At 44.5% G+C, this 144179-nt stretch overlaps 1 long non-coding RNA gene across 1 annotated transcript; it reads left to right on the top strand.

The window, feature by feature from the left end:
- The first annotated feature begins 20829 nt into the window (after positions 1–20829).
- LOC144101703 (uncharacterized) lies at positions 20830–108140 on the top strand. The gene is made up of 3 exons (XR_013308035.1): positions 20830–20969; positions 105907–106049; positions 107907–108140. It is a non-coding gene; the product is annotated as an uncharacterized LOC144101703 (long non-coding RNA).
- The last annotated feature ends 36039 nt before the right edge of the window (positions 108141–144179 follow it).

Raw genomic sequence — 144179 nt, forward strand, 5'->3', positions numbered from 1 at the left:
ATAGCCCTTTCAGAACCGCTACCTTTCAAGTGTTTCCGCTGAATTGCGTGTGTTTAAAAACTGCTTAATGCTTTTTCTACACAGTTGTGTACGTGGTGAACCCACTTCCTTTTTTAGAATGCCCTAACTAATGTTGATTTTATTGCTTTGGATGAATTTATCATCATTCATAATGCCAATAGGGTGCATTTTTTTCAGTTAGCAAACGAAGTAAGTATAATTTTTTTTAAAACGTGAGCGTGGTAGTACGTCCCTCAGCATTTTCTTGCAGATAGAATTCTGTCATCAGTACTTAAGACAATTTTTCTTTCTGAATTTCAAGCTTCATGCGCATCTTCAAAAAAGAAATAATTACGCTATCCGTAAGGTGTGAATTTCACGAGAGCTGGAGCCTATTTTGGCAGTTTTTCAGAAAACTTTTTGCGTGCCTGTGATAAATAGCGCACTAGTGGGCTCTCTTGAGGCCTATATTTTTTATGCGAAAAAATATTTGTTTTGAATTGAAACCATGAATGGCGTTGTAAAAGGTTAACTATAGTCTGTAATGCCCGAACTGATACAAAGGAATGTCAGTCATCGATTCCATAATCGCAGGTGGTGCCAAACCAGCGCCATTGTGTCATTCATAATCAGCTAGACTACGCCCACTGCAGGGCAAAGGGCTATCCGAAGGATTTGCCCAGTGAGGCACAGCAGTGAATCGGGATATAATGTGCTGAATAGTGCTGTTCTTAGTTTCTACTCGCTTCACATTGATGCACGTGTACCAAGCGCGCGGCGCTGTTCTAACTGAACATGCAGTGCGCTCCTGAGCAGAGAGAAAGTTGCACCTGTGCTCAGTTTCAGAAACGAAACGCGTCTGCGAGTAATTGTGCATGAAGATACAGCCCGCGCACGCAACAGGACCGTCCTAAGCACCTAGCAGTTTTTGTTAGATTTCGCTGTCTGTGTTTTGCTTCTCACAGCTGTCTCAGACAACCCAGACGCCGTGCTTATAAAAAGAATAACTCTTGTGGAACTGCTAAATTTTCAAACCGGCAGCGCGTTATACTCCCTCCTCTCTGCATGTAATTCTGAAAACTAAGCATCAAAACAAGAAAGAAAGCTACAGTAAAGGCAAAGGCGAAGGAGAAGAAATTGAAGGTGTCTTCTGGCTAATCTTCTGACCGTGGCAATACTTCCGCGCTCAATTAATCCACGAAGAAAGAGACACACGAGTGATATTTTGCCCGCCTTCTTCCAAGTTCTCAGACTTCTATTGACAGACTTCTTTACACGAGAACTTTGTATGATTCACATCTCAGGGACCTCAAGTTCAGCTTTGCCATCGCATACGCGAAAGTGGAGCGTCATGTTTTGTTGAACAAAGGCAACACACCGAGCCCACTGCCGAGGCATGGAACCTTTCATTTTATGCAAAACTCCTCCTGGGGCCCCTTTCCAATGCGATGTTGGTGCCTCTTCCTTTCTTTTCTCGGACATGGCTTTTTATGTGCGCTGCAAGAGACAAGGAGAGGGCTCTCGGGTTCCAAAGTGCCCCTGCATGTTCTTTGCGGGACAGTTCTCTGAAACATTCACTCTCAGTTTCAAGTAGAAAACCGTGTCGTGTGACAGCGTGGCGTGAATGCCACGAAGGTCGGGCAAAAATGTTTTTGACGCTTGAAGGCCAGATGGTCGCGCTTGCTGCGCGCCTCTCTTTTGCAAAAACTAATGTTTACGCCTGCATTCTGTGACACGGGAAAAAATGTTATCCTGCGGCACAGGCATTTTCATATGTTGCTGCACTGCCCAAGCAAATATGGTACAAAAGTTCGTTTGGTGTAGTTGCGAAAAACTGTGTATCTGCACACGTTAGGTGCTTGCCTTTTTGTTTTAAGGAATGCACAGACAAAAAATAGTGAACAGATCAATGATCTAGCGAAAATGGATTATAATAAGCTATCAGGAAGACGGCGGGCAGTTAGTGAAGCTGAGAACACAAGGCAGTTTTCATCGTCATGACCCCCTTAATTTTTTCAGAACCATTTCGCATTTTTTTTTTTTGCAGAAGGTATTTCAGAATGAACCAGTCCCCTCATATCAAACGTTAAACCTTTTAAAGACGAACGTGAGAGGGTGGAGCACCGCACCTCGGACGTTTGAGATGGGTCGACTGATAGCACTCTAAACCAACACTTCAGCTGCGCCGTCCAGCTGGCGCTTGTACACGGCAGAGAACATACTGGCCAAAAAAAAGAAAAACGGGTTCACCGCCCACTATGTCTTGTTTTTGAAGAAAGAAGTATTCTAATGACACTGTTGGGAGCTCTCTAAGCACTCCTGCTGGCAAGGATAAAAAGTGAATGCTAGAAGGAACGGGGCTATACCAATTCTATCGCACAGCAATGAACAGCGAATTATACATTGAACAATTACAAAGCCATGCTTCTAATCTCAAAGCCTTTTCATGAGTATCAGTGGTCCGGTATTTTGTCTTTTAGACGCAGGTTTCATACATGTACAGTAGCGGCTTTCTTCAAAGGATACGAGGGAAAGAATAAGGCCGACGTGTTCAGAATTTTCAATTTCTGAGTACGTTTTCGAAACGCCCGGGTCATCTCTATCATGTCGAAAAATGATAGCAAAATATGCAGGGCCGATGTGAAAAATGATGTTTTCTTTATGTGTTGTCTTCAGAGAATAAGAGCGAATGGCGCTTCTGATGGTCCGACTTCATCATGAGCAAACCATCCCGAGTTTAGTATCACCATGGAGAGGAGAAATCAGAAGATCAAAGCTTCCATTGTTGGCAATAATTCCGCATTTCTCAGGCAAAACCCAATGCATACGAGTTGATATATATATTTGGCAAACAATGGAAAAAAAAACATCAAAATTGATTTACTCCGCTTTAACTTTTCGCGGAGTTTAGGTAATTTATCCTTCCGGCATTTCGTAAAAACAGAGTAGAATGATTTTGTTTTTTCACATGACTGCCAAGACTATCAAGAGTAGAATAAAGCTCTTAATTTCTCTCTATGTGTTCCTGTCGTAATATATGGCATCGATATTTGTAAAACCACTTTGCTGTAAATATGGCTAAGTTTACATTAAGCTTTAAAATTCAAGAAGGTACTATTGCGGGCTAGTGGTTTCGAAGTGAAAGAAAAGAACAGCACAGACAAAGGATGATGAGGGTTAACTACACATGTAGTGTGTCGTTTACATTCTTCGTCCTATATCTGCGCTGTTCCTTGCTATCATTTTAAAATTACCTGGCCTTTAAAAAATAGGCTAGTTGCTTCAATGCTCACAACTCATTTTCGAAAGCAAGCTGACATCCAAAACTTGCCCACTTTCTCCTTAATTTCTTAATACTGCCGGGCTGACTCTAGGAGAGTTAATCATAATCGCTCAACCAATATAATGGCTTCACTTGAAAAAAATAAAGTCCTGAAATCAGCATAACAATTTGCATATCTGTGCTAAATTTCGGAACATTTTATGCAAGAATGATGAATATCGTTTTACTTCCGCGCCCCCCTTTAAGTATCCCTGTCTTCAGTCAGGGTCCTCATCATAGACATGATATAAACAGGGTAGAAGTAGTACTGCAAATGGAGCTTGACGTTCGCTAATTTGTTTCCATCAGATCAAACTGACGGCAGTTCTACTGCAGGGTGACATAAGTAAACCTTCGTTATTCGTTTTAAAAGATAGAGAATTTCAGGATGCATTAGGTAAATTAAACTCCGTTTCAGTGCCCAGGAACTAGATATTTTAGTCTGTGATATTATTGCATTAATAACATATATTGCATTATGTATGTGATAAATTAAATACCGGCATGCTTAAGTGCCTCGAGGCGTTGTTGGCACTGACCGGCCTCTCGTATCGTTGTTGGCACACTCCATCCAGCAACAGAAACTGTAACACCGTCATGGCAACACTGCAAGTATACACTAGCATAAAAAATACATTCCAGATAATAAAAAATATCATGTTCAAGGTCTGCAAAATAGTGCATGTTCAAGAAGCACAAATAAGTTTTCTTTTAATCAGCAAATAAAATATCTTCATCGGAAGTCTAGGTCAAAACAAGTGGGGCGTAGTATATGCACAAGCTCGCGCCATACCTAGCCTGAATTGTTGCAAATATAAAGTGGCCATGAGAACAAATATCTCGAAGGGCAGCGTACAGCGTATTGAATACTTCGTCCCGATATATTTAAAAGCAGTTGTTTCGATAAGCAAGTGGAAATAGCCAGAAATACGCAGCATCTCAAATACACTTATTATAATCGCATGACATTCCAAAAAGACCAACTGGAGAGCGCTATCAAAGCACAGTTTACCTTATTCCTTTGAAAACCTCAGAAAATTCTCCACAACATTAACCATATAGGCCTACGCGAAAATAACTGGCATCATGCAATAAATAACCGAATTTGCTTTATTTAGTTATTATATTCAAAGCCATTTTTGGCTGTTACACGAGAGGAATCAATGCAGTAAACAAGAAAAGTAAAACTATCACATTCCAAATTAAACTACATACATTTCCAGCTTCTCAGTGCTCTCTGTTGAAGCATAACCAATATATATTTGTGTCGAGAGATTATTGCAGTTATTGCTTTTGTAACAAAAGAATGCTTAAACATCAGAAAATACCGGTAACCCGATATTCCTCTTAGTTCAAAGCGTAAACGGAAAAAGTGAATTCCAAATGCATCTCCGCGCCAAAGAATAGTCCTAAGTATTTGCCAGTTGACAAATCATAGTTTATTAAAAATTAGTTGACAAATAATAGTATTACAGCTTACAAGGTGCAGAGAAGACCTTCTTCTCTACACCTGGAGACAAGCCTGGTCTTCTCTGTACCTTGTAAGCTGTCTGGTTTATGTTCTCGAATCTCGAAGGCCAGTGAGGGGAGGAAGTCCAAGAACTGTATTGTGAAGCATGCGAACAACTTCGTTGCTTGTTCGACTCGTGTAGTGTACAAGCACGGCCGCTTGATGCAAAGCGCGAAGCGAGGTGCGGCCAGCCACGTCGCGCCGCCGCCAATGGGCGCGCGCGTCTCGACGGAGTTTACAGTTCCGACCGCTGTTTTAGTTGAGAGCGCCACTGTTCGGGGACAAGTCGCCCGGCTTCCCGTGAGTGGACTTCTGACGAGCGCCTTGCTACGTCGCGTCCGAGCGCGTTTGCCTCGTGCTGCTTGTGTTTGCAGTGCTTTCTTGGGACTCTTTCGTGTGCGCGTGAGTGACCACTTCTGCCTCGGTTCTGCAGTGCTGGATTTGCAATTTTTTTCTGTGCGCGTGAGTTAGTGCGTTTGACTCGTGTCTGCCGCGCACGCTTTGGGCTTTTTCTGCACGTGTGTGTGTGTGGCAGTCACTGCCGTGTACGGGGCACTCTGCCCTACAAACGCAAGAAAGGACCCCACCGTGAAGTATCACGAGTTCCCCTGTGAACTAGAGCGTCGAGAAACGTGGCTAAAAAATACCTCTCGCCAAGGACTGTCAGGGAAAGGAAGCAAGTGGGAGCCAAGCGACAGATCTCTGGTCTGTTCCTTGCATTTTACAGAGAATGACTACAGAAAGAACACTAAGGTCAGGCTTCTGCTTCCGACTGCAGTCCCGACTGTGTTTGACAAATATCCTCAGTACATGCAAAAGGAGAGTGTAGGCCCAAGAAAACGGCAGCGAAGGAACTTTACTGATAGCAGAGTGGTTGGAGCAGGCCATGAAAGTGGCAACTCAGGAGAAAGCGCCAACGTGAGTGAAAGTCTCGTGTACTCCCCCAGCGACGAGGTAGAAGCGCTCGATCTAGTGGCTGGCATAGAACCTTGTGGTTGTCCGGTTGATCAGGCCTGCCAAACTACATTGGACTTTGTGCATGTCTTGCAAGAGGAGAAGAAAGCGGAGAACAGACTGAAAAAAAGGCTGCTCGTCAAGGCAACCAGCTACAAAAATTGCAAACTGAGCTTGACGACACAAAAGAGCTCCTCCAAGTCTACGCAGACAACAAAGAAATTCAGGCCTTTCTACAGGTGTTGAAAGAGGCAGAAGAAGGAGACAAAGCTGCAGTTTTTATCCGCAACCAAGTGGCTAGTTTTAATAAAAGCCTGCCTACAATGAAGGAATTCTGCGGGAATGTGTTTTGTAGAAAGCCTGCTCAAACAAAGGTTATGAACACGTTCGAAGCAGAGGCCTTTTGAAGCTCTCATGTCGTGCTACGCTCCAACATTACGTAGGGCATTCAACCGGTGAAATTGTAATGACTTCATTGATAAGAGAGCGGCTTCGTCTGGAGGACGAAGGGCTAGGTGTGGAGCAGGAAGCTTACTGTTCGCTCATTGTCGATGAGATGTCGATATCTCAGAAAGCTGTATACGACCGACAGGTGGAGAAGATATTTGGTCTTGTTGACATGGGCCCCGAGGATCAACCAAGTGCAGCCCCTCAGGTGGCAAACCGCTTGTTGTGCTTCGTTTTAAGAAGACTATCGACAGCCTATGTCATTCCGGTTGGCTATTTCTTCACGCGGTGCCTTAAGAACGCCAAGCTCTCTACAATGACAATGGAATTCATGAAGGCAGTCGAAGATGTGGGTTTTCGCGTACTAAGAACCGTCACCGACAACCACCAAACAAACGTGGCTCTTTTCAAAGGCCTCTCAGAAGATGGCACTCTTGCGCATGAAATGCCTCACCCTCTGCGGACAGGCCACCCACTGTTTTTGTCCTTTGACCCTAATCACCTTATAAAGAATCTTCGCACTAACTTTCTTGAGAGAGAAATGATAGATGGCGAATCACTCATCCAAGGGGGTTTCTACTTAAAGAAGCTCTTTGAAATTCAGTCACAGCTGCTGGTCAAGCCAGTCAGGTTCCTTACCAGTGCACACGTTAAACCGAACAACTTGGAAAAAATGAAGGTGTGCAGGGCCACTCAAATATTTTCTGCGCCAACAATAGCAACACTCCAGTTTCTTCAGGAGACCCCAAACTGTCATCCTGATGCAAGCCAGTTCAAGGAGAGCTCGGCCACAATCAGTTTTATGAGAATGGTTGCGAAATGGTATTCCCTCCATGATATCGGTTCAGTGAAGGCACGAGGAGGGAAGCATGAGGAACCGTTCTTCGTCACAGATGATGAACTGCTCTCCTGGATAGAACTAGATTTCATCTCTTACCTTGAAGATCTCCAGATGAATGGCGGCCGATCGAAGCGAATGACAAAGAGACCTACGAAGCGACGCTTTTCACAACAAAGTCAACAGTGGCACTGATTGAATATCTCCTTGACCACATAAAGTAGGTTACTTTTCTTCGACTTTGCTTTTCGTTATTTGCATCAATGTGTAATAGAAGTAATTTAATTAATTGCAGCTTCCGCTAGGTCTTGACACGCGGCCTAAACAGCGACCCTGTGGAATTACTCTTTAGCTGCCTTCGGCAGTTCAATGGCGGCAACGACAGGGTGGATGCCAGGTGTCGTGCGCGGCTGGCTTGGACACATCCGGAACCTCAAGTAATCACGTACGGAACGCCGCCTGTATGTGGACAAGAGTGCGTACGCTGTGATCCATTTCCTTTTGACTCCACATGGAACTAACGAGTCAAGCGGACGGCGACGGAGGCGAGTGTGGGGTGCGCAGACGACCCAGCTTGGCCGGGCCCCATTGTTCGCAGCCCGCTCCGAGAAGCAGCAACGAAGGCGCGTCGCCTTTCATCCCTACCGCGGCGACGCTGCCCAAGGCCATTACCCGGGCGGCGGTCGTTCAGTGTGTGGCTAGGAGGCAATTTTGAAGACGCGTTCCTCATGTTCACTGTGAGCGCTTATCAGCTCCATATGACTGCCAGGCACTTCCTGTACACGTGCGGCATCAGGAAGAATTGGGGAGCGATGGCGCTTTAAGTGGCACGGCTTTCGACAATCTGTGCGGCCCTCGCATGCTCTTTAAGCGAGTAATCATGCCGCCCCGCGGGGGAGGATGGAGTGATCCGAGAGGGGAATTGTTAGTATTCGTGACAATGACCTGTCCCCTCTCCCCAATCTTTGATTGGGCGTGTTTTACGCTCCTCTGTCTCTTTTTCAATGTGTTTTCCTCTCCCATGTGTTTTATTGGATGTGTTTTCCTTTCCCCGGTCCTTGATTGGATGCGTGCTTGTGTTTTGACCTAATTGGTTGGTGTCCCCACTGAGGGCGGGGACTTAGGGATTAAAAGAAGACGTTTTGGTGGGACCGGGGGTTGATTTCGTCTGGTCACTCTGCGGATCAATCACTATGTACATAGTTGTTCTCCTTGTTGGACCTTCCGTTCTGTCTTAACTTTTTATTTGTTATTAAACAGTTTACTTCCTGAAGTTCCACGAGTAATGTGACTGAGCAAGTTTAGAACCTCAAGACGTCGGCATCCAACAACTTCTACCTTTCCCCTTCGGGCTGACATCAAGGAAGAGAAAGGGGTAAAAGGAACGCAACTGGCGCAGTCGACAGAAATGCGACGTCTTCCTACTCGAGGCAACTGAAGGAGGGCGGAAGTACAAGGCGGCGGACGAGCTATAGCGTGGCACGTCCAGAGGAGAAGATTTCAAGAGTGACAGCTGGTCAACGCCGACGTGACGCTGAAGGTCCAAGTCAGCGGGCAGCTGAAGGAACCAGGTGACCAGAGTCAAGGAGGGCGCTGTTGATCAGGAGGAGCCGACGACGACGCGGATCAAGGAGACAAGTTCCAACCGGGACCGTGCGGCGCAGCGACCAACTTCCGGGCCAGTCTTCCATGCTGGGGCACCGGCAGCCTCGTAAAGCGGAGCTTCGGTAGCCGGGCGAGTACCTTTCTGTTCCTGTCGGGCTTGTGCTTATGCCAAAGCCTTGGGTTTTGAGAAGTGACAGTGTTAAACAGAAAGAGATGGAGAACGGGGCAGGAAACGGAGAGTTGGCAGCCGCGGGTCAAGCAAATGAGGGTCCGACGCACCCTCTGACAGTTAGCGCGCCGGTGCAACAAATGACCGAGTTGCAAGTGCAATTACGAATTGCTGAACTAGCGGTGGAAAAGGAGCGGTTGGCTTTGGAAAATACAAGGCTGAATCTTAAGCAGAGCGGAACAGCGGGTGGGCTTGGTGAGAGCGCGGGAGCGAGCGGAAGAATGGACGAGGACAGAAGGTTGAAATTTGCTAACCTTAAGAAAGGCGTCCTCACGCCGATGCCGCTTCAAGAAGCCCTGGTACCAGGGTGGTTCGAGGACGTAGAGGCCACGTTGGGGTCATACGAAGCTCAAACCCAGTGGTGGGCTGGACTAGTTTTTCCACACCTAAGCGAGAGGGCACGCATGCTACTCACGCGGTTGTCCGCAGAGGAAAGGAGCGAGTACGCACTCCTGAAAGCTAAAGTGTTAGACGGCTTGAGGCTCACTGCGGCCGAATACAAGCGTCTTTACTCATCCGCGAACAAAAACCCAAATGAGACGTGGGAGCAGTTTGCGGTACGCCTGCAGAACTACCTGGAATACTATTTAAACAGCTGTCAGGTAACTTCGTTAGAGGAGTTCAAACTGCTAGCCGTCGCGGACCGACTAAAGGAAGCCCTCAGTGCAGAGGCGAGAGCGCACGTTGCTCTAAATGATAAGCCAGGGTTCCTAAAACCTAGTGAGATTGTCACGCTTGCAGAAAACCACGACGAAAGCCGAAGATATAAGGTCGGGAAAGCAGCGAGCGCGGCGGTGGCGACGAACGAGGCAGTCGAGGTAACACAGCGCGACGGAACCCAGTCCCGACCAAACAACACGCGGCCCCGGGGACGTGGACAGTGTTTCCATTGCCACGGGCATGGGCACATCGCAAGATTTTGCCCGAAAAGACAAACCGCGGAAAAGCCAGACATGGGGGGCGGACGCGCAGACCAGAAATCAGTAATCGCCCGAATATCGGTCCCCTTGCATGACAGGGAGACAGTGCACGGCTCAGTGGAAAGGCATCCCGCGGAGGAGAAGGTCAGCGCCGGAGAGGTGACTTTGTTGAGTAGCGGGAACGCTATAAGTGCGCGCATTGACTCAGGGGCCGACATCACGGTCATCCGCAGGTCGCTCGTGCCGCGATATGAATGCGCGGGGGCAGCAATAAAACTCACCGGGGCTTCGGAAAGCAGGTTGTCGCGGAGCTGGCGTACGTTCCCCTAGTAACAACTCAGGGAGCACCGCGAGTATCATTTGACCCGTCAGAGCGGGGCATACTTTGTGCAGTCACAGACGAGCTTATAACGGGGATAAGCGCGTTAATCACTCCCGAAGACTATGAGCAGCTTCTGAGCGATCGTGTCCATTCGCAAGAACAGGGAGAAGCCGAGGGTTCTGACGAAGAAATCGAAGAGAGGGAGAAGCGGGTTGACGAGGTTCTAGCGGGCGCGGTAGCAGGAGATTGCAGCGAAGGGGAAACCGCGGTGGCACAGACGACGCGGCAACGGTTTCGCGAGGCGCAGATTGGAGACGAATCACTCCAGGAAGCGTGGGCTCAGGCTAGAGAGGGAACACACGGCATGGCGGTCCGGGACGAGCTTTTGTTCCACCAGGAGCCTGTTGCTGGGCATCCATGTACTCAGCTTGTCCTCCCAACCGAGCGACGCGCAGAGGTGTTAAAAATGGCGCACGACTCAGTGTGGGCAGGTCATCTCGGCGAGCGGAAAACGCTTCAGCGGATAAAGGCTTCATTCTTCTGGCCCGGGGTCACACGCGACGTGAAGCAGTACTGCCGCTCATGCCACTCATGTCAGGTGAAGTCGCGTGCACGCACAGCAGATCGAGTGCCGATCGCGCCGATCGCTAGACCAGAGGCCGCATTCCAAGTGGTAAACATCGACTGCATAGGACCGATAGAACCACCGTCAGCTCGAGGGCACCGCTATGCACTTTGTGTAGTGGACATGAACACCCGTTGGCCCGAAGTCGTGTGTTTAAAAGCGCTGACCGCTAAGGCCACGTGTGAGGCTCTTTTGCAAATATTCGCGCGCCTGGGAGTCCCTGAAACAGTGTGCTGTGACCAGGGCACAAATTTTACCGCAAAGCTTACACAAGAGCTTCTCAGAAAATTGGGCGCCTCTCCGAGGTTTTCCACGCCGGACCACCCTCAAAGCAACGGTCTGGTCGAGCGCTGGAATGGAACATTCAAATCCATGCTATTCCAGATTATTCAGGAGCACGGACGTGACTGGGATAGGCTTGTGCCATTCTTGCTCTGGGCTTACAGAGAGGTCCCTAATGAGACGACCGGGCAGTCGCCGTTTGAGTTAATGTATGGCAGAATACCGACCGGACCGCTATCCATTCTCCAAAAAACTTGGACGGGAGACTGGGCAGTACCAGATTCTTTGGCAACGCCGGCGGCAGAGTACCTGTCAGCTTTGCGCGAGAAGCTGGCCGAGGCAAACGCAAAGGCTAGTAACAACAGCACGGTAGCGCAACGCAGGTACACTGGACAATACAACTTGCGCGCTGTCGATAAACACTTCACAGATGGGCAGCAGGTGTTGTTGCTTGAAAGGGATGGCGAGGGAAAGTTGATGTCCAAGTGGACGGGGCCTGTGACGGTAATGCGGAAGACGCGCCCGTACAGCTATCTGATCAAGCTCGACAATGGCGCATGTCGGACTGTCCACACAAACAAGCTCAGAGCATACCACGCACGGGTGAATGTAGTAGGGGTGATATTCGAGGGCGACGCGGAGTTCGGCGACGTGCCCACGTTCCCCATGCGCTCAGTGCCAGGCGACGCGCTGCCGCCGGGTGCTCTCGAACATTTGAACGAAGCGCAGCGCCGAGGTCTAGAGGCACTGATCGAGGAGAATGGCCAGGTTTTCAGCAGTAGGCCCGGCAAATGCACGCTAGGAGCGCAGAAAATCGTGCTAAAGGAGGGTGCTCAGCCACGGGCTGGCCATGCGTACAAGATCCCGATGGCGTATCGGAAGGAAGTGGAGAGGCAAGTAGATGAGCTCCTGGAGTGGGGACTAATATATCCCGTTGAGAGTCCCCATGCTCACCCAGTGGTTTGCGTCGCTAAAAAAGATGGGGGGCTGCGCCTGTGCTGCGATTATCGGAAGTTGAATGCGATAACCGAGCAGGACACCTTTCCGATGAGCCTACCGTCCGAGCTGCTGTTCCGAGTAGCGAAGGCCAACTTCATCAGCCTAATAGACATGCTGAGAGGCTATTGGCAAATATCCCTTGACGAGCAGGCACAGGCCCTCACGGCATTCGTCACTCCGGTGGGGCAGTACGCATGGAGGGTCATGCCCTTCGGCCTTCGAAATGCGAGTTCGATATTTCAGAGGGTCATAAACCAGGTACTAGCACCGCACCGCGAGTACGCATGCGCCTACATAGATGACCTCGCGATTTATTCAGACACCTGGGAGGAGCATTTGAGGCACGTTCGGGCGGTGCTCGCTTCGATCGCAGCCGCCGGGTTCACCGTGAACGCAGGCAAATGTCATTTCGCGAGACGAGAAGTCGAATTTTTGGGCCATGTGGTTGGGTCGGGGAAGCACAGCGCTAATCCAGGAAAGGTCAAGGCAATAGACGAGATGCCGAGGCCCCAAACAAAGAAGGAGCTCAGAAGCTTTCTGGGCTTAGCTAACTATTACCGACAATATGTCCCCGACTATTCTCGCGTCGTGCTCCCACTGACGAGCTTAACTAACAGGCGGACACCGCAGCGGCTCCCATGGGATGACGAGGCGCAGAGAGCTTTTGATGAGGTGAAAGCTTGCTTGAAGAGCCCATCCTCACTTCATGCGCCTGACCCAAGTAAGGAGTTCGTGCTCGCAACCGATGCTTCGGACTACGCGGTGGGTGCCTGCCTTGCCCAGTGCGATGACGAGGGCCGCGAGCAGCCTATCGCTTTTCTGAGCAAAAAGCTAAGCCCGGCTCAGACCCGCTGGGCGACTATCGAGAAGGAGGCTTATGCCATCATTTGGGCATTAGGGCGACTTGAAGTCTGGTTGTGTGGCGCACAAATTAGGGTCATAACGGACCATAACCCGCTCAAATATTTGACTCTGAGTAGTCCGCACAGCGCCAAGCTGACACGCTGGGCACTCGCTCTGCAGAGATTCGATATCCGGGTCGAGCACAAAAAGGGGGAGCAAAACGCTAATGCCGATGCAATGTCGCGACTCATAGCTGCCAACTAGAGGCGTGGGGGTATCCGGGGCCTGGAGTTATGTCATGTATGGAGGTGTACCCTGAGGCTTTGGCAACGCATATGGTTCGGCAGCGGCAGATGGTGCTTCTTCGGCTCCGGGCCCGCGGCACGTTGGTCTGTTTCGGTTTTCTGTGTGTGCTTCATTCCAAGATGTTATGCAGCACACTTGGTGGGGAGGTGTCGTGCGCGGCTGGCTTGGACACATCCGGAACCTCAAGTAATCACGTACGGAACGCCGCCTGTATGTGGACAAGAGTGCGTACGCTGTGATCCATTTCCTTTTGACTCCACATGGAACTAACGAGTCAAGCGGACGGCGACGGAGGCGAGTTTGGGGTGCGCAGACGACCCAGCTTGGCCGGGCCCCATTGTTCGCAGCCCGCTCCGAGAAGCAGCAACGAAGGCGCGTCGCCTTTCATCCCTACCGCGGCGACTCTGCCCAAGGCCATTACCCGGGCAGCGGTCGTTCAGTGTGTGGCTAGGAGGCAATTTTGAAGACGCGTTCGTCATGTTCACTGTGAGCGCTTATCAGCTCCATATGACTGCCAGGCACTTCCTGTACACGTGGGGCATCAGGAAGAATTGGGGAGCGATGGCGCTTTAAGTGGTACGGCTTTCGACAATCTGTGCGGCCCTCGCATGCTCTTTAAGCGAGTAATCATGCCGCCCCGCGGGGGAGGATGGAGTGATCCGAGAGGGGAATTGTTAGTATTCGTGACAATGACCTGTCCCCTCTCCCCAATCTTTGATTGGGCGTGTTTTACGCTCCTCTGTCTCTTTTTCAATGTGTTTTCCTCTCCCATGTGTTTTATTGGATGTGTTTTCCTTTCCTCGGTCCTTGATTGGATGCGTGCTTGTGTTTTGACCTAATTGGTTGGTGTCCCCACTGAGGGCGGGGACTTAGGGATTAAAAGAAGACGTTTTGGTGGGACCGGGGGTTGATTTCGTCTGGTCACTCTGCGGATCAATCACTATGTACATAGTTGTTCTCCTTGTTGTACCTTCCGTTCTGTCTTAACTTTTTATTTGTGATTAAACAGTTTACTTCCTGAAGTTCCACGAGTAATGTGACTGAGCAAGTTTAGAACCTCAAGACGTCGGCATCCAACAACTTCTACCTTTCCCCTTCGGGCTGATATCAAGGAAGAGAAAGGGGTAAAAGGAACACAACTCCAGGACTGTAGTTTTTACAGCGGAAAAACTGCTAAAGGTACTGTTAAATATTTTTAAAATATTGTTATTTCAAAATTTCTGAAACATATTTAATTGCCTCGTTTCTCTTTTTTTCAGGTTGGTATCCTTCAAGCCGCAAGAAGTGGCAATGCACCCACTTCTCTTGAAATGAAGGCACCTCTGAGGCTGGCAATTTCGGATCCCGAAACATCTGCCCTGCCAGCTAGCGTGTAATTTGCTACCAGGGAATTTTGCAGTGAGCTCGGGTTCTTAACGCCATGTTCTGAGGCAGACCTTGAGGTAGCACCAGTTGCTTTTCTGGCTGGCTACGTTGCGAGAGCCTGTAAGGAAAAGGTATGAACAGTTTTCTCTATGTGGATACAAACCGTGTAATTTTTCTAGTTTGAGTGGTCTTGGTAGAAAACCTGTGCATTATGGTTCGTGCAGCAAAACTGTTTACATATACGGTTATGACAGTTTGAGCCGGAGCATTTTTATCGCTGCCAAGTTGTTCCTTTATGCGATTTCGGCACTGGTTTTCAGGTGACATGCGAGTCATGCAAGACCCTGCTGCAGGCACGAGAGCCGATCGGACCAGCTTACGGGCTAATCAAAAACATAGACAGTGGAGGGTTGATGCACCCTGAAATAGAAGCGGTAAAGATTTGCCAACTCACGTGCATCTTCGTTAATTGAGTAATCAAACTCCCAGAGGTCAGGCGCAGCAGTAAGCTGTGCAAGCTGTTGATGTCAGTACTGCTCCCGCACGTTACACGGTGCCCGCAACTCATCTGTGAAAGCAACGACCGTGCCCACACTAAGAAGCTTTGCAAGATATTTTTAAGCAAGTTGCTGCGACCTCTGATAACTAACTGGGCTGGGAATGTTAATTCTACAGTGGAGCGACTTTTGAGGCTTTGTCACAAGCCTCTCTCAAGGAATGTTCTCCGTCTGTGAGTGGTTCCTTCCTTTTTGTGTGACCGTGCAATAAAAGTGCCAAGCTGCTGGTTGAAGTACTTTCTGGTTTTCTCGGCTGCAGTTGCGCTTAGAAATGCTCCATAACTTCACCAATATTATTTTTTTTCTAAATTGCAATAACTTACATAGATGTGCTCTGTGTAGCGCTGTGTGTGTGTCCATCTCGTTCACCGTCCTTACCCGCTACAACTTGAATCATACATGGGCTCGCGAGAACTGAATAAAAGCAGATTAAAAGCCTCAGGCGCATTAACGCAGCATCCTAAGGCAGAGCCGCTCCCCGGTCGTTCATCATGCAAGCAGCCGTCATGGATAAAGGTGTCGTTTGTGACATAATCGGCGCTTTCAATGACGACTTAAAAATTCAGTCTGTAATGAGTAACTAGAAAACGCACTGTTTACGCCCACAAACAGTCAACACCGGGCATGCCGACGCAGCTGTCGCGGCTGTTCTCCACGAGCTGTTGTCCGCGAGCAGTGGCGCCGCTGCGGGCGCGCGGAGAACTAGGCCCAAGACGCCGCTTCTGTGCGACGTGGCGGGCCGCACCTCGCTTCGCGCTTTGCATCAAGCGGCCGTGGTACAAGTTACCGCTGTCATGTGGTAGGGTGTACACTGGCCAAACTGACAGATGTGTTAATTACCGTGCACGCGAACATAGAAATTCCCTCAGAAATTTGTTTGATCCATATAACCTCCCACGTCACTGCAAGAGTTGTAAAGATTGTGTTCCGGCTTTCAACAACATGTCATTCATCGGAAAAGGAAAAGCCAAGGAGCAGAGGGAAATCCTGGAGGCCTATCATATTAGGTTTCAAGGCAGTGACACATGCGTCAGTGCACCTGCTTTATATCTCACTGACAAGGAATTTAATTTCCTAAGCAAAAGTGTGCGTGTGCAAGTTTGACAGGCAAAGTATGTGTCTTTTGTTGTTTGCCAGTTATGGACCGTGTGTCCACTCCTGGGTGAATCGCCACTTTTGTATTTTTTTTCTTTTAGTTTTTTTGTGTGTCTGATACGCATGCGTCTTCTGGTGTCCTAAGTTGGCCGTTTCTCGATTAAATTTCAGTTGTTAGTCCAGCGTTGTCCTGTGTTCTTCCTCTCCTGGTGTCTCGTGCTTTCGCTGGTGAAGTCATGTCTGAAATACACCAACTAGCCCACATGCTTACCTTGTTAAGCAGACAGAAAATGCATTTTTGATGCATTTGTAAGAATGTTCAGAATAGTGCTCCCAGCATACTTAGAAAGCACTCGTGTGGCAATTTAAGCATAAGGAGAAAAGAAATGCAAAATTCAATACGAAATTAATACAATATATTCGAAATGCATTTTTAGCACAACCTTTTTTAGCTAAGGGTTCTATATCTTTTTTGTGTGGTTTTAATCCTTGCCGAATAGCCTCTCTACTATTCTTTTTTATCACGCACATCATCATGCGCAGTCCTCCTGTATTCGATTGCATTATCAATACTGTCCATGTCGACCACTTAGGTTCATTTTGGTCTGCTTATAAGTCATATGGAAAACAATAGAAATTACGAAACCTATTTTCAGGATCTTTTCAATAAAGATATATAAATATCCTCGCAGGAATAGATGAAACTACTCTCTTATGTTTAAATAAAGAAATGCGCCTCATTTTACATCCTTACGGGATACCACATTTGGTCGGTTGCATAAATTAAATCTATACATCTACCGAGTACAATAGCCTCGGAGTGGTAATTTACCAGGGATAACCTAAGTTACAAGGTGGATTGGCTTGGGAACGTCCAACAAGAAAGCATTAGCAAATTATTTTTGGCTAGCGATGCCACGTAAATATCAGACAGTTTCTCATGCGCTTTCTGCGTGCCCCGGCCCTTAATGAACCCTGCCTGTTTACAGGCGAACACATCATGGTACAGCATAACACGAATCAGCACTGCTGAATTGCAGTTTCCTGAAATAGGACTGAAATATTATGATCATTTTTCGTTTCGGTTATCACTCTATTATTGTCAAAATAGAACAAGTGCATTTTCAAGACGTCTGCGACCTTTTGGCTTCAGCTGTGACCTTTAATTACGAAAAGAAAAACTTTTTTATTCACTCAAATTATTTGCATAGCACGTCAAGTGAATTTGCACCTTGCAGGGTAGAGTTATGCCTCTCTGTGACGGAAAAAATACAGCGCAGGTTGCCTTCCTTACAAATCGGCCGAAAAGCTGATTGATGGAGAGAACGCAAACAATGATGAAGTAGCCAGTTCAAATACGAGTACACAGCCGGGTCAACTGCGAAAAAAGTTAATAAAAATATTTGCAAATGGAAGAGGTCACCAACGTTTCGAGGAGTAATTCCCAGTTGGTTCCTAGGTACTCAGCCTCTTTAACTGTTGCAACCTGCCACAACATCCCTTGTTTCTTTTCGGGTCGGGAGAATGGAATTGCATCGCTTAATATAACGGATATTTAAAGTATCCTTATTACAGTAATTTTAAGCGTGCGCCTAGGGCATGCCTATGTAATTTCTATTCTAGAATTGTGGAGAGGACAAGCGGATGAATCCATGGACACCGAAATTTCCAATGATACTCGAAAATACTTTTTTATGGTTTATGGTTTATGGCTTATGTGGGTTTAATGTCCAAACAACTCAGGCTATAAGGGACTCCGTAGTGAATGGCTCGAGGAATTTAGACCAATTTAGGTTCTTTAACGTGCACTGACATCACACAGTGCACGGGCCTCTATAATTTCATCTTCATCAAAATTCGACCGCCGCGGCCGGGATCGAACCCGAGTGATTCGGGTCAGTAGCCGAGCGTCATAACCACTGAGCCACCGCGGCGGCTATTTTATGATTTTTTTTTATGGGGAGGTAAAGTCTGCGGCAATATTTCTGACAACGATTTGGAATGACAGCTTTAAGAAACAGAAACCAAAAACTAATTGTAGTCGTAGTTTTCGCAAACACGAATCGAACCGGTATCCATCAAATATTTGCCAGTATTGCCAAAGTTTGCTTCTGTCTGTTGCCCTATGCGTCGCTAGTGGAAGAACAAGGCGGCCAACAGAAAAAAAACTGAACATTTCTTGTTCAGCGTTTAAAGAAAGCAATTCATTATTCTGGATGGATGCAAACATTGATTGATACAGGTGGATGCTACTTCAAGCTTAAAACATCAGCGCGTGTGGGAACAATAGCTGTGACCTCGAAGCCAGCTTTGGTTAATGTATGCAAATGCTCTACTACTAGATTCTTTCTATTTTAGCGTTATCACTGTTAACGCCTCGAGTTGTACAGATTGGACTGTGTAAGAATTCAGCCTCTCTTAGCTCTTGCATAAAAGAGTTGTATTTTGGCATGGCGCCCTGTAAAGAGCAAAGTTATGTCAAAGAGTATGCTGTAAATATCAGCAGCTGCAAATCAAGTGGCCATGATTGCGACAACACTATGCGATTAGCTGGGCGTTGGAGGGAGGACACGAAACCAAGTGTTTTTCAGCGAAATGCTCTCTTCTGCGCCATAGCCGTCATTAACGAGGAAAAAAACGTCTACACAGCACTGCTTTCTCATTGATGCATTTTACCGGCCCAACAGCTGCATGTGCTGCGTCATCCTGGCGTCCTTTGCACCGTTTAACTTCTTTTCACCTATTATGACCTTTTTAGAGGCGTCCAGTACTGACGCAATCTGTAAGCGAGGAATGCGCTCAGACACGCCCGTTGAGCCCACGAACATTTTATCGCGTGTTGTGACCCCCTCCTCCTCCTTCTGGTCCTTCACCGTAGGAGCACATTCCCCTCTCCACGCACTCCTTCTTTCATTCTTCCCCTCCTCTTACAGTTAACGCTGACGACAACGCTGTGAAACCGAGGGCAAGATAGCTTAGCAGCTGCGCTGTAAACAGAATGATTATATCCTCTTACCGAACTTGCATGACAAGATTTGTGAAATGTTTTCCACAGTGGCAACGAAACTGTCAACATAAGCTTTTTGTGTACTGAAAAGAAGGCACTATTCACTGCAGCGCTCTCGTGAAGTTGTAATGACCACATGAAGGGCGGTAGAAAACCGTCAGTGGTTAGAAGTAATGAGCCTGTCGAAGAGTGGAAAAGCCTCATAAGAAAAATGATGCAAACGCAATGTGAAAGCTGGAAAGGAAACACCCAAAGAACCTAGACCAAATTAGGTCACAGAGATGCAGCATACGGATAGATGGGGCCACTTCCTTCTTAAACAGATAAATGCCGAGTTCTTCACCCTTAAAAATTGGTTGACTTTTGTCTTTGTAGGCGTCAAGCCTCTGCTGTGAGTGCCGCCGAAGCTGTCGTACGAATAATGTGATGTGTACTATCAGGCATGAATGAAACATCAACAAGAAATTTGAGGTGGCAGCACAAAACCCCCACCATAATAGTTCCTGGAGGGGAAATACAAGCGAGGTTTATTAATTTTACGAAGAAGAATGTTCGCGCTTTCCAAGTGAAACTGCCCTCATCGAGTATTGAGCTTCGTCTGTATAAGAGCCTACTTTGCTCTTCGTGGCCCTGTTGTCTTGTTCGCGTTTCATTTCTTGCTGATAGAACATATTGCTGAGTACAACTTGGAATCTCAAGCAGGGCAGATCCAGTGTCCATAAGCCGCAGTGCGTTTCACACAAGGCGGAACAATGAGGCATCGGAGGCAAGAGGAAGGGGAAGCAGCCACGAATGGCATTTCACAAAGTATTTCGTGAAAAACCGTTCAGTTGCAGTGGCTGAGTGTATGACCATCAGTGATTCCGCAACGACTTCGCATCATTAGCACGGGAATTGCCACTCTACGCTGCAAGCGGCTTTTCTGACTGCATACCTTACTATATTCTAGTTGCGAACTAGCATTTGCTGAATTGGGCGTTAGAAGGCCGTATCTTAGGCGACCCTTTTTTGAGTGCGTTTAGTTGGCGCTTTTTTCCAACTTGAAGGACACTTTGTGCTCGGCCTCCACAGACACCTTTCTAAATATAGTCACCTGCAATGGTGGCGGTGCTCCCAGCACTATATTGTCGTGGGTGAGTGAGTCATGATTCCCACAGCACGACTCTGCTCAGAAATATATCAGCGCAAAAACAATTTGGCAAAGAAAGAAAAAAGGCGCAGCCAATATAGCTGAGCGCGCAGCAAAATAACCTGCCAAAAGTGGACGCCTCACGCTGGCGACAAGAAGGCAATAAGGGATCACGCGACAAGAAAACAACAAAAGAAAAAAAAACAAAAGCTCGCCACAGCACGTCAAAAGGAAAGAGAGAGTTGCGTGAGCGCCCCCACGTAACAACACACGTGCACAGGGCTTTCTCAGGCTTGTCGGCAAGCGCCAGGACGAGCGGCCTTCACGAAAAGGTAGAGGCGTCCCTGGATAACCGCAACGAGCCAATAAAAGTGCCCTCTCGTGCCATCCTCGAGAGCCGGGTCGTCTAGGAAGCAGCTAGCTGCAGCTAACTCGGAGCACATGTGCGTCGTCACCAACGACCTGTACATGGCTCTTCCTCTCCCCGCCACTTCTTCATTTCGCCTCTGAGCCTTAACAGTGGCCATGATTGTACTGACAGCAAAGGTAATTAAGGCAGTGATATACTGGCACGAGTATAAAGATGGATAAAGACAGTTGCAAAAGCATGCAAGGTATGTAGATTGCCCTGGACGTGTTTCATTTTTCTCTTAGTGTCAGATATACCAATATACCAAAGCGTGACATTATCGCTTTCGCGACCAAAAGGGAATGGCCGAAGCTCTACAGCACTTGACTTCAGTGCGCGGCGGTGAAGTACGGGTATGAGAAATACAGACGTAAACTTTCAGTAAGTACGAACAGAGAGGAGAAAAGAGTTGTTGTGTGTAGTACCAGGTACTTTTGGGATATGAAATAAACATCAGCACTTCACTTATTTGGTTAAGTTTCTTCACCACGTATCCTCTGCACTGATGATAAATATCCCGCCGACTGCACTAAAACGTTATGCCGTGACTAGATAAGCCACCTGTAAGTGCCGGTAACACCGTTTGTCTAAAACGGGAAAAGCATTGAAAGATTAATTTCAAGCGAATATAAAGCAGCGTCCATGGGGATGAAAATTTCACCACCGGTTTTTGTTTTATGTCATGCCGCTCATAGTGCTCAGTCCTTAACTCGAGATTTAAAAGAGGACAATACAACCATTCAAAAAATAATGCAGTGCACGCGAACATGGGCAGAAATACACTTCCGTGTCTTCTAACAGTGCCTTCCTACTGGAGAAACCCGCGCTTGCACATGAGTGCCCTTGTGTCGTCCTGTCTTCCCGCTGTTCGTTCGAGATATAAAGCATTTTCATGGCACTGGTTGACGTATAAGAGCTGTGAGCGAAAAATGGGATGCACGTTGTGCATGCTTTAACCACGTGGCCACGATATGCTAAGGACGGCGCATAGTGTGAGGGAGTTGCTTGCTTACGGCGAGTACAGTGGGAAGAGCTTGCTTCGGGCTTATACTCCGTTTCATACTTAGCTGTCTACGCAGCCAAGGCTACGGTGCCTGTTTGCGATCCTCGTCCGCATCATAATATAGTGCGTCAAAAATAAAAATAGAAATGAATTGACAAGCAAAGTGAAGAGTAGTTGATATTATAGTAGACCGATGGGAGTGTTTTATTTTGCAAATAGATTGATTTTTCTTTTATGTTTTCCAGAACCGAGTGACGCAGATTTTTCGTTTTCTCAGGCGCCGGCTGTATCAGGTTTTCGCAGCTGAGCCGGCAGGTCTGTTTGTGAAAATGGCGTCGCTGTCACCTGCTCGCTTGTTTTCTTCCCCCGCTTCGACTTCGAAAACATCTCCTGTTCGCCTCTTTTCCAAGGTGAAGTCTCCAAAGTTTTCTAAAGACTGCAAGGCGGTGATAGTTAATGTCTACGCAAGCATAAGGAAGCTCCACCCCGAGAAGACTGTGCGTGACGTTCTCGCAATTGTGGGCGAGATGACCGGAGTGAGCCCTCGGACAGTTGTGAGGTTTAAGAAAGAAGGTCTTTCTGGCGGAGTAAAATAATTGAAGCCACACTGAATTCTATCACCCCACAATTAATGATTCATTGTGTGCAGCATGCGAAAAAATCCGTGAACACCGAAAAACAGCGCCTCTCAGCACGTCCGTTGCCAACTCTCACTTCACTTTCGTTTCCCTGCGGAAAAAGTTAACAGCACGCTTCTTATTAAAGAAGTCATTTCATTTTGATAACAAAAAAGGCCACTTATATATGACTCGCATTTAGACTTTCTATCTAGAGATTCGCCGAAAAAAGATAAAAAAAAGAACAAACCTACGCTGAGGATCGAACCTGGGCCCCCTCACAAAATGAACAAACATGCCCGCGCTTCGTACCACTCAGCCACGACGCGAGGCGGAGTGACACATTTTGTTAGTTTTTTTTGACGGACTACTTCCGTACCTTTGGCTGTGTAGACAGCTATGTATGAAACGGAGTATAGGAGCCGCACCAGATGCCTGAACAAGAGGCTCAGAGAGCACGAAAGATTATGCGAGCAAGTAGCAAAATCGGGAAATCTTGCACCACATTGCGCACACTGCAAATGCACCCCGATGCTAAAAAACACCAAGGTAATAGGTCGGGCCAGAAACAGACGGGAACGCGAAATTATCGAAGCTTTCGCTATGCATGTTGCTCCAGATAACCAATGCGTCAGCTCCCCTTCGGTGATGCTAGGGAGAACTGAATTAAACTACCTCAGGAATAGTAATCTTCGGCTGATGTAAAGGCACGTGTTGATATTTTATTATTATATATTTTTCCTTCATATCGCTCTTGTCAGCGTCGTGTGCTCTTCCCTCTTCTATGTATGACTTGACGTTAATATGTGTATATAGGCATGCTTCTTCAGATAATAAACAGTTGTTAGAAAGCGCTTGTCTAGTGTGTTCGTCCCTTTCCGTATTTTGGTAGCGCTCACCAATACCTTCACGGATGCATTTCCAACTAGCCCCAGCTGTAGCTCTTTTGACTTTAAGCTCCACTCACGCGACATGGTGGCTGGAAAGGCGCCCCTTTGGCCCAGACGCAGTTATTGCCCCACTATTGGACTGAATAAGGCAAAGTAGAATTTGTCTCGTGTCTTGGATGGGAGCTCAACAATGGAATGAGAGATTCGAAAAAGGAAACACGCCTGCCAAATTGCAAGACAACAAACCTGCAGTAAGCTCAGCAGTGCATTTCAGCCTACTGTCGCCTGCTTTGTCTCCGTGCGCATTTCCGCTTGCTCTTTGCACGCTGTTCACAAGTGCGAGAACACAGAATAAAGCTTGCACAGAGCCTTCAAGAACTGAAGACTGTTTGTGGGAAAATTCTGCCGTTGCTGTTTATGAACTTTAAACACAAACTGAACCAGCGTTCTTCTAGGAACACACCGCTTTTACTTTCACCATATGCGCATCATCCACTGTTTTTTAACATGGTCAAATTCGTAATCTGCTCATGCTAGAGACGGAGCGTTCATACGTCCTTCTGTCGCATCAGTATGAATTATGTTCGCTTCCGCAGTTTTTAAAAACAGCTATATATAAGCACAGCGCCCCAAACTTAGAGAATGTTAGGTTTGAACTTTGTTACGTTTGAATATTTGCTTGAACTTTCGCTTTTGATAAATACGCTTAACAATCTGTCCACTGCATCACTTTTGCGACTTGATATTGTTCGAGAACATACTAATTACTAAGATGGAACATGAAAGTAAAATTTTAGCAGGCTTTAAGCCAAAATTGTACACTACACAGAGGAAAAGGAGGCACTCTTTCTTCTTCACTAGATTGTGCATTGAGGTCAACTGTTTGTCACTATAGGCATAAGTTCTTTTTATGCGACTCCTGTAACTATATCATTGAGAAGGAACGTATATAACGATGTACTAGACGCTGCTCCTCAAGAAAGGCTAGCGACTTATAAAAGCAAACTTCCTATCTTCGTTAACACAAACTACAAACACGAAGATATCCGTTTGCGCCATAAATAACTTGGCCGGTGCCCAAGGAACACTCGCCTGTACGGAAGACGGAACGAAAATTCAATTCACTGCGTTGTCAAGGGGCAGCGCAGTGTTGCAGAACTGAGTGTTTGCACACTGACCATCTGCCCTCTTTCGACCTCGTTGCCCGCTGTATTGTGCTTTGTATTCGCTTTCTGGGCGTTCGCTCAAAGTTTATGGTCGGATCGGGTCCTTTTCCAGTTCGCCTTTCTTGTAGGTCCCTGGTGCTTCCTTCTCATCTCCCTTGACTTTCCGTCGTTGGGCATGAAAGTTCGTTTTGCGTCTCAGCGAGTGATCTCTTGTCTCCAGCTGGTTTCTTTCTGATCTAGTTTATCTACTGGCTGCTCTTGCCGGCCGGTTTCTTTCCGCGGCCTATGGGTCACTCTCCTGGGTTCATTGGGCACTTCCCGGTGGCTGGTCACAACTTTCGCGCGCTGCTGGACTATCTTTTCTGTGTGCTACGGTCGAGAACTTGGCCTTTCCTTTCACTTCCCGGGAAGAAGCGCAGTATATGTAGCGGAGCTCGTTACGAGTGATTGAACGAGTTCGACACTAGCCTGTACGAGAATATTTCACGGCTTTTTGTCCTAACCAAAAAGGCTAGTAAACATGATTTCTAGACTGTTTCTTAAGAAGCGCACATTGTAGCACAATAAGAGACCTAATGACAAAATTTATCCTATTAAAGCGCGAACAGTGTGTTCCAAGCAGTAGACAGCATTGCACCCGAAGTAGTTGCTTGGGCCTAAGCCACATATTTAGACTATTATTATTTATTACCGAGAGCGAGAAATGGGAAAGCGAGGGGGTTTACTAGAAGGGTGTTCTTGTTTTCTACCCTGCAGCGGGGGAAAAGGATGAGAGGATGTAAAATGAAGAAAGAAACAAGTACGGTGGGGCGATGAGCAAGGCCATCAGGTAAGGACGCGCATGCTGCAAAGCCATAATCTGTCCCACAGGCAGAGCGCCGCAAAAATCTAAACAGTGCTTTGAATTCTTTGAGGGCTGCCGAACTCTGTGTCTGTAGTCCCAGGATTTCACTCTACGTCAGAGGGCGGGGAGCGAGGTGGTCTAGGGCACAGCACAGAGTGCTGTACAGGAGAACTAAGCCTTCGGATAGGAATACAGCATGAACATTTAGCAGGAAACAATAACGCAGGCGGCAGCGGCTAGCTATCTTGATAGAGCGTTTCGTTGCAGCTAAGCCTAATTGTTTACCAAGTTCACTCTGTTGTGCTTCTTATATTCTTGCAGTATAAGACAAACAAATATATTTTCACCATAGGTGCTTCATTGCTCATTTCTTACATAACGAAACAGAATTTAAAACTGAAGAAGCACCCGCAAGGCGGTAGGAGGTTTTTCAGTGGAAAGGCATGCAACTTGCCTTTTATTACATTGCCGGCCTACAGTGAACTGAGAAAGCGGAGCTAAATTTGAGGAGAGACCTGTGCAGTGATGAGCCGCTGAGCAAAGGGATTAAACTAAAGAATAGCGCTGCTGAATTGTACGGCACGCATCAGTGAAAGGGCAGTTTGAAACGAGAGACGCGGTACGAGGCGCGATTGTTTCTGTTCTTAGGTACCGAAGCTTAGAACGCGGTGGAGAAAGCAGTGGCCAGTGAAAACATGGGGCTCGTAGGCGGAGCATCTGGAGCTGCATTTTGAATCGATCCCTGTTTAGGGTACAGCGTGAAGTCATTTTGCCCGCGTCGACAGAGTCGTCGCACGATAGGAGTCCACATTTGGCACGATGTTGAATTGAAAGTGATCTAGATTTCGACAGCAGAACCGCGCAGGCCGCATAGCGGCTGATGGTTTGCCAACTGAAAAGTTAAAATTTTGATGTGAAATAAGTTTGTTATTTTGAATGAAAGTTTCGAATTTAGTCTAATTCCGCCACATTTCGGGCATACATGGTGTCAAGACAAACCGAATCGGAGAACGGCCTTTATCCTCAGGCATGTCAATGCGCTCATTTAAATTTGCCACGCTTAAAGTTACCGAAAACACTGAAAGAAACAGCGAGGGCAGCAAGCCTTTCACCCCCCTTCAATTTTTCTGCAAGATCGTGACATAAAGAAAGGCATTGCGCTTACTGCGCAGTAATAATCCACGCATTATGTTCCTCTGCACTCTTCTAACTTATCAAGAAAGACACCACTTTATACTGTTCTTTTTTCAACGTTTCTGAAACGGAATGCAGTTCCAGGTAAAATATATACATCCTCAAGAAAAAAAACTGTTTCTGCATACATGGTTACTGCGGCCATTGTCTGTGCAAATTTTCAGGGAAGGGACTACTTCTTTTCCCGCGTCGTTTTCACATGTTGCAAAACGAACAAAGTTAGCATAAATAAAAATTTAGTCCGGTCTAAGTCAACAGGTTTAGTGAAAATGCACATCGGCGTGTTTTTCCTTTAGTCTTGATAAGAAAAACAAGCAACAGCGCTGAAATTAGACGGTGCCTTTTACACACTGTCGGCAGATCTTGGAAACTTCCTTGGCCGGCATAATGGAGCAGTGAAGAAAAACACGGACAGGCGCTTGCACCTAGGATTCAGCTTCACGGGATGAGAAAGGCACCCGATTTTGGCTTCTCCATGTATTCGTCACCAGTCCTGTTCATGGCTTTGACAATACTTTGAGCGTTGACAGAGATGATATATTTCTGTTCTTGCTTTTATATTTTACGTTGATTATACAGCGCTACATCTGTGGTCTTCCTTCCACCCGGCCTTTAATTCGGCTTTGACTGTCTGGTTTTTTCACGTTTTCGAGTGGTGCCTACCCTCAAATGTGAGTAGAATGACTCAAAGTAGCATAGGCACCATCTCGCAAAGTTCGTTCAGATGATCAGTCTAGTAAGAATGAAACTCATAATTATTCTTGGAAGCAACCATTTTTCCCGTGAGTCACAGCTTCCTTTTCACAATGGTGCTAAAGAAAAAAAAACGCAAACGTTCGTCGCGTAACGTCCTGAGGTAGCAAACGGCACGCCTTTTGTCATATAATGACCAGGCAGAGCAAAATAACACGGTGGAAGAGTCGCTCCTATTGCGGCGCCTTTCAGCATTTTCGAAAAGCAGGAGCGCGACGGATTGAAACGAAAAACTGACATGCCGGCGGACAAAAAAAGTTTCTCCTTTCGCCTTTCCCAATCTTTGTGCGTCCGGAGCCTGGCGCTGAGATGCAATTTAGTCGAAGCTGGCTTACTATGAACCTATTTCATTCCCGGCAGAAAATTGAAGAGAATATAAGATGCAGCTTCTCGAGTCTGATTGCAGAGAAAGGTGAGCTAAATTAGGAACGAAATCTAAGCTTTGACGATATCTCGTCTGGTCGGGCAGCAGATTCATGTCAAAAAGGAAAGAAATGCCGACAAAAGGTTTTTGTTAAAAATGTGAAGCATTGCGGCTGCCGTACGGACTTGTCTGCTTATTTAAGCCTACCTTAGATCAGAGTATCTAATTTATTTTAAGTGGATCTACTCCACTACCCGAGGGCACATCGTCTAAGATTAGATTACGCTCTTAATTTGCGACATCTTTGGTCGGCCTTCAATTTCCTTTTGACATGGATCTAATAGCTGACCAGACGAGATGTCGTCAAACCGTAGATGGAGTTTTTATATGTATTTTACCTTCGCTCAGCGTTTCTTTTCGTTTTGAACTAAATTTAGGAGCAGGGCCTGAAAACTGACTTTTGACGCAAAATAAGTGCAGTGAACCACACGGCTGACAGCGTTTAATTTTTTTTTTTACTGCAGTCTATGTTCAGAGGATATAGCAGAATTAATTTCACGTTTAGGAAAAAACTACTGCATCAATCAAAATTTCCCTGAATGCCGCGTTAGTTTGTGGGTTAGTTTTCTGAGCTTTCGCACCCTTTGCAAGCCAAAGAGGTGTATTTACTTCTCGGGGAATACCAAAGGGATTCTGTGTGACTATGAGCCGTTCTGCTTTGCCCAGATTAGACATTGTTGCTTAGGAACTTTAGTAATAGAAGGTACCTGAATTTAATTGTTAGAATAGTATAACATCCGTGATATTTGTCTACATCAAAGAGAGAGAGGAGAACTTGACTCCTTGCTAACCAAGGGGCTGTGAAACTAGCCTCACTAGTAATTTCTAGGAATAGTCTGCCAATATACATAAGACAGGTAAACACGCAAGTCGTGAAGATATGAACGTTATATTCGTAGTTGTATATGAGCGCACGTTCATGCGATCAACCCGAGAAACTAGCAGTAAGTATTTAAAATTTATAAACCCATCAACGCAATTTATATTGGCGGTAGGCAGTGTGGCGCCTTTCGGAAACTGCGTCAGTTTCGAACAATGCCGGCGGTTAAACTGCTATTGCGAGGATGGGAATTAGTGGGGGGGGGGGGGGGGGGGGGTGTATTGCTTTTGGCATTAATTTGTCCGAAATGCGGCTTAGTAAGAATGTGCTTGAAATAACTGGAAACCATCCTGTATTACTAAGAATGAGGCTGAGCACAAAAAATACTTCTCATGTCTCTGAATTAAATGCATGCGGATGGTGCGCTCTTGTGGCCTGGTCCGCATTCAATTCTCCGTCCGTGTCACTCTAAGGAGTGACACAGACCCCCTAATTACAGACAGTTTTCTCCCCTTTCTTCGAAAAAAAAAGGCTCTCAATAAATTTGGTGCTTTTTTCTTCACCCTTTCTCTCAAAACGGCTCTCTCCTGAGTCCGTAAAGGACAGAATTGCATCTCTAAGACGAAAGAAAATATTTTCTGTCTACCGAGGTCGCAAGATGTCCGTGGCATCCCGCTGTCTCCACGCCATGAAGGCTGCTGCTGCGGCAGACAAAATGCTGATTTTGCTAGTATGGTGGTCTGAAGCCTTTGTCACTGGTAATATTCAGTGATATAGCCTTCGCTGTAATTGCAACGGACACTTTGGCTATCTTGATGACTGTGCAGTTTCGGTGGTAGCGGTTTTCAGCCCAGAAAACAATCAAGGTCTTATCTCACAGCTTAAGGAAATGTGCGAGTGAGGTTGACGGAGTCTAAGGGAAAGGTGTTTAAAGCTTCCCGATCGATCCTAAGGTGACGGAAATCGAACAGCACAAATTACGCGCAAACGTTTTGAGCACTTGTGAAAACATAATTATGATTTCAACAAATTGGGCGCAGAATAGTTAAGCGATACTACATGGCCGTTAATTATTGCAAAGAGGACCAGATGTGCACAGGGTAGCCTGAACTTTCGTCTTTGGCGTAGTCCCTTCCACACAACCTTGAGTGAAGAGTTATTGGCGACAACACAACACAGCAGCATGGTGTCATTGCCATGATTTGATTGCGTCTACAATATTTCTGCACCAACTTTGGCTAATTTTTCGGACAACTAGGTCTTTTTTACCAATTTCTACTTTAGACATTGGCGCGTTTGACGCTATTTTTTTAATTTACGCAAAAGTGATCTGCTTGCTTGCGTTCTGAATCTCCAGTCTGCGGGCCAGTTAGGCGGCCTCTCGAAGGTCGCCTCGTGTTAGCACAGTACATTAAGAAAATATTACACGCGTTGTCCCTGCGGTGTGACCGGTCACAATTTTCTTTTTGACTGCAGTTCTAATTTGCAGATAGCAAAAAAAAAAAAACGGGTTCAAAAAGGCCAGAATTTTGAATGCTAAATTTCTATTCATGCAATTTGAAAGGCTACTTGTAGGTTTTGCACGTCAAGACCCAAACACATAACGCCCCTGGTGTATGAAAATACTTCAAGCTGTGTGGCATGAGATGATTTCTTTTGTTAAGGAGATTGTTGCAGGTTAATCAATTTTTCGTCGCCAGCGACGTGCTTTGACGACTCCCGTTAAGGTAGAACTCAACAGTGTGCCAAAACCTCTAAATTTTCGAACTGAAAACTAAAGAGAGTGGTGTTTCGTGCTGCTTTTATTGCACTCTAATTTGGAATAAAACAAAAATATTGCCTCCACATGATCATGATTTCTGATGCAGAATCCACGGAATATGCACGTAGGAAAGTTTAACTCTTGTGATAGAAAAGGAACCAGCGAAAATAGACGCAAGACAAGAACAAAGGAGGCACACACCACAACGCTGGACTTACAACTGATTTATTGCGATGAAAAATCGCTCATTTTAAAGGAATTTCCTGCCTGCGCACCCACCCTACAGACAATACACTTCGCGCACCACATGATGACATGCCTACTATAACGATAAAAACTTGTACTCCTTTTCAGTGATAATCACAGACGGCTCGCTGACGCATTTCTGCTTATTCTTTCTGATCATGAATGCCTCCAATAGCTCACGCTCACGTTTAGATTTCCCCCGCCCGATAATGCTGGCAATGTGAAACCTAGGAGAACATTTGCAGTCCTTTACATGTAAGGCTAGATTGCTGCCTGTGCCTGTGCCCAAAGTTGTGCGGTGTTGCCTCAGGCGCTCATTTAAGCATGCTCCAGTTTGGCCAATGTAGATTTTCCCGCATGACAATGGGATTGAATACACCACGCCCACTGCGCATGTGGTGAACATAGTCTGGTGTTTCGTGTTGCAAACACCAGTTCTGCGCATGTCTGCAAAGGTTTGGGCGCACAAACCGGACAGTTTGCAAGGAGCAGAAAATGCCATAGTGACACCAAACTTCTGAGCCACTTTTTTCAGACCATGTGAAGTCTTGTGGAAGTAAGGCATGACTTCCAACGTTCTTGTTGGCACTTCTACTGGCCTGGCATCCTTTGAAGATAACTTCAGTTTTTTCCCCAAAGATTCCGCCACCGCCAGCAAAACCGAGGGAGGAAACCCAGAACATTGTAGCCGTTCAACCTGCTCCGCCAGACTTTGCTGCATCACATGAGGGCAACTCTTCTTTAAGGCATTCAAAAAACACAAGTTTGCAATGCTGCGCTTCACTAACTTTGAATGGGCCGAATCATACGGCAACAGTGCCTTCTTAGAACTGGGCGCATATTTCCAGCACACGTGTTGATTGGGTAAAAAAGTCAATTCTAAATCCAGGAACCTAATGGTCTTGTCAGAAGGAATCTCATGCGTAAAAACCAAGTTCTTAGAACAAGTGCTAAAAATATTTAAAATCTGGTCTGCCACAAGGGTAAACTGGTCAGTTTCGGTTAAGTTCAAAATTACTAAAAAATCGTCAACATATCTAAAAACCCTTACAACACGTGTGTCGTTTAGAGATCTTTGTAGCATCGAGTCAAACTTTGCTAAAAATATGTTGCACAGCACCGGCGCAACACAGGAGCCGATACAGATTCCATGTTTTTGCACGACATACTCATCTTCATGCTGTGCTATCGTAGAATTCAAGTACACTTTTAAAAGTTCGAGAAAGGACTCTAAAGTGATGCCACACTTATTCTGGAAGGAAATTGTCCCAGATCTTTCAATGAATTCGCGCACAGCAACAAAAAGTTCGTCATGGGGCACAGAATAAAACAAGTCCACAATGTCCACCGAGAAGGCTGCATTAGCGTCGGGGAAACCGCGATTGAGGCACTCCACCAGGCTCATCGAACCCTGCACAACAAAAGGATCCGCAGGCACCAGGCCCTCGAAGGAACACTTTAGGTAGTTTGAAATCACTTTTTGCCATGAACCTTCTTCCGTGACGATCGCCCTGAAAGGGTTGTCAGGCTTATGTGTCTTTGCTGTGAAGAACACACGCAGGGAGTCTTGCTGGCATTTACGAACTTGCTTCTCAATGCTGCCCAAATTCAACCTATTGAGAAGCCTTAAGGCCAACGCCTTGGCCTTGCGCGGTTTTACTTCTGCCTTTTTGAAGTTCTTTTCTATAGCTTCGGCCGCTTTCGTCTTAAAAAGGGAAGAGGGAAGCACCGCGAACCCACCTTCCGTGTCAGCTTGAAGGAGACTGAGGCCTTCTTGTTGGAAGTGGGCGACCAAAGGGCGCAGATCCCTGCTTGGTTGACGTCGGCCCGTCCAGGTTCTCATGAGACAGTCAACACCCTCTGAGACGCAACGAGCTTTCTCCTCAAAAGGGGCCTTGTCAGCCACTCTGTGAACCACTGCCAGAAGCTCGTGCTTGCGGGACCTTGGTTCAAGGGAGAACTTAGGTCTGCGCTTCAGGATGTCGTCGAAAACTGAGGGAAGAGTGGCTTCGCCCAGGTACGTGACAGCTGTACCAGTTGCTTTTTGTACCCTTTTCCTGGGCAGAAATCGCCGAAAGTCATTCCAGTAGGCTTCAGTGAGTAATGAAGCGAGACGAAGATGCTCCCGAAGCCTACTTGCAGCCGCCCAAGGGTTTCCGGCTTGAAGGCACATAAGTCGCATCCATTCCCTCAAGTGTCGGACCTGTCGGTAGAGCTCCAATTTCAAGATTTTGCAAACACGCTTCCAGTGTCCTGTAGAAGGTTGCAGAGGTCCGAAAAGCTGGCAGACTTCTAATGGTGGGATTCCGCACTTCAGTCCATGTGACAGCGCTCGTGCCTTGCAAGTAGTGAGAACAATAGCGTTGACGCAGGAAGATAAACCATCAGTAGATGTACGAAGACACATAAAAGAGCCCGGTGTAGAAGAATAGTAGTTCAGGAGTGCAAACGTGGGCGTGGGCAGTGGGCGTGGTGTATTCAATCCCATTGTCATGCGGGAAAATCTACATTGGCCAAACTGGAGCATGCTTAAATGAGCGCCTGAGGCAACACCGCACAACTTTGGGCACAGGCACAGGCAGCAATCTAGCCTTACATGTAAAGGACTGCAAATGTTCTCCTAGGTTTCACATTGCCAGCATTATCGGGCGGGGGAAATCTAAACGTGAGCGTGACCTATTGGAGGCATTCATGATCAGAAAGAATAAGCAGAAATGCGTCAGCGAGCCGTCTGTGATTATCACTGAAAAGGAGTACAAGTTTTTATCGTTATAGTAGGCATGTCATCATGTGGTGCGCGAAGTGTATTGTCTGTAGGGTGGGTGCGCAGGCAGGAAATTCCTTTAAAATGAGCGATTTTTCATCGCAATAAATCAGTTGTAAGTCCAGCGTTGTGGTGTGTGCCTCCTTTGTTCTTGTCTTGCGTCTATTTTCGCTGGTTCCTTTTCTATGCAATATGAACCAACTAGCCCAGCAGTTTGCACTCCTGAACTACTATTCTTCTACACCGGGCTCTTTTATGTGTCTTTGTACATCTACTGATGGTTTATCTTCCTGCGTCAACGCTATTGTTCTCACTACTTGCAAGGCACGAGCGCTGTCACATGGACTGAAGTGCGGAATCCCACCATTAGAAGTCTGCCAGCTTTTCGGACCTCTGCAACCTTCTACAGGACACTGGAAGCGTGTTTGCAAAATCTTGGAATCGGAGCTCTACCGACAGGTCCGACACTTGAGGGAATGGATGCGACTTATGTGCCTTCAAGCCGAAAAACCTTGGGCGGCTGCAAGTAGGCTTCGGGAGCATCTTCGTCTCGCTTCATTACTCACTGAAGCCTACTGGAATGACTTTCGGCGATTTCTGCCCAGGAAAAGGGTACAAAAAGCAACTGGTACAGCTGTCACGTACCTGGGCGAAGCCACTCTTCCCTCAGTTTTCGACGACATCCTGAAGCGCGGACCTAAGTTCTCCCTTGAACCAAGGTCCCGCAAGCACGAGCTTCTGGCAGTGGTTCACAGAGTGGCTGACAAGGCCCCTTTTGAGGAGAAAGCTCGTTGCGTCTCAGAGGGTGTTGACTGTCTCATGAGAACCTGGACGGGCCGACGTCAACCAAGCAGGGATCTGCGCCCTTTGGTCGCCCACTTCCAACAAGAAGGCCTCAGTCTCCTTCAAGCTGACAAGGAAGGTGGGTTCGCGGTGCTTCCCTCTTCCCTTTTTAAGACGAAAGCGGCCGAAGCTATAGAAAAGAACTTCAAAAAGGCAGAAGTAAAACCGCGCAAGGCCAAGGCGTTGGCCTTAAGGCTTCTCAATAGGTTGAATTTGGGCAGCATTGAGAAGCAAGTTCGTAAATGACAGCAAGACTCCCTGCGTGTGTTCTTCACAGCAAAGACACATAAGCCTGACAACCCTTTCAGGGCGATCGTCACGGAAGAAGGTTCATGGCAAAAAGTGATTTCAAACTACCTAAAGTGTTCCTTCGAGGGCCTGGTGCCTGCGGATCCTTTTGTTGTGCAGGGTTCGATGAGCCTGGTGGAGTGCCTCAATCGCGGTTTCCCCGACGCTAATGCAGCCTTCTCGGTGGACATTGTGGACTTGTTTTATTCTGTGCCCCATGACGAACTTTTTGTTGCTGTGCGCGAATTCATTGAAAGATCTGGGACAATTTCCTTCCAGAATAAGTGTGGCATCACTTTAGAGTCCTTTCTCGAACTTTTAAAAGTGTACTTGAATTCTACGATAGCACAGCATGAAGATGAGTATGTCGTGCAAAAACATGGAATCTGTATCGGCTCCTGTGTTGCGCCGGTGCTGTGCAACATATTTTTAGCAAAGTTTGACTCGATGCTACAAAGATCTCTAAACGACACACGTGTTGTAAGGGTTTTTAGATATGTTGACGATTTTTTAGTAATTTTGAACTTAACCGAAACTGACCAGTTTACCCTTGTGGCAGACCAGATTTTAAATATTTTTAGCACTTGTTCTAAGAACTTGGTTTTTACGCATGAGATTCCTTCTGACAAGACCATTAGGTTCCTGGATTTAGAATTGACTTTTTTACCCAATCAACACGTGTGCTGGAAATATGCGCCCAGGTCTAAGAAGGCACTGTTGCCGTATGATTCGGCCCATTCAAAGTTAGTGAAGCGCAGCATTGCAAACTTGTGTTTTTTGAATGCCTTAAAGAAGAGTTGCCCTCATGTGATGCAGCAAAGTCTGGCGGAGCAGTTTGAACGGCTACAATGTTCTGGGTTTCCTCCCTCGGTTTTGCTGGCGGTGGCGGAATCTTTGGGGAAAAAACTGAAGTTATCTTCAAAGGATGCCAGACCAGTAGAAGTGCCAACAAGAAAGTTGGAAGTCATGCCTTACTTCCACAAGACTTCACATGGTCTGAAAAAAGTGGCTCATAAGTTTGGTGTCACTATGGCATTTTCTGCTCCTTGCAAACTGTCCGGTTTGTGCGCCCAAACCTTTGCAGACATGCGCAGAACTGGTGTTTGCAACACGAAACACCAGACTATGTTCACCACATGCGCAGTGGGCGTGGTGTATTCAATCCCATTGTCATGCGAGAAAATCTACATTGGCCAAACTGGAGCATGCTTAAATGAGCGCCTGAGGCAACACCGCACAACTTTGGGCACAGGCACAGGCAGCAATCTAGCCTTACATGTAAAGGACTGCAAATGTTCTCCTAGGTTTCACATTGCCAGCATTATCGGGCGGGGGGAAATCTAAACGTGAGCGTGAGCTATTGGAGGCATTCATGATCAGAAAGAATAAGCAGAAATGCGTCAGCGAGCCGTCTGTGATTATCACTGAAAAGGAGTACAAGTTTTTATCGTTATAGTAGGCATGTCATCATGTGGTGCGCGAAGTGTATTGTCTGTAGGGTGGGTGCGCAGGCAGGAAATTCCTTTAAAATGAGCGATTTTTCATCGCAATAAATCAGTTGTAAGTCCAGCGTTGTGGTGTGTGCCTCCTTTGTTCTTGTCTTGCGTCTATTTTCGCTGGTTCCTTTTCTATGCAATATGAACCAACTAGCCCAGCAGTTTGCACTCCTGAACTCTTGTGATCTGTCGAATATCAACAAATGCGTACGTTTACTATAAAAATTGCCGATTTAATAATACTTTTCCCAACATAATTCTCACTGTTCAGTTATTTTTTATGTTCAGAGTTTCATGATGCTTTCAAGATGCGTGCAGCTGACTGCCCTTAGTGGCATCTCGATTTACAGGAATATTGTTCCAGCGGCTCGTTGTAAAATGAAAATAAAATAATATCACGATCAATACAAACGGAAACCGGGGAGTCCGTGACGAATCGCCTGGAACATAACTTCTTGAGGTACGAAGTGGCCGCTCCCAGAAACGAAATTAAAAGGGACGGCGGTCGTGACAGTCGCTGGCGCTGCCGCCACGCCCGAGATTCTTCAGCAATCTTTAAAATACGTCAATACCTTACAGCAATAACTGGTACGCACTGCAACGGCCAGCCAGACGCGCTAGTGCTGCAATAAATATCTTTGCATTTCTTCTTTACATTTGGATGTATTCCTTGCAGCTTCTTTCCACTAGTTATCCTTGACAATGACACTGCGAAATAAGAACGCATTGATGTGAGGCCCCTAATCTGCAGCTAACTTCGAAGTTATCGGCCATTCAAAATTGGAGCTTTGCAGTAGTTGGCAGTGCATTTAATGGAAGGGCTCAGCGCGGAATCGCAGGAGTAGGGAGAAACAAGTAACTTGGGAAGCTGGAAAACTTAGCAACCAGCGGTCAGCAAGCTACGATTAAAATAGCATTTCAAGGTGAGCAGCGCCGACTAAGTACATGAAGTCAGCACTTGTCTGGTCTTTTTCATCTCGTCTTGTGTTTCAGCGCTAAGCTTTTCTAGCCAATGAGTGTCAACTGGCGCGGAGGCCAGGCACCAGGCAAGACGACAGCCCAGTTTGCGCATTTTTACGAAAAGCGGCCACCGTGCATAGCCACAAGTGCGGTTTGAGGCTATGTGGCATGCTCTGCAATGTTGCCTGTCAAGGTGCTTACGATATTGAGCGGCTGATCATAGGCGACTGAATTCTATAGTCTACGTATTGCTTCGAACCGCAGCTCTAAGGCAAAGAAGAGAGTGAGGTCAGATCATGTACAAAAACTCGAAAAGAAAAGCGTCCAGCGCGCTGTATTTATATTTCTACTAACGCAGGTGGAATCTTCCTTATGAAGGTGCGAATGTGAACCATATGCTATATAAAAGATGTGGACAGTCTGCTAGAGATAAAGATATTCTGAAAGAAGACTGCAGTCCCGCAAATTACACGCTGGATGTGGAGTGCATCGCAAAAATTAGGGTACTGAGATAAAACAAAGACCTTATGCTAATAGTCAACTCTTTCTTCTCACTTTGAGCAGTTATTTTAGTGCAAATATTGGCTGAAAATTTTTCAGCAACAAATTTGGAATAATTGATGCCATTCTTTTTTATTTTTTTCTAAGCAATTCACATTTTCGCACTCATGTGAGCATACCGATGTCATAAAATTTGGATAAAAGTTTAAAGTAGTCACATGAGGCGGGCATTCTGATGGCGCTTCCTAATTAAATTAAGGCCAGTCGTAGTGCCAACATCTAGTTCCTCAAATAGCACGCACCACCTAGCGATCACGTTCTTGACAGGTGAAAAGCTTGAAATGTGCACGGGTGGCTCTCGTGATTCAACGTTATAAAGTCCGACTGCGTAAAGTATCCACTGCCTTCTAAAAAAGGAAAAGGCAATCACATGCACAAATGACAAAATCTGTGCCAAGTTGGCGAACGCAAAGGGACACATCGATGCTTTGAGTTTCAGATAAAGAATTAAAGTTGAGCTCCTCGCGCAAATCAAGTTACAAGGCACATCCTTTTGAAGTACCCGGCATCGTCGAAAAAAGGGCTCCAGGGCATAGCAGGCAGGTTAAGCCGAATACCATAGAGTTAGGGTCGCTCGCTCCAGGCTTTCAGTAAGATTGACCTCGAAATAAAAATCTGGTTCAGACTGCTGTCTTCCTGGAAATGGCAACTGCAACCTCTCAAGCAATATGTTTTAAGGCGAGAAATATAAGAAACCAAATATCAAACGTGGAAAGTCGAGTAACAGCGTCAAGACCACAAAGATCAAATGCTTCGCGCGATGGAGACCTCTGCTCTCCCCACACTTCCACGTTTTTACCGAAGAAGCCCTCCAATATCGGGATCACGTACTCAAGCTCAAAGCCAAGAGGAGCACTTCTGCTGTGGTGCCCACGCTGATTTTTCGGCAAGGACGCTGAGCCAAGGCAAAAAGAATGAACTAGCTTGCGGGTTCACCCGTTTAGCGATTTTATTTTGTCGTTCTGAGATAGTGAGGGAAAGTGTATTACCTTCTGTACTAACGTTAGCAAATCCAGGAGAGAGCAGATGTTGTAACTCTGCTTAGAGCCTGACGCAATGCACTTCCGGGGTTCCCAATGCACAGATTAATCTAGACTGCTCCTCTCTGCAAAAACGCCTTCTTTTCTGCCATGTTGCTGCGTCATGCAACCTGACGTTTTGATGATGATGCTGGGTCTTTTTGGAGCAAGGGGTCATCTAAGGCCAAAAAGCGCCAAACACAAGGGTTTTGGTCGGCTGAAGCTAAAATATGGCACATGTTAAAATTATCCACGGGGGAACACAGCCCAAGAGTAATGGGTATGTGCATAATTATAGCGTGTCGAGGGGGTGTTTAAGCCACGTGAAATGGCCTAACGTTGTGTATAGCTGCTCAAATGTGTAGTAAGAGTCGATACTTGTAAAATACGAGGTCAGGCAGGCTTAACCACAGCCCTTGCTTCAGCAAGAGGGGCGAGGCATCTGGCAGCTGCGGCTAAGCTGATCCGTTTCAGAAATGAGGAGGGGCTGAGGTTACTTGGAATAAGAGATCTCTTGTAAAAAACCTACATGCGTTAAAAATTTGAAAACCCTATCCGATGAAAACATGCGGTAAGCACTTAAAATACGAAGGGTGCATTTGTATATTAAATGTCTATAATTCTGGGAAGTGCTGCCGCCTCTCTTTCTCCAATCTCGGGAACACGATTAATATGTGGACAATTGTGTTGTGGGTTCCACATCTAGCGCATTCTGATGCCGGTGTATCTTTTAAAAGATGTGAGTGCGCGGTGTGTGTATGTCCTATCCTCAGTCTTCAGAGAGTAACGTCTTTGAATCTTTTTTGTTTTTCTGTGGTATATCTTCCAATCCTTGGTTTTATTGGGTGCAGTTTGTTCTCTGTTTGTCGCAATCCTGCTGCCCCTCTTTGCGGAGCGCAGTCCTAATATGTGGCATGAGGTTCTGGTATGGAAGTTGGTTTAAATCGATACGACTCACTTTGGCAGCTGTTGCACCAAGACCATCAGCTTCCTCATTTCCATCTATGGCAATGTGGTCTGGTACCCAGCACATTGTAATTTTAAGGTCCAATGTCCATGCAGACTTAAGACATTAAGTTAAGTAACACCGAAAGCTGGGCGAGTTGGTTGAAGTTCATGTTTGAAAACAGCGCAAACAACAGACGGGGAAAGCACAGGATGAAACTACGACGCAGGAGGCACAGCGCTTGTGTTGTCGTTTCGTCCTGTGCTTTCCCTGTCAGTTAGTTGTTTGCGCTATTTTCAATCATGAAAGACAAGACATTTCAGGAGGGAATTCATTAGAGGGTTTTTGTAGGGTTTCCCAGAGGTTCAGGACCCTAATCACACTTAAGGAGTCTTAGTAAATAACAGAGGTTAGGATTTTCTTTTGAAGGATGAATCAAACAGCCACCAGGATTCTGTGATATTCTGCAGTAAATATGCTTGGGTGTCTATTCCTTGTTTTTGTTTCGGAAAATTGACAGCTATGAACTGCAAACGAAACTGAGGAAGTCTTAGAGGCCTCAGTGTAAAACTCTGTGTAGTGATACTTTACTTGTAGGGACATGAAATGCTGTTTTTTTTGCTAATTGGCGAACCATGTTTGCCAACCTGACGAAAAGATGTGTCGCAGACTCGCAGTCAACTGGATGCACTTCCCAAGGACGAATTAATTGTTTAGAAGCAGTCACCTGGATAATGAAGACCGATATGTTCATGTCTTGAGCAAGCGTAGGTACTCTAACGGGAAAAACGTGAGGTTTCAGACGGTCGGTTCTAAAACAGCAATGAACTGGTCGGGTTTTGCAATAGCTTGTTGCATGGATGGTCAGCATGAGGTAATACCTTCGTAGTGCATGCTATGCTGGTGTACTTTCACCGTCTTTCAAGTGACCATTGGTCCGCCTCAACATACAAACTGGGAATTGGACTTGTATGGAAAGCACCAGCAGCCAACCGGAGACCCAGGTAGCACGCAGTGTCAAGAAGTTTGTAGCGTAAACTACACTGGCCGTGGTTGAGCAGTTTCGCGTGGCTCCTGGAGAGCCGTGCTGTGCATGCGCGAGTAGAAGTGACGTCACACGGCGCACAGCTGGTGCGCCGGCCCGTAGGCCGGATCTTGACCATAACCCGACCTCCACCGTTGATGGTTTCTACCGTTCACTTTAAAACGGTACGGATGACAGCTTCGGAATGAGGGCTAAGGGCCCGTGCTGGCGCCATGCACCATCACATTGAGACTCAAGATGCCCTTGCGGGAACCTGATGTTTTATGTACGTGCGTAGCCGATGTAACTTTAATTCAATGCTATAACAACCAAGGACGGAAGAAGCAAATTTTTGATCCCTTCCTCTATCCCCGCTGACCAGAGTATGAACTCCGGATCAGTAGTAGACCTATGCCATTCACTTCTTAGCCGATGTGAAACCTTTACCATCATTACACCCCCATGCCATTAAAAAGCGTGAAAAATCGACTGTAAAAAATTTCGGTAATCTTCCGTGCTCGTTATACCAGATGGTTCAGTGATGTCCGCCACTAATTAAAAAAATGTTCATCGCAAACTCTTTGCGGCATAGCAATACCAGTGTTGGGGAACGTCAACGACAGGGAATCATTTCAAGTAGTCAAGTAATTATGTAAATTTTCATAGTTTATTTATTTATTTATATTAAAATACTGCCGCTCTCAGCCGAGAGCCTAGCAGAGAAAGAATACTCAGTTAGCGTATGCTCGTGTTGATACCGTTGAAACAAGGGCCCCAAGTTTATGAAAGGTAACTTGGTTTAGAATTATTTTCTCCCGGTAGTCGTATTGGAGGCTACGGCGGTCACCAGGTAAGGGAAAAAATGCTATAATTAGTTCGCTAACTAAATACGTCAATAAGCCATTCCAATTTTTATTTTAAGGGGTATGTTTTATTAATACAATTGGATGTCATCATTCAAACAGTCTAGCAGGAAAAATGTCATTAGCAAATATTTAGCTCGGAGGCGAAATAGTGACCCTGGTAGGCGGCTTCACACCATAACTCAGTGGCAATGAGCGCCTCTGACGTCGATCGCTCCGCCCTGCGTTTTGCATCACAGAGCTGACATCACCTGAGGCCCAGACGGGCGGGACGGCTGTGTCGCTGCCAGTTTTGCATGGAGAAAAAAAAAACTTAGGGGGGAGCGTCCGGTGATAGCCGTGATGCTATGGTCATAAAAAGTAAAAAAGGAGAGTCTCTCTCCCCCCCCCCCCCCCCCCCGTGATCACTCACGCCACCTGATAGCGTGCGATGATATGTATCACTGCTGCACGCGCACATGCGCAGATCAGCACGGCAAACTGACTAGATCAACCTCCTTGCTGTAGACGCCCGACTCATGGGTAAAATCGGTAAAGTAAACTAGAATATTCTAGTTCACTTTACCATGGGCCGCGCAGACCCGCACACTAGAACATACCAACACCAAATTATTAGGGACTGGCTCGGAAGCGAGAAACGAGGAAAGGAGAGGCTTCACGAACACTTGGCTTGCGAAGACTGGCCGCTGGGGTTCGCGCTCCGCCCCTAGTTTTTTAAGTTCCGCTTCGCTCCGCAGCTTTGCAGATTGCCGCCGCGTCGGAACCCAATGCCCGCTGTCATTGTCCTTGTATTACGACCTCAAGATGACTGCGTGGTCTTTGTCCTCTGTTGGGTGGGCAAAAAGGAAGGATCACTTCCTTTTCGACCTTAATGTTTTTTTTACTATGCACTAGAGGGAAAGCTGTTGTCTATGCACTTCATCCACCATGGACGCCCGAGGCATGCCAGCAAGACAACACGTCGGATTGACATCTGATGGCTTGCTAGTTGTGCTACGGATTGGATTTTTTCTGTGGTTCAGTTTCGTTTTCTCCACTGTAGTTTTTACGGATGTTTTGTGTACTTTTGTGGTGGTGTGTAGTTATCCAGCTACGCACGCAGTTCAACCTCCCCTGCTTTTCCTTCTCCTCCTCCTCCTCTCCTCGCGCAGTTCATTTGAGATCGGAAGCTTCCGAAGGCGCTTGACTCAGAAGAGAGCTGAGCACAATGTTTGGTGCCTGCTAGGCCTGAAGCCGGTTTTCCTGATCGCTTGGAACCATTTACGCAGAAAACTGGCTTTTTTCAAGTAGAAGCCTGTGCTAGCTGTGCAGTGAGAGGTGAAGGATGGGAACATAGTTTTTTTTGTGAATTTGTGAACTGAGAGCTCAGGAGTCTGCTGCTGTGACCACTCTGCACATTTCTCGTAGGTGTCCCGGGGCCACTTATCTTTTAAAAGCGCAAAGTACATCGACAAGCGCAACATATGTTAACTCTAATGGCCGAGGGGTCGCGTTTGGTTCATTTCGAAGATTGGTGTGGCCGCACATTGAATGCATTAACGACTTCCACTTCATGAATTAATTTGCCCAAATACCCGCATGTTGCGCTTCTCAGCATGAACACGGCCGTCACTTACTTGTAGTAGAAAAAGTTTCCGCTTCCTAATTCATGTTTTTCTTGGCAAAATCTGTCAGCTCAGCTCCAGGCCATGACGAGAGCCGGTATTTATTGCGGGCAAACTAATTACTGAGAGAAAAGTGAGAGCTTGGGCAAGTTTCTCATGGCACGAACATAGCCCATTCAAGGACATAGGACACGAACCCACCATAACAGGCTACGTCAATGAAACGTTTCTGTTTTTCACATTACGAAAATGGAAGCTTCTGAGGTGTGGAATTATAAAGCTAACAATTTTTTGCAAGAATATTTGCGGTAAAAGGTGTGTCTGTTAAACGAAAATATATATTTTCAAATTGGCTATTTTTGGTGGCATGAAGATAAAGCTCTCTATTACCATGGGCAAATTCGGTGCTTGATTACGCCTATCTACCTTTCTGCTCATTTATTGCAATATAGAGTAAGCATATTTTATTACAGGACGTATTGATAGTAACACAACGCTTCCTTGCATTTTACAAAACACGAAAAGTTTTATTTCTGCAATCGTAGTTGCGTATTAGAGACAAGCCAAGTACGACAGGCTGTCTTCCCGGGATTCTCATGGTGGATAAAGTGCCCTTTAAGAAATGCGCTTAGGCGGGGGTGTCAGCTTTCTTCTAGGTAATATTTAGAAACTCTGAATGAACGGGGAGAGAAGAACCTGCCTTTAGAATACTTCCCTCTTTTTTAGGCCCGCTTTGTGGGAGAACAATTATAATAATAACACAACTGTGCGGTGGGGTATACCCGCGGGCACTGGGAATCAAACCCGAACAATTTTCCGCGTGTGAAGCGGATGCCTAAGCCAACAAGCCTCCGTTTTTTTTTTCTGCACTGCGATCAGCCTACCCACGATTATACCAACAATAGAGCTGAGAACGTCGATTGCATGGGTTGCACCGCTTACGCTGGGGACGTTCCCCTATATAGTCATTAGTCTTAAACAGAAAAACAAGAAAAGATCATTTTTCACCATACGGTACTCTTCTTGTAAAAGCTCAGTGAGTGTTGCTTTTATTTTCCGTGTGTACGAAGTGGCACGTATTATCCCGTATATCCTCACTTGTTTATCATTCCCGCTGTAGATATGCATTAGCCTCGGGTGATCTCAAAATGTCCTTAAAGCGCTACATACGACGCAGCACAATTATTCTATCGCCCCACCGGGCTGTTTTGCTACGTATGCGTATCAGCCTTCTCCGCCTAGGTCACCGGCTGTGGCTAGCGCGCTTTTCTTCCCTGCACCGCGACGTGATAAAGCCGTCTAGTGGCTCTGTAATGACTCCATCCCTCCGGCCGCCTTTACACTGTCCGACGCACCTCTTGCTATACGACAACGCAATTACAGTCCGTAGGCAACGTTCGCGCGTAGGTCGCGCCGGCGACACTTTTAGCGCAGTGCTGCGGTCGCCATCTCATTTCACAGGAGTAGTGAAGCGCAAGGCTGATCTGCACTGCGCCAAGGACGCAATGTGTGCCTTTTTTACTTCCTGTCGATTTGCTATTTTCTTCTACGGTGTCGCGCACTGAGTGAGAGCCTTGAAAGCTGCGGTACTTACAAGTCGCCGAAAATGGGGCCTAATCGGCATACTCTTTTTTTTTTCGCTGCTTAATAGGTATATGCACTCTGAGTCCTTTCGCACTCGGGGGTAATTAGATGGCGCTGCTGCGGCCTGTTTTGACGTCGCACCGCGATGAGTGGATTGCTTGGCTAGGTCGGTTAGGTCAACTACTGCCTTGAAATCCGGAGCAGTCTGCATATATTTACTGCCATTTATTTGTGTGGCTGCTAAGGAAAGAAAGAACAACAATACCGGATAGACCTCTACGGAGATTAAGAATAGATTTTCGAGACTACCTTAGCAACCACGCGACGTACATTTTTGCATGTGACCTGCTCGATCAGCATAACTCTCATCGTAATCGCCAAGAGCAACTGCCAAGGACAACTGCCACAAATATATTCCTGTCTAAGCCAAATGCATTAGTTTAATTCAAAGCGTACCCTAATTTGTTGGTTCTCGCGGCCTTGCCATTCAATAATTAGCTGCCTGCTACTAAACCTTGTTCAATATAGAGCGTTACTTCTGGCAGGAAATTACGATTTATTATGATTAGCATGTGCCCTAAAACAGTCGCACGCCTTCAAGAGAAATCTAAACGAACTTCTCATATCCGCCGCTACAGACTCTACAAATCCAAATTCGACTGATATCAGTCCCTTTTCGAGCAGCCGATCGAGCAGTTTTTCTGGCATCGGAAGGTCGTGGTGTCACCCGTCCTGCATTGTTGAGCATAATCACGGGTGCAAATGAATCTGCGAATGGAATTAATTCATCCTAAGGGTCATAAATAATAGAAAAAAAAGAATTTAGATTTCATGAAGATCTTCAAACGACACAAGATATGAAATGAGACACATGGTTCAAAATCTAAGGCATCATAGGGGTCACAGAATTTCATTCTCTAGTGCACTGCGTAAAACCAAAAAACGCCGACGCTGCCTCTAAGCCAGGAAGTAAAAACCCACAGTGTTCGTGCGCGGATGGCAATAATCTCCTTGTATGAACTATTCAAGAAGCAATCAAAGAATGCGTGGGGCAATGCTCAATGATTCTGCACTCTTCCCAGAGCTGAAGCTCTTTAAATGTTCCACAGGTGACCGCATAACTAAAGTGCAAACGATGCACCAGAGATGCTTGCTTTATGGTTCATGAGGGTTTAACGTCCCCAAAGCGACTCAGGCTATTAGAGACGCCGTAGTGAAGGGCTTTAGAAATTTCGACCACCTGGGGTTTTTTAACGCGCACTGGTATCGTACAGCACACGGGCCTCTAGAATTTCGCCTCCATCGAAATTCGACCTCCGCGGCCGTGATCGAACCCGCGTCTTTCGGGCCAGCAGCCTAGCCGCCATAATCATTCAGCCACCGCGGCGGCCTAAACAGCAGAGATGCGTCTGCACGCAAAACAACATTGAAGAGCATGAAAGGAACCCTGGCTATATGCTCAGCTCAGTCGGTACAGTAGTTGCCATGGTAAAGCGGTGGCCTCAGCATTGTGGGCCAGAGCGGGAAGAGTTTATTACTTTCTTTAATTACGAAGATTCAATGGAGCTATAAATTCTTCCTTGTTGCCGTTTGACGGCTCTAAGGTGAATGGTATTCGTTGATATATTAGGTGAGATTTAATGTGGCCTTGAATTATGAGAAAGCTTACGAGATGCGCCGATTCCCGCCAGTTGGGCTTTCTTTCACTCTTCTGGCCTTTGACCACTTCGCTGGTCAATAAAGGCGCCGCCCGAATCATTTTTCAAGAAAGACGCGTTATGTGTTTGATATTGAAGAAAGTTATTTTATGAATCTTCTACGGCAAGAATTTTTGTAATATATTTTGGCGATGGGAAGTGGTCGGGGGATCGAAAAATTTACCCTTCTTCCTTTTCCCTCCTTCTCTCCTTCTCTTAATATTAGAAGACGCTCAATGAGAGTCCCCTCTCCACCACCCAACCCCATAAAACTTCAGCTGTGGTGCAATGATGTTTATTTTTTTGTTCAATTTCCTCTGCGAACTGCTGCTTGCTGTCGTGCCGCACGTGATTAGCCGGGCATGCAGTGCTGCGTAGCTCATTATCTTAGATGCTGTGTAGCTCAAGATTCTTGTTAGCTGTTTAACTTACATTTATGTCACTATTCAAGGCATCTGACGAATATCCGTTTCGAAACAGGTGCATGTAGAAGCGCTAAGCTTAGAGTGCGTGAATTTTCAAACATCGAAGATAAGAGCATGCCAACTTTCAAGCGTGCAGATGATTCTGCGTTCTCAGCTGCGTCTGAAGGTGTAAATTGAATTTTGGATGTTGGCTGTTTGACGTCTCGAAGCAAATGAGGCAATGAGGGACGCCGCAGTGGAGGGCTCCGGATTAATTTAGATCCCCTGGATTTCTTTCACGTGCGCTGACATCACACAGCACACGGGAGTTTTTTTTTTTCTATTTCGCCACCTTCAAAATACAGCCTCCGAGGCCGCGATCATTCCCGCGACATTGGAATCATCAGCTGGACGTCAAAGCCACTGAGCTTATACAAGGCTAGAGAAAGGTTTTATGCCCCATTTACCTGTCTGTAAGCAAAGCAGGCACATATCATGAATATCTGCTGTTTTTTTTTTGCCCACTTCAATATTTCCTGCTGTGTTTTAGCCTAAAAACAGTCAAAACCTCTCAATCACGCCATGAATTCCCCTGCCAGATAATTCTGTGGCATCAGCAGTCTAGAAGCTTTTGATTCCGTATTGCTTATTTTACATACGTAAGAAAATAGGCACGAAAAAGCTTTCCCAATTATAGCCGCGCCGTAAACGATATTACACGTCGAGCAGCTTGCCTTTCTCATTTAGAATACTAATCAATCGGGAGCTTGGGCTGGCACTCAAGCTGTATGAGAAGTTTTTAATTTTGCAATGTATTGACCTCTCTGAAGAGAAACATTCACTCGCTGACGTCATTATTATTGTTGCTGAGACATGAACTAAATTACCGAGAATTTATTTCCTTCAAGCTGCCTGTGAGCAGTTTTTGAATCCAGCGGGAAAAGCGTCGAACACTCGTCGAACCAACAATTTGGTGCCACGCAGAACAATGATAAAGCTCAATTCAAAGAATGTTTTACGATCCTGTTTACTTAAACATAGGCAATCGCGAAGCAACGCAAGCATGAAGCCTTAAGTGGCAAGCAAGTCGCAGACGCTGAGCGGCGAGGTACTGTCGCATAAATAGAAGAAGTGAAAGACGGACAAAGAAGGAACACATACGATGGCAAGGAACAAGGTAAGCAGATATTCCCTAATCAGGCATTCGTTCATTACATGATAATACGCCCCGCTTGAAAGCACGTGGAAACGCCGAAATCGCCAATCATAAACCTACCGAGAAATAAAAAATTTGCCGCATTCAAAATCAGAAACATACATACATACATACATACATACATACATACATACATACATACATACATGCATGCATGCATGCATGCATGCATGCATACATACATACATACATACATACATACATACATACATACATACATACATACATACATACATACATACATACATACATACATACATACATACATACATACATACATACATACATACATACATACATACATACATACATACATACATACATACATACATACATACATACATACATACATACATACATACATACATACATAGAGACAGACAGACAGACAGACAGACAGACAGACAGACAGACAGACAGACAGACAGACAGACAGACAGACAGACAGACAGACAGACAGACAGACAGACAGACAGACAGACAGACAGACAGACAGACAGACAGACAGACGGACGGACGGACGGACGGACGGACGGACGGGCAGGCGGGAGGATATACTGATAGGCATTAACAGCATCCCCTTTGAGTCAGAGTGATGGCGAGTGCCACCTGGGCCGCATAAAACAAGCTAAAGTGTCATCCTGCGTTCAAGCCTTCCAATTATAGTTGTATACTTTCACGTGATCGCAACATGTTGAAATATTGCTTATCTCTTGTTAAGTGAAAGTTATTGCTTTGCTTTTGCATTTAGAAGTGATTGTTGCATTTTGCTGCAGTTCACGCTCTCTCTAATGCTCCCTGCGATCAAAAACTGCGCTCGCTTCGGCAAACATTTTTACAGCGCTTCTAACAATCCGTCGCAGTATCGGTGACCTTTTAGGCTAAGTTTGCTCTTGAGCCGCAAAAAAGAAATAGAGCGACAATTCTGTTGTCGATCTCTTTGATTTTTAATTTTCTAGGCAAATCCTCATTTTCTACCAAATGTGTTGCAACATAACGCTGAATAAAATCGGTTTTGTTCTCTATCCTACTTTTCTCCGTTTATCTCTCTCTCAAGACGTTTCCCTTGGCATTTGTCTTTTCGTATTTCACTTCCCATATTCTCGATAACCCCGAGATGTTACCTTTACCGCGGTTGTTGGAAGGTAAGTTGTCTTTATTTTAAAATCTGAACTTGGGCCTCGGAATTTTGTTTCCTGCACAACGCATATCATTCGTGAACGTACCAACTCGACCAAAGAACTAACACTAAATGGAATGGCTAGGAAATGACATCATGCTGTGTGTTTTTTTTCAGGTAAACTAAATAAATAGTTTACATGGCCTGAGAAGTCTGATTCGTTTTATCGCTCCTATGCGCATCAGAGCCCTGTTTTAGCTTTTTAGCCGAAAGTCATCTGGCTGTGATTCTCTTTGGTAGGAGAACGCAGCAGCATTTGCTTAAGGCAACGCTGAGAACTATGCTAAGTTGACCCTGTGTGATGTATTATGATGCTGTAGTGACAAATATCCTGCTGTGAGATAAAAACAGAGATTTTGCATGCTAGAAAAAGGCAAAAAAGGAAGGAGAGCCCATCGCAACCGCCAGCCGGTCATCTCAGGCCATGCACACCATTTATTTAGTTTACCTGCGATGACATGGCGGGAGATATTTTGTTAAATATACCTTAACACGAGTGTTTACGTGTCGCTCCCTGAACACGCTCCACTTAACCTACCCTGTCCCTCACACGCGGTGGTGCTGACTGCTTCTCGCTGCAGTACCCGAGCCGTGGCTGAGAAGCTCACGTGGCAAGTGCGCAGCGAAGTTGCGCCGACTGGTGGGCGTCGCTCAGCTTGCACAATAGGCGCGATGCTTTCGAATTTTGCGAGAAATAGCCAAAATTGGTTTAGTCAACGCTGAGGGTGATGGCGCTTTCGAAATGCTATAAACTGGCATGGTTATTATTTATGGCCACTAAAAATCTGCATTTCTGACAAAGCGTCTATCTGCCATAAGTATAAAGTTCATGGCTCGAATTTAGTCAACCAGCTTACTAGTCATCACGATTCTCCTGTTTTCAGACGTAAGCCGACACTGCCACTACTGCTTATATGCCGCAAAAGTGCACTTTTCACCTCACAAAGCCTATTTATAAAAATTAGTGACGGGATTCTATGAAACGCCTAATAGAATTCGACGCTGTTTTTTGTGGAGGTGCCGAAGGAACCAACCTGGTTCGTCACTGCCACACGTGGCGTTAAAGCTTGCGCAGCACATCATTTAGGAAACAATGACAGAAACGGCATCGAAAAGTTGAAAGTTGCAGTTTAACTCGCGCTGCAAAATAAACAAAATTTAAACAACTCTTGTGGGATCGCGAAGCCCCTGTATTGGCAGCCCTCAGAGCATTACGAACGGTGGTTCTAATTTAATGGCGCTTAGAAATAGTGCGGATGGTATTGTTAAAATCTTTCTCAGTACACTTTGGAAAAATTTATCGCCAAGTTAATTATAATTTTCCAATATTTGTCTGTATTTTATTTGCCTTTAGGACAAACACTCGCGACCACAGTGCCCCCACAGCGCGGATAGATTAACCGTGTTTTTCCCGGGAACATTAGATTGTTTCTTCGGTGCTTATGGAGACACGGCGACGAGTTTTTGATAGAACGCCCTCAACCAGAGGCTCTTCTATTTGCGCACGGTTTCTGATGTCCTTGCTTCAGCAATCCCTGTAAGTGCTTCTCAAAGGATATTTTGGGTGGCCGTTCGGTGACATCGTAGTCTTTCGGTGAATTTTTCACTCATAAAGTGTTTTCTCAGTGTATATAAAAATAAAACTGGAAATTTTAGCCGGCACTGGTGGGGGCCATGGGGCTGCAGCCAATTTTTAGTGGAGCTCTTTTTTTTTCTTGCATAAAAGGTGCTGTAAATCTAGCATGCGCTCGTTCCCGATATTTCTTTTATAGTTTTGTAGAAACGTTTTCAGTAATGTGTGCTTGTGCCTCTTTTATAAAGCCACCGGGAAGCTTACTGTACTTGCTATTGAACATTAGAGTCGCTCCTATTGAAGTTTATCTGGAAAAGCGAGCCAAACTTTTCTGCAGTGCATATAGAAGCTTAATGCCATCTCCTGATTTTCTATTTTTGACTCTCCATGTGCCAGTGTTTACTTTTGCTGTGACTTACCGTCCCAAACAATTAAAGTAGCGTGTCATTCTTAGCATGGAGCGTAGGTTTTGACTATGCATTTCATTTCGCACTGATTTCGTCCTCTGGCATCGGCCGGATCTCCCAGTGACGTAGGCCGCTGTAGAGGACATGACACTGGTTGTGAGAAGAGCGCGCTCATGAGGTCACTTTCATGAACGCGTCCCGCTCCCATGTCGCAGTGGTTGACCAGCGCCAAAGCCGATGAATGACGGAGCACAATGGTTTCACACGCCTCAAGAGCTTTATCCTCGCTTATCCTGATTCGGGAAAGAAATTGGGCGTCGGTTGTGCTATGACTTGGCCGTGCGAGTCTCTGTGGTACTCAACCGGATTTGATGCGACGGCTGGTGAGTGGCAAGCGGCGGTGCCGCGACGAGATAGCCCGTGTCTGTAATTGGCTGTTTGCATGACCACCTCCTTTTGCTTTCATCATTATTGACACCACGGCAAAATGAAATGGAAGATGAAATGGATTGTAAGAAAATACGGCCCCAGTTTTGGAGCGCACCTTTAAAGCCCCCGTTCCTTCGCTCCGCTCGTAGTCGTTGGCGTTTCGGCGTAACTGGTTGTGCAAAGAGCAGACCAAAAGCCACCTGGAAGGTGGCTGCCAAGGAAAGGTCGCAGATGGTGGCTATCGTCATACACGCCAGCTATCAGGTGGCGCCACCTGACAGCGTGTAAGGGTGACACGGGATCTGACGCGCCACCTGTCAGGTGGCGTGTTTGCAGGTACTAGCAGAGTGAGACGCCACCTGCCACGGCAAGGGCAGAGGAATGGACAACCGAAAGATGGCTGCCACGGGAAGATCCCGGAGGGTGGCTAGCAGCGTACGACGAAACCTTCCAAAGTGGCAGGTAGTAGCTGCCACGGCTGAAAAGCTGCGGTCAAATTTGGCATTACCGTTTAGCATAATCATCTGGCAACCTGCTTGCTTTCGAATAATTCAGCATTAAGGAGTCTACGGCTAATTCTTTGAGTTATTTTTGTTTTGTACTCTTCCTTTGCACATGAATAGGCCACTCAGCCTCATCAAGGAGCGTACTCAAAATCTATTTAGTTCTCTAGAGATTAGGTGTTCCAGGTGCTGACGCAAAGAATCCTTGACGCCGCAGTCACGGTATTGTAATGCTAAATACAGCAACACCTGGCGCAAAATTCCAACTAAGTGTGATTAGCAGTGAGAAACAGCTACTGTAGCGTGGAATGACAAGGCGATGATGATGCCCTGACATGGAGTTGAAACCATAGGCGATAGCGCGCAGAGAAACTGTAACCAAAATAAGTCAAGGAACTGATTTTGAAAAGCCTTCGTTGCTCCTTCAGCTCCCGAGTCGCCTTCGACACCTTCATCATTCGGCTTGTACAGCCCACACTCAAGGCTGTTGACGCTGCAGCCGCCTTACCTCCGCACTGGCGGCGCGCACCGTTGGGTCTTCACACCACATCCTTTGCTGGGCCTCGGCGGCACGCACTGTAGTGTCTTGCCTCCGACACTGATTAGGCATCGCATCCTGCAAGGCACGAAGTGCACGCTCTTGACAGATTAGTCGCGTTCTTTCGCGCTCTTGAACAAGTGACAATGTTTTTTCAGCAGCATCGTATGTTATCCCCGGCAGACAACCTGGCACCGAGCAAAGCGCTGTACTCGGGGCAGTGGTGAGGTGAAAGACAAAGATGCGCTTTCAAACAGCTTGTAGCGGGGCCAAAGGTCGGCACCTTCTCCTCGCTTCCTTGACACCTGCTCGTCTCCACAAGTCCATTCCGCAGTTCTCTCTTTTTCTGCGCGGACGGTGAAGCCGAAACCGACAGCGACAACGATCTCAAGAGTTGATGCAATGGGAGCCGCCTCTTTAAAATTTGTAGTAATTAGTCTGATTTCGTGAAGCCACGATTTTTGTGCACTAACTTGGATTTGTGCGGGGAGGAACGCCGAATACATTGTTTGGCAGTAAAACTTGTTGTTAACGAGCTGAACAAGGAACTTGATTGTAAAATGGTAGTACCACGATAACATGTTAGCTGTGCCCCTGTGTAAGTTCTCAGCAGCGTCGTATGGTCACCTTTGGAGCACCGCGGTTTCCTGCGATCTAGCGCAGTCGTGAGAGGCGCATCTAACTTTTTTGCTGTGTTTAGAACATATCTTTTTCTTACTGGCGGAAGCATCCAGCGCCTGTGCTAGTTTTTAACTCGGACCCTGAAATCTGTCGTTTCGGGCATAGAAGGTTTCGCCGTAGCCGCCAGCACGTCACGCCACAAAGCCCTGAGTGTCTCGTGCGCTTCCAGCTCAGCATGCCCGTTGTGCTACGATATTCAGGACTGGGTTTTATTTCGTCCCGTGTGCATCGAGCACGGGCGCACTGCAACCCATGAACATGATGAGCATGCCGCGAACGTCGGATTTTCCGATCATGGTCATGAAATACATATATACATCATAAGAATAAATCAGGAAATGAATAAGTACAAAGACCTCTAACCTGCCCCTTTTGGTGAATATGGTAGAGTGTGTAACTCCACCGCGCCTCTCGTCGACTGGAATTTGCTTCTTCTGCCGAGATGAACTATGAAATGGCCATGTAGCATAGCCTCATGCGTGCGCAGTTTGCCTCACGAGAAGAGAAGTTAGCAAGTAATGACAGACACAGATGCCCTGAAATCTGAAAATAAATTTGCTTCAGATCACTGCTGAATTTGTTCATGCACTACAATTTTTCTCCGCGAAAAAAAAAGTCGCAGTTATTCGCTTTGATGTCAAGACCCCACCACAACATGACTGAAGGAAGAGCTCAGAGATTTTCCTGAATAGTGGAGAGTATAAGTAGTTGTTTTTTTGTGCCCCTCACAAACACTATCATTAGTACATCTGCGTAGCCTTTCTGTCCATGCGTCATTATCTACTTAAGTGAAACTATTTAGACAGTTCGTTGATAGTATTTTGGCACAGTATTTGATGACACCTTTGTCCTCCTACCCACGTCGTTACCGCTTACACAATGCATGATTACTGCACACAAGCATCAGACTTTGGGTAATATGCACACACTAATTATCTCTAGTAAGTCGGTAATGGTGTAACAAAAATTTTTAATAATATGATAGCTTCCTCTGTTCATTACGCATCAAGATACTACAGTCGAAGCCCATTAAGTGCATTTGTTTAGTGATCTGCTTGCTTCAAGAAAACTTATAGGCTATCATGGAAGAAATTATTATATATTCCGCCATTTTATAGTACATTATACGACGAGGAACGGATTTCTGTGAGGATTCTGTTCCTGAAGAATCTGAACAGGCTACCTGCTTTTCTTTTGCAACCCCGATAGCCATCAGAACTATATTTTCGTTTTGCAACCATGTTCGGAGAGAAAATTCTTGTACCTTTGCAGGAAAATTTGGCAGACCAGTGCCGGCAGAGAGGAAACGAAAATGAACGAGGTCGAATGCTAAATTTGTTCGTATACGCCGGCGCTCTGTACAACATCAATCTCACGGCCACCTCCTACGTTGCGAAAGTAAGCAATAGTAGTTATGAAGCTGAGAAAAAAAGCCATTCACCTCCATTAATGACTAGCCAATCCCTTCAGAACAGCGCCTAACTTTATCCGTGGCAATCACACCTACGACGTCCCGAGCGCTGGATGTTCTCTCTTCAGCCGCTCAGTTTTCAGCACTGAGAATGGCGCACGAATAGGCACTTTGCATTTTCTTCTGTCGCATTACTAGCCCCACCAATGCACGTTATCTTTCGGCTACCCTATAAATGGAAAATTTCAGCTTTGGAGCTAAGTGGCGTCGGCAGCTGCTTTTAATGAACTCTCTTCTGCCAGCGCTGTAAAAATTAAGGTACCCCTTTGTTCTATAAGTCTGATGAGCGGCGGTTACTATCCTTCATCGTAACACTTTCCTACGCTCATCAGAGCACACACCTATTGCAGCAGTGTTGTAGTTCTCGCCGTGGAATAGCAACCTTTTATGCCTGACGAGTGTGACTATAGTAAATATCCGTAACGTAAATGTGACTTTCACTCACAACGTGGTGGCAGCTTCTCGGAAATGAGTTTTCAACACTTATGTGTCCAAGAGCTTCTGCATCGTGAAGGAAATAGAGCGCTTTGAAGTCTTTCCGTAGGCGAGCGACTTAATTATCTCGAAATGAGAAGACCCGTGCGCGCCTCGGCACTGAGTGCTTGTAGCAAGCTCTGAATGAGTTGAACAGGCACCGAAATTGACTCAAAGTCTCAAAGCTTTGTCGGAGTTCATTTCAACTGAACAAAAGCAACGCCGACCAAAGGCTTCAGTCTAAAGATTACGAACGTTTTGGCTTCCATATGCATTCGCTGAATGCTTGAGAAGCTACTTTTAAGTACGTTTGAATATTCGTTCGAGGCATCTCGCATACGTTTGCGGGAGATTGCCATCGTTATTATACTGCGTTTTTTTCGAGCGGCTCAGGATATTGATGTGAAAGCCAGTTCCTTTCCTTGGCGATAACAGAAGCCTCTTCCCAACAGATGTGCCGTGCCCCGCAAGTGCGCTAGAAACGACCTTCTTGTTTGCCACGACCTTCTTGTGTTCTTTGAAACGTCTTTTAAAGTTCCCGCTCTCACTTATATAAACATGGTCACATCGAGCGCTGGGACTCTTGTACACGGCGCACGGAAATTTTCTTTTTCCGAGTTCGCTCTTCTCGTTCACCAGCTCGTGCCAGTCGATGCAAATTAAATGCGACCAGCGCAATCTTTTTGAGCCCATTGCTCACATTAACCTCACCTTTCGGTGGTAGACAAACATACAAGGGACACGCGGCAAACTTCTAAATGCAGTTATTTTGTTCTTCTTTATGCCGTGCTACGTCCTAGTAAATTCTGAAGTATTTAGTTTTACTTTAACCCTTCTTAAAAAGATTTAAATCTTACACACTCGCATCTCTTAATAGGTGCGGTGTACATTGATCTAGTTCCAAAATGGCGGTTTAGTGTGCAGCGTTTTCCTCCATTACGTTGCTTCGTGTGTCGTCACGGAAGCTTCGTTCACAACGTCCACGAATACGCCTGGGAAGCTCGAACACCTCTGGTCGTTCTTCATGGACGTCACATCCTTGACATTGCCTTGCGCAAGCGAAGTAATTTGGCGAACAGAGGAGCGTAATCAAAGGAGGCAAAATAAAAAGTCATTGCTCGAGCTTATACATTAAAATTACATTCATTAGATGCAACACAAACAACGGAAGCATGATGTTTGGTTAATATGAACTAGAAAGATTAATTGCAGACTCTTGATGTCCTCTATAACCGACTTTATTTTCCATCAAGTGAAAGTGCTGGCGGAGGTGAGCATAATAAACTGACAGTGTAAATTTCAGAACTTAGCTACAGGTATCGTACACGCCGAAAAATTTTCAGCATCTTTCCCCTTTCACACCTTTCTTAATCTGTTCAGTGTAGGGTCAGGTGTTCGCACACCATGAAGCACCGACACCGTGGACACTTCCGAAGCGGAGAAATCGGAGGCGGTTTGCGCAAACGCGTGGCAAAGGCGCGCAAGAAGGCGTGAGCGCGTCACCCAGATACGTATGTAAGCAACAAATGAAACGCGAGCAAGACAACTGAAACAAGAACGACAAAATGAGATCATCTTGCCCGGGGTAGCTCAATAATGACGGGGGTCAATTCGACACCCAAAGCGCGAAAACTCTCCTTTAGAAGTGTCAATCAACCTTGGTAATATTTCCTGTGCATAACCTAATGTGTTGGCGCCCTTCCGATGGAATTGAAGTTTCTTTGTTCTCTTTCCATTTGCTGCTGATACTGCCTGCCATATATTCGGTTCCATCGCTAGCCGCACCGCACACTCGCCGGAAGCCACGCCCGCGTTTAGCAATCAGAGAATGTTTGGCCCCCTCCACTTAAGGAACGACTCTTCGAACTCCCAGCAACTGTCTCGACTGCTGAATAACAAGATAATAAAGTATAAGATAACATTGGAAGTTTATTCAGACAAGTGCAAGAGCAAGTGTCTGTGAGACTGGCTAAAAGGCGGTAAAATTTCTGACAAAGCGCCATGCCCATCCCAACGTCCAAAATTTGACACTTGCTAAAAATGGATGGCAAAGCACAAGCAGCATCAATACAGAACCGAAATGCATGAGTACCTTCGCCATGCAGAAACCACTCGAGCGAGCCAGCACTAAGCACATGCGAATGTGTGCCTCTTTTTCACGCCTGGCGCGTGGTGCGCTGGGCGCACAGGGGCGCATAGTGGCGCTAGGCGCGCAGGCGGCAAGTGCGCACGCCTTGCAGGTGTTAATGGAGCCACCGCTTCGTACTGCTGCTCCTACTTTCCTTTTCTTGTAACTGCTTATTACATTCACGCAGATGGGAACTCTCTGTGGTTTCGACATGGTGCAGGTGTTCATGCCTAGAGCTTGGCTATTTGCGATTGCCAGTCATCCGTTTACACCGTCGAGCAAATAATACTGACACGCGCTCGCTTCCATCGACGAACAAGTGGGCGTTAATCGTGATATTTTAAAACAAGCGTGGTTCTACATAAGCTACGCTCGGAACCAGTCTTCCGTAGAGCCGTCATATTCGATAAACTGAAGCACCCTGTCTAGGTAGGGAAAATCGGCAAAAAAGAAAGTCAGCCTTCGGATCCATTCTAGCGATCTTAACAATATGTAGAGTAAGTAGCAGTGGATAGAAAATGCTGCCATGCGATACATCTGTGGATAAGTGTGGCATAGTTCATTTATCAAAGATTAGTTGAACAAGCTGTCGATGACTCGATAAGTGGGAGTGCATAAAATGCGCATTCTGGCTTGGGACGGCTAGAATCAGTCAATCAATATTTAATTGAATTTTCATACAAAGAAACGGTAGGTGGTGAGAAAAAAGGCCCGAAACCTACGCTGGTTGACGGGCCTAACCACCCCTTTAATTCAGCAGCACGCATACGGAAAAAAACAAAAAGGTAACGCTGAACAAACGCCTACATATCTAAGTAATTCTATTTCATGAAGCAATATGTAATGCTTTACTTTATGGAAAGTTTTTAAGAATATTTAAATTGTCGCAATACGATGCTGTTCATTTTTCAGAAGCTTTGCTTTCGCACTCTAGACAAGACGGCCGCACCTGCAGACCGCCCTTTTCGAAGTCAATACTGAAAGTCAGTAATCATATTTCAGGCGAAGAGTAATGCTTGCATAGAAATCAAGGTAGTTTTTTTTTCAATGCCCTTCAAAGACATAAAAAGGCTAATTACTTAAGTAATGATGTAATTCTTATTCCTTTTATAGAAGGCCACTCCTGAAATAAGCATTCTAAGGCTCATCTCTCTTTTTGAACTTAGAACCATCACATCACTGCTGGAATTACCATGCGCACGCCAATGTTGTTTTATTATTTTATTCTTCATTATCGCCCCCTCCGTATTTCCAAACTGCCTGTGATAAAAAGGATTCGTTAAAATATGGACTGATTTTTACATTCAAACGAAAAGCTATGGGTTAGGTAGCGCGGCATATTCATGGTCTGTGGGTTTAATTTCGACCACCTGAGGCTTTTAACTTGAATCGCTGCCTCTGTGCGTGAACGTTTTGCATTCCACCTTGATCATAATGCAGCTCGGTTGGAACCTGTGGGCTCGCGTTCAGTAGCGAAACTCCGTAGCTACCGAGCGAGTGCAGCAGCGGCTTATTATTTCATTATTTTTCTCTCCTACAAAATGTGGGCACAGCCTATAATACCAAGGCAGCAAAGTGCGCTACCTACTGAGCAATAAAGCAGCCGCTTCACTTCCAAGGAAAGAAAACATTCGGCTTGGAAATGAATCTTTACAAATAGAACCAATGGGCTTTTCAATGTTAAGGGCGACAGTGAACCAGGCCAGGAGAAACATTAATCCCATTTTAAAAGACGCGGACTCGACCGCATTGCATTAAATAACGCTTGGAGCTACTGCTAATTCCTCGTTTCAGGACTGGCGTGTTTCTGTTGATAAGAGTAGCTGTTTGGACGAGTTGGTGTGTCATGACGGAAAGTAGCGGTCGATCAGACAGGACAAAACAAAGAGGACACCAGATGCGCTACTCTTCGTCATGTTTCTTTCTTTTGTACCATCATTGAATATTTATAGTCATTGACTGGTCTCCCGGACACGACATGACTAACTGCACAAAACTACACACCAATGCTGCACTAAATGACTCGTAATATGAGACATCAGCTTAATACTGTCTGGTTCTGTCATTTGTATTTTTTTAAGCAAGGGGGTGGGTGCATCTGGCACGCTTTACGACTCAAATACCAAGTTCAGCGTCCGTTTACGGCATGGGTCAGTGCACCAAAATTGGTTTGGGACTCAAGTTTACGACGAAAGGACTATTGGAGCCGTCCAAGTGCAAGCCGATCAGCTCTAATCGAGCGCTGGCCCATTGGGCGGAGAAGTCGGGTCGGCTGAATGGAAGTTTTTCTTTTATTTTTCCTTCTTCTGTGCGCTTGCTTTCGCCTGGCCTTTGCTTTGAAATGACAAATCACGTAATAAAATAACTGTCGCAACAATTTTTTTTGACTGAGATTATCAAGCCAAAGGCACCGTGAAATGTAAGTAAACAACTGCGGTTAGGCAGACAGGGCCGACGCTTATATCCACTAAGGCTTTGTCCGTCCGATGAAACAAGAACCGCTGAAAGCGCAAGAAAGTAACGCAGAATTTAGGGCAGCGCTTGCTCCATTCGTTTACGTGTTCCCAACGTTATTCCAAGTGCCGATATAAGCGCTTCACTAGACGCATTCAACATAATTTAACTAAGAACTACGCTTTAGTGAAGCGGGCAGGTAGGTGTTACGTCGAAGCCACGGGTACAAAACCAGGACCATCTCCTTTCAGAGAGGTTGCGTTGAATTGGACTGGATATCTATGATTCGCACTTTGAAATAGAAAATGTGAGACGTGCAAAAAAGAGAAGTGCAGCAGTAAACTTGGGCGTAAGGAACCTGTCCTAGACTTTATTTAGCAGACAAAATGCAGAATCTGCAAACTCAGGGTCGATTATGAATATTCGCGGCTCTGTGGAAGAATCCACATGTACCTAAGAAAAATATCTCCTTTTACGGCGACACCAATTATTGGCATTTAAACGCCGCAAAGCGGGCAAATGCCTCCAATATAAAAAGCAACAGAGCTTGCGCATTCAATTATTGATTACTTAACTTAGTGCGGCAAGCGAAATTCTTCAGGTAAATTTACTAGTCTCTCCCTTGGCGTGTAACATCCTAAAATTCGTTTTCATCTGTAGTACAAAATCAACCGAAAAATTCGTTTTTTTTGTGCAAACTCGTTGTACCCTTGCAAATTGCACAGCCCTGTACATAAGAAAGGGTCGTGAAGATTAAATATAAATTGTTATGAGGAAAAAGGAAAGCAAGAGCAAAACGAACGAGGGTGCAGTAACTGTCCCACTGCCAATAGACACCTCAATAACGCCGTGCTGGGAGGAGCGAAGGAAGGAGTGAAAGAGGGAAGAAAAAAAGAGGTACCGTAAACAAGAGCTTCGGAATAATTAGGACAACCGCCCAGCACACTGGCGAGGTTTCAATTTCGCTTCATTTGAAGCGCGACCATAACCGACGTGATTGCACCCGGCGTCTTCGCGCTCAACAGCCGAGCGCCTTAATAGGCGCTGCCACGGCGCTAATGAGTGTTCGCTGCACAAGTAGCGTGCGGTTCACCCAAGATGTTTCGCAATTTTAAAAATTATAATTTTTAGTTAAATGAGCGCTTATTTCATCATAGCATTGGCACTGGCTTAACGCATCAGAACAGACCTGAAATGTACTAATTAGCAGGCAGGTTAACTAAGATTGAGAAGTTAGCTTTCTAACTATTACTTGTAGCCCTCTTGCTCCTTAAGAGACGTGTAGCCCACCGTACGTTATGTCCATATGAGCTTTTAGCATCACTGAAACGCAGCTACCTTCGACGCTGTGGCCCAACGCATGATCGCTGCGTCACACCAAAACATGCGCTTTTCAGAAACTTGTCGGCAAAGCAGCCCCTCCTCTGTAGCATGTCACTCGCCGAAATAGCCAAAACTGGTTGAGCCACAGCGCCGAAGGTAACTGCGTTCTCGGAATTTTAAAAACCGATATGAATATCACTTACGGTTGGTTAGACGGCTCTCAATAAATAAGAATACTAACAGTAACAGTTAAAAAGTTAAATGCTCAGCTTTAGTTAACCAGCCTGCTAGTTAGCACATATTAGCTGATTTCTGGAGCGCCATTCCACTAACAATCTGTGTCGAAGAAAACGCTCTTCTTACTCAAAAAGCCTATTTTTAAAAACTGCAAAACAACTTAGGTGAAACACCCGGTATGTAACCTCGACATATGTACGTTGTTGACAAGGTGGTCGTGATGTTTGATTCGTCCTACAGTGTCACGCCGCTTGAGATATCTACTGCCACTTATAGGAACACGCCTCTAATTTTGCGTTCAGTACAGTCACTTTGCGTATTTTAATTTACGTACATTGGCGCAGACGAAATGAGCCAAACTCGAACTAGCTTTCGTCTGTTTTGTGCATATCATTGAGCGTGATAGTTATTAACAGTATCTTCTACTTAAAGCTCTGTACAACATTGCCCTAACATACTTCCATTTCCTGATCAATGTAGTTTATCTGTTTTCATAGCAACTTAACATAACGGCGAATATGAATTAGATTCCTTATGAGCTAAATATACAGGGTGTTTCACAAATTTACACAAATGTACACAAATTACACAAATTTTTACACAAATTTTAAAATTAGGCTCTTTGAGTTAAAGAGAGCGCTTTCCGGCATAGTACAGTCAGCGATGTAACGCATCAGAATACAGCTAAGATGTGCTAGATAGCAGGCTGATTAACAAATAATGAATAGTTCACTATTTAAACAATATTCTTAGGCTCCTTATTTATTGTGTGTAGCCCCTCGTAAGTAATATCCATATCAGTTTGCAGAATTTCATAAACGCAGTGTGTCTCGGCGCTGTCGCTCAACAAATTTTCGCTACCAAACGCCAAAACTGATGCGCTTTCAAGAAACTTGCAAGCAAAGCAACCTTTCCAGTGCACGTAATTTGTCGAAATAGACACAATTTGGTGGTCCATGGCGCCGAGGGTAAGCGCGTTTACGACATTATAAAAACTAATATGAATATTTCTTAAGTGAGCTACACGCCTCTCAGTAATTAAGAAGCCTAACAGTAATAACTAAAAAGTTAACGATCCAATATTAGGTAACCAGCCTGCTAGTTAGTACGTCTTAGTAGTATTCTGATGCACTACACCGCTGAGAATGCTAAGCCGAAAAGGTTCTCTAAGTCAAAAAGCGCATTTTTAAAAACTGTGTAAACTCTTAGATAGAACACCCTGTATAAACAGCGGCGTTACATACGGCCACCGTACTATTTTCTTAGTATTAATTTAAGTGACGAGCATTGTATAATATCCGAATCGTTCACAAACAACAGGTATTTTCTGCAAAGCATTCCATTCTATATTTGACTGCATCGAGCAAACTAAGCCATTCATTGCTTTCATTTTGTGGCACAGTTCCTAGATCTTTTTTTCTCTTTTTTTCTAGAATGTTTAGAATTTAGTGCCACTGAAGCTTTTTTTCCTCACTTTCTTATGTCATAAGCTGCATGTCTGAAGCGCATTAACGTAGTTCATTTCTGATGGTGGTGATGACGATAAATTTATATGGTGCCAGTGCGCGTGCAGTCAAAGAGTTCCATGGCACAAGGGGTCTTCGTCTACTCACGATGGGGTCGAAGACCTATTACGCATCGATTTTACCACAAAGGAGCCCAGCACCAACTGTATCAGAGGTGGCTACAGGGCGGCACCCAGGATCGAACCCCGCACCTACTGCATGCGAGGCGGATGCCTCCACCGCTAGGTCACCTCTGCACTCCGTAGTACATATATGTTCTTATTAATGCGAAATCATATCTTGTCTCATAAGTCGCGTGTACAGGACCTGTCGGCAGAGCCTGTAATCACAGCGTGCCCGCACGAACTGTCAATCATCTATTTTAGGAGTAATTAATAGGATACCTGATTAAATCAATATGTAATTAGCATCAATAAAGAAGTCACCAAAATGGTTAATGAAATGGGTTATCACTATAAAAACGCAAATGATTAGTCAAATTTCTCAATTACTTCACAAAATAATCGTCAATTCGAATTGATGAATAAGCAATTACTAAATTACCTAAATGAAAAATTTAATTCCATTACATACGATCAAATCACCAAAGTGTTAAATTGTTTGGATAAATAATAACCTCAATTTATCAATTACTTCAATTAGTGAATTTTTCACTCTCATCGGTAATTTAATCGAATTCATGAATCACTTGTTACTGAATGATTATTTCATGATTATAATTAATTAGTTCTTGGGTGTGCTTATCAGACCCGCTAGCGACGTGACCCACGTTTTCGGACGTTGTAGAATCGAAGTTAGAGCGAAAACACGAATTGGAAACGGCAAAGGGATTCGGAAACGAATACGCAGCAACATAATCGGCAGCAGTAAGAGGAATGCTTTCACTTTACTGCACCTAAGTAGACGTAAGCGCACCCCTGGAATTTTCATTTATTCAGTCTTTATTGTTACCTGTACTTGCTACTGTTATTCATTATTTTCATCAATGTGTCACCAATTACTGTAATTGCTACTGGTATTTATTATCACCATTTCTTGTCACCTATTGCGCTCCAAAAAGCATGCTTTTTGTTAAATGGCCAGCGACCGCTTCTCGTCAGTGCGCTGCATTTTTCTACCGTAAGTCATGAATAGTTTTCCTAAACTGCCAACATACCATGGCAGTGACTAATTCTGAGGTCAAAGTCTTGAGAGGGAAAACACAGCATTCATTTATCACATCCCGTAGACCAACCGCATTTTGTCTGTGTGGTCACGCACAAAGAAATTCATTCAAAGGTTATCTTGCCCCCTGCAGCATTTCTAATTAGCATTAATTTCTACCTCCTGCGTAGCTGAATAGTCGCCGTGAATACTTGCAGATATTCTCTACCATTAATACATGCATGTGTTTCCTATACATCCAGGTCTCCATATGCCTGCACAAGTACTGTTGTGTCAGTAAATGCAGCCTATTTTTTATATTTTATGAAAGCTCTAGTTCCCCGACGAAGACAATTCGGCGTACGATGAAAGTGCTTCCGAGCTAACTGACGCCAGCGAGCAACAACAAATGACACCATTAGAACATTTACCACCAAATGTGGGGCAGCGCTTCGGGCGTTTTGCCTGTTACAGTATACAGGGTGTTTCCCTTAAGATTCACCCAACGTTTAAAATTGCGCTTTTTCTGTTCGAACAGTGATTTTTTTTAGCATAGCATTGCCAATCGGCGTAGTACATCAGAATACAGCTAAGGCGGGAAAACTAGCAGGCTGGTTAACTAATATTGAATAGGTAACTTTTTGATTATTACGGTTAGGCTCCTTAATTTTTTGGGGACGTGCAGCCGACCGTAAGTAATATCCATATCACTTTTTAGAATTTCGTAAACGCGGTTACCTTCGGCGCTGTGGACGAGTTAGTGTACACGAAAGGTTGCTTTGCCTGCAAGCTTCTTGAAAGTGCATGTATTTTGGCGCGATTTAGGCAAAATTTGTTGGGCCAGAGCGCCGAGACGAACCGCATTTTCGAAATCCTAAAAATTGATATGAATATTACTTACGGGGGCTACACTCCTCTCAATAAATCAGTAGCCTAAGAGTAAGAGTTAAAAAGTTAACTATTCAATATTAGTTAATCAGCCTTTTAGACTACATATATTAACTGTATTTTGATGCGCTACATCGCTGGCTATGGTATGCCGAAAAAGCTGTCTTCTAACTGAAAAAGCCTATTTTTAAAATTTTGGGAACTCTTAGGTGAAACACCCTCTATTGTGACCCATTTTGTCGTGTGCATTTCGCTGTAAGTTCGCTGATGGTATCAATGCTGTCGAGTTTCAACTACCCTTTCTAAGGACCGGCCCGCACCTTTGGCTAAATAATGTCTAAAATTGTTCTCATTGCATTAGCAGCTTACTTATTAAATATTTTGTGGTCATTAGAGAGCAAGCTTAAGTCTGAAAATTTTTGAAGCCTCTAATATCACGTTTCTTCTAAAGTACTGTTATAGTTGCAATCCTCCTTACTAGCGGCATACTTATGGATATAGGGCATTGTGTATGGAGAACTTGAAACTTAGCTTGCGTAATATTTTCTTTGGCTAACAGCAGATCTCAGGTAACCTGATCATTACTTCCCAATTTCTTCCTGCACACTCCATGCAAGGCATTTATTTAGTTACACTCCGAACTTCTAGTTCTAATAGCAAAGCCCTGATCACATCACCTGTACTACAAACCCGCGTAAAATCCCTCGGGTACTCCAATTACTAATGAGGTTACAGCCGCTACCATTATTTCCGTACATATCATTCCTTACACTGCCAGATATAGTCTTCGCTGCTTTCAGAACTTCCACCCGACTTTATTGCTTGTTCAGTCCGCTCCGTGACATACTTCTTTCGGTCCCCTACCTTCCTCTTAATGGTTGATACTGAGCCCTGCTAACTGTTACAAACCTGTAGTGAGGAAATAATTACTCATTGGAGTCCTCACAAGCGCAGCCATACGGCTAGAAAAGAAAGCTTTACAGTTTTTTCAGAAACTTCGCAGTTCAAGAAGAATGCGTCCTGGTCCGGGGTTCGTACCCGGGACCCCCCGTTTCACTAGAGCAGTCGCTCCGGTATACTCCAGATTCGGGGGTTCCCCTAAAACACTTGACCAATACTTTTCCCACTTCGATTTATTGATCAATTCTCTATCACCCTACCATAACCTCGGCGTCCCGGTTAGCTTAGTTGCTAGAGCGACGGCTCCAGTGAAGCGGTGGTCTCGAGTTCCAACCCCGGACAGGGACAAATTTTTTTTAACTGCGCAGTTTCTGACAAAGCTGTGTAGGTTTCCAATGTAGGCATACGGCTGCGTTTGGGTGGATACCAGTGATTAATTACTCGCTCACTGCAAGTCTACTTCACCTTAGGGGATTCCCCTGAAACATTTGACCAACACTGTTCCTAAGATGGTGTGCCCGATACTCAAAAAATCTAGCAGGCATTAATTTGAGCTTAGATATGCTTTGTAACAAATATTTGGGCGCCGTTAAGGTGTGGGCTTGCATTCTTTTCTACCAGACAGAGCTACAGTAAAATTCCGAGCAAGCGCCCCTAGCTGGGCAAGATCCCCCCTCCAACTTTACTGCTAATTTTATATTTCCGCGCCGTTCGGGAAAAGTGCCCCCCCCCCCCCCCCCAGATTACCATCCCGGTTGCCACGCGCCATTTTTTGTTTTGTTTTGGCGGTGTCAGGCCGGCTATGCGTTCCTACACAGTGGCAAAACAAATCACGGTCATCAATTGGCATCGAGAAAACCAGAAAAACGTGCATATGAGGATCGACACTTAAAGTTCGACCTGAAATGGGTACGCAAATGGGAGAAGAATTGTGAGAATTTTTTTCCGGAGAAGTAGGGGAAAGCCAAACCTCGACGAAAGCTAAGTAGCAAATTTCTGGCCAAGTAAAGTCCGTATTCTCAGCGATAAATCAAATTTTTGTATCCATTCTCACTGCACTTTTTTTTTTCTAGCGAGAAAATACTGTCGTCGCCGTCTTGAATTTTTGTGTCGTTCGAGGATAGCGCCCACCTCACTATGCCGGGAGGCTGCTATATTTAAAGGGAAACTGCATTTAATTGAAAATGAATACGTCTCCTAAAAGGAAGATATTTGGTATACATAAAACGAATGCTTCCAGTATGCACGCGTAGTTCCGAAACACAGCATAAAAACTTGCTGATACTCAGGACGAACACTTAATTGCCCATCGATCAGCCCCTACTTTACCCCTGGCTTAATGCCAATGAGTGTGTCAGTTCCGCAGAATTACTCCCTATAGCCGCAGCTCTACGATGTTGCATGCCGGACGCTAAACGAAAGAATAAGCACAGGCACCCAGAAAAAAAATACTAATAAGAAAACGATGTCTTATCTTTCATCATTACCGCGAGTGCTAAGCGCGGAAGCTGCCTCTGCTCCGGGGAATCAACCGCGTCCTTATAGACGCGGGTTACTTTTTTCGGAGAAGCACACTCGCTAGGGCCGTGAAGCGAATTGGCCATCAGGGACAGAGAGCTTGCCTCGGGGCCGACGAAACAGCCTGCCCGCTGCTTGAGAGAGTTTATGGCGTACGCGCTTGCGAGTCTGCTGCCGCAGGCTCGTATCAGGAAGCGGACGGTAAGCAAGCTTGGGCACGGGCTTCCCGGCGCACCAATAGTTTCTTTACTACGAATGCTACACGCGCCACCAAATATCACCAGTGAGCTGCCGAAATGGATTAATGCCCTTAAAGCTTGGTAAGCAACGTCATTACCAGTTGCAGTGAGAATGTCTTTCGAGACCAAGACGCCGTGGCACCGTCCTATCTGTAAACAACTGGCTCTCTTTTCTAGAAGACGTGTCAGATGGTCGACTGTGACAATTCAGCGGCCATGTATCGCTAGATTTCATTTTTTTTTCTCTCTGGAAAGAAGGTAAGTTATATAGTTCTATTAGATTTCTTTTTTATTTGTGGTATATTACCCAAACTAAACTGAGATATTCAGGCTTCATTTGTTTCTCGCTCCCGTACATATGTTCGGTTTGGACTACTCGTTTTAAACAAAAAAAAATCGACAAAACAGTGCCAGTGTCCAGTTGTCAAAATTCGGTTTCAACCGAAAAGGGTCAGTATTGATGACATACGGGCAACAACTTACAAGCTATTGCGTAACGATTACACTTGTTCAAAGAAGACAATAGCAAAATATGTGTCATGCGCTGGGCTCAGTCGTCTACAACAGCAGCCAGGAGGAGTGTTGTGTTTGCGTGTGTTTATATGTGCGTCAGGACTCTGTGTGGCGGTCACTATGAGCTGCAAGACTGCGCGAACTGGAGAAGAGGTCGGCAAGCTGGTGTCGAGCGGACGGCTAGCAGCAGACCAGCGTGATAACTTGGCTGCAGAAAAGCGCACCGCTTTCCAAAGGGACATCTGGTGCCCCCGTAGCAGTCCACAACGAAGCTTGCCAGTTTGCAAATCGAGGCAGGTCTGCGTAGCGAGCACCGCTTTCCAAACACTTTACGGGCGCCCGTTGCCGTCTGTAAGAGTGGTGACAACGAAAGAAAATAGGTCTTGAGGGAATTAAAGGCACAGTAACTGTCTCACTTCTCCGTGGACACCTAATCCGCGCCGTGAGGAAGTAAGTGAAGGAGGGAGTGAAAGAAGGCAGAGAGAAATAGGTACCGTAGTGGTTGGCTCCGGAATAATTTCGACACCTGGTGTTCTTTAACGCTCATTGACATCGCACAGCGCACGAGCGCATTCTGCCTTTCGCCTCGATAGAAACGCGAGCGCCACGGTGAAAAAGCCGATGAGCAAGGAGTACCTCAAAGCGGAAAGGAGGCTGTGGAAGCAGCGATGCAATAGGAGTGAAGGGACATGGTTGCCGTGCAGACAGGCTGCACCCTGGCCGAGAAGTTGCATTTGGTGCAACATTCGTTACATTCGTTACATACCCAATATTGGTCGTCAGTCTACGACAAGACATCTGTTAGCAGAATGCAATATTATTAGCGGTGACCATAACTATGAACTTCGCTTGTTGCATGTTTTCTATTTTTCTCATCATGACAGTGAAAGGCTCCTTCGTTTTATGCCGCTGTTGCAACCTCAAGCTACTCCTTCTTTAACTTGAATTTTGAACCTTGTTTCGTCCCATAATTTCACAATCAGTACAATCATTAGAGCACAATCTACAGATCTTACTGAATAAACTCAAACAGGTAGCCTTCAAATCGCCAAAACACTTACGATCACATTTCGAGAGTTCTAAAATGAGAAGTATCGGCTATCCCGACAAACCTTCCAGCAGGTCTGTATTTCCTGGTACCTTTTTTACATAGTGTTGTAAATAATTTGTCACCATACTCTGCAACCAACGTCTGCTGCTCCCTTGTTAACGGCTCCAGGGCCCAGTCAGGTTGCTCGCTGGAACTTTTAGCCGTGGAGACCGTCCAGTATTGTGGTAAATAAAGAATTCAATTGAAATAACTGCTTAGGTTTGTGCAACTACCGCTTACTTCGAAAGCATTTGCGTGCACTGAATAAAGGGCTCACAACCCACAATGCGTGTTGTGCGTAATAGAGCAGTGCGCGTTCTAAACATCCCAGTGTAACCACGCTCTCCGGCGTAACTAGTCGACCGCGAAACAGCAAGATTTCAAAAAAAGCAAGCATACAATCATAACTATTGCGCTATGAAAGGCCAATGCCTTATTGAAAGGCGTGGAAAAAGTAAGAGCTTTTTGAAGCTTTCAGAGATGAACAAGATCCCAGTGGTCGGCTGACATTTTCTGGTTGGATGTGTTTTCCTCAGAACCATCTATGAAATTTTAAGAAAGTAGGCTGTTAAGCTAGTTTCACATCACAAGCCGAAGAGCTTCCTTTGTTCGCGGACCGAGTGTTACGGAGCTATGTGGAGCCAAAGATGGGGGTGATAGAATCGCGCAGATGCTGCTGTTATGTGAATGCACAGTAAGAGCCTTTATATTTATTTAATTTCCCCTTTATTGACATGAACGAAGACAAGAAATTAATCTTGGCGGTATTTCTGGAAACTCTGGAAACTTTATCTGTTCAGCCATACTAGGCTAACGCAAGAAAATAAAATGGCTGAAAGAGCTGCTTTTTGGCTCACGCTGCACTCAGGACTACACGTGTACACGTCTATCGATCAGTGCTCCTACGCACCTTTATGATGTTATTCTGTGGGCGAGTAAAGACTAGCTGATCTATTTGTCCGATAAACCCAGGATCTGCTGCGGCAGTCGCCTCGTCGCTATTGTACTCTGTCTAGTACAATATTGTGCAATGCACATCAAATAAATCGCAAACAAGATAATTGAAACCAGAAAACAGGAGCATAAAGATATCAACTGTTTAAGAATATATACAGGCGGAATCTATTAACAGTACTACGCTGCAATTTCCTCGCCATTCAAGTGACAGTCAAGTCCGCTGGCAATAAGTCGATGTTCCAGCTTCAGTTATCAAGTTCGTGTTTCATTTAGCGCTATCAGTACGCATTACTTGCCTCGAAGCCCCTACGACCTGTGTGTTGTGTACTCTTCGCTCCCCTGGTTCATTCACCTCACCCTGTTTTCCTCCCAATCTAAAGGATAACTTGATATGCGAACATGTACACTATCGCTGAAAAAAGAAAAAGCAAGACTTCGTCAATTATTCCTTTTGTAATGGAATGCACTTTATACATTAAACTCGTAATTCTGCTTTCCTTCTGGTGAGGTCGACGGTTCCTAGCAGGTCAACAACGGCATGAAGCTCTTTGACCTCTCCGCGAAGCCTTGTTTTGTCAAATGCATTATCCGGCCATTCAAGTCCTCCGAATTAGATTATGTATCATTCTTTGAATCACCCTGGAGTAAAGTTGTGTCCTCTTGAAGCTCCTGTTATATCTGCCACCCCCTCTTCGATCTCATCCGCGAAAGCTGCGAAAAAAAAACGACAATAAAAGGTCACAATTCGCGTCTGGAAGGAACAACGGTCTCCCATTTCGCCCGAAGACTTTTAGCTTCGCGAGTGCTATACTTGAAGCAGTCGTGCGCTCCACTTCAACTGCTAATGTATAGTGAGCCGCGCACGATACACAGTGACAGGACACGACACACGCAAGGCTTGTGTTTAGATTTTGCACCTGTATATAATGACGGTAACTACTCGCATACGATGCGGAACAGTGCCACGACACAGGTTTGTGGGCGGTTTTGCATTTTTCGTTTTTTATTATTGTGAGCGCTTGCATGATTTTTTGTTGCATATAGTTGTAACTATACCGGTTGTTTATGCCTGCACTTCGCAAATTTCCTAAAAATAGGGAGTTTGAGAAAAAAGGAAATCTTTGCGAGAACAAAATTCCGACCGCAGTGGACATCAGTTACCGCAAAAATCGTCCTAAAAATGTAGCTAACTTTATACATTGTGTGATTAAATTTTAATTACCACAATCTGGTGGTTAATGACAATGGTTAGTGTGTAGCTACAGACAAGATGAATCCACATTAGGTTTTCAAACGAAAAAAAAGTCGTTCTATAAATCTCTCACGCCCCCAGAGTTCCGGCCCTATTTTCCTTAGAAAACTGAAATTGACCGCGCAAGGCGCGCAAGGTGTTTGATGACGCGTTGATGACGTCTTGCAATTTAGACTGTGCCAAATTCGAACTGCTTGCACCAGGGTACTATTGGATTCACTTTGTTTTGCTTCATTGGCTTCAGAAATGACGCATTTGGCGATAACCACCCTTTTCCGTCTACCAAGGGACGAAGCAAAAGACAGTGCAAATAGTTATGAACAGTAACTCAGGCAGGTTGAATTGGGTGCCGTAGCCACTCTAATATGCAATTAGTGGGTTCTGCTTTTGCGCGAACTGTCGTGCATTCCTGAAACACTCAGTTTCACTTTTGTCCGGAAAAACCGCCAGGTTTCCTGGTGCGGCAAAACTTCTGCGAACTACTTTTTCTTGGTTTTAAGAACTGATATACTGTCACCAGTTCCAAGGCTTCGAGCTCTCCTTCGACACTATGCACCACACTGCGCTATTTAGTTACGATTATTTCTATAGCAACTGACGCCCACCTCCGCTGACAATGTGGTCGTGAAAAGATTTTATTTGTTTAAAACTACCTATACTTTGCAATTTTTTAAAGATTTCGCTGGAAAGACAAGCATATTCGTTCCCGCTTTACACTCTTGCCAGCCCTCCTATCTGTGTTTCCCTCCCTGTCTTTTATCCTCTCTGTTTTATTTGCGCTGGCCCTCAGGTGTTTACCATAGCAGACAGCAGTTGCCGCAGCCAGCGCACAGATTTTCCTTTGGTGCTATTTTATGTTTTAAAAATTTTTCATTAAACCAAACCCACACGCAAACCCACAAACATATGGAACTGCAAACTAGCCGGCTAGCGATGTATGGTAACTGAGCCGCTTTCACCAGAAAGCGTTCGCAGCACCACACAGCTGGTCTTGAGCTGTTCATTAATTTTCGGTGCCTAGCTGATTTAAAAGAATGATTATGTTTTCTTAAAGCTTATTCGCGGTTTTAATCATGAAAATTCGAACAACCAAACAAATATTAGGTCTCAGATCCAATAAAGAAAAACTGAGGACAACTGCATCCGATTTTTGTTCTCAGTAAGAATCAATTCTACTACTCTCTCCGGCTATGTTGATGATTGTCCTGCCGCTAGAGGCGCGTTAATTGCTGAGAAATGTGCGTTCCCGCCACTCTATTCGAACAGGACTCCCTGAACATCATTTTGAAATGAATGGCCTAACCTCTGGGATCTGCAACCCCATACGGCATCCACGCACGAAGTTTTCTTGGAAATCACCCAATGAAGGCTACAACTGATCTCAGCTTTGAATCTCTTCTGCCATAAAAAAACTCCGTTTCCTGTGCAATTAACGCTTTTTGGATTTCAATGCTGAAATCTATCGGTAAAGGGACGCTTCCATTTCATCTCAGTGTCTATAATGACCCAAGAGGCGCACAACGGGTTCTTGAAGTGACAGCACGCTGTTATTAGTATGCATAGTTCTTAGTGTTATATAAACATAAACCATTGTCCAGGCTATGCAGTGTGGAACACTGTAAGCGAGAACTCAATCCCGCATGGACGAAATTTCAAGCTTTTAAACGGAACTACGCAATTACAGTGGGAACTCTGTACTCTGCGCTCTGCTAGGGGATGTGATCCACGTGCGCAAGTCACGTGGACTTTGCAGTGGGCGCTTTCGTAGGACGCCGGATAGGCAATAAGCGTTTGCTCTTACTTCACAGCGGTAAAGGGTGTAGTCTGGCATTTGGTTTGCAGATTCGGGCATTTCTTACAGACAGCAAATTGGCTAGCCTTATTCGCTATGTTTGATTGTTTTCTTTTTTACCAAGGCTTTGAAATTATTTCGCTGCACTCTTTCAGGTGCATGTTTTAATAGGAATTAGACTAGAACATCTGCTACAGCTCGCTCTCTACTAATGCTGACGAAGAGTGCTTGAATAGATTAAAGTTTTTTACAAAATGCTTTCAAGAAATAAAACGCCAAATTAATACAAAATCAGCAGGTGTTTCTGTTGCGCAGTACAAGTAAAAGCTTTTTTTGCACATTTTTGACGAGGGAGCTATTTCGGGGTGGGTCATAGAAAAGAGGATATAAAATTATTTTCCTTGCTTTAAAAGAATTACTGTTCAAGGGCCGCGCAAAATAACTCAATTGGAACCAAATGACTAGGGGTACAGCTAAGCAGTGGATTTTAACGCTTTGTTTCTTTGATTCTCGGAATAGGAGAGATTTTGTGGTTCAACGAAGAAATCACGTCCCTGAAATAATTTCGCGCTTCTCGTATCAAGTGAAAATGAAAGGAAATGCCGTCAAAGTGGTCAAATGTTTCGAACCATGCCAGTTGTAAAAATAAATTATATAGGTATTGTCTAAAGTGTTTGACGCAGCGTTTCCTAGAAGACGAAACGCTTAAACTCATACGAAATCAGAAATTGGTTAAAATAGGCAGTATGTGTATATATTTTTTTTATTCAGTACAGTTCTGAAGATTGTGTTGATTTATAAGTATAGTGAGGCAAGCCGTGTCAGGCCACTTGCTTTGGCACGTGTAAATGCAGTTTTGTTCCCGTCCTGTTTCCAGCTGGTCAAGCAGACACGCACGTGTCAACTAGCAGGGTTTTTTATGCTTCTGTTCCTATCCCGCAGGTTCATTAACTTTTCTCTCTCCCCAGAGTTCAATGGTCACGATGTGCTACGAAGTGTCACACCAACAACACCCCAGCACCGCTTTACTGTGATGGGTTTTCGCCGCAGTGGCAATGCGTCTATGGTTTATTGTTGTGTTGTTGTTGCCTCCGAAGCAATGGCTCAGAACCACGGTGGGGGATTGGTCAGAGTTAGGCGCAGATTTTGAAACGAGAAAAAGTCATCAAGAGTTACCTCAAATGGTTCAAAAATAAAAAGTGAGAAATCTGAGACGGGAATAACGAATTCTGAGAAATTCTTCGAAGATATGTTTGAAAGCCGATGGAACCAAGAGGTGAGGGTTCAAATAAATAATTTAAAAGGAACAATAACAAATAAATATATTTTTAATGCAAAGAAAAGAACAAGAAGGGCACACAAATTTCGCCCTCTCTCGATAAAACACCTGTGAAGAATCTCAAACACCAGGTTAAGGGCATGCTCTTTGATGGTTGCACCGGAGAGGAGGACGAGAACGGTTTGTCGGCTGATGAGCCGAAGCTAGCGGCATACATTCCTTCTCACGGTGGCTGTATTTCGAAATTAAAAAACGCCCGTATGCTGTCTCACTTGAGTCGTCATCAAAGAACGTCGGGTGATGTACACTTATGAGGAGACCTATACTGTTACATCTGACATTACGCATGTCGAGCTTCAAATCGGTAAACCTTGTGTACCATAGCAAACATCTCAGCATAGGGGTGCGGAGAATATATTACAGAAGGGGTCGCACAGGACGGCAAGCGCAAACTTTCAAATAAAAGTTTATTTTCATCTGCGCTTGCTTTTATAAGTTCCCAATCCAGAAACAAAATCAAAAGGAAATGAAGATGTGGAGCAATCAAGAAAACGGAAGAGAAAAACAGCTTAGCGAGCGTCGGACAGATGGTCGCATTTCTCTGCCTTTGTATGAATATAGAAACACTTTTTTTTTTCTCGCAAACGCTACTGAAGGGACAGTCAAATAACCATCGTCCTCTGTGATCAAAGGCAATCAAAAGGCCTCCCATAGTTCCCATGTGGCCAAACGTTTAAAATGATTCGAACTAGTCCCCTTTGGCACGTACACAATTTTACGAGGCTCCTGTCGACACCTTCCAGGCGTCGCCAGGAACCTCGTTTAAAGCCTTTGTCACGGTAGCTTGGGCCGCTTCGATGTTGTCAAAACGGACTCACAAAGCCGGACAGCTCCTTTCAGGCTCCTTTCGGACTCCTTTCAGGGCGCACTTTTGTTTCTCGGGAACAGGAAGAAAGTCTGCCGTAGCCAGGTGAAGACTATAGGGGGGTTGGGGCAGCGTCGTCAAGTTGTGCCTGGACAGGAACCCCCGCACGCGCGGAGAAGTGTGGCCCGAACCGTGTCGTGGTGCAGCTGCCAGCTATCGGCGATATACTTAAGCGCTACGATTGCCCTTCTTAATAACTCGAGCGCATACACGCACTTACGATGTCCTGAACGGTAGTTTTTTGGAATATTGAGAGTCCTTGGCATCATCTGCACACTCATTAGACGGTCGGTGTTCAAAAGACATTGAACACGAGACACATTTTGATCACTTATGCTCACTGAGGGCCGTCCAGAGCGGGATTCATCATCGACGTCTTCCCGTCCCGCCTTGAACGCCTGCAACCACTCTGAAACTTGAGAATATGACAAAGCAGATTTTCCGCAGGCTTGCTGAATTTTTTGGTAGGTGGCGGTAAGTCTCTTATCGAGTTTAGTCAGAACTTAATCGCGTACCGTTGTTCGCGTGCGGATTCCATCATCACACGTCGTCACACAAGTACTATCAGTAGGCAACACAGCAACAGCGATCTGGAGGCTTCCGGAGCTTGTAGCCGTCTGAGATATTCAGTGATGAAAAGCCGAAGCTCCCCTCACCTAACTCCGCCAATCCGAGCGCAGTGGGCCCGATTGCAGCACCCGAAAAATATAATTGCATTACTTTTCGGACACACCCTGTAAGTCTGGAGCATTGCGCTGCTAGGATGCCAGATGCAGTGACTTGAGCTATGTTGTTATTTGTTGTCACAACCTCGTTCACGCAATTTTTGGTCTGACCCACGTAGACCGCACCTCATGAGAGTGGTGTTCTACGCACAACAGCTTCGACGCAAGCCAGAAATTTGTTCTTGCTGATGGCACCTCAAAATCATTCTGTGGCCCCTTCTTCTTTGTCATCGTATTTTGCGCACAATTTTAAGCTTTTTATTCGCCTAAAATACTATCGACACTTCGCACCTTTCCGCCACTTTTTTCAGACTGTTCATTCAGCGCTCATGCTTCGTTGAAGTAATTTGTGAAAGCACGCACAGTTGAAAATAAAATTTTAGCTGAACGTTTCGGCTTTCCGTCTAGTTTACGCACCCCTGTGATTAGATGTACCACCAAGTAGCCACCTTTAAAGCCTTGCTAACGCAGCAAATAGCACCGCTAAAGACACAGGCGAAGTTAACGAGGACAAGATGACGCTTGTTTTTTTTTCTTCATTTCGTCGTCGTTTGTTTCAATCGAGTTGACAATGTATCAAAAGCTGAACCATTTCGCCATTGTGTTAAACCGCATACTTTATCGTCATCATGAGGGCTGGAAAGAGAGAGTTAACCCGTGAGCTTATCGGCAGTCCATTGAAAGGTGTCCATTCGAAATAATAGCAGTTATTGCAAATGATCTCTGGGGGAAAAGTATCCTGCGCCATCGCTATGGCGGCATGCAGCGTTTGTTCCAGAACAGGAAAACAGTGAGAATCGCTTTGCCTTACTTATTGGTGTGCTTTAACTTTCTCTTTAGCCGACAGTACTCACACCCAAAGTTATGAACCCAGCGATATTCAAGTTATCTTGCATGCGTCAGTAAGCGTGCGGAGACGAACAAACAACGGTGCTAACACGTTGAATTAAAAGGGTGCATACTTTCCTCTTTGACATAGATAGCTGAGCGAAGGGTCGTTAAGAAGACGCGGAACAGCTGCTAGCATTAATAGCAAAAGAAGAAAGAGAACCGCGATTTGAGACTCGTATACGGTCTTCTTCTCTGCTTTAAGTCCTGTCTCAAGCCGCTCTTATTATTCTCTTTGAGCATGTCGCACCGATTGGTCCCATACTTCAGCCCCCTGAACTTTATTCGTAGGAGAACATGGGGCGTGGACTCTGTTGTGGTTAAATCCATTGTTCTATTTTTAAACAACTGTTTTCGCCTAAAATTTATGGCATATTAATTACGCTGCTCAATTAAGCATAAAGCGACCAATTTTTTTTCTTGGAAGTGAAAAGCTCCGCAGTCGGAGGAGCTGGCTTTTCTTCTACGAGAGGCTCGGGCGACAGAGTGGGATTTGTGCTGCAGGGAAGTGTCCTTGCTTCCTTGCAGGGAAGTTTCCTTGCTTCAAAAAGGATGCATTTGACGCAGTCAGGAGGAATTACTTAAAGAAAGCCTTAAAACAATGCGAATTCTTGTATACAAATTTACCTGGACAAATTGAGCGCAAATCTCGCTCTGTCTACCCGAAAATTGAAATAATGGGCTTTACGATGTCGTTGGGGCTTGAACAAGCAGTCGCGTAAACCGCTGAAGAGAAGGTGCATCCATATATGCGTGTACCTTCTGACTGCGATGTCGCAGTTTAAACATACGACTCAATCGAGTGAATTAGATTTATTGTTTTTAGGATGAAAATGTAACTTTGTATGCCGATCACCATTTTTTCAGAGGCGTGTTAATATGCTACCAACTGTTCTTCCCGCCTCTCATGACAGAAGATAATGCATGCGGTAATTAAATCAAACTCGTTATAGGATGCATAGCAATAAGGTGTGGCAGTTTCTAAAGAAACAACTAAAGGCGGTTTCAAATTTTCCTGTGAAGTGTTTTCAAGCAGCTTTAGGTGATATTTCGAATAACCTCAGCAATTTTGCAATGTTTTAGTGCGTGTTTTTTTTTCTGACGAGAAGCAAGTCTTTCAACGTACCTTCCAAGCAGGTACGCTTGTTTAATTGTATCTTAGGAGAAACATTTAATAAAACGGTGATATCACCACCTAAGCTTTCCATTTCTATTCGGCAGGACATTTTTTACGTTACACAACATAATGGCCGCATGAGGTTAGCTCGACAAATTGTTTTATAATCAGAACACTCGCAGTTGTGTGCAAATTTCAGTGATTAGCCCCACAGCAGTCGTATTCATAGCGTCAGTGGTTGGGTTACAAAATGGGGTTTATAGCTGGGCTGGCCGCTCGTGATATTTCCATAGCTACCCTCCCTAGTACCGCTACAAAACGTTTAATTATACTCTGTTACAATCCTTAATTAATGCAGCTCTCTCAAGAAAACTCTCGAAGGGGCAAATAATTAATTTGAATTGTTATCTGTGGGATGTCAACTATTAAAAGCAGTTCACTTGCTCCAACCATTTGCTTCGCTACTTTCAAAGTTGTCATTACTAGTAGTTGTAAAAAATTTTTCTGCGACGAATTTACAACGCCTTGCGCATTTAGGTTTCTCATACTCATACCAAGATCTTACTTATCCTGAAGTCTTGATATTTAACATCGAGCAAAGGTAACTTATGCATGTAGAGGGTTTTTTCATTACCGTCTTAGACTCGGTTTTCGTAGCTTTATGACGGCCTGAAAAGCTCACCGTTTCAAGCAGAGTTGTGGTTACAAGTCGCATGCCATATTTTAAAAGAGTACAACCCCAAGACAAACTGATGGCTCGGGAGCAGAGTGCCTGTACTCTGAAAAAAATTTTGGTTCCTGCGGCGGTGCCCAGTCTTCAGATTCAGTAATTTTCATATACGTCGCTAATGCTCTCCTTCAATTAAGATTGCCTTGTTTAATGCACCGCCTCAAAAATAGGGACACTTGAAGGATTGCAAGTGAAAGAAAAACTGCGACTTTTTTTCCATCCCACGACCAGAAGTGGTGACGGCCTCAGAATTAAGGCATCATGCCCTTCCTCTCCCCCTCGCCCGATCTCCTTTCTTTGAGTGCGTTCCCTAACGCTACTCTTACACTGGCGTTTTAAACAGCATTTCTGTTGATCGTCTGTTGAACTCAACGGCATTAGGCGGCGTTACACGGCAGTTCAGCTCCACTGAGGTCGAGGGCAGCTGCTGAACAAGTGAGCTTGCAATATATCGGTCGTGGCATCCACCGTATCGACCATGTCAACGGCATTTCTCATTGACATATGTTCTCAAATCACGACAATGGCTTTTGTTATGGCTATAGCTTAAGCGCCAGTTTGCAACCTCCGCTCCACTAATGAGTGTAAGCACGCAAGCACGCGAATCTCCATCAGGAAAATGGTGGTTAAGTGGCGAAACCGAATTTACATTAACTGGATTTTGACTTAAGCGTTGTAGTAATCCGCGGATGTATGAACGGCCAAATTGACAATATCGAAATGGCTGGAAAAAGTATGGCGGCGGCAACTCGTGTAAACCGAGGCGATGACCTACGTGCTAAAAAATCTGCTGGAAGAATACCTCCCGAACTTCGCTCTCGGAATCACAAAGAAACTATATATTTGAAGATGACTGACAGTTTCAGCCCGTCCATTGCAGGGCGAACAAGCAGGTTAAAGTGAACCAGGTGTGGCAGAAGCTGAAAAACGTGAACCAGTTGTAGAGGGTTAATAATTGTTTAGCACAAGCTCATTGCCTAAATCGGGATACTTCCGGCTCGAAACCACGGAAAACAGCAGAATCGCTATGCTTACTTACCCGGTTGCAAAATCAATTTTATTGTCAATTACTGTAGAGGGTGCTTCCCCGAAGAAGTCCAACTATTCTAACAAATGCTTTTGAGTTAGCAGGACATTTTTAACGCATAAAATTGTCAGCAATGCACCGCATCGGAATACAGGGAAGACGAGCTCACTGGAAGATTGTTTAACTAACACTGAATGGCTAATTTTTGACTATATCGCTTTGTCTCCTTATTTATTAAGAGGCATGTAGCCCAACGTATAATACCAATATCCGTTTTTAGATTTTCGATGACTTTGTTACCCTCGGCCCTATGTCCAACAAATTTCGGCTCTTTCGACGAGTTGTCTGAACTGGAGGTTATGCTATGCCTGCGAGCTCCTCAAAGGTGCACATATTTTGGCGTGATTCGACGAAATTTTGCTGGGCTTCAGTGCCGAGTGGAACTGCGTTTTAAAAATTTCAGAAGCTGGTATGGATATCGCTTACGGTGCACTGCACGCCTCTAACTAAGGAGCCTAACAGTAATAGTTAATAGGTTATCTACTCAAGATTTGCTAACTATCCTACTAGTCGGCATATCTTAGCTGCATTCTGATGCAGTACATCGCTGAGAATGGTTTGACAAGCGTAGGCGACTTCGTGTGTACAGTGTGTGCGGCACAACAGCTAGACCAGCGTAACCCGCGTGTGCGCGACCATCTTCTCAGTGGGGACCTCAACATTCAGGGGCGCCGCGTGGAATTTCCACATCAGAGAAATCGTCAATTTTGAGTTGCTCGTGGAGTTGTGGTAGAGTATCCGCCTCGCATTCGGGAGGTGCTGTGTTCGATCCCCAGTGCCGCAGGGTACCCACCGGTTTTTTAATGGGCACAAGATTTCCCCCGGCCTGGTGCTCGGCTCTTCTAGGGCAAGCTGCTTGGGAAATGGGAAAAGTGTCTTGGACCAAACCGTTGCCTTGACGGATAAGAGCTGAGTTCTGCCGTCAAACAACCCTAGATCCGCCTCGTGCGGTAGAATCCGATTTGTGGCCCTTTGTTGCGAGCAAGCAACCGCCGTCTAGCGAAATCCACGAGTGAGGTTGCCACTTCACACCAGCGCTGCGATATGAGAGCGAGGAGGAGGACGTCGACCCTTACTAGGGGATGAAAGGCTCCAACACGGGGCGCTAAGGATTACTCCTCAGCGCCCAATTCGCGGTGAAGAAGGACACGTCGGGGGAGATATCCGACAGCGCTCTGACGCCTTCCGCCTCGCAGCTGAGAACGAGACACGGAGAAACTCTGGCACACCAGCCCATTCCGCCGATCAAGACCTTGGATATCCTGAAAATGCTACTACTACAGCAGAATACCTCACCGTTAACCGCGGGAAACATCGCTTTTCATGTGCGAAAATTTCGAGGGTCTTGGCGGCAGAACTCCCGCACTGTTGTGTCGGCAGCACGGGAACCAGTAGCTTGACTAGTTATTTTATTACTTACTAAACTTGTCTCCTCTTTGTCGTGCCCTGTTTCTGTATTCCTCTCACTCTGTATGAACCCCAAATATGAAAGCGTGGTCCGAATTGAAGGCGTCACAAAACAATGACCTATATTTAATTAATGCAGAACATTTTAGGTGAAAAACCCTTATGGGCGGTTGCAATTTCAACCTAGTACAATTCTAAGTGCAAGTGCACTGTAATCTCTGGTGATTGCACTTACACAATTCAGCAGTCTTTGTAGGTTGTGCATGGCTCGATGGCGACGCAAATGTTGATCTAAAGAGGTTTTTCGATTACACTCGGCTTAGAATCAGCACCCATGCACGAAAATAAAACAAGCTCACGCAAGTGGAGGGATGGAAACCGACGACAAAAAGGTACGAGATAGAATCGGAAAAAATTGTTCGAAACTGTTGTTCAACGATGGTGGTTCAAAAAGTGTCGGCAGCACGATACAGCTGGTCTTGAGTAGTTCATTCATTTTCGGTGCTATAGCTGCCTTGAAAGAAGGATTAGGTTTGCTTAAAGCTTATTCGCGGCTTTAATCATGGAAGTTCGAACAACGGAGAAAATATTAGATGTTAGATCCAATAAAAAAAAACTGAGAACAACCTCATCCCATTTTTGTTCTTTATAAGAATCAGTTGTACTACTATCTCCGGCTTTGTTGACGATTGTCCTGCCGCTCGAAACCCAAGAATTGGTGAGAAATTTGCGTTCTTGCCACTCTATTCGAACAGGACTCCCTAAACATCATTTTGAAATCAATGGCCTAACCTCTCGGATCTGAAACACCATACGACGTCCACGCAAGAAGTTTTTTTTGTTTGTGTGCGAAATCGCCCAATGAAGGCCACAACTCATCTCAGCTTTGGATCTTTTCTGCCATATAAAAACTCAGTTTTTCGTGCATGTTATTCTTTTGTGATTTCAATGCGGAAATCTATCAGAAAAGGGCCGCTTCCATTTCATCTCATAGTCTTTAAGAACAAAGAGGCACACAACGGGTTCTTGAAGTGACAGCACGCTGTTATTAGTATGCATAGCTCACAGTGTCACATCAATAAAACCATGGTCCAGGCTATGCAGTGTGCAACACTGCAGAGGAGAACTCACTCCCGTGTGGACGAAATTTAAAGCTATTGAATTGACGATGGTAACACAGTGGGCACTGTTCACACTGGGCTCTGCTTGTGAATGTGAACCACGTGCTCAAGTCACGTGGACGTTGCAGTGGGCGCTTTCGTGGGACGCCGGGGAGGCAATAAACGATTGCTGAGTACTTCACAGCTGGGGACGGTGTAGTCTGGCATTTGGTTTACAAATCCGGCCATTTCTTAGAGGCAGCATTTAGGCTAGTCTTAATCACTTTTTTGGTTCGTTTTTAACCAAGGCGTTGAAATTATTTCGCCGCACTCTTTAAGGTGCATATTATAATAGAAATTTCAGCCGACAATCTCCTACGGCTCGTGCTGTACTAATGCTGACTAAGAGTGCTTGAACTATTGAAAGTTTTTATACAAAGGGCTATCTGGAAACAAAATACCAAATTTAAACTTATATGTGCTATGTACTATGAGCAATATGTATAGCACATATGTAACAGCTTTTCTTGCACATTTTTGAGGAGGGAATTATTTCTGTGTCGGTACATTGAAAGCAGGATATCAAATTAATGTCAGTACTTTAAAAGAATCACTGTTCAATGGCCATGGCGGCTCGTGAGCTAGTATTTAGAGAAAACCATAAGGTCGCATTTTTATCTTAGAATTTTTTGAGGGCCTTCCCAGGAAGCAAGAAAGCCCAATTGAAACCAAATGACGATGTGGTTTAGCTACGCAGTGGACTTCAAAGCTTCGTTTCTTTGATTTTCGGAAGAGGGTGAATCTTTTGGCTCAACGAGCGAATCACGCTCTGAAATAATTTTCCGCTTCTCGTTTAAAGTGAAAATGAAAAGATATGCCGTCAAAGTGGTCAAATGTTTCGAACCATGCCAGTTGTAAAAATAAATTATATTGGTATTGTCTAAAGTGTTTCACGCAGCGTTTCCTAGAAGACGAAACGCTTAAGCTCATACGAAATCAGAAATAGGTTTAAATTAGGCAGTATGTGTATATGTTTTTTTATTCAGTACAATTCTGAAGATTTTGTAGACTTGTATGTATAGAGAGGAATGCAGTATCAGGCCACTTGCTTTGGCACGTGTAAATGCAGCTCTGTTCCCGTCCTGTTTCCAGCTGGTCAAGCAGACACGCATGTGTCAACAAACAGGGTTTTTTATGTTTCTGTTCCTATTCCGCAGGTTTATTAACTTTAATCTCTCTCCACACTTCATTAGTCACGATGTGCTACGAAGCGTCACACCAACCACACCCCAGCACAGCTTTTCTGTGATGGGTTTTCGCCGCAGTGGCTATGCGTCTATGGTTTATTGTAATGTTGTTGTTGCTTCTGAAGCAATGGCTCAGAAGCACCTTTGGGGGATTGGTCAAAGTTACGTGCTGATCTTGGAATGAGAAAAATTCATTCAGAGTTACCTCAAATGGTTAAACAAAACTGAAATCTGAGAACGCGAATACCGAATCCTGAGAGATTTAGAGGAGGTATGAGTGAAAGTCGATGAAACAAAGAGGTGAGGGTTCAAATAAATAATTTTACAAGCAACAAAAATACGTAAGTATATTTTCTAACGGAAAGTAAAGAAAAAGAAGAGATCACACAAAAATCTCCCTCTCTCGATTACATACCTGTGAAGAAGCTCACACACCAGCTTAAGGGCATGCACTTTGACGGTTGCACCAGAGACTAGACCGGGAACTGTTTGTCGGCTGATGAGCCCAAGCTCGCGGCATACATTCTTTGCCACGGTGGCTGTATTTTTCGAAATTGAAAAACGCCCGTATGCTGTCTCTGTTGAGTCGACATCAAAGAATGTCGGGTGATGTACACTTAGCAGGGGACCTATACTGCTACATCTGCAACTACGCATATGGAGCTTCACAGCGGTAAACCTTGTGTACCATAGCAAACATCCACAGCATAGGGGTGCGCAAACTATATTACAGAAGGGACGGCACAGGACGGCAAGCACAAAGTTTCAACTGAATTCTTTCTTCAGCTGCGCTTGCACATATAAGTTACCAATCTGGAAACAAGATCAGAAGGAAATGAAGGCGTGGAAAAAAAAAAACGGAAGCTAAAAACATCTTAGCGAACGTCGGAGTGAGGTCGCATTTCTCTGTCTTTCTGTGCATATAGAAACACGTTTCCTTTTCGGTCAACACTACGGATGAGGCGCTCACAAACCCAACTTCCTCTGTGATCAAAGTCATTTAAAAGGCCTCCCATAGCTCTCATGTGACCTTATTCCTTGATATTAGAGGCACCGATGTTCTTTTAAACATGGGTTCACACTTACACAATGTGTCCAAAAGCAATCCGATTTTATTCATAGAAAATATTTATTCAAGGTATTGTTCTAAACGTTTAAAATTCTTCCAACTAGTCCCCTTTGGCATCTACACATTTTTACGGTGTTCCTGTCTACACCTTCTAGGCGTCGACAAGAATATCGTTTAAAGCCTTTGTCGCGGTGGTTTAGATGGCTTCGATGTTGTCAAACCGGACTCCTTTCAGGGCGCACTTTTGTTTCTCGGGAACAGGAAGAAAGTCTGCCGTAGCCAGGTGAAGACTATAGGGGGGTTGGGGCAGCGTCGTCAAGTTGTGCCTGGACAGGAACCCCCGCACGCGCGGAGAAGTGTGGCCCGAACCGTGTCGTGGTGCAGCTGCCAGCTATCGGCGATATACTTAAGCGCTCCGATTGCCCTTCTTAATAACTCGAGCGCATACACGCACTTATGATGTCCTGAACGGTAGTTTTTTGGAATATTGAGAGTCCTTGGTATCATCTGCACACTCATTAGACGGTAGGTGTTCATAAGACATTGAACACGAGACACATTTTGTTCACTTATGCTCACTGAGGGCCGTCCAGAGCGGGATTCATCATCGACGTCTTCCCGTCCCGCCTTGAACGCCTGCAACCACTCTGAAACTTGAGAATATGACAAAGCAGATTTTCCGCAGGCTTGCTGAATTATTTGGTAGGTGGCGGTAAGTCTCTTATCGAGTTTAGTCAGAACTTAATTGCGTACCGTTGTTCGCGTGCGGATTCCATCATCACACGTCGTCACACAAGTACTATCAGTAGGCAACACAGCAACAGCGATCTTGAGGCTTCCGGAGCTTGTAGCAGTCTGAGATATTCAGTGATGAAAAGCCGAAGCTCCCCTCACCTAACTCCGCCAATCCGAGCGCAGTGGGCCCGATTGCAGCACCGAAAAAATATAATTGCATTACTTTTCGGACACACCCTGTAAGTCTGGAGCATTGCGCTGCTAGGATGCCAGATGCAGTGACTTGAGCTATGTTGTTATTTGTTGTCACAACCTCTCGTTCACGCAATTTTTGGTCTGACCCACGTAGACCGCACCGCATGAGAGTGGTGTTCTACGCACAACAGCTTCGACGCAAGCCAGAATTTTGTTCTTGCTGATGGCACCTCAAAATCATTCTGTGGACCCTTCTTCTTTGTCATCGTATTTTGCGCACAATTTTAAGCTTTTTATTCGCCCAAAATACTATCGACACTTCACACCTTTCCGCCACTTTTTTCAGACTGTTCATTCAGCGCTCATGCTTCGTTGAAGTAAATTGTGAAAGCACGCACAGTTGAAAATAAAATTTTAGCTGAACGCTTGGGCTTTCCGTCTAGTTTACGCACTCCTGTGATTAGATGTATCACCAAGTAGCCACCTTTAAAGCCTTGCTAACGCAGCAAATAGCACCGCTAAAGACACAGGCGAAGTTAACGAGGACAAGATGACGCTTGTTTTTTTTTCTTCATTTCGTCGTCGTTTGTTTCAATCGAGTTGACTATGTATCAAAAGCTGAACCATTTCGCCATTGTGTCAAACCGCATACTTTATCGTCATCATGAGGGCTGGAAAGAGAGAGTTAACCCGTGAGCTTATCGGCAGTCCATTGAAAGGTGTCCATTCGAAATAATAGCAGTTATTGCAAATGATCTCTGGGGGAAAAGTATCCTGCGCCATAGCTATGGCGGCATGTAGCGTTTGTTCCAGAACAGGAAAACAGTGAGAATCGCTTTGCCTTACTTATTGGTGTGTTTTAACTTTCTCTTTAGCCGACAGTACTCACACCCAAAGTTATGAACCCAGCGATATTTAAGTTATCTTGCATGCGTCAGTAAGCGTGCGGAGACGAACAAACAACGGTGCTAACACGTTGAATTAAAAGGGTGCATACTTTCCTCTTTGACATAGATAGCTGAGCGAAGGGTCGTTAAGAAGACGCGGAACAGCTGCTAGCATTAATAGCAAAAGAAGAAAGAGAACCGCGATTTGAGACTCGTATACGGTCTTCTTCTCTGCTTTAAGTCCTGTCTCAAGCCGCTCTTATTATTCTCTTTGAGCATGTCGCACCGATTGGTCCCATACTTCAGCCCCCTGAACTTTATTCGTAGGAAGGCATGGGGCGTGGACTCTGTTGTGGTTAAATCCATTGTTCTATTTTTAAACAACTATTTTCGCCTAAAATTTAATGGCATATTAATTACGCTGCTCAATTAAGCATAAAGCGACCAATTTTTTTTTCTTGGAAGTTAAAAGCTCCGCAGTCGGAGGAGCTGGCTTTTCTTCTACGAGAGGCTCGGGCGACAGAGTGGGATTTGTGCTGCAAGGAAGTGTCTTGCGGTTTCCTTTCTTCAAAAAAGATACATTTAACGCAGTCAGGAGGAATTACTTAAAGAAAGCCTTAAAACAATGCGAAATCTTGTATACAAATTTACCTGGACAAATTGAGCGCAAATCTCGCTCTGTCTACCCGAAAATTGAAATAATGGGCTTTACGATGTCGTTGGGGCTTGAACAAGCAGTCGCGTAAACCGCTGAAGAGAAGGTAAAGCCATATATGCGTGCACCTTCTGACTGCGATGTCGCAGTTTTAACATACGACTCAATCGAGTGAATTAGATTTATTGTTTTTAGGATGAAAATGTAACTTTGTATGCCGATCACCATTTTTTCAGAGGCGTGTTAATATGCTACCAACTGTTCTTCCCGCCTCTCATGACAGAAGATAATGCATGCGGTAATTAAATCAAACTCGTTATAGGATGCATAGCAATAAGGTGTGGCAGTTTCTAGAAAAACAACTAAAGGCGGTTTCAATTTTTCCTGTGAAGTGTTTTCAAGCAGCTTTAGGGGATATTTCGAATAACCTCAGGAATTTTGCAATGTTTTAGTGCGTGTTTTTTTTCTGACGAGAAGCAAGTCTTTCAACGTACCTTCCAAGCAGGTATGCTTGTTTAATTGTATATTAGGAGAAACATTTAATAAAACGGTGATATCACCACCTAAGCTTTCCATTTCTATTCGGCAGGAGATTGTTTACGTTACACAACATAATGTGCGCGTGAGGTTAGCTCGACAAATCGTTTATAATCAGAACACTCGCAGTTGTGTGCAAATTTCAGTGATTAGCCCCACAGCAGTCGTATTCATAGCGTCAGTGGTTGGGTTACAAAATCGGGTTTATAGCTGGGCTGGCCGCTCGTGATATTTGCATAGCTACCCTCCCTAGTACCGCTACAAAACGTTTAAATTTGCTCTGTTACAATCCTTTAATAATTCAGCTCTCTCAAGAAAACTCCCGAAGGGGCAAATAATTAATTTGAATCGTTATCTGTGGGATGTCAACTATTAAAAGCAGTTCACTTGCTCAAACCATTTACTTCGCTCATTTCGAAGTTTTCATTACTAGTAGTTGTAAAACATTTTTTTGCGACGAATTTACAACGCCTTGCGCATTTAGGTTTCTCATACTCATACCAAGATCTTACTTATCCTGAAGTCTTGATATTTAACATCGAGCAAAGGTAACTTATGTTTGTAGAGGGTTTTTCCATTACCGTCTTAGACTCGGTTTTCGTAGCTTGATACGGCATGAAACGCTCACCCTTTCAAGCAGAGTTGTGGTTACAAGTCGCATGCCATATTTTAAAAGAGTACAACCCCAAGACAAACTGATGGCTCGGGAGCAGAGTGCCTGTACTCTGAAAAAAATTTGGGTTCCTGCGGCGGTGCCCAGTCTTCAGATTCAATACTTTCCATATACGTCGCTAATGCTCTCCTTCAATTAAAATTGCCTTGTTTAATGCACCGCCTCAAAAATAAGGACACTTGAAGGATTGCAACTGAAAGAAAAACTGCGACTTTTTTTCCCTCCCACGACCAGAAGTGGTGACGGCCTCAGAATTAAGGCATCATGCCCTTCCTCTCCCCCTCGCCCGCTCTCCTTTCTTTGAGTGCGTTCCCTACCGCTACTCTTACACTGGCGTTTTAAACAGCATTTCAGTTGATCGTCTGTTGAACTCAACGGCATTAGGTGGTGTTACACGGCAGTTCAGCTCCACTGAGGTCGAGGGCAGCTGCTGAAGAAGTGAGCTTGCAATATATCGGTCGTGGCATCCACCGTATCGACCATGTCAACGGCATTTCTCATTGACATATGTTCTCAAATCACGACAAAGGTTTTTGTTGTGGCTATAGCTTAAGCGCCAGTTTGCAACCTCCGCTGCACTAATGAGTCTAAAGGGCCAAACACGCGAATCAGCATCAGAAAAATTGCGCTTAAGCGGCGAAACCAAACCTACCTTTACTGGATTTTGACTGAAGGGTTGAAGTAATCCGCAGATGTATGAACGGCCAAATTGACAACATCGAAATGGCTGGAAGAAGTATGGCGGCGGCAACTCGTGTGGACCAAGGTGACGACTTAGGTGCTAAAAAATCTGAGGGAGGACTACCTTACCAATTTTAGCTCTGAAATTCACAACGCACCTGTATGTTTAAAGAGGACTGACCGTTTCAACGCGTTCATTGCCAGTGCGAAACATCACATGACAGTGAACAAGATTTGGAGGGAAGTAGCAGGAGTAATAATTATTTAGTACATGCTTACTGCCTAAAGCCCGATTCGTGCTGATCGAAAACACAGAAAAAGGCAGAATGGCTATGATTACTTAGCCGCTGGCGTAAGCATTTTTATTGTCTTCGACCAAACCGTTGTCTTGACGGATAAGAGCTGAGTTCTGCCGTCAAACAACCCTAGATCCGCCTCGTGCGGTAGAAGCACATTTGTGGCCCTTTGTTGCAAGAGAGCAACCGCCGTCTAGCGAAGCCCACGAGTGAGGTTGCCACTTCACACCAGCGCTGCGATATGAGAGCGAGGAGGAGGACGTCGACCCTTACTAGGGGATGAAAGACTCCAACACGGGGCGCAAAGGATTACTCCTCAGCGCCCAATTCGCTGTGAAGAAGGACAGGTCGGAGGAAATATCCGACAGCGCTCTGACGCCTTCCGCCTCGCAGCCGAAAACGAGACCCGGAGAAACTCTGGCACACCAGCCCATTCCGCCGATCAAAACCTTGGATATCCTGGAAACGCTACTACTACAGCAGAATACCTCACCGTTAATCGCGGGAAACATCGCTTCTCATGTGCGAAAACTTCTAGGGACTTGGCGGCGGAACTCCCGCACTGTTGTGTCGGCAGCACGGGAACCAATACCTTGACAAGTTATTTTATTACTTACTAAACTTGTCTCCTGTTTGTCGTGCCCTGTTTCTGTTTTCCTTTCACTCTGCATGAACCCCAAATATGAAAGCGTGGTTCGAAAGGAAGGCAGCACAAAACTATGACCTATATTTAATTAATGCAGAACATTTTAGGTGAAACACCCTTATGGGCGGTTGCAATTTCAACCTAGTACAATACTAAGTGCAAGTGCACTGTAATCTCTGGTGATTGCACTTCCGCAATTCAGCAGTCTTTGTAGGTTGTGCATGGCTCGATGGCGACGAAAATGTTGATTTAAAGAGGTTTTTCGATTACACTCGGCTTGGAATGAGCACTCATGCACGAAAATTAAACAAGCTCACGCAAAGGGAGGGATGGAAACCGACGACAAAAAGGTACGAGATAGAATCGGAAAAAATTGTTCGAAACTGTTGTTCAACGATGGTGGTTCAAAAAGTGTCGGCAGCACGATACAGCTGGTCTTGAGTAGTTCATTCATTTTCGGTGCTATAGCTGCCTTGAAAGAAGGATTAGGTTTGCTTAAAGCTTATTCGCGGCTTTAATCATGGAAGTTCGAACAACGGAGAAAATATTAGATGTTAGATCCAATAAAGAAAAACTGAGAACAACCTCATTCCATTTTTGTTCTTAATAAGAATCAGTTCTACTGCTATCTCCGGCTATGTTGACGATTGTCCTGCCGCTCGAGACCCATGAATTGCTGAGAAATTTGCGTTCCCGCCACTCTATTCGAACAGGACTCTCTGAACAGCATTTTGAAATCAATGGCCTATCCTCTCGGATCTTCAACACCATACGACGTCCACGCACGAAGTTTTCGTTTTGTTTTTTGCGAAATCACCCAATGAAGGCCACAACTCATCTCAGCTTTGGATCTTTTCTGCCATATAAAATCTCTGTTTTTCGTGAAAGTTACTCTTTTGTGATTTCAATGCGGAAACCTTTCAGAAAAGGGCCGCTTCCATTTCAGCTCAGAGTCTTTAAGAACCAAGTGGCACATAACGGGTTCTTGAAGTGACAGCACGCTGTTATTAGTATGCATAGTTCGCAGTGTCACATCAATATAACCATGGTCCAGGCTATGCAGTGTGGAGCCCTGTAGACGAGAACTCACTCCCGCATGGACGAAATTTCAAGCTATTGAATTGACGACGGTAACACAGTGGGCACTGTTCACACTGGGCTCTGCTTGTGGATGTGAGCCACGTACTCAAGTCACGTGGATGTTGGAGTGGGCGCTTTCGTGGGACGCCGCGGAGGCAATAAACGATTGCCGAGTACTTCACAGCTGGGGACGGTGTAGTCTAGCATTTGGCTTACAAACCCGGACATTTCTTAGAGACAGCAATTAGGCTAGTCTTAATCGCTTTGTTTGGTTCGCTTTTAACCAAGGCATTGAATTTATTTCGCCGCACTCTTTCAGGTGCATATTATAATAGGAATTTCAGCCGACAATCTGCTACGGCTCGTGCTGTACTAATGCTGAATAAGAGTGCTTGAACTATTGAAAGTTAACCGCGGGAAACATCTCTTCGCATGCGCGAAAACTTCGAGAGACTTGGCGGCAGAACTCGCGCACTGTTGTGTCGGCAGCACGGGAACCAATAGCTTGACAAGTTATTTTATTACTTACTAAACTTGACTCCTGCTTGTCATCCCCTGTTTCTGTTTTCCTCTCACTCTGCATGAACCTCGAATATGAAAGCGTGGTCCGAATTTAAGGCGCCACAAATCTATGACCTTTATTTAATTAATGCAGAACATTTCTGGTGAAAAACCCTTATAGGCGGTTCCAATTTCAACCTAGTACAATACTAAGTGCAAGTGCACTGTAATTTCTGGTGATTGCACTTCCACAATTCAGTAGTCTTTGTAGGTCGTGCATGGCACGTTGGCGCCGCGAATGTTCATCTATAGAAGGTATTCGATTACACTCGGCTTGGAATATTAAAGCACCCATGCACAAAAATCAAGCAAGCACATGCAAGTGGATTGATGGGAACCGACAACAAAGATGTGCGAGATAGTGTCTGGAAAAATCGTTCGATAAGGTATTCAACGAGCGCAGTGTACCTAGAATGCTGGCAACCAAGATTATTAATTTTGTGTTGTAGTTTTTAAAGCGCCACTATATAAGATGAATTTTCCAGCGTCCAAAATGAATGATTCTGTTGGAAGTTTTTTGTGCTGACATTATTTTAGAAAAGCGATCTGTCATTTCAGTTACTTCATGTTGAAGTTCAAATAAATGGCCTCTTTGAAATAATTTCCCGCAATTCCGGTATTGCTGGGCCTAAAAAACTCCTATTTCTAGTGATGTACAAAAAGAGCCACATATCTGAATGGGATGGAATATTGTACGCGTTCATGAATATTAACATTGAATGGGCTGAAATATTATCACATTTGCGAGGCAACTGCTGTTTATGTTTCCCTTATTTGCAGGAAGACCGCCAGGTGTGCGACCGGGTCAGCTAGCTTAGAGTGTCCCTATTGCCATCTGGCGCATCATTGCTTAGGCTTATTTCCATTTAATCTTACAAGTCGTCTTGAGAAAATTTTACAGGTGCGTGAATTACAACATTACTTTTTCTGCAGTCAAGACTTAAACGTGATGTTTTGTACCAAACCAACCTTTTTATTCCTGCAAAAGGACAACATATCGGATTCCTTGCACAATAGGTACAACCGTACTGTGAAGATACTGAAGATATAGGTATAGGCTTCAAGCACAGAGTACAGAATATTTCCTTGGCGTCAAAATTCATCTTGCGTGATGTAAAATCAAATCGGTGTATTGCGTGGTTTAGTGTGATGGGAGTCCCTGCCATGCGGTGTGATTTCAACTAACCTGCCTTGCTGGTTGACATCACTCCACAGGGTAGTATCCTGAACAGAAAATTTAGTTTGAAAAGTGTTTTGTGATTGACAAGCAGATAACGCACGAGTACAAAAAAGTCATGAATATGAAATATGTATTAGAGAAGGTGCAGTAATACTGCAAGAACCATTTGTTTTGTTCATGAATGTAAAATCATACCATGAAGTAAGTAAATGGTAGTGTGAACCTCCGAAGATACTATATAAAGAAGTACATTGCGGTTGCTTATGCAACTGTTCATTTTTTATTTCAGCGGGAAGTGCTGACCGATCTGGCAGCCGGAGCAGAAGTAGTGGCTTCTCCGTCACAAAATATGGAAGGCGCAACGGCGTTAAGCTTACACGAGATGTTTGGAGGTAGTGGCAGCCCATCTTCGATGAGGCCATCACGGAGCAGTGTATCAGGCAGTCCTCCGGAAACTGTGAACAGGAAATGCGGGCACTGCAGAATGAAACGTAGATTTTTCGCATATGACCTGCGCATGCATCTCAACGTGGCAGAATCAACAAGAACTGTCCCGATGTGCAAGAAAGAGCCAGACATTGCAAAGACAGCGAACCCTTTGCAGAACGAAGGAAAAAGCGATTAAACGTGAGCCCCAAAAAGCTATTTCCGTTTATTTCGGAAAACGATTTCTAACAAATCAGTTTAATATATCAGCAAATCTTTTTGTGCAGAAAAGTACGCAGATTTTCTGCAGACATATATGACTGTAATTAAATTACGGTGCAGTCATATAAAATATAGTATTTCCTGTTAAGAGATGCACAATCTGTCGTCATTACAAGAAATCTATATGGTCTAAAATATTTCAAAACGGGCAGAGGTGAAACTTACGCATTCAAGGTAAGAGTATGTCTTGCCACAGAACTTTGAACTCTTTCCCCGGGAAAACGTGTCGTACTAATGCAGACAGGTTGTGAAAGCTGGTTTCCAACTTCTTCTTTCCAGTGTCTGTCGCGCTGATGGCTCAGTTCCTGGTAAATATTGTGAATGGCACAGCACTTTCGCACAGTACGGTTTGCATTATCTATATCGCATTCAAGAAAGTATTTTCTGCCACACGTCTTTCTTTTTATAGCAATGGAACATTGGCAGCTTCATCCACAGTGCGCCCGTGAACGTACTGCCTCTTTAGATGAAGCTGGAGGCGAAAAACTTGATCACGCAGCATGATGCCTGCAATGCTTTCTCCTGCAATCCCCTTTATTTGCGAAGAGGAAAAACTTCTGTCAGCTAACTGGGGTGGCCCAGTGCACTTGTTAACCTTGGAATCGTGGTTTCAGCCTACAGGTTCCACCCTTGTGCACACAAATTTGTAGCTGTGATCAACAACTGCAAGTAAGCTGATAATATATCATTCTTTGTTAGTTTAATAACCTTGCGTATTAATTTTCCGCTGTGAAACTTTGATAAGAGAGCCGTCTAGTGCAATGAACCAAGTCACGGCTGCGAGCTGCTGGACACGATCCTCTAAGTCTTCTCTTCTAAGCATCTTCACTACAACAGGTTCCAGTTCTTCCATAACAATGTCGCAAAATTCGCGAAAGGCGGTGTCCATGAAAACACAGCTCACTCTGTAAAGATTAGCTACGTAGCGCCAATGCAACGCGTTTCTGCGAGTGAATGACATTTCTCATGTTTGTATCCACTCTCTGTAGCCGCCTCCACGAGCTTGCAACATAGGCGAACGTATGCCGCTTCATTCGGAAGTTCGCCTGGAAGTCCTGGTAAGGCAGCGTAGGCAGTGTGGTGTCGTTCCACGACGGGGGTCGATGAATCGTCCACAGTCGTGGGTCTTTCGCGCTCGTTTGTAATGCGTACTTCATGAACAGGCGGAATCGCTTCTCTGCCGCTTGCCTCTTCTTGTTGATGGCGGATTTTTTTAATGAAGAGCGCATAACTCGCATCTTTTTCGTGCATGCCACTTTTTAAGAAGAGCCAAATCATAACCCGCCACAATGATAAGATTGTTCGAGAGATTATTGAGGCTCGTAGTATTTCGCGTGCAGGTAACAAGTGTGTGAGCGTGGCATCAGTGGCATTGTCAGCGAAAGAGCTTTCCTATCTAGATCGATGGCAACCAGCGAAAGGCTGGCTTATCAATCTTTTTTGTCTTTCGTTTCTCGTTGTGGCTCATGTATTTATACGTAGCGACAGCAAGAAATAAAAAGTTGATAGTTAGCGCTCGTGTCGTTCTGTGCCTCTCCTTTGTGTCCTGTTTTGTTACGCGCTGCTCTATTTTCATGGATCACCAACTCGCCCAACAAGCAACACTTCTCGCATCTTTTAGCGGACAGAAAAGTCTCCTGCTGAACGAGAAGAGGGCACATCTCATCGCGGCGATCATAATCGAGCTTGGACGCAGGCCGCCTCAATGACTTACCTGGTCGACATCTCTGCTGCGTGCGTCACAGAGCATAACGTAGCTAAGAAAGCACCACACTGCAACGAAACGTTTTGAATGCTTAATAACACGCTAACGCACTAGAGAAACGGACTTTTGATAATGAACAGAAGGAGAAAGTATAAATAAAACGACAACTCACTGCGGGTCTAACGGGCCCTTAGAGGGTGGCCTTGGCTAAAAAAACTGACATAGTCACGCAAATTTCCAGGACGCAGCAAGAAATGCGCAACAAAAAAAAACTTCAGTATATACATTGCACTCATGTCCTGCGAGAGCAGTTTAAACGCAGCTTTTGTATTATTTTAAGTTCACTCCAGCTGCGAGGGCAGGTGGTCAAAGGGAAGGTAAAAAGTTTTTTGAGAATTTGAGGTCCTTCAAGTAATCGATCCAATGTACCTCTAAGGAAAACCATGCCAAGTAGTTTAGCGTTAGCATTTAAAATGGTGACGTAACCTGCGATTAAAATTGAGACGATATTCAGGCTTTTCCTCACTGCGTTGGAAAAGTGCGGAGAAACTCGTGAAGACGTCATTGTTGTCTAAATTTCAAACGTCCGCTGCTTTCGCCAACGACCTTCCATGCGCTTTCCAAGAACACAAAACAATCAATGCTTCCTGAGCTTCAGCTTCGGCGCCGTTTGTCTTCTTTGAAACAGCCGTTTCTTAGCTGGAAACGCAGCGCTGACCTACGTGACGTCATCATTGCGTCTTCTGTCCGTCGGAGCGCACTGCAGAGAGACCTGAACGCCGACACGGCTTTATTCAGCGATTTTCGTCACCATTTGAAATCTTAGCGCAAAAATACTTCGCATGCTTTACCTACAAGTTTCATACATTCGACCTCTTCAAACTGGTCGAATTCTGAAACCTCCTCTTCAGTTGCACTTTGATATGCTGGCAGCACAGAACCCTAAGTGCATATCTAAACGCATACAAATTACCGTTGAGTTCAACTGCAGTTAAAATACTGAACTGCCATTTCACTGAACTGAAGATGAAGGCGTCATCGAAATGTCATCGACGGAGCTATCGAAAGTCCACCGCGTCAGGGATTCGTTACCTCGTGGTGCGCAGCAGCATGCCGTAACAACAGCGCCGTCACGGTTTGTCCATTTCACAGGGGTCGGTTTCAGATGTTTATCAATCGCTTCACTCTGTAGCATTCACTGTAGTATTCACATGTCGCTTAAACCTCCAAAGCTTTCTGCTGCAATCTAGTTAAACCAGCAAACAAAGACAATAAACAATCCTGCGTTTTATATCGGTGCCGCAGTATAATTAGCTGGCAGTGTTTAACGTTTTCTTCCTTGTCATCTATTTTTCCAATAAATATGTGTTCTTTCTGATTTAATGTACTTTAAACCTCAATTGAAGCGCGAACCGAAAAACCGCAAAACGACCAGAAAAGTAGAAAACGAAGCCGCTCTAAGGGCATAGGGGATTGGTAAATAAGAAAGAAGTGAATAATAAGTACGCCAGTATTCTGTTTCCATCGTAAAATGTCTTCACTTACATTCTCGCTACATATTGCCCGTTCGCATTGATTTGACGTGGATACTCTATGCCAAGGATAATGAATTTGTTGCAAGAACAATTTGCCAATTCCTTTGAGTGCACTAAAATGCATGCTTGATACACAGTGAATGTTTTGTAACAGGCGTCCTATGTACTCGCAAAGAATGTGCCAGTCGTCGACCCAGTCAACAGTTTTAGCGTAAAAAATAAAAGTAACCCGACATAGCATCAAAAACGTGCACACATTGACACGCCTTCTTAAACTGGGCTACCATGCTCTCGCCTAGCATTCGTGCGCGCAACTCGCACCTCTTTAAATTTCCAAGACGTTCTCTCCGGAGCTATGAATGACAACGTTTACGATTGTTCATATAACGCCCTCATGCAGGATATATTAATGGCTTACGCTGGGCTTATCTTGACCCAATAACGAACAGCATGGCAACGAGGGGGGGGGGGGGGGCGGCAGCACTGCCCAACTTTACATATTTCGCTAAATGTCGACGAGTGGGCGAATTCTAGCTTCTTTTAACGGGTTGAGTGTTGGCTCATGGCATAAATATTGGAAGCTGCATTAAACGAAAGCGGTTCGTTGAATGAATAAATTCTAGCAGCGAGCGAGGACGAGACGCTGTGCGCACACAGCTTATGGCGGCGCGAGATAGCTAATTAATTCCACAACGTTTTGACAGTGTGTCGGCTTTTAGTGCAAATAAAATTTCGAAAACAATGGCTGCTATACTATTGAAACCTTCTTATTTAGATTAGAAAGTTGTTTTTAAAGGTTTTCTGCTGCATTTTTAAGATGATATTGAAGTATGCAGCTCTGAATTGGAATGGACACTATATGCTGCGTTATATCTGTGTAATTCTGCGCAGCCATTTTCCCAATCCAATTTAAAGGGAGACTGAGGAGAAATAGAAGTTGGCTTGAGGATATATCGCGGGTCTCAGTACCTACGCTTCAGCGCTTTTCACTTCAACACAGCGGCAAATTTTCCTGTTCATAAGGACGTCAGGAGCTAGAACCGAGTAGCGGGAACATTTTTATATTGAATTATGTCGGCGATAAATCCATAATTTGCTGTCAGGCTATGTCAACGTTGCCAGAAACAGCCAGACAGTAAATTTTTACTGCGGACAAAAATTTAATGGAGTTGTCCTCACTGTCGATTTAATGTATCCTCTTCGTGTGCACCGTTCTGTGACATTTCCTCGCCACCATACCTTTCCGTGATCCTTGACGTTCGTGTTCAATGGCTATCCAGCCCCGCCCGCCACCCATGAAGCTCAATTTCTATTCATGCACTTAAAAATACAGCACGCGCTAAAAAGTGCAACTACCTTGAATGCTATGGCACGGGTTTAGAAGCGAACTTCTGGTTTCGCGTAGCTCGCCTCATCGTTTCTTTCTGTTTTGTTTACAGAATTTTGGGGACGTTCACAAATGAGCGATATTTCCGACGCGTATATAGAAGAAGATACGACCATGCCGCCAGAGTCAGGTACATAGACCTAAAGTGGGTCATTGAGAACACCTGCTGCCATCGAGCGCGATGAACAGCTTAATCCTGGGCCTGGGTAGAAGCACGCGTTTTGTGTGCTTGTGCATGTTTCAGCGATCGGGAAACAATTCTCAGCTTTGACTGTGCGCTGTTCCTTAAGCCACACGTGGAGCAAAACCATGGTGCCGTGTTAATAACGAAGCTCGGTGGAGTTCTTTCCTCTTTACGTGCACAGTGTAAGCATCTTTCGGTTCAAAGCTATCGAGAGCTCAAACTTAAATTTACGCCAGCAAGGGCATTCGGAACCTCTTTTCAAGAAGAAATGCTGCATATAAGAGTAAAGTAGAAAGCTTCCTATGTGGTTTACCGTGAGCCCATTTCGTTGCGCGCGACGGATCATGTTGGGCCGAGTGCAGCGGCGAGAAAGGGGGTGCGTTGATGCGTGACAGAGTGCCTTCACTGTCCACTTGCCATGCTTTGAATCGTGCACTGGCATGCGCTGAGAAAGTGGAAAATTTAAAACCGAATGGCATCTTAGAGCAACCTTTCTCAAGTCTGCCATGAGTAGGTAAGGAACAGCTTCACGGCAATTTGCGTTCTATACCTGCAAATATTAACGGCACATGGCATAGAGGAAGTGCATAAAATTCAACCATATTTCTATGGAAGTGCCGATTCCGCCGCCGGCAATGCGCTGCATCAGCACTAGCGGCTCAGCTAAAGCCGATCAATACGAGTCAAGTCACTGACAGGTCCTCTTTGTGCGGGGGAAGCTTGGACCGCAGCGAATAAACTTTACACTGGGCAGATGGATGATGTGTCGCCAGGGAAGGGAACCATTTTCCTGTATCCACAGATCCTCATTTGCCGCATACAGCAATGTTGTAACAAGAAAAAGTTTCCCGTGCACTTCTGCGCTCGTGTTCCCTCCTTCCATTCCGAAATGCGATGGCTGCAAAACTTGTACCTTGTCAGCACCGTAAAACGTTTTATATATTGCGAGAGCCCTCACGTGACAGCCCTGTATTTACTCCTAAGCTCTCCATCTTCGATATAGCTCGAGCAAATGGCTTTTAAAAAATTCACAGACAATTACTATAGCCGGAAATGCGAAGTTGAAGCGCAGCCCTTAACGGCCACCTGCCACCGCTGGCAGCTGAAGTGTTACGCTTCTAGCTACCCTTCCGGATCTTCCAGTGGCAGACACCTTCCAGCTGTCCATTCCTCCCCTTTCATCGTGTCAGGTGGCCTTCCGCTCTGCTTTTACCTCCCCCTGTCACCTCCCAGGTGGCAGGGTGACCTGTGACCTGTCAGATGGCGTGTTACGGCAACTACGCCGACTACTCCAACGCCCTGTTTCGCTGCTAGCCACCCTCTGAGATTTTCCCGTGGCAGGTAGTCTCGCGGCCTTTATGTCAGTGCGGCCTCAACGTGAGGAAAGTGCCACCAGATCTGCCACGCTCGAGGGCTGATGGGCTCCCTTGCGAATGTCCAGAGCGAACGAGGCGGGTAAGATGAACATGCTGCCCTGTTGCTTCAGCTTGCATCGTCATATCTATCAGTTTGCATCGTCTTGTCTTCATTTCTGGTCTATGGTGTTTAATTCAGCTGGTGTATGGTACCAGCATTTACTGTAACAATTTTCATGAGCTGCTTGAGCTTATTTGGCTTGCTGAGGCGTTTTTGAGCTCAATTTGTCACTTGCATGTGAGAAAACCAGAGTGAGACATATGTAGATAGAAGGAGACGGCTATACAAATCTCTTAGGATGGTCCTCCCAATGGCGTGCAAGAATGCATACGCCCCATGACGGCCACGAAACGTCAAACGGCCTGCCCGCTTTTCACACATACGCTGCTGCGAATAATTGATGGGTATCATGCTGCTAATAATTCATTTCGTGGGGATTATTTGGTCGGTCGCAAAGAACCGTGCTTGAGTGCTTATTGGCATATTTCCGCTGATGTGCCTCGTAAAAGGCGGCTGAAAACTCTTCTGAGTTCTACGCAAGTGGAGCTTCGGAAGTGACGGGCGTCCTTTAGCCATGTGTCTCGAATGGATCGTATTTTCGCTGTCTAACAAGATTTTCCAGCCCCCGTCTGCTGGCCAATCGGGCAACGCATGTAAGAAAAGCGTTGTGAATACGGCCCGGATTCTTGTGCATTACTATTCTAGAAGACGTGACAGATGTGATGCTGGTTTGATTTTAAAATTTCAATGGTGGCATAGCAAAGTGTTCCGTCGATAATACTTTTGGCTTGCATGAGGCTGGGTGAAAGGCTTATTTCGCAAGCATTTCACCCCGGAGAGGCTAAGTGCCAAATTTGGACACAATTGAACGCCCGGTGGCATCCGAACAACACACCTCCCACATACGACCCGAATGTTCAAAGCATAAATTTCAGCAAGAATAAGAAATGGTTCTGAAAGGCTGCTTTTTAGTTCTTGCATCAAAGTCGGCGGCGAAGTACACCCTGCTTAATTGGCTTTTCATGCGCAATCCGAAAAATTGGTGGTCGGAACGCTTTTCATGGCCATTATTTTCACATAAACATGGAAGCTCTAGGCTAGCGCCGACAAAAGCTACTTCTCACAGTTGATTTATGTTCCGACTGAAAAAACGAAATACACGCCCCATATGAAACTGCTAAAAGAATGAATCTCCACATTAGACTGTACCGGAATGTGGTCAAGATGTAGCTCGAAAGTGTGACCACCATCATAGAAGGAGTTTAAAACTTATGTTCTCAGGCCATATCTTGTAACAATGATTCTTTTTGTTCCACTCTAAGTGCTATAGCCTGCGACGTAGGAACAGGTACGTAGCATGTAATGGATATTTCCTATGTGCGTATCAGGTATACTGCTGAGCAGTTCCACAAGACAAAAAGAATCAATAAAAAAAAATCATTAAGAAACAGGGTCCGCAATGCATCGCCTACAATTGCAGTCGTTGTAAGAAGGAAAGAGATGCAGAATAAAAAGAAATGCCTCAACGCTTCGCACCAAGAACAATGTAGTTAACCACCTATTGTAAACAAATATGTTTCGACACTTCATCCTGAGTAGTCATATTACGGCTTTCAAAAAAAAAAAGGAACGAAACAAGTTTGGAAACCAGTGTTGAAAATGGCCCAGCAGAAAACCAGGCCGACGATTCCTATTACGTGTATCCCCCTACCACGTGAGCGTCGAAAACCGAAAAAAAAAAGAAATAAATTCCGGATAAGAAAAGAAATCATAAGCATCCTACAGTAAGCAATAAACTCCTAAACATAGTGAGAAGCATTGTTTGCTCTTCCTGCTTCCGATGTCATTTTATCCATGTCAGCCTTGCGTGAAGCCCGAAGGGACCCTGCGCGCACCGCGTAATTGAATTAAACGAGCAGAGAGGCGGGTGGTCGCACGCCCGTGTGGGCTCCATACAGGCCAGCGTGCTGGCTCCGACCCGTCCGCAGGGCCGCGGGAGACATATGGTCTGTCCAAAAAAAAAAAACAATCACGGGAGGCAGGCAATATCTTTTCGTGTTTTAACTTATTTGTTGCTTTATTCCCAAGGTGCGTTGTCTCGTGAAGTGCTTTTGTTTACATACCAGTCTAAACTCTTTCCGCATTACAAATGTTTTTTGTTCTAATAGAAATCTGATATTCTTCAATGGTACTAACCTGGAGCTGCTAATTTTTCAATTGCGGGAGCATGTCTCGTTAACCAGTCTCTTCGTGCGCAGCTAATAGCGCTTATGAGGGCGTACTTGGTGGGTCTCTGTTCTGTACAAGCGATTTTTTCTTTTTTCCTGACTCTTTAATGCAAGCTTACTCCAATCGTGTGCTGCTTCGTGACCCCTGAACTGGAGTCTGCTTTAGGACTAAATTGATAAAGTGAAACGCATGCTCACCCCTGTTGGGATGCTTTCACTTTTGTGGCAAACGCGCAACTTCCGTTACGACCAGCGTACTTTCTAGGCTGGCTTTAAATGCGCCATTACGGGCGATGGTGTTTATCTGAGATTGTGATCGAAGGCGTTCGCGGTGGAAGCACGCCCTTTCGTGCATTTGCTGAGCGAGCCTCTGCGACTGCGTGCTTTGTGTACCCAAGTCAAGCTTTTTTTTCCCGCTCCCTCGTCCCAAAACTACTCCCACCCTGCGCTCAGGGAGTGATATGTGCATCACGTATTCACAAGAGTATTCAAGAGGCTCGCTGGAATAAGCGTAACAGCGCATTATCATGATGTTCAGCTGGTGCTCGTGCATGGGCGCCAGTCCTGATAACAAACTACACAACTTTCGCAGGTTCGGCCGTGTTAAGGCGATGTTCTTTGAAAGAGTTCAAGGGATCAAGTATATGCCGACAAATGCTTCTTGAGCATTTCACAGTTTTTATGGGGATGGGCCGTAAGAAAAAGAAGGGCACGAATTCCAACCCTGCTTGAAGTCTCTTGGTGCCGCATACCTGCAGGGCGCGTATAACCCCCCCCCCCCCCCCCCCCGATGGCGAGTTATGAGGTGCACTGCTTCGATTTCTACAAAAAAAAAATGCACCAATATTGCTTGCGCTTCCAGACGACTTCTTTCGATGCCGAGTCCTAAAACTCAGAGGGCGGAGCTGTTCATGAAAATGAAACCAAATTCTATATAAATGATCAAAGCAAAAGCATTTCATTTTTTTGTTTATATTGTTTGAATTACACACTATGCTACAGATCAGATCTGAATAACATCCACACTCTCTTCTCGCTCGTATAGACAGGGAACCCATTTGTTGACTCGACGGGAATTTTGTGCACATTTCTTCCTCTTTTTAGTGCCTCACAAACCTTTTGAATTTGCTGGGTTCTAATGCTTGATGATCTGGCCTTTTCATTTGAAGAATGGAGCTGCAATTGTTGCAATCGGTTTTTCAGGGGCTATCGTGCATAGCATTAACGGAACAACCATGCTCGCACAAGCGCTCAACTAGAAATCTGCCACTTGGGCCAACGTACGAAATCTCATAATTGACAAAATAGTCTTAAATAACATATCTGCGAGAAACAAGTTTTTTTCTCGCTTGGATTTTAATGGCAGTATTATTCTGGTTTCCACGTTTGCAATCTGAAGAGGCAGCAGAGCTTGTTAGCGCCAGGGCATAAAACACTGACCGGTGATTTCTTCCTATATTGTTAGAAGTCTAAGATAAAGTTTTATTAGAAAGTTGAGAAATAATCACTGCAGCAGCAGCCACAATTGAACGCCATTTCTGAAGAGTTATCCTTCACCTTTTAAGCGTTGTCTTGTTGCGGGAGCAGTTTCTACAGTAGCCTGCCTTTTTTGAAACACGCTGCGTATAAACATTTGTGAGGAGTGACTGAAAATCGCTGCTAACTAATATTGAATAGTTTAATTTTTGACTATAATTTACTTTCCTCATTAATCGATGGGTTGTAGCCCATCGTAAGTAATATCCATATCATTCAAATGACATATCTACGAAAATGCCATTCTCGTCGCTGCTACAGCGTAAGCAATTTTGGGCCTGCATACGGCCGAAACCACGCGACGTGAAAGAGCACTAGACACGCCTACCAACGCGCATCACACAGCGCTGCACGTGATATGTGCTCCTTTCGCAGCGCACGACAGGGAGCGCGGATAGAGCAGAGACCACGTGACAAGCGCTGATGTATGTGTGACGCACGCTCGTAGGCTTGGCTAGCACTCTTTATGGTCGCGCGATTTCGGCGGCGTACGGCCCAAAATTAAAAAACTAAAAATAAGAAATAAAAAAACTGATGCAGTCATTAATAACAGTGTTTTACAAGGCTGTTGATAAATAAGGAGCCCACCAGTAATAGTTTATAAGTATTCCATATCAGTTAACCAGCCCGCTATTTAGCACGTCTTAGCTGTATTCTGATCCACTACAGCGCCGGCAGTGCTATGCCCGTCGGTAAGCCAAGGCTAAGCACTGCACCTGAGCCGTCAAGAGCAAACATCCTATTAGATGAAACAAATAAAACATAGGTTAGGTCCATTTTCATTTCTAAAAAGATTACTAGCCTGGTGAGACTTGAGTTACATACGTGAAGTTTATATTCTTCTTTCTAAGGCCCATCATGCCGAAGCGCTTTATCCGTGTACATGAAAAGCAAAACACAATTAGAGCTACAGCGTTTTAAAACTCGCTACGGTCATAACATAACCTTCAAAAGTTTCAAAGCAAAACTAGGCAAAAAATAATAAAATATCACGGACGCCATGGCATTTTCTGGTCAAGTATTAACAGCCATAAAAACTGAGAATTAAAAGCTCAGAACAGCGCAGAACAACTTAATAAATGTAACTAATAGATTGCTACGTGTGTCACTTTTATTTTAATGTTACCTTTACCTAGCCTTGACAGCTGGAGGGAAACGCTTAGGGAGAACCCAGAAAATTCGTCAGACCGCCAAGAAGAAGTCACCATTACTGATGTTTTGTGAAGTAAGCTTAATTTTCATGCGTCCCATTCTGGAATGGTGTTTTACTCGTACTGTGGCTCCTTTCTTTGTATGCTATTTTATTCATAGCTATCATCGATTCTCGGATCATCCCTGGACCAGCATCGCTCCAGATAACTTTGACGTAGTAAACAATTGAGGCTAAGACGGAATTATTTATTTTATTTTGCACGCGTCTTTTAGATTATTTTACACACGTCTGAGCTATTGCATCAAAAATAGCTATTTATCGACATGTATTGCTAATTCGTGAAATAATCTTCACTGCCTCTTCGTTTACTTAGACACTTTCGGAGCAAGGTTTAGTATCAATTGGTGTGTAAGCAGGCGGTGCTTTGAAATGTAACAGCTCGATTCTCTGTGTCGCTGTTGCTGAAGCAAAAACAGAAGCGTGGTCGTACGACTGATAACTAGTCTCTAAATAAATTTTTTCACTCGCTTTTGTTATTTTAGGCATAAAATAGCTCTATTAAGAAATTTAATGCTGGAGAAATGACTTTCATTAGCTCCTTCTTCGACGACTGCTTGAAGCGCATGCTAGGAGCCCATCGTTTGGTTAAGAACTTGTCGATTGCATTCTTGCCGTCAATTCACGACAGCGGGTGTGCGCACCGCTTAGTCACTGTTCCTAAATACACCGAGGGCTTAAAACTAATCTTTCGGGACTCTTTAAAAAGAAATGATGAGCAGTACATGAAGGCCATTGTTGGACATATGTTTTAATGCGACAGCATTTCTTATCATCAGTGTCGTGTCAAGGACCTGTCAGCAGAGCGTGCCGGCAGAACGTGTCATGAGAGCATGTTCTCTCACGCGACCTCATTCGAAAAAAGAAAATCGCCGGCATTACGCTACGACCCCAAGCACGTTGTGCCAGGCGGGCACGCAACCCATACGCAATGAAGGGTTTCCTTTTCCCTTTATTGCATGGAAGTACACTCACCCAGACAGGCTTCAAACCCGACTTAAGTCACATCCTACAACCCATCACACACAATCAACCCGGCATCCTGCTCTCACTTTGGATGGATATCGAAATTCCGACAGACACACACATACATCGAGCAAAGGCAACCAGGCAGGAGGTACATCGTGCGCCGCATATACCGCATAGCACAGGGCTCCCTGAACAGACTGACTTTGATGAACGTGGCGGCTCCGCATGGCGATCTGTCATGCGGCTCTTCCACACGCTAAACAGTCCCATCAGCACTAAAAGATCACATGAAACCTTAAAACCTTCTATTCTACGCAAAAAAAACTTATAGTAAGACGCAATCTCAATGTCCTTTTTCAGAGTCCGTTGAAGAATGTCAAAAAGAAACAAGGCATCACAAAAAAACAAAAGGCAATGGTGAGCAGTTCATGCTGCTGACAGAAGCGACAGCTCACCTACCACGGCACACAAAAGTGCCTTTTCATGACCCAACGTTTTCAGAGGTAAGGTTCACGTGTGAAGTTAGTTTTAAAAAATGTCTTTGCAGCCGATTGAACACACAACCGTTGCACTCGCTTTAGAGGTAAGGCTGCCAATGCATCGATACAGGAAACAACGTCTCAATCAGAACTCTTGTAATATGTCTTTTAGGTAAACTCTATATGAATTCTAACGAAAACCGCACTGTGAGGAAATGGAATGTGTCGGCTACTTCTTTACGAAAACCCCACAAAGGCCACTCAATCCTATGACCAGTGGGCGCAAACACAATAGGGAAAAGAGCACTTTATCTTCTCTTAAACACAGCAAGGAGGAAATGATAGTTCGCTGTTTTAAAAATAAAAAAAAACATAGAAATAAGCTGATGAACAGAGTACTGAAGAGCTTCACGAGCCTCCAGAGGCAGAAAGAAATTGTCTCGACGTATAGGCTCCCATTGAGAGCGCCAAAACCTGCATGACATAGATAATCTTCGAAACCAAGAAGGTATTGCAAAATTGTGCTCTTGCAAACTGAAACAGCTCTCTGCCCATCCAAGCCTGGATTTGTCGCCTAACAAGATCTGAGAATCCCAGTGAGGCCCACTCTTAGGATACTGATGCAAGGAAACCCCCAAATACTGTAGGTCTCCAGAATCCCACCTGACGCCGCCAAAAAAGCTTGGTTATTTACTGGAGTGACCTACCCAGAACTCTTTTGATTTACCAAGGTTAATAGACGCACCCGAGCTATCACAAAAATGCTCAATTACATGCAAATCTTCGAGCACGCTCTTTTTATAAGAACAGAAAAGGACGACGTTCTCAGCATAAGTAAAAATCTCAATTTCACATTGCGATGTTGAGAAGGCACGAGTTGCTGTGTTCTTGACGATACTACGACGTAGGGGTTCAAGATATAAAGCGAATAACAAAGGCAATAGCAGGCGGCCCTGTCGAAGAGATGTTTTAAGTTGAATAGGTTTGGTCAACTTGTGATTAACAATCAGTCTTGCAGTGGCCGGTTTATAATACAGTTCTAGGCCTTCAAGCAAGACATCAGCAATTTTTCCTGTCTGTAATACAGCAAACAAAAAATCATGATGCACCTAATCAGAAGCATTTGCCAGATCAATCTGAACAAGTTCCACTTGACTCACCTCATCTGGCACTGTCTCTAACACGGAACCTGTGATATGGATATGGCTTTGCAAACTACGGCTTTTGATTCCATACACTTGGTGCAGTCTTAATAAATTTAACGCCACAAGCTGCAGACGAGAAGAAAGAACCTTCGGATATATCTTATAATCCACGTTACATGAGGAGATCGGACGACAACCTTCAACAGTTTTCAGCCGATCTGCGTGAGTGCTTTTTGGGATTAGTGTGGTGTGACCAGTGTAGAACGGGGGAGGCAAAAGCCCCATATGATAAGCTGCAATGAAAACTTTGAACAAGGCAGCTACTAAGCTAGGCATAAACGCTTTATAAAACTTACACCTACTTTGTGGCTGCCATCGGTATGAGCGTGAGCGTGTCCTCCTGGCTGCAACGCTCCGCCGCTTAGATCCTCGTTCGCTTACAGAAGACAAGATACTAGGTCCCTGGACTAAACCTTCATCGTAGAGGATAGCTGCAAATGTACATTTAAAGTTCTTGAAGGACTCAGGACTGAGTTCATCGTTATAAACTTTCAGTGAGTGCCCTGTGTACCCTGATAGTAATGGCCTACGGACACGTGGATAAGTGATCTCTCTTTTGTTTCTCCCCTTCCTATCTCTCCCTCAGTTCCCCTTCCCACGTGTACGACAGCGTACTGGGCGTTCCCTAGTTAACCTCCCTGCCTTTCCGTTCATATCTCTCTCTCTCTTTTTATAGAACTCACTACTTAGACCATCCAGGCCAAGAGACTTCTGACCCTGCTGTCGAGTGGAAATGACCGATTTGACTTCATCCGAACTAATAGATCCCTCAAACACTCAACGCTGCTCATCTTCAAGACGAAGAAATGCTTCTTTTAAGTGACTGAAATCGGACCCACTGATCGGCTTACTACTACCACAAAAGTGCCACTTATAATAGTTAAAAGAAGCACAAAGAATACCAGGCGTGTCAGTGTAGGTATGACGTCCGCAATGAATTTCTGAAACATCCTTAGAAAGAGCAGCCTGCCTTTCATCATTAAGCGCGCGGCGAGATGGTTGTTGTTTAACGAACCTTCGTGTTTGCGACCTAATCATGCATCCTGATATTTTTCTGCGCTAAACTCTTCCAACTGCGCTTTAATGTTATCGATAGGATCAAGATACGATCACGGGGCAGTTCTTTGCAATTCATGAAATTCGTTCAGGGTGCGCAGCTAAGGGTTGTGGAGTAAAGCGTGTTAGAGGGGCACGAAGTGAACGCGGTGTGGTGTGTACGATGGTAAAGTGTTTGAGGATGTGTACTGATGTTAGACAACGATGACGTGCAAACGAAAGTTGCTGACGTCATTCAAGGGTAACGTGATAAGTGTCATGTGACAACAGAGACTAGCAAAAAGGTGTCTGACATCATCCAAGGGTCAAGTGATAAGCGTCACGTGACAAGGATGGCTTGCAAAAAAGATTTGCTGACGTTCAAACGCAAACGTTTTCGCATTTCTGCATTGCAAAAGACTACAGTGTCCTCCCATTTTCACAATGAAGTGGACGGAAAGAGAGAGGACAATAGCTCTCAATGCCGGAAATAAGAGATATCTTTATATAAATGCCGTTTTGAAACGAGTCGTACTCACCGCAGTCTGAATATCATGATTCTGTGCTATTCTACTGCTGTGTAGAAGTTTTGAGCCCTCGATTTCTTATCAGAAGCACACTTGTTTTGGGACGTAAAACTGAAAGGTGAAAATTTGTAGCACTGCCCCGATTTGACCAATTTTTTTTCTGAAACACAAGCTGATTGGAGAAATCTTTTCAGAATATTTAAGAAACAAGCATTGACCTTTAAAAGCGGTCTTGTAGTGTAGATCATGGGACCAGACATACACGTAGATTGAAGATTATTGTCGTTATTTGTCTTATAAACGATAAAATAATATCTAGACTTGCGGGTAACTGCCTGTAGGTGCGATATTTACACCAGAAGGATGAAGGCGTTCAAATTCTAAGATTAGTCTATTTTCTACAAATCTCGCTGCACGTGCGTGCTCTGAGATATTTTTCTCCGAAATTAGCAAGTGAAGCACGTAGTTACGGGTGCATTGCTGAGGCTATCGGTGCAAAACTCATCTCAGTGTAATCCAGGGGCTCTACTCTTAATGGTGTTTAGGCCACCAACGGCTTAGCGAAGCATTTGAATCTGATAGCTGCCCTCTTTTCACTTCCTGGGAAAGCGAAGAAAGGGAGTATGCAGTAGCTGCTTCACACAATGGAGGACTTCTGCACAGCTTTTCCCTGTCGTGCATGCGTAATAAAGTGGAGGAAGTGAATCAAAGGTGAATTTCCGAAATCCAAGCATACTGCGAGTATAACACTGAATTTAACTAATTCTTCGTGAATATGACCACCTCTGGGTCATTCCATGCTAAAGGCATTAAACTTTTCACACAACCCTCCCCGATAACTCTCAGAAAAGTTATGACTTTTATTGCACTCTCGAAATAACTTCCGACGGTATTTTTAGGGTCTAAAATCTTCTGGTTATGTGGCATCCCTTTCAGTTTTCCAGACGTGAGACAAGCCTGGTCTCATGGGGTTTAACTCCCCAACACACACACACACACACACACACACACACACACACACACACACACACACACACACACACACACACACACACACACACACACACACACACACACACACACACACACACACACACACACACACACACACACACACACACACACACACACACACACACACACACACACACACACACACACACACACACACACACACACACACACACACACACACACACACACACACACACACACACACACACACACACACACACACACACACACACACACACACACACACACACACACACACACACACACACACACACACACACACACACACACACACACACACACACACACACACACACACACACACACACACACACACACACACACACACACACACACACACACACACACACACACACACACACACACACACACACACACACACACACACACACACACACACACACACACACACACACACACACACACACACACACACACACACACACACACACACACACACACACACACACACACACACACACACACACACACACACACACACACACACACACACACACACACACACACACACACACACACACACACACACACACACACACACACACACACACACACACACACACACACACACACACACACACACACACACACACACACACACACGCACGCACGCACACACACACACACACACACACGCACGCACGCACGCACGCACACGCGCACACACACAGTCCAATTTCTGAAATATCATACCAGTGAGACGACTACCGACACGCACGGAAATATCAAATACCTGGTTAATCAAATGACTCTCAAGACATGCGAAGCAATTTTACTGAGCAGTCAAAGCATGCAGCTTGTGCCAGCCAACTCCCTACCACTATCAGGGGACTGCTTCACAACTACCTTTCAGTGTGCGCACAGAGCTTTGGTGATAACACAACTTCTCTTTGCTGTGTCATCTTAGCTCAGCTGTAGAGAATAAACTAACACGCAATTAGTCACGGTGAAATAACATTTTTACTTTTATTGCCGAAAGCAACTATCTATCTATTAAGCAGCTTATCATGATAAATCGCGCCTAGGAAAGTCGACTGCTAACTGTAAGTTATACAAGCAAAAAACCACCACCAGATGTGCAATACAAGCGCGCGAACACGTCATCTGCCTTCGGTTATGTTAGACAGTCCCGCAAGACAAGACCGGGAGCGTATATTGTCATTGAATTCGATTCTTCAATTTTCAGGAAAGAAGAAACTTGTTTCTGCAGCTCTCAGGGTTCTCTTGAAAAGCAGAACACGAAGCGGAAGGCATTTGCCTGTGGTAGTGGCGAGAGCGTGTTTTGAGTGGTATTAAAGGACAACAATCACAAGTGATGGCGTTCCAATTCTAAGATATTTTTCTGACTCAAAGAAAAACTGCTGCAATAAAATCTTTTGAGCTCAAGTACAATCATGTTAGCTATTCAACGAGCCACATGTTGTGTATTTGTTTGTATCACCGCAATATGAACTTTTAGCCTGAATACACGTAAAATCGCAATTTTGTCCACAACGGAACTTAAATTATTCCTTAACTTATTCTGTTGGTTTCGAGTTCAAACATTTTTCTCTAATAGTAATTGTCCCAGATGGCCGAAGAAGTATTTCTTGTCTCGCGAGCGTTTTCTGAAAAAAAAGTAAATAGGGCACCTTTTTTACTAAAACAAAGACCTTAAAATATGCAGACAGTTTTCTGATGACTGTTTGTTCTTGACTGAACTGAAGAGCAATTCTTCTACATTTTCCTCTAAAAATATCGGGCAAAGTAAAAAAGTAATTTTTTCGTGAATTTTTTAATCATACCTAATTTTTCACGTGTCTGGAAAAATCAATGGGATGTCCGCATGACCGGAAATATTTTGCCCCTAAAATATTGACGGAAATTTCTTTCGACGCGATAAAGAACCGTTAGTTGGCAGGAAGAAATTTCCTAGAGCCGAGCGCAAAGTCTGAATCGTTTGACGTAGAATGACCCCGCTGCATGGCCAGTGTACTAAAACACACTACCTGCAGTTCGCAAAAAGCTTATTAATTGATTTAATTTCCCCAGGAGATTCACGACGACAATCAACGTCAAGCTTTGTGTACGCCTGATGTTGTCCTTTGCAGAAAGTAGTTTTGGCTGTTTGTGTAAATGAAAATAAAAGGCACAATTTTTAACTCCTGTCTCCTTAAATAACTAGGAGTAACTTGAGCGTCGATGAGAGGGCGGGTGTTTTTCTTTTATTCTCTCGAAAAGATAACCTCATGATAGCTGATTGAGTCACAAAGATGATGTCAGCTTCGAATATCCGTCAGCGCAAAATGATCTTCATTACTGATGGAAGAAGAAAACATCAGCTGGATCCGCGATGACAAAGCAAAGAAGGAACAAAGCGTATTATATTTCGAGTTTCAACTCAGAAGAGAATGGAGAAGTTTGAAACGACTCGCAATGCATTTTGAGGAGAAATAACACACGGAACTGCTGCAGAAAGAAACATTTGAAATTAAGTGGTTATGTAACTTTATTTTCTCCCAATGCGGCGTATATCGCTTCCAATGCTTTCAGCAATTTTCTTTGAAAGTATAAACCACAGATATGGCATTGCGGAAACAGTTTCAGCCACTATCGTGACATATGTACGAACCTAGTGCTTGGAGAAAATCTATCAACTTTGTTAATTTCATTGTATACGTTTTCCATCGCTGGATACAGCCGATAAATTTGAATATTTTATAATTCAGTCTGCTTTCGCGATCCACCGGTGCTCTTCTCTATCCCAAAGGGAAGTGATGAATGCAAATTTTCTTGTGTAAAGGGGTAGCTCAATGCAGAACAAATTAGAACCAGCAGCAGCAGTGGCGGACACGTTTCCTGGATTTGTCTTACTTTACTTGCAAATTATTTCGGTGGCCCGATGACAGTCTACCTGATAGAGCTTCGAGCTGAGGCGCTTGCGGGCTCCCTTGAACCTTCAACAGCTTGATGATTTCTGCTTAGTTTCTGGCCGTATGGCTAAATGAGTCGCATACATCATCGCTGACGCCAGGGACACTGCCGGATGAACTCGGACAATGGGCCGTTCTTGCCGCTGGACGCCGCACCAGAAAGTAGCCTAATTATCTCCTCAGTACTGCTTCTTGTACTCGCAAGTCAGTAGCTCTTTTCAGTGTCCTTGCTTGGTTCTGCCTCTTATTGGATTCATCAATTGCGGTCTTAGCGAGAGACAAAACTTCAAGGGCTCAGGTCTTTTTTTTGCCGGCGCCTCCGTCACAGGCAGCCAGAAGTTAGCTCTAGTAGTGCAGTGGCCAAGCACGCACTGCTTCTACACATTAAAAAATATATTTTTGAAGAAGGCCCGCTTACTTGAAAGCGAAATTTCTTTGGCGCTGTTGTATACAAGGACCGCCTTATGGACAGAGGCATTAATTATTATCTGTCAGCAAGTGCAAGCGTACACTATGAGTAGAAGCGCTTTTTTCAGCTGCACACTCTAGTTTGAATTGAAATCTGGTTAACATGCCAGTTTTAGAATAGTGGCAGAACAAGACGGCGATACCGGTGGCGAAAAACAATGTGTGCAACCTAGGTTACATGCAAAAAAACTCAGAGAACAGTCATCAAACCTGATACCAAAAGTTGTATTTACCCTCGATGATTACTTTGGTACTCTACCTCCAATGAATGCTCTTACTGGGTGGGTGGAGGTTGGATAGATTGAGGCTACTGCTAAGATGTGGTGCAGCTGGCTTTCTCGCTCTATATATGAATTCTTTTCCACCATATTTTTCTTTATTCTGCTGAGTGGGCCTCTAGCAGGTGAATGCCTTGCGGAAGATCAAACTAGGTGGACTGGTGTTGGGAGGCGCTTCTGGAGGTTGGCGTGGGGGTGGGAAGGTGAGTCGACAGTATAGGTGGAGGTTCAAGGGTGTTGGTGAATGGGTGGGCTTTCTCCTCCTCAGGTGGGTGTGGTGAGGAAGTGCAGGTGAAGTTTTTGTCTTTACACCGATTACGTTCGCATTTTCTCCGAGTGCCTTTTCCAGCGTACCCACTGAAAAAATCAGAAATTGACAGTTATGTATCGTACATGATACGCATGCGCTGTGCGTGCCAGCCCATCCCGAACCGACCGCTGCCGTTGACGCGAACACGTGCCTACATCGACCTGCCCTATAAAACCTACAAGTTACAGCCCCGTTCTTTTCTGGGTGGGTTTAAGCCACAGTGAATATTGATGTCATGCTCGTTCGCACTGCTATTAAACAATGTGCGAGTTCAGCATTGGTTGAGGAAAAGACGAGAAGCTGAAGCAGTGCGATGCATGCGTGCGAGATGAAAAGTAAAATTTTGTACTTTGACGTGCAAAATCGCCAGTTACATCTGGCTATCCCCCTTCCTCACCCTTCTCTCCTGAGGCGAGTGAACAAAATATATTGGCAATCAGTTCATGGTGACGTAACGCAGCCCATGGTTTATATTGGTTGTGCTTGGAGGGCTAGTAAATTCGTTCAGACAATATTTTTTACCGTTTGGACCTTAACTCTTGTCACACCCTGTACAATTTCGAGCATAACTCTTTCAAGCCTTAAATTCTTAAATTATCGTTCATGGCAGAAATCGACTGCGTATTTTATTATCTTCAGGAAAAACTGAGCATGACTAAACGAGAAAGCCTTACTTAACTGAATTTATTAGCCCCATGGTGTACCTAGGGTCACACTGAACCGGCAGGTTTGAAATGGTGGAAGGAATACGTTAGATAAAAGTTTCTGAAGGTCGCCTGCTGGGGCCACTTTTTTCGCATTTTGTGAAGAAACAAATGATAGACTGCAATAGTACTTATGGTAATTGTATCCGCTAAACCATCTTAGCCAAAAATAACAGGCTGCATGGTTCGCTCTACACGCATATAGTAGTGACCTTATGGCTTCTCTAAAGGTCAAAAAAGGTTGATGTGTGAAAACAAAACTACTCCTTGCTTTCCAGAAATTTAGAACTTGAGGGGCAGCATACGTAATCTATACGAGTGAGAAGCAAACTACGGAGGCTTTTGGCAAAGACACATCCTCCCCAAGGGGGCCTTGAAACGTTTCCCGCCAAGTGCTGTTAGGAAAAGCTGGAAGCTGTAGACAGAAAGAGTCTCAGAGCTGCGGTATCGACGTGCGCAAAGTAGTGTTTACAGCCGTCATGGAAAGCCGCAGTATTTTCTGGGCAGAGCATTAGGACACGACAAAGCTCCGACTTCTCGGCGGAGAACATCCGGTTTCGTTCCTTCCCAGGCCCCATCATAGCCGGTGCACTATAAGTGAACAGAACGCAAAGTTGTGAACGCAAAGCGGTTGTCGCATAAATATGCATCAGCATCAATCCCGCGTACGCCGAAGTCTTACCAAGGTGTTTCGGCTCAGAATATTTCCAGACATCGCACGCGCCCAATACGGAGGTGACACGAAGGTAGCATTTGCCTTCCCACCGGCTCTCCGCATCTCTAGCCTCCATGGATGCTGCGCCATTGAACAGGGGTGCCGATACATGGTGGAGGCGGCTATGCCATGATACCGGAATAAATTCGTCAGGAGCATTACGTTAGAGTCGTGCGCGGAACTAGGACAGACTACGTATGCTCCCCTCTTTTCACGGACCCTATATCATGAATCTACTGAATTTCAGCGTTAGTATTCCCAGAGGATAGACGCGCCGGTGAGCGATAACTAGCATATTGGAAAGGGTGGAAGTTTCGCCTCAAATATCTACTAGAAGGCTGGTGATCCTAACCGGAAAGTTAACTTGAATTCATGGAACACAGTTCAGTGCAGTTAGAAAACAAAACAACAAGTATACAAAAATAATTGTGCTCTGCAATTCAAACAACAGCTTTTAAGACAGCAATATCATAAGCTTTGAATGTACTTTACATATAAATTCAATTCAAAAAAGCGTTACGACCCTTATAAGACATTGATTTGGCAAAGCACAGAAGCTATGGAACAAAAACAATTACGTCAATGTTTTGAGCACAAAGACGTACCGAATAAAAAATAAAGTAGAGCAAGAACCGAAAGAATTATAAGGCTACAAAACTACGAAAGTAGAGAACCGCGAAATTTTTTTCAAATATTTTTATTCTTTTTACTTTGCCATGAATTTTAATAAGAAGCCATGATTTTGTGACTAAATGTCGTCTGGATAAACGGATCGCCAATCTTTGTTGTTAAAGTGGCAAGTAGCTGTATATTTAAAGAGCTGTATATTTAAAGCACAGAAGCTATGGAACAAAAACAATTACGTCAATGTTTTGAGCACAAAGACGTACCGAATAAAAAATAAAGTAGAGCAAGAACCGAAAGAATTATAAGGCTACAAAACTACGAAAGTAGAGAACCGCGAAATTTTTTTCAAATATTTTTATTCTTTTTACTTTGCCATGAATTTTAATAAGAAGCCATGATTTTGTGACTAAATGTCGTCTGGATAAACGGATCGCCAATCTTTGTTGTTAAAGTGGCAAGTAGCTGTATATTTAAAGAGGTAAATACGGTACATTGCGGAAAAGAGCGTAATTATGAGGATAAAGATAATGTACTGGCCTTAAGCTTTTAAAACGTGTTTTGATTTCCTTATATAAAGATTCATTCGGCTATATAGAGGATTATTGATTCCGCAGATATGTCCGCTCAATTTAAATTTATTTGCGTGGTTCTACGCCAAACAAGGATAAAAAGCAAAAACTACCATTATTTTTGCTTCTTAATCAAATTTCAAACTACAGTAGGAAATGTACTTGAATAACACCATCTGCCGCGCTAGTTGGTTGCGATTCTTGTGTATCAGCAGCGCAGAAACAGACCAGGAAGAAGAAGAAAATAGGACAGAGCGCTGAAACTTGCAACTTTTATTTGAAGGAAACTGAGCCCGCAGCTATAGACACACACAAAGTAAATGCCCACCAGGGAGAATAATGAAGGCACGCGAACGAACTGGGACCCACATGATGTCCAGGACATAAAAAAATGACAAGAATCCCACTATACAATGACACAAGTGAAATGCAGCACGTTTGACATGTGAAAAAAAGAAATTAAAAATAATGGCAAAACAGGAATGAGGGCCCGCGAATGACGAAAAAAAATTTGAAAAACACATTTGAAGGCGCAAATTTTGCTAAAAAACATCGTAAGGTGAGAAGACGATAAAAATATTAGCGATGCGAAGGATGAGCGCCAATAATTAACACGGCTATAACGAAAACGCAACATGTGAAGTGTGCCTCTAAAATCCCGGTAAAATCAAATAAAACCAGAGAGAAAAGTGATTTCTTTTTCAGATAATAAGATATATGAGGAGCTTACGCAACTTTCCCTAAGCCTTGAGATGCAGGAGGCTTGAACGATTTTGCGCGTCAGTTGGGTTTTATGTTTTTTTCAAAATGGCTGCTTTCTTAAAACAAGGCATACATTTCTTTTTGCTGTCACATACCCGGCAATGGGCGGGAAAATTCCTCAATGGCGCCCCAGATAAATCGTTTTTGTTTCGTTAACCTTTCATTTAAACACCTTCCTGTTTGGCCTATGTACGCCTTAACCGCAGGCTAAAGTAATTGAATATACAACGCCATCCACACAAGGCACAATAAGGTCTCGGTGCCTTGTGGTACAGCGATTGTTCCTTTTCTTTTTGTTAACTTGGTTGCACAGGATTGACACGCCCAGTGAGGCTGAAAAGACTACGTCTACGCCTGCTTTTCTACCAATTTTCTTGAGATTAGGCGATATATGCTGCCGTTACGGCAGGACAACAACCCTTTTGTTCCGCGGTCGCGTATCATCTGGGACTTCACTTTAATGCTTCATACCTATCAGCTTTTTCTGCTGCAGACGAAAGGAGAGATTGCGGGTACTCTGATTACGTCAGCCTCAACGGTTTGTTCGAAAAACTGTCTTGCAACTTGTGTTCACAAGATAATGTGAGTGCGTTCTTAAAAGTTGAATTCACGGTGTTCTTTTTTACAATTAATGAATGTGCCGAATCGTAGGGCAGGATGGACTTATTGGTTCTTCCTACAAATAACAAGCATACGTTGCTCTCTCCTAAAAACACCTTTAACTCTAGAAACCGTACAACGTTTTGTTCTTGGAGTTCATGGGTAACTTCAAGAGGTGATATGGCATTAGAAAAAACGGGGAGAACTTGAGTTGCTTCTGTATTTGTGCGTGTTTATGTCAAGGGCAGCAGAAGCAGTACTAGCAAATTTTGTAAAAGGCAGATCATCCGAATCAAAATTAAGAAGTAATGCAAAGAAGCTATTCCAACGATTGAATTTAAAGAACCTTTCACGCGCAATACAAGGAAAAACGAATGGCTCTCTGGAAGTGTTTTTTACTGCGAAGACGCACAAGACTTTATGCCCTCTGCGTGTGATTGTGTCTGAAAAGTTGACCTGGCAAAAATAAGTCTCCAAGTTTCCCCAAAGGAACCTCAAGCGGCTTTCAGTCAATGACCCCTTTCTTGTAAAAAACACCGAAAAAGTGGTCAGATTCCTGCATGAGAACAAAACAAAGTCGTTCAATGGCTTCTCCTTTGATATTTTAACACATAAGCATAACCTCGAAATCTTGACCGGTGTTTACCGTCCCCCCAATAGCAAGTAGAGAGAGTTTAATAATTTTTTTCAGATTTTTTTTATTATTCGTGCGCGAATAATTATCAGTTAATTTGTGGTGGTGATTTTAATTTGAACATGCTAGACGCTAACGCCAGTACCTACGATTTTGGGACAAGACTCACTTCGACCGGTTTCACAAATGTGATCACAACGCTAACCGGTGTCACAGTGTCCACATCCTCCACTCTTGATCTGTTAATCACAAACATTAAAACAGCTGTGTCCCTCGCTGGTACGATCGCTGCATATATTAGTGACCATTGCCCTGTTTTCATGTTTTATCGTTCACCTAAAATGTTGAACAGAAAACGCCATGATTTTTTTTACTTTCCTACACATTTCAAACGAAGCACTTGAATCTTTCGAGCAAGATATTAGAACACATGACTGGTTGTTTAAATTTAGAAGGCGAAATTCGAATGATGCATACACAGGTTTCATTCAAACATTTATAAAAATATAGTGTGCGCACTTTCCCTTCAGAACATTCCACCAATCAAAAAACATAAAAAAGCCATGAGTGACTCATGTTCACTTAGCCATGATAAGAAAGAAAAACAATCTGTATCACGCATTTTTAAATGCGCGCACACTGAATGTGTTCCAAGAATTCAAAGGTGCTCGAAATAAGTTAAACAGTGAACTTCAACGTGCAAAGGCTGCCTATTTTGAGCACCTGTTACTTGACGTAATGAAGATAAAATCAGAAGCCGCCTGGAAAGTGATCAACAGAGTCTTAGGTAGTCAAACCAAAAATGCCACGCCTGTTAAGATATTATTCAATAACCGTGAAATTTCCGGCCAAGAACTGACTGATCACTTCAATAAGGCATTTGTCGATAGGATCTCGTCAGTTGACAATTTACTTTTTAAAGGAACCTTCAATCAATAGATCAGTAAACAGTTTTGTTTGTCAGCCAGTAACCGTGGAAGAAGTATCTAGAACATTTATGCAACTTAACAATAGCAAAGCTATTGACATTTATAATTTGCAAATAAAATCCATAAAGCATGTTTTACAGTTTATTGTTCCTGTTCTCACATACGTTTTCAATTCGATCATTGTGGATGGTGCGTTTCCTATGGAAATGAAAAAATCAAGGCTAACATCATACACAAAGGTGGCGACCGAAACAATGTTAAAAATTACAGGCCAATATCAGTTATACTGGTGTTTTCGCAAGTGCAAAAAAAATATTTCATCTTGATTACACATTATTTTATAAGATGAAGTTTTTTTCTGACGCACAGTATGGATTTAGAATGGGGAGATATACTGAAATGATTTGCTAACACTAAAGGAAAACATCCTGCAAAATATAGAAGACAATCTTTTCACCCTCGGCCTACTCATCGACTTTTCTAAGACGTTTGACTCCCTCAGCCATGACATTATTTTACACAAATTACATCTACACGCAATACGAGGAACACCCCTTAATCTCATCCGATCTTATTTACGCGACAGAAGCCAGTGTGTGCATATTAGTAATCAGCAGTCCTCTTTTCTACCCATTAAAGCCGGAGTGCTTCAGGGCAGTATTTTAGAACCTTTTCTCTTTAATGTATATATTAATGACATTGTAACCATTGATTCAAAGGCTCAATTTATTATCTATGCCGATGACAGCAACATTCTGTTATCTGGCCCTGGTGAAAATAAACTTGCTATCAGGTCTTAGGCACAGCAGCGCAAAAAACACAAAAAAGAAGAACTAGACACCGAGAGACACGCACAAACTAAAGTTCTTCATTTGTGTGTGTTTTTGCGCTAATACTATGCCTAAGGCAAGGAACCAACTCGCCCAAGACCTCGTTTTATTGTAATCAGGTGTAACGGCCTGCTCGAAAAATTGGTTTTCTGGTCACAGTGTAGCAGACTAAAGGTTAATCCCACAAAAACAAAAGTAATTATTTTTCGGTCGCGAAACAAAATAGTGAACATACAGTGTGTTGTTCAGTGTGAAGGGGAAGAAATTGCTATTGTTAAGGAATATAAAATTCTGGGAGTGACCTTTTAAGAAACATTAACGTGGGATTCGTGGGAACACATGGGAACACATTAACGTGGGAACACATGCACATCACTTTGCAGGACAACCGGTGCCTTATCGCGATGCCGTCTTTTTTTCGCAATTCATATTAAACTTCAAATATACCACGCCCTGTTCCTGTCATATACAAATTTTTGCAATTTAGTGTGGCTAACAACTACTAAAGGGAACATTAAAAAGATCCACATGTTACAAAAAATAGGTTGTGAGCAACATAGCTAACATTGACTACTTTCCTCTACTGAACAATATTTCCGGCAGTACAATATCGTCCCCGTAAAAAGTTTGTATGAATTTCGCATGCAGCGCTGATATTATGCGTAATCAGGCCTTTGCAGACAATTTATTTCTACAATCGCATCCCTTCAACATAGCAGCAATAATGCATTTACACACAGCACTAATTTATGTCAAATTCCCCGTTTCCGCACCAATTACAAACTACGGTCTCTTAAGCACAACCTCCGGTTATTTTTAAATAAATATTCTCAATTTACCAATCCCAGCCTTAACCAGATGCGACAGCACTTTGTATCAATATAGATGTTCTGGTGAATAACTGTTTTCCATTGTTCTAAATATTTTTTGATATTTTTTCATCACACAACCATTTTAACCACATTCTATAATTTTTTTTCTTTTTCATTGTTTCTCTACCTCGTGTTGAACTCATGGTATTTATTTTGATTTTGAATCTGTTTAAAATCATTCTTATGCATGTTTCATTTTCCGTTTTAAATTACAACAAAATTGTATACACGCTCAACTTATAACCACATTTTACACTTCTATTCGTGCTGTGTGTTTAATTATGTTTTATGTTCCTTTAATTTTCTGTTTTCAATATTTGTGTGACTTGCCCTGCCTTGTAATACGCTGGGCCCTGGGCCTCGTCAAGCTGACAAATGCAGCTTTTAGCCCAGGTGTACTACCAGAATTTTTTTTCTAGAAATAAATTGAAATTGAATTGTATATAAAGGATTCGTTTTATTCCATTCCTCAGGATACCCTCATCGAATTTGTTCATGACGCCATCGGAAGACACGGTGTGGTGGCCTTCCAAAATGAGTGTTGAGTATCTGCGGACGGCTTAATTGAGTTCCTGTGCGCTTACCTAAAAACAACCGTAACTATGTGGAACGGTTTGAGATTCATACAAAAGCAAGGCATACGTATAGGCTCATGCATTGGCCCCAATTTGAGTGACCTTTTCCTGGCTGTGCATAACAGATCCTTGAGGGTTGAGTCTTCAAGCGTTCTAAAAATTTTCCGGTACGTTGATGATTTCTTGGTTCTGTTAGACTGCGACTCTCAAGCATTTAAAACAGAAGCAACTCAAGTTCTCCACGTTTTTATGATATCATATCACCTCTTGAAGTTATCCATGATTTTCCAGAACCAAACGGTATTCGGTTTCTAGAGCTTCAGCTGTTTTTTGTAGAGAACCACGTGTACTGGTTATTTAAACCAAGAGCCAATAAGCCCATCCTGCCCTACAATGCAGCACACACAAAACTTGTGAAAACAAACATCGTGAAGTCACCTTTTAAGAACGCTGTCACAATAATATGTAAGCACAAGTTGTGAGACACTTTTTCGGACCAACTGTTTAGGCTGACGCAATCAGAGTACCCGCAATCTCTCATTTCGTCTGGAGCAAAAAAAGCTGATAGGTAAGAAGCATCAAAGTGAAGCCCCAGATGATACACGACCGCGGAGCAAAAGGGTTGTTATTCTGCCGTAACGGCAGCAAATATCGCCTAATCTCAAGAAAATTGGTAGAAAGCAGGCGTAGACGTAGTCTTCTCAGCCTCATTGCGCGTGCCAAGCGGGTGCAACAAAGTTAACAAAATGAAAAGGAACAATGGCTGTACCACAAGGCACCGTGACCCAATTGCGCCTCGTGTGGATGGCGTTCTATATTCCATTCCTTTAACTTGCGGTAAGGCTCACGTAGGCCAAACAGGATGGTTTGTTTGGTTTATGGGGTTTAACGTCCCAAAGCGACTAAGGCTATGAGGGACGCCGTAGTGAAGGTCTCCGGAAGTTTCGACCACCTGGGGTTCTTCAATGTGCACTGACATCGCACAGTACACGGGCCTCTACGATTTCGCCTCCATCGAAATTCGACCGCCGCGGCAGGGATCGAACCCGCGTCTTTCGGACCAGCAGCCGAGCGCCGTGACCACTCAGCGACGGCGGCGGCTCCAAACAGGAAGGTGTTTAAATGGAAGGTTAATGGAACCTAAAAAGGATTTATCTGGGGCAACGTTGAGGAATTTGCCCGCCCATTGCTAGGTATGTGACAACAAAAATAAATGTATTCCTTGGTTTAATAAAGTAGCCATTTTGAAAAAACATAAAAACCAACTGACTCGCAAAATCGTTGAACGCGCCTACATCTCAGGGCTTAGGGAAAGTTGCGTAAGCACCTCATCTATTTTATTATCTGAAAAAGAAATCACCTTTCCCTCTGGCTTTATGTGATTTTACCTGGATTTTAGAGGCAGACTTCAAATGTTGCGTTTTCGTTCTAGCCGTGTTAATTATTGGCGCTCATCCTTCGTATCGTTAACCTTTTTACCGTTTCCTCGCGTTCCCATGTTTTTAGAAAAATTCGCGCCATCAACTGTGTTTTCCCATTTTTTCGTCATTCGCGGACCCTGAACCCTGTTTTTTCATTATTTTTTCCATCCTTTTTTTTTCACATGTCATTTGTGCTGCATTTCATGGATGTCATTATATAGTGGGATTATTGTTATATTTTGATGTCCTGAACATCGTGTGAGTCCCAGTTCCTTCGCGTGCCTTGATTATTCCCCCTGGTGGGCATTTACTTTGTGTGTGTCTATAGGTGCGGGCTCAGTTTCTTTCAAATAAAAGTTGGAAGTTCCGCATTCTGCAAGACTCAGGCACGCTCCAACACGTCATTGGAGTATGTGATTTCGTCAGGGCAATCCACCCACCTCTTACCTGCCCCACTGCCCAACCTCATCCCTCATCCTCCCTTACCGAGCGATGGGAGACCTTGCTGACCAGCCCCGCCCTGGAAGACCAGCACGTCCTGATCTCCAGGGGCCAGGCGGCTCGGAAAGCATATGGGTCCCGTGAAGAGGGAACCACTTCTATCGACGGCGTCTAAGAAGACGTCGTGATTAGCTCGGCTAAATAAAGTTGTTTCTCTATCTCACTTCTTGTTTTGTGTTCGCGCTGCTTACAGATAAGCAAGAAATGAAACCACGTAAATAGATTTGCAGTGCCTGATATTCAGAAAATGAGTACATATATAGGTGATATTTATGATGATATAGCTTTAATAAAGTATCCATCAATTATTTTAGTTGTGTGGTTTTGTGGGCTTGTTGGTTCATAGTCTTCAAAAACACTATAGCCTAGCAGAAAACGAAAACACAAAGAGCAGAAACGAACACCACACGCCCTGACTTCTAACAACTTCTATTCTTCACGAGCATCATATTTTGATGCCAGAAAACAGATATGCATGTAATAAATTTTGCGAACAGTGTCAATTACTTAGAAATGCAAGATGTTTAACGCAAAAAAAAGTGATGATGTGCTTGCTCACGTGCGACCTGTGCTATTTATCTTTTCAGCTTCGATGATCTCACGCGTTAACCTTTCCCTGCTCTCTCCTGTAACACATTTTTCAAAGAGAGGCTTGCAATTTTTTTACTCGCATGAGACAACCTGATCGGCTAGTGTTCCTCCTATTTTGTTTTTGACCTTGCGAACATGTTCCATGAGGCGCTCGGTTAAGCATCTTCCCGTCTGGCCAATATGCTTGTTCCCGCATGACAAGCGAATCTGGTAGATTACACCTTCCTCAGACGTGGCGTAACTTTTCTGATGTTTAGTTGTTCCTCCACGTGGTTTGTTGTCTTTAATTTAAATTAATTTGCATAACGTAGCAATTTTCTTTGAGGCAGAGAACACGAGAGTTGCATTCGCCCGTTCACCAATTTTCTTTAAAATGTAAGAAATCTTATTAGAAAGTACAACAAACTGCTTCCGTTCACAAAGAACCTGGAATAGATGACTATATTTTGAAGCGAAAAGCCTCACAACGCTACGTAAAGCAATCGTCGCGTAGGCCGGAGAATGACCTTGAACGACCTTCAGCCCATAGAGGTTAGCCATGTGTGACCATATGTGGTAGAGATATGGTGTCGAACCCTTGACCCCAGACCTTGACCCATGACCTTTGAGCTCTTACCTTTGACACTGAGTGACCTTTGGGTTGACCTTGGACCTTGAGAACATCCGATGCGGTGATGTGAAGCCACGTGATGACATCCGATGGGGGTGTCGTAAGACCAAGTTACACCATATCTTAGCCACGTGTTCGTGTGGGTATATATAGAACGACTGTCGCGAGCATGTTGCAGAGCTGCCATGGACGAGCCTCAGACACTCAGCGAGCGTCTTCGCATTTCGCTGAATTTCAACGTTAGCCAAGTTAAGCCACTGCCAATTTTTTTTTTATTCGCGGTTTGACTTTCTTGAGCAGATTTTCCGCAACACACTTGACCATGATCGGGGTACCCAGCATTAGTCGAACTCTTTGAATGCTGTTGAAAACTATCACTCATCGTGTGCGTGCACAATTTTCCCAGAGGATTTTCAAAACACACATTGACTATGGTTCTTTTTAGTAGTTTAAGAGTGTGCGAATTGAAACAGCAGCACAGGTTTGTTGCTTCGCGGCTGGTAGACCCAGAAAATGTGATTAGCATAAAACTTGAGATATTGTCTAAAGGTCTCATGGAGTTATTTATGGGCAATTTTTTCGTAAAAAGAAGCTGATTAAAACACTCTTTCATGATGGTGACAATGCTATGAGCATTTTGTTCTAGTGAGTCGACGTCGCCTTTTAAAAGGAATAAAAAATCATCAATTAATCAAAAGATTTTGATTGCGTCCAAGCTCTCAAGGTTAGTGGCAATAGCCTTCTCACGTTTAGATTGCAACACATCACTTACAATCGGGGCTATGCGCAACCGGATGCAAATCCCTTCCTTGTGAAGGTGTGGTTTTCCATTCCAGTTTATAAAAGTCGACTGCAAGTAAATGGCTAAAATTCAGTAAAGCTGCTCTCTGTCATACCCACAGAGTTCTGGAACGTCATTTCCTTCTGAGATAAAGAACTTGCATTTCTAAGTAATCGACACTGTTTGCACAAATGATTATATATCTTTTTTCTCATATAAATATGGTGCTTGTAAAGCGTAAAAGTTATTGGAAATTAGCGCCCGTGTTCTTCGTTTCTGTTCTTTGTGTTTTAGTCTTCTGCTGCGCTACGTGTTTGTCGCGATTATTTTATTTCTATCAACGATTGCAGGGTAGTCATGGTGGAGAGTAAGAACAATGTACATGGCTTCACTGATTGATTAGAGTTAAAAAACACAGCTTCAAGCCCAAGAAGTATGGGCAAACGCTTCTAACTTGCAGGGCTGCCGCCATGTGCCGCGTGGCGCTGAAGACTGAAAATGACCAAGGGAATTTCAAATTTTCGGTACATCTCATTGGTGTTTTATGGCCGTCGGCAATAGCTGCGCAGGAAGCATGTTATATCTCACTCAGATTTTTCAGAGCGGAGGAAGCGTCCGTCATGATAAACACCATTTTGGCGCAGAATCGTTCTGGAGTCCACTTTTCACAAACTTGCAAGATCAAGATATCCCCTGCGAGTTATGCCGTGTTCCCTACTGGCGGCCAACAAATGGCGTTAGTTTCGCGATGTCCGGGAAAGGTGGGCATAGCCGCCTCAAAAAGAAAGCCAAACCAATTTTTTTTTTTAGCCTACGCATTTGAATTCGTTAGTAGTTGAGCCATTCCGTCTACCAGCTTTATTGCAGCAAAAGAAAGGCAGTTCGGCACCAGTCCACAAAATTTTATGGTATCTTGTAAATATCTAATTGTTAATAAAATTCAACTATAATTTAATGAAGAGTGTCTTAAGTAAAGGCAGCATTTCGGAATTGCAGAGAATTTTTGGAACATTTGAGATCTCCCTGTATGGTCTTATAAAGGTAAGGTTGTTAAAATGAGTAGTATACCTCAAAATCTATGCCATTCTGTTGTTTGAATGTGCGTTTTTATTACTTCATCAGCTACTAAGTATTTAATAGAAAGTGCGGTAGTAAACTTCGCCTTCAGATTAAAAATTCTAGTTTGGAAGCTGCAGACTAAATCCACAAATTGCGAAACTGAATATATTACATTTTTTACAACACTTTATGAGGCCTGAATATATGAGTTCAAATCCTTTGAGAGGAGGGAGAATAATATGCGAACCTGATGATATTTGTAGAGTGCATTTACCCGTTCATTTATGCCTCTGTGCATTGAGAACGATTCATATAAAACTATACATCATTCTCAAAAAACTGTCTTTCACAAGCTCCCGAAGGACTTTCTCGGCCTTGGCACTCTCTCCGTTCATTCTGCCCTCTTGACTGCTACACAGGTGTTGTTCAGGTAGCTTTCAAATTTTCACTAGAGACCCACGATTATGTTGTTCCCCAACCGTCTTCGTCTCGTCTCTTCATTTTTTCCCCCAAGGGGACTAGGTGCTTTCATCAAATATTGAGGTTGTCCTCAAGAAAAGTGTGCGGTTCAGCACACTCCCATCATTATTTCGGAAAAGAGTCGCCTCAGTGTGAAATGTAGCAATCAGTTTGCACAAAATAACGAATTGTGTAGCGATTTCTGCATCGAAGATGAAGGAGACTAATAGACATTCTCCACCCAGAGGAATATAGTTTAGCACAAACAAAAATGTGTTTTTCAATCCTACTTAAGCAGTCATGATTGGTTGAACTGGGATAATTTCTTTCTTTTCGCTTTATAGTAACGCACACTGTCCTAGTTTTAAATTTCCCGCATATGTATAGGCCAACGCTCAAAGAATGTCGCTGGTGACCCCTTGCCCAATGAACTAAAGACACATATGGTCTATCGTAACGCACGGCGATCTATTTCTATCCTCGCTTCTTTTTTATTCGTTTTACCAGCAGCTGGGTACAAGAAAATGGCACCTCGAGGCCTGTCGCGACCTTTAAGTCAAATTTCGAGTTTTACGGTACGCACAATGCCATCGGGCATTGCGTACACAGCCTGGCGTATTTTTCTAGCACAGTCTGTCCGCCCTCCTTCAACACATTTACAGTTACCTGATCCTCACGTGCCGCTTTCTTCTTCGCATTGCTTGTGACCTTTTCATTACACAAAAAAATGTCAAAATGACTCTACAATTATGCTTTGTTACGAAGGAGTTCGACCAGCGCAGTTGTTGCATGCGATGGCGGTTAGTAGTTTTGCAGCGCAAACTACGTGTCTTAACCTTTGTGTTCGTTACGTCCAAGACACGTTTTTAGTTTGGTGTGACCTCCTCTTCATCCATCAACCTGGTCAATGTGAATGGGGCGCTCGTTGTTGAACCAGTCAGAAGGGCCGAGTAGTGACGCTATCTCCGAGTGCCGAGTGCGGTCGGACGACTGCATGGTCGCGATGACGTCACAGCTCAGTCTCACTGGTTGGCGGCGGTCGCGTAGACTGTGCTGACATGCTCGAACGGCTGCATGTTCCCGGTGTGCTCACGGCACAGCGTCACGTGACAGACGCTTTTCCCGTGATCGGATAAAACGCTGGCGACGCCTACGCCGCATTCTACAAGAATGATCCACTAACCGCTACATCGAGAAGACGTCTATCCACTGGCTCTAATAGGCGATAGCTTGAAGTGACTTCACCGAGCCAAATATTTTCTCTCTGCTGATGTCTTTTCAATTCGAACGAAGGCAAGAAGCAGGCCGGAGACGAGGCGGTAGGCAATTATGGCAGGTGCTATAGGAGTAGCGGGAGGAAGTTATTACTAGACCTTGCAGAGAAAAATATTTACGGATCAAGAATACCTTCTGCAAATGAGAGAACAGTAAGTGGGCGTGGAAGATCAGCAATGGTGACATTAAAAATTAAATACACTTCATACTTTGCGCTCACCCTGGCAAGGAGCAAGACGTGGACATGCTAAGAAAGGTGCGTTGTAGCGACCACAGGATGGTAATGTCTCAAATTAGCTTGGACTTGATGAGGGGATGGAGGAAACCAGTGAAGCGGAAGCCCAGGAGCGGGTTAAAAGTAAGTGGGAAAGTGGAGGAATTCAGGATATCGCAGCAGGATCGATATATAGCTTTAACTGAGAAACACAATTTTAATGTTTAAACAATGAACGGTTATGACCTCGAGCGTTCCAGAATTTTGGAAGAACGCTAACTTCATTTGAATGCATAAGAAATGAGACGCCAAAAACTTGAAAAATTACACACCGATCAGCTTACTGTCCGTCGCCTATCCGGTATTAACTAAGGCAATCGCTAATAGAGTCAGGACAAACGAAGGCTTCAGCCAACCAAATTATCTGGCAGGCTTTCGTAAAAGGTACTCGACATCACACCATATTGCCGCACTGTTAGCCATTTACTGGCGCCGCCAAGCGGTGCGAAAGCACCCGCCGGTCTTCCCCGGCTCGTGCGTTGTTTCTGAGAGTGTCTGCTTTGCTAGTTATGGCGTGCCTTTTTGCCCTTTCTGTCGGCTTTAGGTGACATTTTTGGTGGAAGTGCGGGGTGATTTCCAAATGCACGAAGAGCTCCCGGGACCCTCCGATGACGCCCAGTCACACCCCATGGACGCGACACCTGTCCACAAGGCAAGCCGGCGCTTGTGAGGGTTGGATCCTTAGTTTCGACCCCTGACGGCACCACCCCGCGCAATGACGTCCACTGCGGTCAGCCACACCACCCAGAATGCCGTCAGTTCCCCACCGCTGCTTCTCCATGCGGCTCGCACTGCCGCGCCGTTTCATGGCGACAAGTTCGAAGACGTGGAAGACTGGTTGGCCAGCTACGACCGGGTCGCTGCGTTTAATCTGTGGGACGAGGACCGCAAGCTACGCAATGTCTATTTTGCCCTGGAAGACTCCGCCAAGATGGGGTTTGAAAACCACGCGTCCGCTCTCCCCACCTGGCGAGACTTCCGGCGACAGTTGTTCGACACCTTCGGCAGCAACGAACGGAAGGACCGAGCTGATGTTGCCCTGCAGTCCTGAGAGCAGCGGACAAATGAAAGCTCCGCCATGTTCGTAGAAGATATGACGCGGCTCTTAAACCGCGCAGATCCTTCCATGTCTGAAACGAGGAAGGTACGTCATCTTATGCGAGGAGTGAAAGAGCAGCTTTTCGTAGAACTTTTGCGTGACCGACCTAGCACAGTCGTTGACTTTGCTCGGGAGGCGACAAGCATGGAGCGCGGCTTGCAGCTGAGGTTCGCGCATTACGGCCGTCCGGATAATATAGCTGCTACAGACGCCAACATGCCGCTGCCCGGCACCGAGAGCGAGGCCCTCCGTGAGTTTGTCAGGAGCATTGTGCGCGAGGAGCTACAGAAGCTTCGCCCTGTCAAGCAACACCCGGGTGTCGCGCCATCTCGGATGTCATTCGTGGCGAAGTCCGTAGAGCGGTGCAGCCAATGACCTGTCCCCAGCCGCCGCCTGAGCCGTATGTGAAGACGTACTGTGAAGCGTTACGCAGCTCTGAGCCTGCACCACCGGCGTTTTACTAACCTGCTCCTCCTACACGGCATCAATGCTTTTCGACTTCGCCTGCCCTCTCTGACGCCTGACCACCTTTCTGCAAAGCACACGCGTGGCGCAGATCGAACAACCGGTCCTCGTGCTTCCACTGCGGTGAAGCCGGCCGGCCTATTGAAACCCCTTGATCTGCCTCGAATCCCTTTCCACCAGCTCGGCACGGACTTGCTGGGACCATTTCCGACATCATCATTGGGCAACAGGCACGTCATAGTTGCCACCGACTACATCACTCGGTATTGTGAGGCGAAAGCCCTTCCCTGCGGCACCGTTGGCGAACTTTGAAACTTTTTCATCCTTAACATTGTCTTTCGTCACAGTGCCCCTGCGGTCGTTTTAACTGATAGAGGTACGGCTTTTACATCTGCCCTTACTCAAGAAGTAATGCGTCTCAGTGGCACCAGTTATCGTCGAACCACTGCCTACCATCCTCAAATGAACTGATTGATCAGCTCAACAAGACCATTGCCGACATGCTTTCCATGTACGTCGACTCTGACCATAAGAACTGGGACAAGATCTTGTCTTACGTCACGTTCGCCTATAACGCTGCTTTTCAATAGAGGACGTGCTTCACGCCATTCCGTTTGGTGCACGGTCGCGAAGCCACGACTATGCTGGACGCAATGTTACTGCCAGATGTTGCACGTCCCTCCGTCGTTGACGCTGAAGATTTCGGTCGGCACGCAAAAGCCGCCCGCCAGCTAGCTAGACAGCGAACCCGTACCCAGCAGGAAAGCGATGCTCACCGTTACAATCTTCATCGCCGGGCGGTGCTTTATTACCCTGGCGATTAAGCTTGGGCTTGGGTCCCAATCTGTCAGCGGGGTCGCTCCGAGAAACTTCTGCGGCGGTACTGCGGCCCCTACCAGGTACTGCTCAAACTTAGAAACTTAGTGACACTAACTACGAAGTGCTCTCGGTAGAGTCTGTTCGCTCCTCCAGGCGGAACGCGGCATCCGAAACCGTCCACGTTGCCAGGACGAAGCCCTACCACGCCCGCTAGGACTTATTCTGCCAAGTCCGGAGCCACAGATTTTATTCCGGCTTCCCGTGATTCCGCGGCATCGGGGCGATGCCCTTTCCAGAAGGAGGGGCAATGCCACACTGTTAGCTATTTACTGGCGCCGCCTTGCGGGTCCCCGGCTCGTGAATTGGTTCTCTGTGTGTGTCTGCTTTGCTAGTCTTAGCGCGCCCTTCTGCCCTTTCTGCCGGCTTTCGGTGACAATATTCACAATATCGTTCAGGTGATAGGGACATGCACAGAGTACAACCAATCCTTTATATATTAACCAATAGCCTTTATATATTAAGAGAAAGCAGTTGACTCAGTCTAAACTTCATCAGTCATGCAAGCATTGCGGAATGGGGTTGTAACAGACCCTCGCGCAAAAACACTCGAACATATGTATAGCAGGTGTACAACCACCGTCGTCCTCTATAAGGTGAGCAATCAAATTTCAATAAGAAAGGCTGTCAGGAAGGGAGACATGACCACACCAAAGCTATTCAGCGCCAGTTTACAGGAGGTATTCTGAGGCCTATATTTGGGAACAGTAGGGGATAAGAGTTAATGGAGAATACGTCAAGAACCTGCGATTCGCTGATGAAATGGCCTTGCGAAGTCACTCATGCGATTAACGTCAAAACATGGTCAATGAGTCAGACAGGCATAAAAGGAATGTGGGTCCAAAATAATATGCAGAACACCAATGTGATGTTGAACAGCCTAGGGAAGGGAAGAACACTCTACAATTGGTAGCGAGGTGGTGCTGGCAGCGGTAACTGAATACGTCTAGTTAGGGCAGGCAGCTACTGCATATCCGGGTCAGGGATATTATTATTATTAGAATATTATTAGAAGAATATGAATGGGGTGGAGCACATATGGCAGGTTCTCTGATATCATGAATGGTAGTTTGCCAATATCCCTAGATAGAAAGTATAAAACATCTGTATTTTACTCGTACTGACCTATGGAGCCGAAACGTGGTGGCTAATGGAAAGGGTTCAACTTAAGGACCGTTCAGCTAGCTAGGGAAAAAAAATTGATAGGTGTATATTACACCAATGGACGCTTAGGACAACCGACAGGATTGCAAGAGTAGGTAAACCTAGGAGATAGAGGCAGCGTGAGCTAGCCAGATACAATTAGGGAGAATGCGGAGGCAAGCTCCGTGCATTTGGTGCAGTTAAGAGTTAAGTGAAGATAAATGGAGAGGTCTTTGTCCAACAGTAAACGTAGTTCGGCGAAACATGACGATGATGATCAATTGTTTTCATTAAAATGGGCTCAAGTTTTCTAATAGTATCTGATAAAAGCGAAGTATTCTAGTTAGATTTTCTTACTGAGGCTACTCTTCTCCCTCCAGCTTCACTGTCAAGAATTTTGAAGCTATCCAACCAGATCAAGGGACCCGATATAAAATTTCATGATTACGTCATATTCATCAATGTTCTCTCTAATCTTTCCATGCTGGAAGGCGGTAGCATCAAGCCTTCCATCGTAGCAGTCACGCAAAAGTAAGGTCTGACTGTTGCGCCGAAGCTTCTGCGCATATCCGGTCTCGATTCTCTCAGCAGTCGACATTAACAGCCTTCCTTGTGATGCCTTATTCTGGATTACCGTTCGCGTTTCAAATGAATCCAACAGAATAATTTTTTTCTATTTTAGATTATTTCTTCGTAATTATTTTTCAGGAAAATCTCAGATTCAGAAGAAATAAATTAGAAGTACTAAAATACATTGCTGAATTGAAAGTAGCGGTAGTTTATCATTGTCGTAGGTGCACGCAGAAGTTTCGGTTATTCTACTTGGCCAGTACTTGCTCTCAGTTTCTAATTGAACGGGGAGCACCTATTCAACTTTGTCTACATCAGTTCTGGGCAGTGTATTGTATTACAACCTTGCAGATTAGCCAATGGCAACGCTTTTATGAAAACAAAGAATGAAATGTTCTGCATGGTGTTCTATAGACTGTTAAGTAACTTTGTGGATATTTTTATCTTGTTTAGTGACTAGAGAGAAAGTAAAAGAAACCGCGATGTCCTCGTGGTATAGGTTAACCATTTATGTAATTAAAATGCTACCTATTTTTAAGACTGCTGGACGAAAAGAACCTCTAGTGAATCGCCGATGACTGGGAAAATAATCAAATTACATACACCACTGCACAAAGTAAAATGTGCAAACTGGTTTATGCGTGGTGTGTATCAGACGTTGTATTAATCTTCTTAACAATGTTACCTAGGCAGTGAAAGTGCACTGCCGATGAGCATTGGGCAATTTTGCATCGAGCTATATAATGTAAAGAGTTTCACACAGAAAGATGGTATTTAAATTTCGGTCCAGATGACAACATTTTCTTCACTAGAATGGAGAAATCAGCTGAATTTTTATGCTCACGATTCCTATGGCCAGTGGCGACGCACAAATGAACAAAACACAAAAAGGTTTACGTGCAATTAAAGGAAGAACAAGTATTGTTTCTTCAAACATTAGCATAGCGGGCACACAAAATGTAACTTCGCCGATGTAGTTGCGCAGGGGCGTAGCAAAACAGACAGCACCCCAGCACCTGCCGAGGCCACTTTCACCGAGCCTATGGCAGGGCCATCTATGCCCCCGGCAGGGACAGCGAAAGCTGCCCTGCCATCGCCAAAGCAGGGTGCGCAGGTCCATGGGTCGGCATCCCGCAGGACTTCCCCTTGTCGTGGGCGGCCTGAAACGAACACACTCGCGACTTCCACGCGATCCTCCAGCCCCTCTGGCGAGTTGATGGATGTAACTCTCAGTCCACCTGAATTGCGCGACGGAACACCTCTCTTGAGCGAAAGAGCAATAAATACTGATAGCAGACTCAGAACAGAAGTAAACCCCTTTCCATTCCCACCCCACAACATGAACATGGCTATTTTAATTCATTGAAACTGTAGAGCACTCTTGAGCAATTGCAGAGATATAACACATATATTTGGGTCAATGCTGCCCGTAGCTCTATGTCTTCAGGAAAACAACCTTGGTCCACGACATGTAAATATTCTGAAACATTGTAAAACTTTTAGACGCGATCGCGAGCAGGCAAATCGACTCTCCGGAGGCGTCGCAATTGTCGTTCAAAGCGGCGTCGCTGCTCAAGAAATCATACTCAAAACAAAACTGGAGGCGGCTGCGGTCAACATCGTCAGCTATAAAACAATAACAATCTGTGCTGTATGTCTTCCCCTACGTTTTACCTTAAGAGTCCATGATCTACAAGAACTGATCGATGAACTTCCAGAGCCATATCTGATAGTTGGTGATTTTAAAGCTCACTCCCCCTTTTGGGGAGCGAGTGGTGCGACTCTAGGGGCCAAACATTAGAAGATTTCGTCTCCACAAATAATATCTAACTTTTAAACAAAGGAAAAGGCCACATACTGCTACCACACCTAAAAAATTATGAGCTGCTTGGATTTGCTTTTTACTTCATCGTCTGATTTTAACAATTTTAATTGGGATGTCATCGACAATCATTATGGCAGCGATCACCTTCCTGTACTAATCAGTTTATCTCAACCAGAAGTCATTCCAATAAAACCACTACGTTGGAAGCTGCATTTAGTAGAATGGTAACTTTTTAGAGAAAAAGCCACTTAAGAAAATATAGTTTCAGAAAATCTCAGCCTTGATCAAATAAACTAAAAGTTCACTAATTGAATCATAATTGCCGTACAGTTAGCTATTCCTCTGTCTTCAGGTGTAGTGGACAAAATCACAAAGTGCGGTGAAAAAAAACTGAAAGGAAGCAAAAAACAAAAGCAAAATAGAGCTTGAGGTAAAATTCGCAAGTAACTGACACAGGAGAACGTCATAAGCTTTAAAAAGGCAAGAGCTAAAGCTCGGTACTACCATCGCAGTGCCGAGCTATGAACAGTGAAATCACATCTAAAGAAATGTAGAAGCAGGTTCGAAAATTAAATAGCGACTTCTCATCGTTTACAATCCCTCTTCTGACAACACTCGACACACAAACAAGCATAAGGAAACAGGCAGAGATTTTAGGATAACACTTCACTGCAGTTTGCAGTTCATCACACTATACGCTGCCATTTTTAAAACACAAAAAGATAACCGAAGAACAAAGACTTCCACTATGTGGAGGTAAAAAGGAACAATACAAAAATTTAATTACTATCCAAGCAATTAGAAGAATACCGTCTGCTACAAAAAAAAGGACTTCTCCAGGACCCGTACAGATACATTATGATATGCTAGCTCATTGTTCTCAGCCTGCCATAGAGGCACTCTTGAATGTTTTTAACAATGTATTCATTGAAAGAAAAATGGCTATGGTGTGGAATACAGCCCTAATAGTGCCTTTCTTGAAACCTGAAAACCCACCTACTTCCCCTAGTAGCTATAGGCTAATATTCCTTACAAGCTGTCTCGCCAAATCATTTCAAAGTGTCCAGAATATAAGGCTAACATTTGTCCCTGGATCCCGCTAACTTGTCGATATCCATTATTGTGGTTTTAAAAAGACATGCTCAACAAGAGACCATTTAGTTCGCCTCGAAAATACTGTCCAAGAAGCTTTATTTCACAAACAGCGCTCTCTTGCCGTCTTCTGCGATATGGAGAAAGCGTATGATACAAACTTGAGGTTTGGGATCCTTCGCGACCTAGGTGACCTAGGCATCCGTGGTAGGATGTTGAACTGCCTGAATGACTTTCTTTCCAGCCGTTGTTTTCATGTACGCCTAGGCTCTACCCTCTCAAGGAACGTCATTCTTGAAAGTGGAGTACCTCAGGGGTGTATATTAAGAAAGACCTTATATAATATAAAAAAATGAATTCTAGAACTAAAATAATCTCAAAGTCCATTATGTATTCAGTCTATGTTGATGATCTTCAAATAACCTGCTCATTCTCAAAAGTAGCGACATGCGAGAGGCAAGTAAAACTGACAGTAAACAAACTAGCGACATGGGCAGATAAAAATGGTTCCAAATTTCTCTCCCAAAAGTCCGTAGCTGCCCTGTTCTCACTTAGAAGAGGACTGCCCACTGATTCCACCCTTTATCTGAATGAAGTCCCACTACCAGTAAAAGATGAGCACAAATTTTTAGGAATAACGTTTGACAAAAAACTTACGTTCCTGCCGCACATAAACACCCTCAAAGAGAAAACTTCTTGATAGCTAAATATACAAAAACTACTCTCAAGAAAACACTGCGGCTCCGTTAGGACATGCATTTTACAAATTTATCACGCTGTAGTATGCTCTACCTTAGATTATGGATGCATAACTTATGTGTTACCGAGACTATCGGGCCTTAAATAGATGCAGTACCTAATTTAGGTTTCCGTCTTTCCACTGGTACATACAGGATGTCGTTTTTAGAGTCTCCATGTAGAAACTAACGAACAATCACTTATAGATCGAAGAGTAAAGCTCACAATCCCAAACATTCAAAACATCCGTTCACTGCACAAGCATCTATGTTAACCTAACGCTACAAAGTGCATTTCTAGAAGCCTCTTTGACAAAAACCACAAGCTACACGGCCACTACTCTTGCGATATGAAGAGATGCGCGAGAACCAAGGCGTACTAGACATATTGCCAAACATTGCTCGAAGGTCAGGTTTACTGCCGCTGCGATACAATTTCCCTGAAATCTGTCATTTCACTCTTACACATTTGCGTAAAAAACAAATTCCACAAAAACATATAATAGAAGAATTCCTCACACTCGAGTAAAATACAGAACTTTCACGGATTTTTATACAGATGGTTCAAAAACAGATGATTACGTTAGAAGCGCAGTAGTGCAAGGAAATTGGAATAAAATAGTAAGACTTCCAGTTTGCATCCGTCTTCACTGCTCAATATTACGCCAACTGTGCAGCAATAGAAAAAATAGTAAATGAGAACCTCGCCAACAGTATTATTTACACAGGCTCGCTAAGTGTGCCCACAGCCCTTCATTCTAGAAACGCAAAAAGTAACTCCGCTGCTTGGCGATCTCATCCACAACATTACAACAGGCATAGCTCAAGGATAAAAGATAAGACTGCTGTGCACCAAGTCATATCGGCATAGAAGGCAACGAATGAGCAGATTTGTGAGCTGCTCAAGCTCGTTAATGCAAATTAACAAAGTAAATATACCCCATAAAGATTGCATAAACTTTAGTACGTCTTAAAACATGAGAAAAATGGAAAAACATGCTACACTTACGGACCGAATTATTAAGATCGAAAATGAACTTTAAGATTTGCAAAATCTGAGCGCGAAGTTACAAGAACTTAAGGCACAGAATCTAGCCTTAACCACCGAACTAGATGCAGTCTTGACTCAGCAAAACAATCTAGAGAAAAGTCACGAAGGAACAAAGCAGTCTTGCCTGTCTTCCCTGCACGACAATGATGGCGAAATGTGGGAACAGTCTGAAATTACTTTTATCAGGATTTGAAGTAAAAATTTCGTCCTAACGAGTGAATCGTCCGCAGTTGAGCGCGCTCATGGATTGGTAGTTTTTCTCCGGACAAGAACAGGCCGATTACTGCACAGCTTTCTTCCTTCAAAGAAAAAGAGAAGCTGCTCGCTATAGCATATGTATACTTAAAAACACTCAGACATCACTAAACGTAGACTTTTCCCAGTCAACTGCGTTCACAAAGGAAGCAGCAGCTTGAGTTTGCTAAAGAACATAGCGACACAAAAATTACTGGCTTCGTTTAAGTAATTTTCGGAAGGAAAACGTTCATTTATTACATTACTTTTGTCGTGGTAGAAAGTGTCCAAGAACAATAAAAATCTAAATCAGCCCTCAAAAATAGCAGGAGAGGAAATTAAGTACATGAGATAATTGTTGTTAACTCTCGAAGCATCAAAAACAAACAGGAAGTATTCTTCGCTTTACCAGCTAGGACTGAAGCTAATATCGTATTACGCACTGAATTGAGGCTAGACGACATAAAATTTGATGCAGATGTATTTTCCTAGAATTTTAACGTTTATTGCAAAGACCGTAGTGCTCGTGGCGGCGGTTTTTTTGTTGTTGTGACAAAAAAAAATAAAAAGCATGCAACTGTCATTCAGTATCCTTCATGTGAAGATACACTTAGCAAAATTGAACTGCTGAATGCACTCGACTTTTCTACCGGACCCTTTTACAGGCCTGAAATTGTACCAATTCCCAGGAGCTTCAAGCACTCCCTGTCGTAATGTTGCCCTTGGGATTGGACAGCATTTTTCTTATTGGGGACAATAAATTCCCTGAAATGTTTGGAAAAATAAATGACCTGTTTTAATAAGCAAATCTAATGTACATTAAGCTTTTGAAGTGCTGCTGAGTGACTGCGGCTTTCATCAGTGACTTCACCTACGAGATACAGTGTCTCATGCTCCACGACACTTGACCTTGTGATCTGTAATATCCCTGAGATTATTAAGTCAGTCACAGCAATTCCTGGTAATAGTGATCATTAGGTTGTTATCGGCACTATTTTCTGTAAGCCCTTAAAAATTTAGAACGCGCTTCCAAGTAAGGTTTTTTGTATAATCGAGGCAACTTTGGTAGAATAATACAGGACCTCTGCGCGTTTCTACCTGTGTTTTAGGACTGCTATGAATAGATCGAAATTAATAGCCTATGGAATCTCTTTGAGGTTTAAGCTCGCAACTTTCGTATTCCGACATCTCCAGTTCAAAAGAAAGATAAACCATGGTTCAAAAAACACATTTATTAAAAATAAACATTTGGTAGTGCTTTAACTTAGTTAAACGGAGTAGACGTGCGAAAGGCTGTGCTGGCTGGGTTGTCCTGCTTCACCTCTTACGAACCGCCTAGTGCTGACAGTACAGCAGGAACAAGCGGGAGTGCGAAGACGTAAACGAGATTCTCCCCCTTTCTTTTGCAGCAGCCATGGTCTACAGTGCATGCCGCCACCCCAGAGATTCGCAGCGGTTTGGCTCATGGCGCCGCATCAACTGACACTAACGTGGTGAGCCTGGGCGCACGACTTCCACAAACCGGCTATCTGCCAAAGAGCGGCAAGCGATGGCAGCGGGGCTCACAAGGTCCGAGGACGCACGACAGAAAAGTGGAAGGGCAGAGACCGTCACGAGGAAATGGCTGGGATACCCTCGCGGGGAAAGGCTGTTAGGATTGCATCATTGGTTGGTTGCTCTTTTAACAGAACCCCTGGTTAGAGTCTGTGCCCAACCTGATTGTTTCGTCCACCTTATGTTAGTATTTTATTGCCTAATTGAAGTCTATGGGAAGGCTCCGTGCTTACTTTCAGTTTAACGCTTTTGAACATATCTTGTTTGCACAAGCGTATACGGAAAGGTAGAAAAGAGGGATATCCCAACGAACTCTCTGGGGGACGTCCTGTTATAAAGTACCTATAGTAGTGCCGTTACTGCCAATAATAATTTTAACACATACAAACTGAAATAACAAAAAATTCAGGATGTATGAATAAAACAGCAAACCATTTTTTAGCAATATAGAAAAATGTTGGCAAGTCAGCACAGAAAGAAAAGTTGGGTTTTGTAGCGGTCTTGTTCAAGTCTCTACTCAATGTAATCTGAGACAGTGTTCGAACAAATGTTCCGATGCAGATAATTTAATGAATATGGCACTGCATTCTAAAATGCCGCAGCACTAAACAACATCGTATGTTTCCCGTAAATTGTGTTACGTACCATTTCGCACGTGCAGTTGCGAACAAAAGTACACGCAGCACGCTATTGCCTTCTAACATTTTTTTACGGTTCGCAAAACTGAAATTCGGAGCAGCGGTACGTACAGGTGCAGAACGGGCGCGAGTCGGCTTTCTTTTTACAAATAACCTTTGTTGATGTCAGTGAGGCGTGATTGCAATTAAAGCGGAACGCGGATGTCACTTTACTTATGTCTCATTCCTTAGCCTGCTCACACCCTCGTGGCGTCATATGGAACTGTTGTAAAATTAGCTTGGGAGCTGTCTTCTAAACAAACGCGTCGCTTTACATGCATGTTCAGTTTCTGAATTATGGCAATGTGTTAACTTTGAGCGATTATCGTAGCTCTATACAGATGATGGAGAAATAAGGATGGCGTGTCCCTCCTAAAGGCTGCCTGGAGTAACAATATCGTTAATGTAGTGAACTGTGTATTTATCATGCACGCGTGCGAGAACACGCGTGAATGCCAATGAGGTCTCTTGCGCTAATGCACCACTAAGCACAGGGTATGTTTCGGGATTAATGCTCGCACGTCTTCCTGCACGAGCTTATAGGATATTTATCTGCTCGGCGTAGGGTCAGGGGCAGTGGAGCAGGGGCAGTGGTGCTGCGTTGCGTCTTCCTCAACCGATTAAAAGAGCTTCTCAACAGCAGGTGGCGTTTGCAGATGAATACTGCAAGGCCGCTTATTGGGACATTTTGGTATAAGTTCACTTGAGGCAACTGGTTTTTCATAAATTCTCACGCACAAACACTGCTCACCTCGCACTTTGCACGGCTTAAAGTGCATTATTCCTTGGAACCTGACTAACGAAGGCCTGCAAATACAGCGCAAATACGCCTGATACAAGCCTGTACATACTGGAGGCAAGTTGGTACGTGATGTTTTTTTTCCGCTCCTGCATGGTACTTTTATTGATATTATTATTACTTAGTCATGCTGAAGGCAGATCGTTCCACTCAAGAACAAGAGGCCTTGAAGTAAAAACTAAAGTGAGAGTCATAAGCAGCAGGCACTTAAAATGCATGCGAATCTGAAAATACAAAAAAACGGAAGATCAATACCTACATCTAGACGTCACTAAAGGTACTTTTTTCAGCGCTTCTTCTGTTTATTTAGAAAACTAACGCGAAGACCATTCCGACGACTTCACTGTACGATGAAAAAATAAACCACGCGTACGCAAGCTTGTTTTGATGAAAATGAGAGACAGCAAAAATTCATAACGAATGTTCTCGAAGTAGGTCACTTTCAGAAACTGGGAACTGTCATTTCATTTTCAGAACAACATGTTTGTGAGGAACATGAAGGACAATAAATTTTGGGGCAGTTTTTATCTAAGCAATTTGTCTTTTCTGTGTTAGTGACGAAGGGAATTTTCTATTTCTTTGCGATTAGTGCTTCTTGCTGTATCTTGTATATATTTATATATACTGCTTCCTGTTGTGTGCATGTGTATTTAGGTTACTTCTTAGAAACACATTATATGTGCTCTTATATATCTGCCATAGTGGTTCGCTATTTGTTCACTTCCACCTCCTGTATTGTTCCAACTCTCCTTACACATTGCTCCTTGGCGCCTGCAAGGTTTAATAAAAAAGAAATAAATAAACACATCACGTTCTCTAAATGCACTTTGATAACAAGTGTAGGAATATTCAGCAATCTTCATGCATACACTATTACAAGGTCAGTACTTCTTATTTGTGTGGTTTTTCTTAGCCCTGGTGCCACAAGATGTTCTGAAATCTCGGAAAAAAAAATTTAGAAGGCAAGTGTAAGAAAAATAGTCACCGTTCTCAAAAAGCCCGGTTCCAGCTTCACAAACATTGACTTGACCGCTTGGTCAAAATTTCAAAAGCTTAATTCCCGGCTGCGGCAAACAGCGCCGAGACTTATGATTGAGCGATGTTTTCAATCTGTTTAAAACAAACAGCGCTTAGTATAATACTTTAGGTCACTTCGAAATTATTAATTCCTTTGAAGTGAAACACCGGTTTCAATGATTTGAGAAATGTTTATATAGGTAACTGATAACAACAACGTCCCCATAATTACTGAAATTTTTTATCGTTCTTTCACAGCGACAGCCCCTAATGCCGTGTTTTTCGTTCATGCGGGATCGTCGTTGGCGTTATAGCACATGGCGTCATGACAAACCGCTTTGCTGATAGGCCGGAAGGTCAAGAACCGATTGGTCTAAACACAATTACAATACTTATGATGTCACTGCCGTGGAGACTCACTGGCAATGGCGTTCGGCTGCCGTTCCCAAAGTCGCGAGTTCAATCGCGGCTGCGGCGGCCGTATTCCGATGAAGGCAAATAGAAATCTACCAGTGTGCTGTGTAGTGTCAGGGCTCGTTAAAGAAGAACAGGGGCTCAAAATTGCTCCGCAATCCTCCACTACTGCTTCCTTTATATCACATACGTCGTTTCCAGGCGTTAAACTCCAAAATTTCCAGATTTCCAAATTCTCACTTTTCCTTTTCCATTAATGATTTCTCTCCCACGCTGCATTTGACATACTGGGCATCCAGCATCTATGGATAGGTATGAACGGACAGATAAGACCCTTTGCTTTACCCGTCACGCATGCTCTTTCGGATATGATTCTCCCGCCATGACTCGTAAGCGCATCCACCTGCTTAAACAAGCTGTGTAAAATGCTCCCCGACTAAGAGTTAATAAACATTCCGACGTGCATCAGCATTGAGACTCCCGCAACCCCACACACATAATCTGTCAATTATATTCTGTTACCACAAGAGTAAACATCCGCTGAATTTTAGTGCGAAAACACTATTTCACGAGATCTAACCATCTCAGCGAGTTTGTGTGAAGCTTGACCTTGAACGAAACTTCGCCAGAACCTACTTCTATTTTTCTGAAGAACAGCGCGAACTTGGACACGGACACAAGGAAGACAGACATCCCAACATATCAACATCCGAAGCAGAAATAAAATCAATATTGCCGCGACTGGATTTCGAACTCGCGGAGATGCGAGCAGATCAGCTTCGCTGGCCAGTGTACAAAGGCAGTATGCTATCGCCTGAGTTTTTTTTTACTGCCTTTTGTGGTAAGTACAAAAACACCCCAACCATGTCGGTTCGTTTGGCGTAAAAACGTGTCGACTTTAATTTTAACAACAGCATTCATCACTTAAATTACTTCAACAGAAAAAAATTAGTTCCTGAGGATGGCACGCAGCTTACATATTGCCTCCTGTGTGAATAATTAGTGTGTAGAACACATATTTCTCGATTGCTGAGACGCTGTATTCTTCTGCGACGTCCTACAACGTATCTCTAAAAAAGGTCTCCCGCACAGAAAATTAGATATTCGGTTTCTCGCTGTTAACAAGGAACTGATACCATATGATGTGCTGTTTCTTTTCAGCTTTCGTGCGATCTGGCGGTCTCAAATGGTAGTCAAAAATATGGATCCGGGCATACACCCTGTGTGCAGTCCTTTTGTTGAGACCATGCTATCGCGGCAGCCGATCCAACCTCGTGTTAAACTGCTACACACTCTCGCGCTGTGCATTGCACATCCTGGACTTCGTCAACTTCCATCTGCGGCTCTAACAGATCAGATCCGCTTAACCTCGGTCAGAGTTAACCTGAGCCCAATAACGTCGCCAGACGCGCCGACGAACGAGGAAAGGAAAACCGTGAGCCAACCAGGGTAATAACATCCTTTTGCACGTCTACTCGGTCTAGCTACGTTAATACCCTACCACAATTTTTTTCGTTTGCTACATGACTGTCAGGCTTGTCCACAGCAAAAAAAAAGTACGTTTGTAGTGTGATATAGACACCAGGCTTGGCCACTACACGACCACAAGAAAAGTTTTTCTTAAGGAAAAAAGATCCAGTATACTACTACCCTGCATGAGTATTGAGAATTCTCCTCATGTAAGGCCCTCACCCAAGAGTCCTTGAGGTATCTGTAATAATAAAACAAAAATGTCTACTGCCATGTCCGGGCAGCAAACACGTACCTAATATTATTCACCTGCTGAGGCTATATAAATTATGCATACATACTTGTATATCATAAGCAGCTTAGGAATGACAAAGATTACATGACAAACGACACTGCGCAGATAGAAAGACTTAAAAAGAAACTTTCATGTTTCAGGATTAGACCTACGACGGTTACATCAACACCGGGCCTCACAAATACTGCGATAGCGTCCTCGCAAGAACGTCCATCCATTCTGCGCAATTTATAGCTGGGAAGTATCCTCCTTAATTT

Source organism: Amblyomma americanum, chromosome 1 (assembly GCF_052857255.1).
Source record: "Amblyomma americanum isolate KBUSLIRL-KWMA chromosome 1, ASM5285725v1, whole genome shotgun sequence".
NCBI lineage: Eukaryota > Metazoa > Arthropoda > Arachnida > Ixodida > Ixodidae > Amblyomma > Amblyomma americanum.